The 127,223-nt window shown below is 46.3% G+C and overlaps 2 long non-coding RNA genes across 2 annotated transcripts; both read left to right on the forward strand.

Annotated features, from left to right (window-relative positions):
- Positions 1–13,524: 13,524 nt before the first annotated feature.
- On the forward strand, positions 13,525–39,581 carry LOC139042503 (uncharacterized). Its single transcript, XR_011499282.1, has 3 exons — positions 13,525–13,602; positions 13,876–13,930; positions 38,416–39,581. It is a non-coding gene; the product is annotated as an uncharacterized lncRNA (long non-coding RNA).
- Positions 39,582–57,358: 17,777 nt separating this feature from the next.
- Positions 57,359–91,062, forward strand: LOC123282126 (uncharacterized). Its single transcript, XR_011499283.1, has 3 exons — positions 57,359–57,846; positions 59,144–59,233; positions 90,872–91,062. It is a non-coding gene; the product is annotated as an uncharacterized lncRNA (long non-coding RNA).
- The last annotated feature ends 36,161 nt before the right edge of the window (positions 91,063–127,223 follow it).

Consider the following 127,223-nt stretch of genomic DNA (forward strand, 5'->3'; position numbering starts at 1 on the left):
TCCCACCTCCATATCCAGGTTCTTGAGAATCACAGCCACGTTCACCAATGTCCCTAATGGGTAACGGATCTTTGTTAGACAGGCAAGTTCTCCTTGGAGGAGAGAAGTGCTGACTTCCCAACACCAGGGTGTGAGGGCCCCTCTCAGGGGCGCTCTCCTATCTCCGAAGTGCTTTGGCTTCAGAGGGGACTGAGTGGGGGTGGGGAGGGAGTGGTGATGGGTGACGGGGTAGAGGAAGGGAAAGAGACCGGAAATGGGAGGCATAGACATCCAAAACTTGCTGTGAGTTCTCTCTCTCTGATGCCAAATCATTTGTTTTGTGGATAATAAGCTGAGTGTAGCTTTTATAGTGGTAGCCCTTCCTACAATGGCCGTTAGCGTTTACGAAGAATTTCTAAATGAACTCAGGAGAAATCCAGTTTTACAGCGAGCCAAATTTTCACCACATGATGGCATCTCGAAAAACATCTCTCCACAGATATTCCTGCACACCAACTTTCAAAGCCACCATTTCTCTTTCATATATCATAGAAATATTTAGAAAATTTTTAGAAGCAATTTTTTTAAATCTGCATATCTTTGTTTTCCATGTTAAAAATGTATTAAATATTTAAGACTTCGAAAAGCAATAAAGAATACTATTATGAATATAGCCATATATCCCTCAACCTGTTTAATTTTATAGAGTTAAAAAAATAAAATAAAATATTTTTCTAGAATACATATTGATGAGATAATAATATATAAAAAGGAAAGCAAGAGCATTAATTAACACAGACCAGAATGGTGGCTCCCTTGTGTGGGGAAGGTGACAGAAGAGGATGCTGAGGACCACATAGCTAGAGGGGATTGTCCAGGTCTTGGCCTTCTTAGAGGGTGTCATGAGCCAAAGTCTATTTAAAAATTCTGCCTTCAGGGGCTGGCCCCGTGGCCGAGTGGTTAAGTTCGCGCGCTCCGCTGCAGGCGGCCCAGTGTTTCGTTAGTTCGAATCCTGGGCGCGGACATGGCGCTGCTCATCAGACCACACTGAGGCAGCGTCCCACATGCCACAACTAGAAGAACGCACAACGAAGAATACACAACTATGTACCGGGGGGCTTTGGGGAGAAAAAGGAAAAAATAAAATCTTTAAAAAAAAAAAATTCTGCCTTCAAAATTCTATGAAGTCTTTCCTGAAAACACTTAAAGCCCAAGGTGCTCAGTGAGAGAAAATTCTAGATTTCTTCAAAATCACAGGGCTCAGAAAGGACGCTGTACTTTTTGAGGTGACGTACTTCAGTCAGCAACTCTGCAATTCGGATTCACAAAGCGATAGGCCAGAGTCAGGACTAGATGTAGTGAGATGACCCAAATTTTCTGTGCAGTTTAGGCACACGAAACCAGAGGATGCCTAGTTACGTATGAGCAGCACACATGTAACTTTATATTATAGATCATTTCCCTTCTGTTCAAAGGAAAGGCATCTCCATAAAGTGAGCATATTTACTATACATCTGGTACTGGACCTATTCAAGCTTGCTATAAAAAGTTATTTATAACTCAATAGCTACTCTTGTTTACTTTATAGGTTACATCATCATCCCATATTGTTACATTACATCAGCATTTGCCCCATGTTTATTGCATTTGTTATCAGGCCTGTGGCTCAGGCAAAATGCCTTATAAAGAGAAACCCAGAGAGTAATAAATAACATGTCATTCCAGTCTTCTCCAGGCTTGAAGGTTTATTCCAGCTGGGCCACCTGAGCCCCAGGAGAAGCCCCTTCCATCTGTTACCTTAGACATTCTTCCCTCTTGGTAGGAGCATTTCTCATGCAGGAGTGGAATAATATCTTCCATGGATACGGAGCCTAGTGGGACTATAAAATCCAGCATCCATTCCATCTTATTTGGTGATAGCATCCCAGTTGTGGGGAGGGAGGATGGAATTACTCCTCTCCCATGAGGTGGGTTTGGGGGGACTGTTATTCAAGGCACTAGCCTTCCTCTAACTAGGGGATAGTCATTTGACACAAGGTAGACCAAGTGACCTCTTCACAGTCCAGGAGTATCTCTGGACTTTGAATCACAATTCCTCCCTGTGTGGGGGAAGGCAAGGGGCAGGGGTGAAAAGACAGGAGGCTGTTGGAATTCATTTACTTCACTGGTGGTACTTGGGTTTGTCGAAATGAATTTCTAGGCCCAAGATGGAGTCACTCCTGCCTGGGGCGCCACGTCAGCAAACTGAAACTCAGGTAACTTTCGTGTCCCTATAGATGCTCCGCTTAACCAGAAAGACAGTAAATCCAGTCAGCCAATCCCCAAACGCCAACGCCAAGCCAGCTCTGGGCTCTCCACTTATTTCCCGTTTCCTTATTCATTTTCTATCTTTTTCTTCCCTGTTCCCTATTCTTGACCCTATAAAAGCTTCCTGCCTTCCACGCCATTCCCTGTTCTCTGGACCCTTGGGAATGAAGACTGTCTGTTTCATGAAGTGCTAAATAAAGTTTGTTTGTATCACCTAATTGTTTTCCTTAATCATTTTTAACAGATCAGATTGTTATCAAGTTCTGGATCCGAATCCTTCCAAAAAATTCCCTGTTTTGTTAACTAAGCTGGAGTTCCATCTATGGGTTGCAATCAATGACCTCCACGGGCAACCTGGGCTGCTCACCACAGCTGGGCGGCCTTGGATAAGTCAACTCTCAAACAAATATGATACAGCCTGCCCTGGGGAGTCGGGCACGTAAACTGGCAAATGTGAAATCTCCCATCTGTGGAGACGTGGATAGAGTTCACAATCCAAATGCACTTCTGAGCCACCTCAATGCTATGTATCGTATATAGAATCAATTCGAACTACAAAATGAGTGCCGACCGGCACCATCAGCCCCTCACGGTGTATACATTCACCCTGCTATTGGAGTAATATTGTTCCCTCCTTCCTGTAAAGGAATTCCGAGGTGAATCCAGGGGGAACCCCATAAACTTCCTCATATTGTTCTTTTCCTTTCCCCTCCCCACACACCTTTGATAAAATGACGGGCAGCGATTCATGTACCAGTAGCAGGAAGCTTTGCCCCTCCCCTCCCCTCCATCTCCTGGCCGCTCCAGGACAACAGCAACAAAGGGGAACTGGCCACCACCACCCCTTCCAAACCTGGCTGGGGAAATGTTCCAGGGCCCACTTCCTTCATGGAAGCCACATAGGACCGGAGAGGTAAATGTTCTCGTGAAAACAAAACCTGAAACAAAACAAGTGAAGCTGGCTGTGACCCAGGCGTTGTCCACCCTGAGTCACGTCCTGCCAAGAGCCGCTCTAGGACACTTGCTCCTGGCTGTCCACCAAGGCTGTACAGCAAGTCCTCGTTCTCGTTCATCAGCAAAGCCCTGGGTGTTAGTCTAGTTTAAGCACAGACATCGAGGCAGTATTCCAGTCACTAACACTGTGCGAAACAGCGATTTTATGCTGCTTTCTCATTAGGGGTGAAGAATCTGGACAGGCCCCTGTCCTTGATCCACGGTGCCTGTGGCCTCGGCCGGGGCTGACTCAAAGGCAGAGTAACTCAAAGCACTGAGGCTAGACGGCAGCACCGTGGGATGCTCTCTGAGATGGCTTGGTTGCTCAGATGGTCACGCACGTCTGGCCCTGGGGTAGGAACAGCTCAGCAAGATCGCAGCTGCAGAGCCCAGCATGGCAGCCCCGGGAGGGGCAGCCCACCTCCTGCATTTTGTAGCGCACCCAGCCTCCTCCTGTCATGTGCTATTGGTGGAATGGGCCACCAACTGGCTCTGAATCAAGGGGAGGGGTGTCAAGGAATTGGGAGCCGTGTTTAAAATCACCACAGGTTGGAGAAAGACTGTCAGGAGAGACGCCTGCAGGGCAGGAGGGAGCCTGGATTCAGTCACTGTTAGCGTCCACACACAACTCCCTCACCTGGGTCCAAATGCAGCTCTCAGAGACTTCGCTCTGCTCCCTCTGCAGCCTGCTGGGGCCAAGTGCAGTGGTCTGAGGACTGAGGAGCATGGTCAGCCACAGCTGAGTGCTAAGCCTCGCAGGACCAGATGAGGAGACACTCTATACTTTCCAAAGTCAGGAAGCCCCGGTGGGGAGGAATGGGGCCGGGCCTAGGAAAGAGTGAGATGGGAAAGACCAGTCCTTTCTCTCCTTCCCATCACCCCACTTCACCACCCAGCCCTGACTGTCTCCTTCCCCACCCCCCACCGGTGTGTGACCCCAGCATACACAGACTCATAGAAGCAGCTCCAGACTTGGGCCTCCTGTGGCCTCTGCCTGCCGGGTCTGCAGCCCCATAACCTCAGTCCCTGTGACAAATCTGGGCAGCCTGAGCTTAGTCCCTCTGGTCAGCCCCGGAAACAGTGAGCTCGTGTGAGGATGGGCTGGAGGTGCTGACGCTCTCTGGAAGGGCTCTCTGTTACCATCAGAGCTTTAAAAAAATGGTAAAAATCCCTGCATGGAGGAACGAAATTCCAGGTGAGGGAGTATAAGTGTCACAGAAGAATCCCGCAGGGACCACCGAGGAGCACAGGTCAGTACCTGCTCAGCCCGGGAGGCCCTGAGCCCCTTGAAGCCGAGCAGGCCTGGCCACCTCTCAGGGCTCTCTCCCTTCCAGAGAGCAGTGTGCCGTCAGTCCTTTGGGCCCTGGGTGTGACTGTCCCCAGAGCCAGTTCCTGGCTCTTTGCAACTCCCTCATAAAATGAGCTGGACTCTCGCGAAAGGCCATGGCTTGGCCTTTTGCACTGACATTTCCCATAGGCGCAATTCTGCACCAAAAAATAAAACACAAGAAGAGCACTGAAGCCCAACAGGACATTCATGTTACACAAATAAGGTCTTGAGTGCAGGGGGCCTCCCAGCTCGCAGCCTCAACTATAGTGCAGGCTCAAGCACGCAGCTCCGGGCTCCTCTGACCGGTGGGTAACTCTCCCCACAGGCTGCTGACCCCTGCACACACCATGCGTTCTTGCATGCCTGTTTCCTACTTTGGTAGTAAAACAAAGCATATTGTCTGAGTTTTCATTCTCAACAATCCTTGAACCTGCTTTATCTCTGTGGCTGGCGGAGCTCAATTCTATATCCTAGCCTGGTCTACTGGCGCTATAAGCCTCTCTCAGTCCTTCACAAGCAAACTCTCTTATATCTTTAATTGGATTAGCCTAAAATTCCTGTCACTTACGTCTTGCCTTTCCTGCAGTTTGTACCCTGTGGTGAATGGAGTTGTCCCCATTTTTCCCTCCCTTCCACCATCTATCTCTAGTCCCTTACTGTGTGAATTTACAGTACACACAACTGGAGTTGGCAAAGCACACGTCCCCATCCCATTGATGTTGGGTTTGGGTACCTGGCCTGCTTTGGCTGATGGAATGTGGGAGAATATGATGTGTCTTTAAATGTGTGTGTGTGGTTTGGCTTACTTTCTTGTACTCTGGTTCCAGAATGAAAGACACGAGGAACCAACCTAAACCCAACCTGCAACCTAAAGCAGAGCCAGTCTGCGGACCCAGAAATCAGTGAAGTAAATGCTTGTGAACCACTGAGGTTTGAGAGTGTTTGTTATACAGCATGTGATGCAAAAGCTGACTGATACAGACCCCGTGGGGAGAAATAGCCTGCCTCGTAGCCGCTTTTGTTATCTTTCTGAATTTATGATTGCAATTGATGGCATCTCCCCTGAAAGGCCACTTGCACCAGCCAGGTCAGCTCCTTCCTCAGTGATGTCACAGGCTGACTGAGGACCCCAGCCACCGTGACACCCGGTTCCACAGCTTATGAGAGATGAGGCTGATGGCTCTGCCATGAAGATCACAAAACTGACCCAGAATTAAGACACTCTCTGCCCATCCTTCTCCCCTGGTAGGGAAGTTCTGGTGCTGGGGAGAGGTGGGACACCGTGTCCAGTCCCTCCTGGCAGGGGCTTGCTCTCTCTTGTCCGTGGCTAGTGCTGCCTTTTTTGTGTGTGGTAAAATATATACAACATAAAATTTACCATCTTAGCCGTTTAAGTGTACAGTTCTGTGGCCTTAAGTACATTCAGATTCTTGTGCAACCATCACCACTATCCATCTCCAGAACTTTTCTTCTTCCCCTCCTGACACTGTGCCAGTACCTAATTCCCCATGCCCCCTCCCCTCGGCCCCTTGCAACTACCATTCTCTTTCTGTCTCTATGAATTTGACTATTCTAGGTACCTCGTATCAGTGGAATCATACAGTATTTGTCCTTTAGTATCTGGCTTATTTCACCTAGCGCAATGTCCTCAAGGTTTATCCATGTTGTAGCACGTGTCAGAATTTACCTCCCTTTTAAGGCTGAATAATACTTCGTTGTATGTATACACCATTTTGTTTATCCATTCATCCATCAGCTGATGTGTGAGCTGCTTCTGCCTTTGGGCTGTTGTGACAATGCTCTTATGAACGCGGTGTACCAAAGGCTGGCGCTTCTTAACTATGATGACTTAACTATATTTAGTGGGGGGTAAATACTGAAGTTGTATTTTGGGCAAGTGCTGACGTTAAAACTGGGAAAATGAGTGGAATGGAGACGTTTCCTTGAAGCCCTCTCACTAGGCTCAGAGTGAAGGAGAAGTGAGGGAAGAAAAGCACTCAGCATTCCAGCAACTCTTTCTAGAGAAACTCTAACTTCTAACCTCAGACACCTTGACCCCTTGGCTGGTATAGAACTGAAGGTCACAAAAAGTCTTCAGGTCTCTCCTTTGAAGTTCTGCACAGTTGGGTGCTGTCCATTATCTCCAAAGGTGGTCACCATCATTGCCTTCCCTCCTGGACGTATGTCCACCTCCACTCATCAGGACAGTGGGATCTATTCCAGTCCTGCCCCTCCAACCTGGCCCGGCTCCGTGATGGGCTTGACCGACTGAAGTGGTGGAGGTGATGCTGTGCCAGTTCTGGGCCTAGCCTTTAAGGGGCCTGACATCTTTTCCTTTCTCCCTGGGAGGAATTCAGCAGCCATGTCAGAAGGCCAACTTCCAGGACCACCATGCTGTGAGGAAGCCCAAGCTACCTGTGTGGGGAGGGCACCCAAAGGAGAACTGAGGAGCCAAACTGACAGAAGAACCGAGGCCCCAGTCACATGACCCCAGTCGAGACATCTCAGCCAGGCACCCCTTACCCCAGCATTCTGTGTATTCCAGCGAGGCCCAGACACGAGTGGCAGAGGCAAGCCATTCCCTCCATGCCCTGTATGCATTTCTGATGAAAAGCATTTTGGGAAAGTAAACTAGTTGTTTTACTGTGCTAAGTTTTGGTGTGTCTGGTTGCGCAGCAGCAGACCCCTGGAGCAGGGGTCTCACACGTCGCTTTGGAATGTGGGAACACTGCACACGCACTGTTTTATTCTCAGCTTTTTGGAACCTCAGCAGAAAACAAAATGAACGAAAGCACATTTTAACATCCTGTTACAAGATATCCATTTCAAGATATTCTGAGGAGAATTAGGGGTGATGCTTTGTTAACCTTTAGGAGCCTCTCTTAAAAGATACTATCACCAGGAAGGAGCCCCTAAAAGCAAAATTCTGAGAATCAGCCACAGGCTGGCTCCTCATATTTCAGAGCCCGGGGCAAGAGTGCATATAGAGACCCGCATACTACGCGTCTCCATCCTTAAACGCAATAAATCAGGCTGACGACCTGTTAAATGAAATAAAATATGTTCCATCAGCTGCTTTGAAAACATACCTTCACGACGATCTTGAAGGCCAAGTCCAAATTTGGAGTTCTCGACTCTTTGGAATTCCGTGTTGGAGTATGGTGGTGTTGGGAGAGCTGGCCCTGGACCCTGGCCCTTGTGCCACAGCCTGCCGCTCTGTCCTCTCACCGTCGCTCCATTCCATGCTGCTGGGGGCCTCATTCACACACGTGGAACTCCCAGGACACACATCCCAGCTCCACTCATCCCCACCACCAGGAGAGTTATCTAGAAGGGGAACCGTACACTCCCACAGCCCTGGGAACGTCTTGTCCCAGGGGAGGGGCCAGAATGGATGAGGGGCGGGGTCCAGTCCGCAAGGGAAGGGGCCGCTGCGGAGATGGGCAGACTGCGAAGTCTGAGGGGACAATGTCTACAAGATTGCCTTCACTTCCGATACCAGCCACGAGTTCAGCGGTCCCCAGGCCCACCCTCAGGTTTGATAATTCTCTAGAATGGTTCACAGAACTCAGGAAAGCGCTCTCCTCACAATTACAGTTTTATTACAATGAAAAGATACAAAATAAAATCAGCTATGGGAAGAGATGCCAAGGGTGAAGTCTGGGAGGGATCCAAACAGGAAGTTTCCGGTCGTCTCCATGGAGGCATGGGCGGCATCACCTCCTCCTGGCCGTGACAATTTGCTCGGAGCACTGCCATCCAGGGAAGCCCACCGGAGCCTTCGGTGCAGTTTCGGTTGGGGTTCAGACGCATACTGCCCATGCGGCTGACCTTCAGTCTGCAGCCCCTCCTGGAGGCTCAGGTGAAGACCTCTGGAGGTGGGAACTGATATGGTGCGTCCCCAAGTCCCTATCGTACTTCATTGTTGTGAAGTGCAGTGGCTAAAGTCCCCAGGCAAATGAAGACCCTCTTATTAGGCAGAACATTCCGGAGGTTTGGAGATCACCTCTCAGTAGCCGAAGGCAGAGACCGGACCTCTCTTTAGGAAAGGCTAATTCTTACTCCACGGGGGTCCAGAGTTGGGCTCCTCCAGCCTAGGTCTGGGGTGGTGTTGATCCGACATACTCCCCCTGAGGTGACGTAATCCCAGTGGGAGCGACGCAGCCAAAGAAGTGGTGGGGCTGCACTTGTGAATTCTGAGGAGCATACGTTTCAAAAGACAAAGGGATGGGAAGAGGTTCTCAGTCCAAGAAGAGAGACCCAAAGTGGCAGGTCTGGCAGGAACAACGTCAGGAAGGACCAGAACAAGTTGAGGCTCAGGAAAACCGCCAGCCAAAGAGGCCTCTTTAGCCACGTTCCCATGAGGAGTGCAAGGAACAGCCTGCTCTGGGGGACAGCGGGTGGCCTGGTGGATCTTCCCTCTTGCCCAGAAAGCTCCGCAGAGCAGGGAAATCAGTTTCCTTGTCCAGGGAGAAGAGCGAGAAAGCTACGAGACAGTTAAAGCCAGGAGAGCAGGAGGCTAAGGAGGGAAACCAAACCTTCACCACCTGTGCCCGGATGCGGCAGGAATCTGAAGAACTCCCTCACGTCGTCTCCTGTGAATGAGATGGGGAGACATGGATGAGGGGACAGTGACAGCGGGTAGACTTACATCTGGCTGTGAGCCCTGTGCTCAAAGGTAACTCACTGTCCTCCTGGAAGGCACCTCTGACGCCTCTGTTTCGGCTCCTCATTTTTATTGTCAACTTGGATCAGGAAACCAAAGGGATTCTCATCACTTTACAGGTGACATGAAGCTGGAGGTGGGGGCAGGTCACTGACGCTGAATAGAAGAATCAGGACTCAAAAGGAACGGAACACCACAGGAACTTTAACTGAGATCAGTGCTCTGTGTTACATGTGTTACATATCTACAAGTTAGGAAAGGGTTCAAGTGAAGAAAACTGAGGGTTATTTAGTCACTGCAGGCTCCGTAGGAGCCCACAATATAGTTATCCCCCAATATTAACCACCCTTTAGAACGCACTGAGAGAAATAAAGCAAATACCTCAGTGAAGGCAGTAGCAGTCCTGCTCTCGTCAAACCGCTTCTGGAGGACATGCCTCGTGTTTTGGCTCCGTATTTTAACCACCAGGTGGTCCAGAGAGAGGTGGCTCAAGTGATGACGACTCTGGAAATTGCATTAATTAGGATGGGCTGCAGAAGCTCAAGTTTTCGAGTCTGAAACAAGAAGGCTTGGAGACTTGCTAGCTGTCTTCTAGTATGTGAAGGGCCATCATGGGGAGAAGACAATGGATTTAGTCTATGGCACTCAAGGGGGCCAAGAGCAGGATGAATGGATAGAAGTCACAAGAAGGGCTTCAATGCCCTACAGGACGAATTTGCCAAAATTAATGCCTTATATAGTAGTTAGCTTCCCATCGCTGGAAGTAACCACCTAGGGACATTGCAGAAGAGGGTCTGGCATCCAGGGAGAGACAATATCTGAACAAAAGGAGGATCCCTAATGGTGGAAATTTCAAGTGCTGTGGCAGGCTGCAATGTTCATCAAATTAGACCACAAAGGCAGCTGTCTACTGCCCCCACAGTAACGAAAGGATGGCTCCGCTCCCAGAATTAGATTACTTTTCCCCCTTCGTTCTGAAGGTTTGTAATAAATCAATAGCTTTGTTGCGCCCAGACTGAGGTTCTGGCTTTTTGCATTGGCAACAACAATCTCTCATTCGACTGTAATGCAATTGGAATACAATTAACTCACTTTCCACATGGTCAGGTGCGCAGAAAGCCCACGTTCTTATTCATTTTTCCTGGACTGTGATTCTTTGTATGTTTCAAACATCTGCCCTGCTCAAGGTCTCCTATTTATAGCCGATGAGATGTTGAGATGGCTCAGGGGCTGACTTCTTATACTCATTCCTCTATAAAACTCACAGCAGCTATAAAAACTGGCTATTTTCTAGAAATTGTACCTCTATTATTTTTCATATACACAATGTGACACCTGCAAAGATATATCTGTGCTGACCTCGTAAAAGTTCGACTTGGCTTTTGTTTCCACGGCAAAGAGCACATCTGATGAGAATCAGATGGAGTTTGAAGTCATTAGTGGGAGTTTGCCAATGGAGTTGTACTTAAGCGATGAGAAAATAACAACAATAGATGCACATGTCCTCAGGCTGAGATGCTAATTATTGTGAAACGTACACTTTCTGAGGCAACAGGAAAAGACGTAACTTTGTGTAAACTTAAGAAAGCTCTTGGGTGTTTCTGGACCTGCAGAGCTGGATAAAAATTTCCCCAATCCTTCCAAGGCCACCTTTCCTGGCAACGTGACTCACTTTCCCTAACTGCGTATGTATGGATCATTATCGGTCTGGTAGACACGTGTACAGCGAATCCTCAGAGGTTATCAGAAAAATCAGTAGATTGTGCTCATGCTGCTACTTTCGTTTGCAACCTGAGAGGAAGACGGAAGCCTGCTGTCTTCATTACCTGATATTAGCACATCGACATGAGGTTTATGAGGCTTGGAGACATGATAAATTATGACTGCACTTACTTTCACCCCCAAACTCTTTTTTTTTTTCATTTAAAAACGGCTTTTCACAAACACATAGAAACAGGGAACAGATTGGTAGTTACCAAAGGGGAAGGAGGGTGGGGAGAGGATGAAAGGGGTAAAGGGGCCCATTTGTAGGGTAACAGATGGAAACTAGACTCTTGGTGAGGAACACGATGCAGTCTACACAGCAGCTGAAATATAATGATGTATACCTGAAATTTACATAAATGTTATTAAGTGATGTTACCTCAATAAAAAATAAAATTAAAAAAACAGAAAAAATAGCTTTTCGATATTTTAAGAATTTCTGATAGCCTCAGAAAAGATCCAACCTCACAAATGCCATATATAGTGTCTTACCCAATGGACAAGCTTTTGGCGAGTACTAATTGGGAAATATACTCAATCTTTTCAAAAGGCCAATCAAGAATTAGCCCCACGGCTGGAGGGACAGCTTGTCCCCCACCTTCTTTGTTAAACCCTTAGAGGAAGGAAGAGCGAACAGTGACAGAGTGTTGCCATTGGAGGTTGTCTCATGACAGGGCATCATGGAAGCATCCAGCTCTCTGTGAGCCGGGCCTTAGTGTGAGCAGACGAGTGCACACCCGCGAGGACCGGAGGTGCGCTCGGTGGACGGGGCAGCTGTCCTGGCGGTGAAAGTTGAGCAAACACAAGGCTTTTTGGCTCCCACATTATACAGAGTCTGAATTTAGGACTAAAAAGAGACTTTAGACATGACCTTGCTGCATGTTAGAATCTGCTGAGGAGCTCTGAAAAGCAAAACAAAACCCACTAATGCCTGGGCTGCAAACCAGACCGCTTGAATAAGACGTTCCCGGGGGTGGAGCCCGGGCAGCTGTAGTCCCTAAGCTACTCAGGTGATTCTGATGTCTGTAAAGACCAAGGAACCGCTGATGCTGGTACGCTCCCTTTATCTCATGCTGTGGCCACGCGGTTAACTAGGGCCAGAACTGGATGTCGACTCCTGGGGTATGTTCTTTTAAATATAAATAACCGAGAAGAGGGAAAATATCAACTCAATTTTTGGTGTCCCTGGCATTTCCACTCTTCTGTATTTACTTCTTTGGTTGTGTCCCCTCTCCCGCTCAGTCCTCCTGGGCTTCTGTGGCCTCAAAGTCCCTCCCCTTCCTGCTGCCCTATAGGAAAGACCAATTCACAGTCATTGCAGTTGCTGGGTGTTTCCTAGTAATGATTCCAAGTATTTCCCTTCCCTGGATGGATATACGCATCTGAAGATATTGCAAAGCTTTTCATTCACTTCACCCTTCTGGGATTTCCGTTTTGTCACCTGTAAATAGAATTTGAGTTTCAAGAATGCAGTTCTCACGATGGAATTGTAGGTATTAGCAAATGGGTAGAGAAGGAATGCTAACTTGAGTAGGAGGCCTCCTGGGGTCCCTGAAATCACACAGGGCTGCCCACTCTCTGCATTTCTTTGTGGACTGGGCCTGATGTGTGTTCAGTCCACAGCGCGGATTTAGCGCCCATTCTGTGAAACATATAAGCCATGTTGTCAGGGACCCACGCCATCTTCATACTATACCACCCAAATAAGCTCTTCCATGTTTCTTTAGGAAGTCTGGGAGTCAGCTGCAAGTCTCCTAAATGGGAAAGGTGGGCTGAAAAAACAATTTTGTTTTTCCTAAAGGAAAAAATGAGAAAAATGGTAATGATTGGATTAAGAGGAGAGAAAGAAAATTTCCAAGATGTGTATAGAGTTATCTATGAATGGTGAGCTGGCAGATGCTTTAAATGTTTTGTTTTTTTAAACACGATTTTATAATTTAAAATTTTCTAGGGACTGGCTCCGTGGCCAAGTGGTTAAATTCACATGCTCTGCTTTGGTGGCCCGGGTTTCGCTGGTTCGGATCCTGGGCGCAGACCTAGCACTGCTCAGCTCATCAGGCCACACTGAGGTGGCGTCCCACATAGCACAACTAGAAGGACCTACAGCTAGGATATACATCTTATGTAATGGGGGGCTTTGGGGAGAAGAAGAAAAAAAAGGAAGATTGGCAACAGATGTTAGCTCAGGGCCAATCTTCCAAAAAAAAAAAAAAAAAACTGACCAGCATAAAATGTCAAAAAAAATTTCTATAAGCATAAACCATTTTTATAATCAGAAAACACAAATTAATATTTTTAATTTACTTTAATTAATACTTTTAAACAGTAGACCCAGCATTGGAGGTTTGTGGGGTTCCAAGATGGAAGATCCAGGCTGTCTGCTTGGCCAGCCCCCAGCCCTCTTATGGATGTTGACCTTTTACCAGCGGGTATTGACTCCTATGACTAGAGCTTGCCTGTGAACTCAGCAGCTGCTCTTGGAGAAGGAACATGTCCAGGCTTGGTAAGCATTCATGCCTTCCAGTGGCAGAGACTGTAAGATTCTTCGTTGGGAGCAATCTTGGTAAGTGGGAGGCAACAGTTCAAGGAGCCTGGGTGCGGGGATGGGAGGCTAGGGCCCGGCTGGCACAGGGGCTCTCAGGGGGGCTTCGGTGCTGATGTTGGCTCATCCTCCAGGAGTTGTGACAATGGTTTGCAGCCTTTGGAAACTTGCCTGCTCAGGGCATGAGGAAGGAAGCGAAGGATTGACAGATCAGCCCCCTTTCCCCGAGAGGATGGAGGGAGACAGTGACTTCAGATAGCGGAATGATAAGGATAACGTTCTTCCTCTCTGCAGTGAATATAAAGTGCTCTATCTGTGGAAACAGTTGAGGAAAAGAAGCAGGAATCTGGTAAGAGAATATGCACTTGAGGCTTACCTTTGTGCGTGAGAAATCCGTTCAGTAAGTATTTATTGAAATCGCACTTGAAACATATGCACGACCCAGCCGGAGCCAATCCCTTCCTTGAGGAGTTCTCATTTAGTGCAAGAGGCAGGTGACACATGACAGATGGAACCAGTAAGGACATGAGAGGAAATGTTAAAAGGTGCTAAGTGTGTGGGAAAAGCAAGGGATGGGGAGACAGTGGGACTGGAAGGAACACCACTGGGCCTCTAGGGGACCAAGTGGCTCCCTGGGCTTCCTCTCCAGGGCTGGAGGGGAATGGGATGCAGCCGGATGGGATTGGTCCATCTTTGGAGGAGGGCAGACTCCTCCAAGGGGGCCCGGGGGAGGTGGTGGCGGAGGGACGCAGAGTCTCACTCTCGTGGGCTGGGAGCAGAAGAGAGAGGCTCACCAACCGGCTGGATGACCTAATAAGGCTACTTCCATCTCGCCTGCTCAGAGTCCAGCCTGAGAGAGGACTCCCTGTTCTCCCTGGCAGGGCACGAGGGCCAGTGTTTAGGATTTCTGAGCACCACTGAGTGTTCCAGCCAGAGACTCTCCATGTGACCTTCCTCAGCTCCTGGGGGAGGGGGAGGGGGAGGGGAGGGAAGGGAAAGGGCGCAGGGAAGAGGGGAAGGGCGTAGGGAAAGGGGGAGGGGTGTGGGAAGGAGAGGAAGAGTGCAGGGAGGGGAGGGGGTGCAGGAGGGAGGGGAGAGGGAGGGTGGAGGAAGCAGGGCAAGTTTGCAGGGAGGGGAGGAGGAGGGTGCAGGGGGGAGGGAGGGAGGTGCAGGATGGAGGGGGAGGTGCAGGGAGGGGTGGGGAAGGTGTAGGAGGGAGGAAGAGGGTGCAGGGGGGAGAGGGAGATTCAGAGGGGAGAGGGAGGTGCAGGGAGGGGTGGGGGAGGGTGCAGGGGGGAGGGAGGGAGGTGCAGGATGGAGGGGGAGGTGCAGGGAGGGGTGGGGGAGGGTGCAGGGGGGAGGGAGGGAAGGAGGTGCAGGATGGAGGGGGAGGTGCAGGGAGGGGTGGGGGAGGGTGCAGGGGGGAGGGGGAGGTGCAGGGAGGGGAGCTTCCCAGGCACCAGGCTCTTGGCTGAGACAGGGCAGACAGGAGAGAGGGCCAAGGAGAAAAGCCTGGCCTCCAGGGTTCAGGCCTGGCTTTTCTGAAGCAGTGTAAGCTGGGCAGGGAGGTAACTGAGAAGGTGAAGACTGAAGGACTGGGAGGCATCTCCGGAGTGGAGTGTGCGTATCTGACTGTCAGAGCGTTTCTTCTCAAGGCGCGCCCTTGGCCGGCAGCAGGGCTGGGGCTGGCCAGGTGTCCCTCTCTCCTCCATCCCGAGGAGGAGGAGGAGGGGGATGGGGAGGAGAAGAAGGACGAAGAGGAGGAGGAGGCCGGGCAGCGCTGGGCTCACAGCACCACCCTGTCCGGGGTCCTTTCTGCAGGGCCTGGCTCTGATCGCCTCCCACAAATCAAAGACTGGAGCTGAGGGGGTGTGTGTGTGGGGGGGGGGGCGGGGGGCGGGCGGTGCCATCAGAGAGCGGGTTTTGAGGATTGAAGTTTCCTTGAGGGACGGGGAGGCAAGGCCAGGGGGAGCGCTGTTGCCTGTCAGGTGTCTACACTGGGCTGGAGTCGAGGGCACTCAGTCCCAGAATTCAGGGCTTACATGAAAGTGGTCTCTATCACAAGCGACACGTTTCATGAGTCACCCAGTTGTGGTCACTAGCGTGTCCACACATCCATGCCCTGCCCAGGGCCTGGGGACTGCGCGGGGAGCCCTCCCTGTCCTCCCCAGGCCCGCGTGTGGGCCCAGGGAGAGGTGGGAGGGAGGGAGGGAGGGTGCCGGCCACGGCCCCGGCCGGTAGCCTGGTCACTAATGGCTGTGGGACCACAGCTGGCCAAGTTCCCTCCCCTCTCACCCTCTGCCAAGGCCTCTGCAGGCGGGGGTTAGATGAGACCGGTTTCTGGACCTGGGTGGGCTGGCCAGAGGAGGGTGAAAGAGGGCCCAGGACAGACTCAGGGAGTCTGGCCACCGCGCGGCCATTTAGAGCACGTGACAGTCCATGATGCCACCATGTGCTGTGAGGGCCGTCCTCGAGGCTGGCACTGAGGGAGGGAGGGACCCCACCGCCTGAGGTGTTGGAACTCTGGCCCGGGCACCCTCTGCGCCCCTTGCCGGGCCGCGGCCCTGCTGTCCCAGGCTGAGCGGTGCCAGGGAAGGCTGGCAGGGCGGACTTTGCTCATTTAGAAGTCGGAAAAAATGCCAGGAATTCACAGTCCGAAAAACACCCTTTGGCTCCTCATTTATCTGGAGACCAAAACAAACTCACTTGACAGATTGTGGGTCCAGCGAGAGGCCCTGTGGAGAAGCCTCCCGCGCTCGGGCATGTAGGTTTCCAGCCTGTTCCGCGCTCACTGTTGCTGGGACACACAGGGGCAGGTGAGGCTAGCACCCTCCTGGAGCAGGCAGCAAGGCTGGAAAGCCTCTGAGAGCCCTGGGCCTCTACCACGGTGGATGGACACTTTCGTTTCTTATTGTTTACGCAGAGATTAAGATCAGTGACACAGGGTGATATGGAAAATCCCACCCTAATTAGTAAGTGGGGCCCAAAACTTGTTTCATGAAAGGAAGGGATGCATTATTGAAGGTTAAGTGAAGTGACCGAGGGAGGTGAGCCTGTGCAGCTGGTGGAGGGGGAGGCGGTAGTGGTCCAGCCAGACAGAGTCTGCCTCGGGCCAGCAGTTGGCTGGGGCCAACAAGAAAGTCCCCTTACTCCCCTGGCCTTCTCCAGCATGAAAGGGGGACCTGGGGCTCATTGGCTAAGGACATGGTATGTAAAATCATGTCGTGAAGTCCTCTACCATTAGGCCTTAGTAATGGAAAGTCTGAATTTCAAATGGCAAGACCTACCTGTGGGGGCAAGTTGCTTGGCCAACTCAGCCTTTGCATCTCAGGCTGGTTTTATGGTTCTTTACTTGGCAAATATTAGAAGTCGACCACGTGGCCGGCACTGTTCTAGAAGCTTGGGTTCTATCAGCGAGCAAAACAGACTGAGCGCCCCGCCCTGGAAAGGCTGGTACTCTCCGTCACTTGGGTCACCTGCCCGGTGTCTTGCTCTCGTGGGGCTGTCGGGGGGCTTTGGAGCAGAGGGCGCAGCCCGGCTCGGCTCGGAAACTCACGTATCCGCCGGCTTCGGTCTCCCCAGCAGGCGCCTCGCCTGGTAAAGGGGACAGGAAGGGGACTGTCCCCATGGGGCTGCGGCGAGGGGGAGCCAGTAATGTCTCCTGCGGGGTCCTGCGGGCCGGGTGGCACGGTGGCTGCGGGGCCCCACTCGGTGCGCAGGCAGTGTCCGGGACATTCCTGCTTCTTCTGCCTGGGGATGGGGAGGTGTGGGGCGGGGGTTGAGGGAGTGGCCGCTGCCCCCAGGTCAGCGACTGCTGCCTCCCCCGGGCAGATGGTCAGGGCGCTCCTTCACCCTCAGGAGGCACGGCCTCTGAGCACTTTGCTTCTTGGACTTGGCAGGATGTCTGTGCTGGGCGACAAGACTCGCGCCCCTCCTCCCAGTCTCCCCTGTGTCGGGCTGTCTGCAGATGACTGCTGAGACCCAAGCACAGCCCTGCCTTGAATTGGCTGTGTGGCCTGAAGCCACTCACTTAACCTCTCTGGTCTCAATGTCCTCATCAGAATAGAGATCATAATGCTCAATGGTGAGGGGTGCCATGAGGGTCAGGTGAGACAAGAAGGTGAAAGATGGCAGAACTGTAAGCGTGGAGCTAGTCTCCTTCATCAGGCCATACAGAGTGGCTCCCTTCTGCCCAAAACTGCACCCCCAAGCACTATCTTGCAGTCTCTGATTTCTTTTCAGTATCACCTTCTGGTCTTCAGCGCAGCGTGACCTTTCGGCACACTCGTCCCCCTCTGGCCATGAAGGCAGCTTGGACCCTGGCAGCGTACATAATGTCCACATCTGTTGGACTGCAGGCTTCTCAAAGCAGGGGCCGTCTTTCCTCCTCTGAGCGGCCTCTCCTTCCTCTTCCCCAGAGCCTGGCGTGTCAGCAGTGCTCGGCAGGCGTCTGTTCCCTCGTGATCAACACACGCACGAGTGAGCAGCCGGCCCCTCTCTCCTGGAGACCTGTTTACTTTGTGTCCTGTACGAACCTGTCGCTCGGAGATCTAAATTTAGACTTTCCTTAGGCCAGGAGCCGGGGAACGGGTTTGAAATGTATTCCTCAGGTCTTGACCTTCTTTCTTGGGCTCCCAGAGGCACGGCCCAGTGGCCAAGTCCAGGGCACCTTGCAGCTTGGAGTCTCGGAGAAGATTCTGGTTGAGCACAGGTTTTTGGCCACCACCCAGGCTGCCTGGAAGGTCCAGCGTCCCGGTGATCCCGCAGCCTGGCCTGGAATACCCCACGGCTTGTGCTCCCCAGCCGGTCTGTCCTGCCCTCTCCTGGCCGCCCGTGGCTCCTAGAGCTCTTCTCAAGGACTCCGGATGACATTCACGGTGGCTCAGATGTGCTGCTTCTCTCTGAGAATGGAAAACTACATGGGGTTCTGCTGGCAACACCTGGCAGGCGAGCCCAGTTACAAAAGCCGATGGGGAGTGAAGGCCATCTTAGGATACTGTCTCCAAAGATCCAGCTTTTACCTGATTGAGTGCTAAAATGAAGACATTACCACCTACTGCAGGACATAGCCTGCCTGAAGGATCAGGTCAATTACTTTACTTCTCTGTTCCCATTTTAGTGTGCCTCTGCTTATAGTCAATCATGTGGTAAGAGCGCCCAGATTACCTGGGCAGGGAGAGTAAAATGACACCTGTTGAGACGATAGATGCTGATGAGGGCTCATGAGGAAGCAGAGCGTTGGGGTTCAACGAGACTGAGTCAGAGAGGAAATCATCCCATCACACTGGTTTTTCATTGGCCACCACATGTCATTGTTTTAAAACCAGCAGATATCAACTTCTCTTCTGTGGTGATAGAGCTGAAGGATACGCGTGCATAAGGGCCAAGGTGTTGATGGAGTAAGGTGATGGCCCTCAATACGCTGAATGCCTTCCAGGATGCAAGCCTTTGGGCAGTACCCTTCTCTTAAATCCAACGGGTCCTATCATCTGTTTTAACCAATGGACTGCCACGGCATCTAAGCTACACTAATTCTGGGCTCTGGCCTTATAGAGGCCTTGCAGCATCTGCTTTTGCTCTTTTGGATGCCCTGAGCTTCTGTGTAAGAGGTCAAAGTACCCTGATGGAGAGACCACCAGAGGGACCTGTGGAGAGACCATATGGAGAGACAGAGAGAGGCCCTGAGATTATATATAGAGAGAAGTCCAACTGTGTCAGTGTGCCCGCTGAGCCCAGCTGCTGGTAGCCTTGCCAGCTGAATGTTCCCACACACGTGACCCCTGGGAAGGCCCGCAGAAGAACCGCCCAGCTGAGCCCAGCCCAGAGTGAAGAATTACGAGAAGTGCGGTCACATGTCACTTAGCAACAGAGATATGCTCTGAAAAATGTGTGGTGAGGCACTTTCTCATCGTGCGTACATCATAGAGTGTAGTAACACCAACCTAGGTGGTGGCCCACTACACAGCTAGGTTACAGGGCGCTAATCTTACGGGACCACAGTCATGTATGCGGTCCATCGTTGACTGAAACATCGTTATGAGCCTCACGACTGGCGTAACATAGTTATGGTTTTAAGTTGCTAAGTTTTGGTGTAGTTTGTTATACAGCAATAATAACCAAACAACTCAGTTCTTAGGACAGATCTTTTAATTTTACCTCTAATGGGGACACTTGCGTGTATTGCCATCTGTATTTCTCTGGGTTCCCCAGAGAAACAGAACCAAGAGGATGTGTATATATATAGAGAGAGAGAGAGAAAGAGATTTAATTTAAGAAATTGCTCACACAATTGTGGAGGCTTGGCAAGTCCTCAATCCGATGGGTGAGGTTGGCAAACTGAGACTCAGGAAGTCCTGGAGCTCAGGGAGTTGTAGGTCAAGTCCAGACCCAGTCTGCTGGGAAACCAGCAAGCGCTGATGCTGCCGATGAAGGACGAAGGCCGTCTGCTGGGGAATCCCCTCGTGCTCAGGGAGGTCAGCCTTCTGTTCTATTCAGACCTTCAACTAATTGGATGAGGCCCACCCACAGTGTGGAGGGCAATCTGCTTTACTCAGAGTCCACCAATTTAAATGTGAATCTCACACCAAAACACCCTCACGGAAACATCCAGAATAATGTATGGGCATTATTTAGATAGATAGAATATCGGTACAGTGACCCAGCTATATTGATACATAAAGTTAACCATCAAACCATCTATTGACAAAAAACTCATTTTCTTTGATTTTGTTGAGAAGGTAGTATGTGCTTTTTGGAGGGAGAACCTGACTAGAGAATAAGGAGACCTGAATTGTAATCCACCTCCTGCCACTAACTTTATCATCATTGATCCATGGATCCATTGATCAGTGATGCCTCCATTGATCTAGACCAGAGGAAATTAATTCTGAAAGGTCACTGGGTCAGGTCATTTTTCTGTCTCAACAGTAAATATGTGTGTGACTGACTGTGTGATTTTCAAAATCAACTGTGTGATTTTCTTCCTGGGGGAAGACATTCTCACCTAGAAGGAACATCGGCTGGTTTGGTTGAAGCGGGTAGCAGAGGAACACTGGGTGCTCCCTCTTCAGCAGCCATCCATCTCCCCTGCTGGGTGGCGCCACATTTGGTTTGGTGGGCTGACCCCATCCCTGCTCCAGGGTGGACCTTAAGTGACTAATACCAGTCTGGAGAATCCTGCCTGTTGGTCCAGGGGAAGACACCTGGCCTGAATTTTCCCAATTGAACTGAAACTCAGAACTCATTTTTAGTGTTTGGGGAAAGAAAAAGATTTCACATCTTCTATGTGTTGTGGCAAGTATGTTGATATGAGACCTAGAATAATTTCAGCCATTTGCTACATGAAGGAAGCCAGCCTAAGGGCCGAGACAACATGTGGAAGAGCAGAGAACCAAGGATTGCAGGAAAATGGGACCAGAGCCCTGAGCAATCCCAGTTTGAAACCCTTGTGCCTCTGGATTCCACTTGGGAGGCCTAATGCACTCTTTTTAATTTCTACTCCATTTCGAGTTCAAATTTCTGTTACTTCCAACCCAAAGCATCCTGATTGGTGCATGATATGCCCCACCTACCTTTCCAGAAGAGCTGAAACTGTCAACCTTCGACTTTAGTGTCCTCATTATGAGGGGCTCTGAGAATCAGATCACTTTCCTCTCTGACTAGTTTGAGGTTTTACAATTCCCCAAGGGGTTCAAATGGAACCAGAGCTCCTGCTGCGGTCAGGCTGAAGGATACACACCTTTGAGAATTTTCCAAGGCAGCAGGAAAAACAACTCAGATCACAGTTTCAAATAGATTTGGGACAGGGCAGGGCAGAGCAAGACTGTTGACAGAAGTATCTGGAAACCTGTAGGACTGAAATGTCCCCTCTGCTTCCTGAGCCTCATAGGGAGAGTGGCTGTCTGGCCAGGGTCAAGTTTCTCTCCCTTTCTGTGTATGTGGAAAGACCGAGGCCACAGTCGATTATGACACGTAGTTAAATGTTTAGAAATTATATAGAATGGACATCAGAGTTAAATTTAGGAAAGTTCCAAAGTTACACTTTTCTTCTGAGTCTCTGGCCCATCTTTTCTCCTTTTATTTTTCAACTAAGTAGCAGATGTTCACTGCTCTTCAAAAACTTCTTTTAGGAGAGGATGGACCATCAGCTACATACTCTTTAGTATAAATAATGTAGGATCCTAGAATCTCGGGGTTAGAAAGACTTTAAACTTCATCTACTCCAGAGTGGCTCGAATGTTGGCTCCACATAAGATATTTCCACGTGGAACTTTGAATGTGATCTTCTTTAGAAAAAGGGCTTTTGTAGAGGTAATTAAGTTAAGGATCTTGAAATGAGATCATCCTGGATTATCTGGGTGGGCCCTACATCCAATGACACGTGTTTCTATAAGAAGAGGAGAAGACACAGACGGAAGAGGAAAGAGACAGGAAGAGGCCTTCTGACGATGCAGGCGGAGGCTGGAGTCATGCAGCTATAAGCCAGATCCCACCAATGATGGCCTGCTGCCACCAGGAACTAGGAGAGCGGCAGGGGACAGATGTTCCCTCAGAGCCTCCAGGAGGGGTCAACCCTGTCGACACTTGATTTCTGACTTCCGGCCTCCAGAACTGTGAGAGAATACATTTCTGTTGCTTTAAGCCATCCGGTTCAGGGTAATTGGTTATGACAGTCCTGGGAAACCAATACATACTCCATTCTTCAAATTATCCTTGAGTGCTTTGTATAAATCCCCTCTGAGTGACTGTTTGCTCTGTTTGAATACATCTAGAGGCTGGAAACTTACTTCCATCCAACAGGACCCATCCATCCTCAGACGGCTTTGACTGAACACCTTCCACACGCGGCACCATCTGCTCACGTGGACTTTCCGTTAGTCCTGAAAATGTCCAGCATTTCCCCTGAAAGCATCAAAGCCTTTGCACTTGGAGTTCCATCTGCTCTTTGTCAGGTCGTTCTCTCAAGTCTTGGCTTAAATATCAGTCCCACGAGAGACTGTGCCTGGGCATGCACACCGCCTCAGGTAGGGCCCTGAATCCATCACAGCATCCTGCTCATCTTCCTCGCAGCATCTTAGAAACCGGTACTCAGCCTAGTTACTGGGTGGCTTGCTCAGTGTCTGCCCCCTAGAGTATGAGCCCCAGGGATCTGGGAGCCTGCTTGTCTCTATCATGGTATCTCTTAGAATGGATATTACGTTGTATTGTGTAGAGAGGATATTTCTGAGATACAACATCTCATTTATCGTAAGATGCACCTTTACCCCATTTTAATGAAAATGAGATACATTTGCTATAGTTTTAGATGTGATGAGATAAACAAACCAACTCTTTTTCTTTCGGGATTTCCTGTTCTCCTGCATGCCTTTTCAAGTAGTTATTCATTCCTCATTGCTTCAAGGGAGAGGCCTTCACAGGATGGAAAGCTGAAAAAAAATCAAATAAGAAAAGCCTTTGGATTTTGTGTTTCCCCGAAGCAGAACCACCAAAGAGATTATGCCAGGTGCCCAAGAGGGCGGGAGCACCTGAGGAAAGTTCTCGAAGTATAAGAGGGAAGGATAGCCTGAGCCTTATTCCACACAGTAGGAGGAAAGAAGAGACTGAGAAGTAGTGACAAGGTAAGACCACGGTGATGAGCCTCCAGAGGCGTGGGGAGTCCTCACTCCAGGCTCTGTGCCTCTGTTGAGGGCCTTACGTGCCCGACATTCTTCTAAGAGCTTGGAGGGTTAGCCCACTGAATCCCCACTGCACCCTATGGGCTAGGAGCCAGGATTCTCTTCAAACTGCAGAGATATAGATGGAGAGTGCAAATAACGTGTCTGGATGATAGAGCCAGCAAGTGACAGTGCGAGGACTTGAACCCAGGGGGTCTAGATCTGGATTCCTGCCCTCCACCACCATGTTGATGAGGACTCCCCACAGCTTCAGAGCGTTTTGGGGACCCAAGAGTGGAGGAGCCCTGTGGCCTATGTTGCAGGGTAGGGTCCCTGGAAGCAGCAACACCGCATGCATGTTGTGCCTTTGTCACATGTCTAGACAAACGGGGCGAGGGGCAGACTGGCCGAGAGCTCTGTGTGGTCTCCCCCATACCTCCATGTCACAGAAGCAGCACCATGACACCTGCCCTTAACGTGGCCCAGAGATGGTGCAGAAGGCCAAGGATGTCACGTGGACTGCAGAGAGGGCCAGCTCTGTAGCCATGTGGGAGGGTCATGGCCAAGGGTCAGAACGGAAGGATGGCTATTGCAGGAGATGCCTGGATGGACATATGCCTTGAGGACTGGACGTCCCCTCAAAATACTTGGTGCTAACAGAACCTACTAGAACTCAGACACAACCCCAGGGAAAATGGGAAAACCTCAACTTAATAGATATTCCATTCTTTGCAAAACTGGCTTTTTAAATAGAAACTAAGTTGAGTAATAGAGAAGCTAAGTTATCTTTCTTGCATATCTGAGAGTCAAGACCTTTTTACACATAGTGCTTTCAATAAAACTTTGTTAAACAGATGATTGAAACAAAGACGTTGAGTAGAAATCTGCTTCCTGTAACACGTCAGCATTTGTTCTGGTTCCCTTCCTTGGGCCACACAGAACTAGTTGAATCTGTCTTCTATCAGATAACTCTTGTTTTGCCAAACCAATCATTGACAACTCCATCAGAGGGCTCCTCATTTGTCACACTTTTTTAAGATCAACATTATTGAGACATAATTTATATACAATAAAGTGTACCCATTCTAAGTGTACAGTTCAATGAATTTTGACAAGTGTATATACTTGTGTAATGTAAATGTGGAATGTTTCCATCACCTTCCAGATTCCTACAGGACCCCCTGAAATTGCCTCTCCCACTCCACCAATATTGACCTGAGAAAACCACTCTTCTGCTTTCTGTCACACTAGATTAGCGTGGCCTTTTCAAGAATTTCATATAAATGGAATCATATGTTGTGTTTTAAGTCTCTATAAAATAAATGGAAAAGCCAGAGAAAGCCCATTGAACAGAATGAGGCTCACTGCTGTGAATCTGCTTGGCCAGGTGGCCTTGGTGCTGCCCGACTTGGAGACAGCCCACCTTGCAGGGCCAGCATCATGCTCTTCCTCCTCTCGTGCTCTCGCTCAGGCCCCCTTCTCTGGGGCACTGTGTTCACTACCACTTCCCTTCCCTCACTCTTGGAGCTGTATTTCCTTTCTTGGCCCACATCTGCCAACCGGGAAACTAAACAACAAATGATACCCCTGGAAAAGCATCTTTGCTGAAGAGTTTGCCAATCTTTGGGGAGAACCAGACAGGAAGTGTGTCCCCTCAGTTCTTACTGACATCCCAGATAGTGTAAACTCCCCACTTCCTGTGCAGCTGGCTCGGGAACTGGCCTCTCTGATACAGTGAGGGAAGCTTCAGTTTCTCATTATTTAACTTTTGGACACCCGCTTGCTCTCCTGGCTCCTCGTGCTGTCTTTCCCTCTCTTGTCAAGAGTTTTGTTTTCTTTATTCTTCTTGTTCACCTCCAGACTGAAAAAAGTGTGAGAGAGTGTGATGGTCTAGTCTTTTAATCATTTCCTCTTCTCCCTAAACCTGTCTGGTTCTTCGCTCATGTGCAGGACATTTTTTATGACTGAGTAGACAGAAATGGGCTTCTGGAGTCCAGCTATCAGTTGACAGATTATTGTTATTCTTCCCAGTAAAAGCACTTCCACAACAGAGCAACTGGGGGAACTGAATGTGTCTGCAGAAAAGAGCAAATGAATATGCAGTCCCTATAGACCTGAGAACTTCACCCTCCTATGGTTCTCTGGAGCATGTCAGTGCAGGCAGGAGAAATGCCTGTAGCTGGGCCAGTGGCTCTCAAAATGCGGTCCTCAGACCAGGAGCGTCAGCATTACCTGACGTATTAGTTATCTTTTGCTCAGTAACAAGTTGCCTCAAAACTTAGTGGCTTTAAACACCAATAAGAATTATTATTTCTCACAGTTTCTGTGAGTCAGCAATTTAGGAATGACTCAGCAGGGAGATCTTGACTTAGGGTCTTTCATGAGGTTGCAGTCAAAGTGTTACCTGAAGGCTTGACTGGGGCTGGAGCATCAGCTTCCAACGTGGCTCACTCATAGGGCTGGTGCACTTGTGCTGGGTGTTGGCGGCAGGTATCATTCCTCCGTCAGCTGCTGGGGTGTCCTCAGGATGTGGCGCTCAGCCTTCCCCCAAGTGTGTGATCTGAGAGAGAGAGTATAGAAGCTGTCATGTCTTTTAGAACATTGTTTTGAAACCACATGCCATCACGTCCATCAAGCATGGTTGGAAGGGAGTCACTAGATGTAGTCCATGCTCAAAGGGAAGGAAATAAGACCCCACTTTTTTTTTTTCAAAGATTTTATTTTTTTCCTTTTTCTCCCCAAAGCCCCCTGGGACATAGTTGTATATTCTTTGTTGTGGGTCCTTCTAGTTGTGGCATGTGGGACGCTGCCTCAGCGTGGTTTGATGAGCAGTGCCATGTCCGCGCCCAGGATTCGAACCGACGAAACACTGGGCCGCCTGCAGTGGAGCACACGAACTTAACCACTGGGCCACGGGGCCAGCCCCAAGACCCCACTTTTTGAAGGGAGGAGTGTCAAAGAATTTGTGGATGGATGTTAGAAATATGTTACCTGGCTGAGAAATGCAAATTCTTGGGACATCTAGACCTACGGAGTTCAAATGTCTGGGGTTCAAGTCCAGAAATGTTTTCACAAGTCCTCTGGGTAATTTTGATGCTGGTTAAAGTTGGAGAGACACTTTAGGTTAGACTAAAGAATACTAAAAAAAAAAAAAACCCTTAACTCACTTGTGGATAACTAGGTGAAGCCTTACCAACCAGGGCTCCCTTCTAGAAGCTGAGTTTTAATGAATTTAAGAAAAGGTGCCAGCCTTAATTCAAGTTAATCCACAGCAAAGAGGTGGTAGGCAGAATAACGGCGCTCATATCCTAGAAGCCTGTGAATATGTTACCCACCATGGCCAAAAGGACTTTGCAGCTGTGATTGATTAAGGCTCTTGTGGCAGGAGACTATCTTGGATTTTTCCAGATGGGTCCAAAGTAATCACAAGGATCCTCATAGGAGGGAGGCAGGAGAGTCAGAGAAGGAAATGTGATGATGGAAACAGAGTTAGAGACAGAAATGAAGATGCTACACTGCTGGCTTTGAAGACAGAGAAAGGGGCCTTGAGCCAAGGAATGCAGGCAACTTCTAGAACCTGGAAAAGTTAAGAAAACGGGTTCTCCCCTAGAGCCTCCAGGAGGAATGCGGCCCTGCTGACACCTTGATTTTTGCCAAGGGAGACTCATTGTGGGCTTCTGACCTCTAGAATTGTGAGAGAATTAACTTGTGTTGTTTGAAGCCCCCTGTCTGTGTAATTTGTCACAGCAGCAATAGAAATCTGCTGCAGAAGCGTTCCTGTCTGAGCCTCCCTTTGGGTGCAGTAGAGAGGAGAAGAGGAGTGAGATGATCTGCTCCCTCACATGGTCCCAAGAGGAGGGTGGACACGGATTTCATTGCAGAGTCTATACTTGTGTTTTTACCTACAGAAGAGAAATGCTGTACAGCTGTGCTGTCCAACATACTGGCCACTAGCCGCATGTGGCTATATAAATTTACGTTTAAATTAATTACAACTATATAATATTAAAGAGTAAGTTCCCAGTCCTCCAGCCACATTTCAAGGGCTCAGTAGCCAAACATAGCTAGTGGCTAATGTATTGGGCAGTACAGATTTAGAACATTTCCAAAATGTTCTATTAACATTTCTAAAAGTTCTATTAGGAAGGCTCCTCTAGAGTCTTTGATCTTTCCCAATTTTCAATAAGCTTTGGCAAAAATCTTGTTCCACATCTTGGCCATGGCTATGATGGCAAGTTGGCATATCGGATACTTTGAGCTCTGTAATCTATATTTATTTACAGTGCTAATTAACTAGGTTTTAAAAACCTGTACTTCAAAGGCTCCTAGGGATTCAGAGGTGCCACAGGGACCAGAACAGCATGTCTGCGTGTCCGTGGGTAGATGGGGGCACAGGACCTGCACCCCTGCTTTGACTAGAACAGCTTCCCATTTTGTTTTTCTTTATTGAGCTGATTGTACCATTTCGTTTGAAGAAAGATTCCGTGGCTTTCAAAAGAAGAAAAGTTTGAAAACTGTGCCTGGAGGGAGGGTACCCACCCCACTTCTCCTTTGTCCCCCTCTGTAGTCCCCTGGAAGTCATCTGGACAAGACTCCTTCTCACTGAAGACCATAACCAGAGCAATAAATCATTTGTACTTAAATACCAACATGGATTCATCATCTGGAGATTCTGTATTTGTGAAGATTTCTTCAAAAACTCCATCCAAAAAAATTATTTTAGAGGATGCTGTTAATTTGAAAAGCAGTATATAGGGTGGATCATTTTCCTCCTAGGATTAACTCAACTGTTTCGTATTTCTATTCCGAGAAACATCGTATTTTGTCTTATTTATACACAGAGACGTGCACACATGTACTTTATAGAACACCGTACTTGTCTTGTTGCAGTAAGGTTTTATAGTGCTTCTGGCCCAAACCAATAAAGTCTGGGTAAAAAGGGAGGGTCTTTGGAGGTTTCTTCAAACCATGTAATTCTCAAGCCCCGAAGGGCTTCTCGGCAGACCTGACAGCCCCATTGGCTCAGGGGAGTCTGGGGGCAAAGGGGTGATGAAGTCGTTCAACTTTTATATTAATGTTAAATGTTAATGTTAAAAGTGTTGAATGGGTTGAGGTCACACTTCCTGCCTCTGACAATAATTCCACTTTTATCAGGTACTATCTTGTCTTAGATATATTTAAACCTCCCAGCCAGAGCGATACTCCCAGGGAATGCCAAGCATGCGCACGCTCCTCCCTCTCCCTGGCAGAGCGCATGCTCACTGAGTGCTGGCTGAATGATTGTCTCCGGTCGCTGTGGTGTGCCCGGGTCGCAGCTTCTCTGGGCCTCAGTTTTCTGATCCCTGAAAATCCAGGTTTGTGGGTTAGAAGAGCTCTGTTTCCTTCTAGTACGGAAGTTCTTTGATAACCTGATGGATGAAAATAATTAGAATCAAATAATTCTAATTGAGGTAAAAAGAGAAATCCATCATGTATGATAGGAATAGAAAAATTGGGCCATGTTTAACAGCAATCTTTATCTCCACTTAAACTACCAATACATCTGTAGCCATGTACGAACGAGAACGAGTCTCACTTTAAAACTCCATTGAGCACAGTAGGGCTGGCGGTGGATGGACCTACAGCTGATGGGGCTAACGCTTAGGACCCCTCATTTCAATGGGCCCTTCCAAGGCCCTGGGAGGGGCCTCAGCAATCTGACTAGTGTTCATATACTTTGCAAACCTAGAAAAGTATGGTATTTTAGCTGCAATTTGTTAGGATTGCCAGCTCCTTCCATTCATGCTTCCCCTTCTCTTGGGTGAGGTTGGGGTGGTCTTGGGCATTTTGGGGATCCAGATAAAAAAGGTGAGTTGGGGACGCATTTACTTTGAGTTTAGCAGGATACAGTCATGTGGTTCCCTGCAAGGACTCTGGAAAAATCACTAAGGGCTTCTGGGTTTTTCCCATTCCCACAAAAACCCTGGTGGATGGGTTAATGAGCAAACAATTCTCAGGAAGTAGGAGAGTAGGAAAGAAGAGGAAAATGAAAAAGCCTGAATGAACAGTTTATCTTTCAATAATCAGCCCTGTTTCAACAGCAGGACCTCGGAATCAGGCATGGCGGGAAGAAGGGCTTTGGAATCAAGTTGAGTTCAAATCTCAGTTGTGCCAAATGCCAACTGTGTAATTACGGATAAAAGATTTTTCTTTGAATCTGTTCCCTCACTCGTTAATGAGGCTAAGAGTGACTGTTTCCCAGGGTTGTTGTGAACTTTGAATGCTATAATATAACATGCACATACTAAGCATAATAGGCACTCCATAAGTTATAGCTTTTTAGAACTCATGCCATGGAATGTTCTCTTATAGTGCACTTAATTTGAATATCAAAAATTCCAAGCAAGGGAGAATATCTCCTTCAGAGATGATTGAAGTTGGGAGGGGCCTTCAGGGTTTAAACAAGGAAATTAGGGCTTTGCAAAGTGGTGACTTCCATGGGCTCATGCCCCTAGGAAGCAGCAAAGTGGTCTTAGAACCCACATGTACTGACTTGGAGTATAGTCAGACAGATGGGTCCCTTATATTGAAAGTAAATCAAGGAGCGAGTGCCCTGTGCAGAAGGCCATGCGTGAAGCCTCCTGGGGCTGGTAAAGAAAGGCGGTTATTTTCGCTCAGTGCCTGGGAACTGTACGTATGTTCTCTCAGTGTAAACCTCACCACTGCCCTATGAGGAAGCTGCAATACAGCCCCATTTTACAGATGAAAAAACTGAGACTGAGCAAAGCAAAGAATTTGCTCAGGATCACACACACATAAATGACAGAACTCGAATTCAGTCCCAGGTCTGTTCGCCCCCAAAGCCATGCCCTACCCCCGTTTTACAATGCTCTGTCCTCTGAGACTTGGCCTGAGTTCACACAAGGGCTCTCTCCATCTTTGACCAACGTGCAACAGCAAAGCCACTCATTGGGGTCCTGCTTCCTCCTGCGACTACAACCATGGTGATGCCGTGCAGGCCACCATTTATTGGTCACCTGGACATCACTAAAATACCTGCCTTGGGCATATTCATGATTTCCTGTCAGAGGTTTAAAACAGTTTGTCACAGTTTTCTCAGAAATATTTTTCATAAAGTCAAAGAATTAGGGAGGAGGCTCAAGAATTTATTTAGGTCATCGCCGGAGCAGACACGCACTTGAACCCAACAGGACTTCTGCAAAGTTCTTTCGCTTAAAAAACCCTTCAGTTCGATGGTTCTCAGCCTTGGCTGACATTAGAACTACTTGGAAAGTTTTAAATGATACCACACCCAGGCTCCACCCAAGACTAATAAAATCAGAGTCTCGGAGAATGGAGCCCGACACGGCAGTTTTTAGAAGTTCACCAGACCAGGCTAGTGTATAACTGCTGAGTTTAGAAAAAGATTGGATGGCCTTCCTCCATAATCCTCTCCAATGCTGAATTTCTGACACTTTCCAAGAAACATCGCCTCATTCTTAACCAAGGTCCCTTCTGTGGAGGGTAGGGTTCTGCAGCGGTTTTCCACAGTAGCGTGGAGATGTGGAATAGTGTAGTTTTCGTTAAGGGTAAATTGTTTCCATATTATCAAAAGCTTTAAGGACTGCTCATTCCTTCATCTAGCAGTTCAACTTTTAGGACTTTATCCCAAGAAGAATTAATAAATGTCTACAAAGAAGTTCATTAAAGCATTATTTATGACAGCAAATTTTGGAGACAGCCTAGGTATCCAATACTCGAGGTGATTGTGTGAAAAAGCTACGATGTATTCAAATGGGAGAACATAACCTTTCGATTTCTATTTAGGTTCATGTTAACCAGCATAGGAAATGCTGTAGTAGGAACAGTATGAGTCAATTTTTGGTTAAAAATATATGCATTTTTCATATGTGTGGGAAAGATATTGAAATATTACATTATCAGCTGTTGCCTCGCATGGTTGGTTTATGACTGTCTTTTTCCCCTAGCTTTATTGAGATATAATTGACATATAACATGACTGATATTTTTGTGCTTTTCTCTTCTTCATTTTTTATTGAGGTAACGTGGGTTTATAACCTTATACAAATTTCAGGTGTACATCTTTATATTTTGTCTTCTATATAGACTACATCATGTTCCCCACCAAAAATCTAGTAGGCGCCCATCACTGTACAGATGTACTTTACCCATTTTATCCCACCCCACTTCCCTTCTGGTAACTACCAATATGTTCTCTTTATCTATGTGTTTGTTTGTTAGTTTATCTGCACATATGAGTGAAGTCATACAATATTTGTCTTTCTCCATCTGACTTATTTTGCTTAGCATAATGCCCTCAAGGTTCATCCATGTTGTCACAAATGGCGAGATTTCCTCTTTTCTATGGCTGAGTAGTATTCCGTTGTGGATATACACCACATCTTCTTTATCCATTCATCTGTTAACGGGCATTTGGGCTGTGTGTGCTTTTCTCTCATGCTCACTCTCGGGAGCTAGAGGAGTGTCTCTCTCTGGACCAAGTTCTGTCCTAACCCAGGTCCCAAGGTTTAGACTTTGGAATAAATATTATGGCCTCCATATTGGCCATGGTGCAAGTTATTCCCTTCAATGCTCTGTTTCATCAGCCCTCTGTCTTACACCAACGTCTCTCAGTTGATTCAGAGTCTGGTGAGGAAAGGGATGTGATAAGCAATCCTCTCAAAAAGTCCAATAGTAAGAAGAGTGCAGCTCTGGACTGGGTCCACCCCCACCCTTTATATACTATATTTATTACATGCCATTTTACTCACACAAAACTGCACTACAGCTCATTGCATTAAGTGTGACACCAAGTCAGCCCAGGGCGTCAGTGTCTCATGGTAAGTCATTGTAATCGCTGGCAAACAAGTCATATGCCATGTGTAGTAATATAATGCTAAAGCTAATCTTAGCACTTGATATAAGTTTTCTTATTTTATATTTGCAAATGCTTATTTTACATAGAGAAAAATAATGCCTCTTTATATTAGAAATTGATCATGATTAAACAGAGAAATTTTTAAAAGAATAATTACTGCTGTGCCCAACAGAATGTTCAGGCTTAAAATAAGGCAAATTATGTAGTTTTGGTACTAGGTGATTTTTAACTAGCAATAATTATATCGATTACAGTATACAGAATTAATGCCATGTGCCTGAAATTTAACTAATTCATCCCCAAATAGTACATTATAATTATGTTTTTTCATCACCAAGGGGCACCTTTTGAAAAAGATTTTTATTTTATTGAGGTCATCAGGACTGGTTTTTTTAATGCTCGTTTGAGTTTTCCAAATTTTCTGTTTTGAGGGTCATTATTATTTAAGTAGAAACAACAATTAAGTGGTCTGTAGAAAATGCTAATTCAAAATCCAATCTAGAAACGCGTGTGCCTCCTTTCGTGGGTTATTTTTCATGGCAAGCATAACTGGAATTTGCTGGAACAACTGTTCAGCTGTCTTCAGAAGAGGACATGCTCCATTTTTGTTGTTGTTGTTAAGTTCAGCTGTCTTAAGGACAGATCAGGCCATGCTCTCTTTTTTTAGCTACCCAGATCCCCCTTGACTAGTGTCAATGGCTAAAGTCAGATGAGTTTTTGGGAGAGTATCAGCTGGACTCTCAGAGAGGAGGATGTGCTGGAAGGAAAGTCCACAAGAGAGTGTTAAACCTTGCTCCCAGGAAATAGCACGTGTTTGTTGAATGAATACATGAATAATATATTTGTTAATATTCCTAGCAGAAGAAAACCTTGAGAAAATTGTGTTTGTGGCTTTAAAGAATTCGAATGATATTGTTTAGATGTGGCTGGGAAAGGAAAAAGAGGCAGGGGAAATGACAATTTTATGGAGTGTGTTCACTCTACCCTCCCTATGTGGTTCTAGCATCCATCCATGGCCACAGAGGCTGCTTCCTCCTCCTGGACAGACAGGGCCGCAGTTGAGGCTTGACGTGAGAGAGCAGTGGACATTGTTTGGCAGCTGCTCAGCAGCTGCTGACATTGCAGGAGGCCAAAAGTCAAAGAGGAGGATGGCTTTCCAATCGAATCGGGCAAAGGCATTTCTATTCTGGGAGATGCGGAGGCCCTGAGTCCACAGTGGCACCCAGGGAATGGGCTGGGCAGGGAGGGGTGGTCACCAGCCGTTTGGGAATTGTCGATTGCCAGGGCCCTCGGTCCATCTGAACCGAGTCACAGCACTTTCACTGAACAAATCTGCCCATAGGCTGATTGATACTGATTCGCTCAGGGAAATGCCTTTGCCCTAAACTAGGATTTATTCTACCAAGCGTCCTCCTGGCTCATGGCAAGGATCAGGGGCCACTTCGTGTGATTTCTGGCCATCACAGATGTCCCTCTCAGCCCAGCCTGGTTATGACTTCCCCAGTGGTGTGTGGGGTGAGAGAATCAGCTCAGTTTGTCACACTGTTGACAAGCGATATAGGTGCATCCCCAGCCAGCAGGGAAGTGAGTCAGAGCATGTGCTGTGGTCTCAGCTAGTCCAAACCCCAGCCAGGGCGGGGACAGAATGGGACAGGGCTGGGATCGGGGCAGGCGAGTAAGGTTGAGTCCTACAAATACAGGTCAGATCCTGTCCTCATTTAGAATTTCGATATTTTGTTCATTATGGATTTTTTCATTAATTTTGATTTTCTAAAATACTGCAGTAACATGTTCTTTGCCCTGATTACTGAGTTTTGAGGCTCCCTTTTATGTTTTGCACCCAAGTTGAGCCCCTCACTTTCCTCCCTCATCTTGATTTTGCCCAGCCCACTCACTCACCAGCTCTGTGAGGTTGGACAGTCACTTTAAATCCAGCTTCCATCGTCTGTAAAATGAGGTGATTGATACAGCCCATCTGATAGGATTTTGTAAAGTTAAATGAGATAATGCACTTAAGACTCTCAGTGCAGGGCCTGGAGTACAGTCAGTGCTGCGAGAACATGGGTCAGTGCCCAAAAAAGCATGTTCTTGCCAAAAAGAACCCCCTCCTTAGAGACAGAAAATGGCCCTTCAAGCCATTTCTGGACACTTTGATATTGCTCAGCCTGTTTCTAACAGTGATCCAGACTCTCACTTGGGCAGGGCTCCCAGTTGTTAAAAAACATGAACAAACCCACAGTTCCCAGGACAGAAGAAATGCCCTTGGCCTAGCATCAGCCAAAATCGCGCCCGTGTTGAAAAGCAGTGGGAGGTGCTCACCTCTTGGACACACTGGCTTGAACTTAGGGATTCGCCAGGCGTGGGTAGGAATTATGGGCCTGAGAAATAGACTCACTCACTCAGGTGAACACACTCACCAGCCAAGGCTACTGTGTGCCCTGTGATGCCCAGAAACCCACACTAGGAGTGAACTCAGCGTGGAAAGATGTGTTAAGAAATCCATCTTGCCAACCTTCCACAGATTCTACGACACGATGATTTATGCTTTCAGTGAATATTTTACCATTTCACAACAACCATTATTTGCAGTCTCATATGAATATACAACAGTAAAACTGGATAGATTTCATGTTTACCAGTAATATTGAAATCATCTCTTTGAAAATTTTGAAAAACTTTCAGCCAAGAGATTCATTGTAGACTAGCGAAATGTGTGCTAGTATTCCATGTTTAAAGCTTTTTGCGTTGAAAACCTCCATCCTAGTTCCTAATGCAAAATTCAATTCTGAAAAGAATAATAAGGAGGGAAGTGATAGATGAACTTTTGATTTCAAACCTCTTTACTGCCTGGAATCTGGAAATAGCTTGTGAGAGACAGAATAATGGCCCTCAAAGATGTCCCCATCCTGAGTCCCAGGACCCGTGAGTATGCGAATATGTTCCCTCCCAAGGCAAAGCAGACTTTGCAAATGTGATTCAGTCAAGGATCTTGAGGTGGGAAGATTATCCTGGCTTATTTGGTTGGGCCCAAATTAATTACAGGGGTCCGTAAAGTCAGAGAGCCTCTCCCTGCAGGGCTTAGAGGGAGATGCGGCTGCAGAAGAAGGGTCAGAGAGGTGTCACGTTGCTGGCTTTGAAGATGGAGGAAGGGGCCACAAGCCAAGGAATGTGGGCACCCTTTGGAAGCTTGAAAAGACGAGGAAATGGCTTTTCCCCTAGGACGTCCAGAAAGGAATGGAGCCCAGCTGACACCCTGATTTTAGCCCAGTGAGACCTGTGTTGGGCTTCTAACTTATAGAACTGCAAGATAATAAATTTGTGTTGTTTTAAGCCACTAAGTTTTCAGTGATTTGTTATAGTAACAATAGGAAACTAATGTTAGTGCCGTCAAGTCAGTCCCAAACTCCTAGCAACCCTGTGTCCAGCAGAGCAGGACCCTGCATAGCTTTCGGCATCACAGCGACATGCAGTTGCCAACTGACAGATGGGTGGTGTGGTTCCCTGCCCAGGAAACGAACCTGGGCCGTGGCAGTGAGAGTGCCGAGTCTTAACTCCTAGGCCACCAGGGCTGCCTAGGAAACTAACATGTAGCTGCAATTATGTAAATTTCTGTTAGTCACTTTATCACATACTGTAGATTTCTTGGATGTTTAGAAGCAATTCCTAACATAGTATTTTTTTCAATTTAATATTTTCATTGTGGGGTCTTCCATCCCAGTTTTCTTCTCATTTATCTCAGGATGGTGTGTCCTTCAGACTCCTGATGGGCCACTAGACGTGAAAAGGGAACCTGGAATTATTCCCCAAGAAGCTGCTCCTTCCAGACCCGAGGCAGGCCGCTGCACCCCGGGACGTGCCCAGGGAGAACAGAGCCTGTAACCATGGGAACTGGGCCATGGAGAGCAGGATGTAAATCCTTGAAATCATTTTTAATGAAACATAAACATTGAGTTAGCATGAGGGCCACAGTTTCTGGGTGGCTGGTTCAAACTTTGGCAATCAGCATGGAGAGGGAAAATTCTCCTATTCTAATGGCCTCCAGATGTTCTTCTGGTCCCAGCCGAAAATTTCTCGTCATTTATGGTTAATATTTTTGTCAGCAGCAGCGTTTTGTTGTAATGCCTCCAAATTGGTGGCAGAGGCCAGCATTCATCAAACAAACCCCAAATGAGAGCTTAATCTTGGGGTCACCTTAAGTCACCTGTTGTACTCCATTTAATCAATAATTGCGTAATAGTATAGCCACCAGAATTTTCTGTTTGTATGACAACGAACCTCATGACCATCTGACGACAGTCAGTCACTGAACTCACCTATAAGTGAGATGTCCTATTTTGACAACGACTGGCATCCTGGCCAACGTCCAGAAGAAGGAAACAAAGATGTCAGATGGTAGTCATCCTGAGTGAATAAGAGGCAAAAGGTTTATTGCAAATTATAATGAATTTCTTCATCATAGAATTTAGAACACAAGCTCCATTCACATCAGTTGGGGAACATTGAAGTAATGATTTTAGAGAAGCAATCTTTGGGAAATTCAGATTTAAGCAAAGACGATTTCTGTTTTTTACAACAATAATGTTATGACCACCTACACTCAGTAAAAGGGGACTACGCAGGATCTGCTCTGGGATGTACCTTTAGTTATGTAATCGACTCTAACAATAAGTGACTGACTTATATTCATGCTTCAATTTCCTCTATTTGAAGAATAAGGAGGACACAGCTTGCCTTTCTAGAAGTCTCTTCTGAGAATTGCTGTCTATGAACCATCCTGAATGCACAAGGAAAGGACTGCAAACTGCCTTGAGCGATTGCAGTGAGTTGCCGCTCGCCGCTTACGTCTCAGCAGGGCCTGGTGGACTCGGTTATGTTGGGAAGGTGCTTAAAAAGGCTATGCTTACTTGCCTGTTGAGAAGGGACTTGATTTATGACTTGCTAATAAGTCACATCCAGGTTGTCCTGCAGCTTTTATCAAGTGCTTCTATCCATGCTTATATTCATTAGTGTGAGTAGCTAATTTCTGAGGTTCAGCCACCAGGGCATATGTTTTCATGGTTAATTAGGGGCCTGAGTTATAGGCCCCTCACACCACTTAGCAACTGAATCATTTGTGGCTACTGACAAGTAATAGAATCTCTTTGGGCCTTTGTATTTTGATATAAAATGACGATAAATCATTTGACTGCGTACTAAGTCTTTAATCATCGAGCCCCCACCCCAGCCACCCACCTAGCAGAGTACTTTAGGAGTTTTACTGCTTACAATGAGGAAAGGTCCTCGGCTAAAATATTAGAACAAAGGAAAGATGTTCAGGACTACAGACTCTAAATATATGTGCAGATTTCTCATTGGGGAAAACAACTCGCTCTTGCCATGTGGTTTCTCTTCTCCTCTCATTCGGGGTCCAGCACAGGTGGTGTCAACAGAAGCTCTGACTAGTGGGTCTAGCCCCACCCAGACTGACTGGCAGGGTACACAGCTAGAATTGACAACACTTTAAAAATACAGTAGTCCCCCCTTATCCATGTGGGATACATTCCAAGACCCCCAGTGAATTCCTGGAACCACAAATAGTGCTGAACTCTATATATACTATGTTTTTTTCCTATATGTACATACATACCTATGATAAAGTTTAATTTATAAATTAGGCACCATAAGAGATGAACAACAATAACCAATAATAAAATAGATCAGATATATCTAAAATATATCAAAATATAACAAGATACTGTCATAAAAGTTACTATAGATCTTAGCAACCTCAGCATATAATTTTTTTCTTTTCCTATTAAGTCGAGAACTTTCACCGTTTCACATAAAGGAAGCCCTTTACAGCTTCTCTTTGGCATACCCAAATTGCCAGCATCGCCACTCTTGCGCTTTGGGGCCATGATTAAGTAACGTTAGGGTTGCTTGAACACAAGCATTGCAATATCGAGGCAGTCGCTCTGATAACCCAGATGGCTACTGAGTGACTACCGGGTGGGTAGCATATGCAGTGTGGACACGCTGGACAGAGGGGTGATTCACATCCCCACGGGACAGAATGGGACAGTGTGAGAGTTCATCACACTACACAGAATGATGAACAATTTAAAACGTATGAATTGTTTATTTCTAGAATTTTCCATGTAGTATTTTCAAACTGCAGTTGACCATGGATAAGTTAAACCGTAGAACATGAAACTGCTGATACGGGGGCACTTCCGTTTTGGTTTTGACAAATTCTCTCATCTGTTGGTAAGTATTTTGAAAATTTAAATCACACACTCATTCTTTCATGACCTTTTTCTACAGGTGTTCACTGTATAAAATCTTCTCAGACTGCCCCAGCCCCCTTGGAGCCCAAGGCTCGTTTCCATCTGTAATTCCACCATCTACAGTCTCACAGAGCGCTCTATGACTACCAAGACAACAAGCGTCTGTCCCCAGTGCTCTGAGGAGTCCGACCCTCTGAAGCAAGAAAAAGCTGAAATCCTGATTTTTCCTCCTTAAAATCAGCACGAAATCGCTTGCCGGTTCCTGATGGTGTGCCAGGATGTGATGTGATGAGCTGTGAGGGATGACGGGAAAGAAGTTCTGTTCCAATATTAAATATCTCTTTGCCTTCTCCATCCCCTCCCCTGATCATATTGTTTAAAATAGCACAACTAGAAGGACCTGCAACGAGAATATACAACCATGTACTGGGGGGCTTTGGGGAGGAGAAGAGGAAGAAGGAAAAAACCCAAAAAGATAGGCAACAGATGTTAGCTCAGGTGCCAGTCTTAAAAAGAAATAACAGTAGTAGTAATAATAGCAACTATAATATATAATTATAATTTTATTATATATTACATATAATATATGGATATATATTATATATTATAATATATAATTACATGAATTATATGAATGTATAATTATATGAATTAGAATTATGAATATATAGTTATAGTTTATAATTATAATGAAGAGAGCTAGAATTTATTAAACCCGGATTATGTGTCAGACACTTTGCTAAGCATATTACCTTCATTATATCCTCTGATCCTAAGAACAATCCCAAAGCGAGGCACTGTTAGTTTATTCATCCTTATTGAACAGATGGGCCTGGAAGGACTAAGATATTTGCCTTTTGGGTCAAGCATTGTCTGCTCTCTTCTCTTCTTTTAAAATGTGTCCATCGATTCCTTGAACAAAGATTTATCGAGTGCCTGTGTCCCAGGCCCTGTTTTAGTCACTATATACTCTCTGGAAACATGTGATGTCTTCTCTTTTGTTCTAAGAGATGAAAGGAGGTGGTGTAAGGGTGGTGGGCTTCTGAGAAAATGAGGCACTGCGGACCGCAAAGTCTGCTGGCTTCCCACTTCTGCCCTGAGAGACAGCAATGAGAACCTCATCCCACAGATGGATTTCTGTCCTACTCACCTTTTCAATTGGGTAGGGAAGATGATATCTGGGGAATGTGAAAGGTCCTTACTCCAGGCTTTGTGCAGAGACTAAAGGGGGAGGTAGGGCCTGAGAAATGATGGGGCAATTCCCAGGTGTGAGAAAACTCACTAATGAACTCAGAATCCTGGTATCTCCATTTAAAAGGGCCTTGGAGGTCTTTGAGTCCAAACCTTAGACCAACTCTCTATCCAGTGCAAGATCCCCTCTTGATAAGTGGTCAGAGAACCTCTGTTTGCATACTTTCAGTGCCGGGGAATTCTCTACCTCACAAGGGAGCCCATTCTGGTGCTAAAGGCTGTTCTTCACAATACTGAGCCAGATATCTGCCTCCACATAACTTCCGCTTACTGGGCCCAGCTTTGTTCTCTGATGTCATGCCAGATAAACATTCTAATTCCTCTTTCATAGGAATGCCTTTAGGTGTCTAAAATCAGTTACCTTGTCACCACTAAGACGTTTTTCTTTCTCTTTCAGCCTTCCTTCTTGTGTTATGATTCCTAAACCCTTTGCTCTCCTAGCTGGAGCAAGAGAAACTGGAAGCTAATGGGCTGAACGACTTTAAGGGTCACTGGGAAGAGTTATTAATAAACACGCCTTAAGTGACAAGAGGCTGTGAAGGGGGGCTGGGGCTTCTCCTTTGGCCATTAGGATGTGGACAAAGAGTATCTAGAGTCAAAGAGGTCTCTGAGGTCAGGGCTCTTTTGGCTGGTATTTGAGCCCCTAAATAGTGCTCAGGCCACTTGGAATAGTCTCTAGAAGGCGAGGCTGCAGTCTGACATAGTACCAGGAAACAAAGCTAGTGGCTCTAAGAGCATCCTTGCTCCTGGCGGTTTTCGTAGCCATCTCTGGGGAGAATTTTATTCACAGTGGGGAACGGGATGGGTGGCGTTAAAGCTTATGGATTCTCTGATGCTCTAAACTGCCTTGGAGACGACAACTACCATAAATCTCAGTTCCCACACCTTCATAAATTATTATTTCCCTATCTTTTGTAAAGAACTGAAATTGAGAAAAGGCCACCAGGGGCACCCTAACGACACCCACTCCACCCGATAATACTACAGTGCCCCAGCCTCCTCCCTTCTGCAGCCTCTAGTGTATTACACCTTCCTTGGAAAGGAGCATCTCCCGCCAGGACTCATTTAAATCCCTGTGGAATGGAAGCAAAGAAGGTATGTTTCTCCAGAAGGAGCACGGGCTATGTTTTTTAAGATAGCGTTTTAGTGATACAACTAAAAGATCTAAATGTGGGGCATGTAGACTATAACAGTACTAGTGTTAGAATCTCCTTTTTAGTATTACCTTTATATGATGGTAAACAATTTTGCTGTTTGCGTCATTGAATTTTCAGAGGAATTTGTCTGTTAAGTGCATGATGCTTGGTTACAACCTAACTTGTAGGTTCAAAGCCCATTATGTTAATACAATGATGTAAATGTTGCTTCATCACTATTTCTTCTGCTTTTCAGAATGACTATTCTTATCTGTTACCTAACTATGTCAACCGCTACACAATGCCCCTAGTTTCAATGATGGTGCATTCCTGACAATGCCTAGATAGTAGGGTGGAGAAGAGTATCTCCATTTTGCTGGTCAGGCTGAGAAACTGAGTCTAAGAAGGGTTCCGTGACTCTTGCAGGAATAATAGAGCCCAAATAATATACCAGTCTCTGCCCAATGCTATTCGCCTTGCAGAATTCTTCAGAATATGAGCTAACTAAAATGGAGGTGTAAGAGTTAAATTCACATAGGCCCATTTGAGTTCCAGACCAATGAAAAATACGAAAGGCATTAATCAGACCTATCCATCAAACAATTAAAAAGAAAATAAAACTTTATTATCTTCTAAACAAAATCAGAAAAAGACAAGTCTATATATCTTTGAAAATTGTGCCAAGGGTAAGTTTTTAAAGCATAATAGTTTCCCATGGCATGTGATCTCTTCTAGGGTAAAGTAAGTGCTAAGTCATACTTGGTTCTCTGGATCCACAGAATTTTCCTTCCTTCCGTATCTAAGCAGTCCCTAGGAGTCTGCTAAGAGTAAGGCACACAAAATGCTTTTATTAAAGAAAATGTTTGGTGGTCAAAAGATTAATATCGCTGAGAGAGAAAACAGACCTGGTTTGGTGATTGCTAGCCCAAAGCCCCAGATCTGGCTGGCTTCAAACTGGTCCCTTAATTAAAGAGTGATATTTAAGGAGAGCTCATCTAATTCTTTGGAGGTTTAAGACAAGCTCTGTTGACTGGATGTAGTAATCTATTTCTTTGAGGGTAACTGCAAATATTCTTTTCACTTTCATGTAAGATATGTGTGAGTCTTGGCTCTAAAGGAGAAATTTGTATCCAAGATTTTCCGAGAACTCTTCTGAGACTAATTCTTTTTGGAGAAACACAACTTCTTTGCTTCCATTCCACAGAGATTTAAATGAGTCCTGGAGGGGGATGCTCCTTTTCCAAGGAAGGTGTCATACAATAGAGGCTGCCTTCGTACTCAGCTCAGAGTCTATTGTCCTCCTAAGGGACACTCCTCCACTTCATTTTGAAATAAAAGAATGTTAAGAACCACAATTCATGTTAAGAGCATGAATTTTAAATATTGATGCCATATACTGCAGATAAAGGAGGTATCTGCGATTGCTATGCCAGTGCCTTCATCTGACCATCTGCCACCCATTCATCCACCCACCACCCAACATCCATCCATCCACCATCCATCCATCTGTCCATCTGACCATCCACCAACCATCCATTCATCCACTGTCTATCCACCATCCATCCACCATCCATCCATTTGCCATCATCTACCATCCATCCATCTGACCATCCACTACCCATTCATCCATCCACCATCCATCCACTATCCACCCATTCAGTTTATCATTCAGCATTGAGTAATGCTAAATGCACGCATCCTGAAGCCAGTCTAGATTGAATCTCAGCCCTCTCACTTACCAACTGTGTGACTTTGTGCAAGTTATTTAAATTCTTTGCACCCTAGTTTTCTCATCTATAAAATGGAGACCATGATAGGATGTACCTCACAATATTATTGTGAAGATTAAGTTAGTTAATATAAACAAAGTGCTTAGAACAGTGCCTGATATATACCTAGCACTTTTCAAATGGCTGCTATTATATTATTATTTTTATTTCTTGATGAAACAACTCAGGCCCAGAAAAGATGAGCAACCCTCCTGTAGGTACGGATAAATAAATCAGGAGTTAGAGAATCTATTTCTTTAATTGTTTCTCTTCCAGAAAGTGGAGGAGAAGCCCAGGGAAGAGGTATCATTCCAGGGAGGGAGGGGGAGATAATTTTCAGAGGCCTCAATTGTTTTGGTTTAATTTTGGCATGAGAGCTGAGTTCTTGGAGGTTTTTTAATTTTCATTTTTATCGTTGTGGTTGTTTTTGTTTGTTTTGTTTTAATTATTAATCATTTCCAAACTTTCCAAAAGGAAGTTGAGAAGACTCATTTACTTATTTACCTATTTGTCTGAGTAACTAACCACAAAACCCCCGTGGGCAAGGGTGATGTTTTCTTCCTGCCTGACATCCCAGTGCCGTATCCCAGCGCTCTGCATCCTCGGGGTGCCTAAGAAGCAGGAGTAAGTGAGATTGGAAGGAAACAGCCCAGAGACTGGTCACACTCTGTTCTCAGGGAAGGGGAAACCAGGGAGGACACTTCTTGGAGCAGGATCCTCCCCCGGATCCTGTCAGGCCAGTCTCCAGGGGCCAGGAGAAGAGCATTAGGCACCCGCAGAAGAGGACTCTCCTCTCTGTCGCCAGAGGCCCCGCGACCAGGACACACATCCTGGCCCTGAACGGAGGATGGGATCAAGGGCCGATTAGCAAACAAGATGTGTGCCCCAATGAGGCGCTCATGGGAAGACGAGGCAAAAGGGGCTAGAAGAGGCTGAGGAACAACGTACCCCCTAGAGTCACTCCAAGTCAACTTGATTCTCCTATTTATTGAGCACCTCGAATGAACAAACCACGAGGCTGTTTGTTTTGCTTCTGGAGGAGAATCTGGGCCCTACCTGCACAGCTCCCTCCACCCCTTCCTGGTGGAGGTCTGGCCGCTGCTCGCTCCTTCCTGTTAGCTCCTCAGTTCTTCTCAGAAGGTGTCAACTCCACCTCAGATTGTCTGAATTTTAAAGTTTTGCACCTACATAGCAACACAGAAGAGCTATGATCCAGGTACAAGGTGGGAGGTGTCACTCTGAACCAGGGTGACCAACTGTTTAATACTCACAGTCCTGAGTCCCCAGCAAATGGGAGAGTTGGTCACCCCAGCCTGAACTTCCTGTTGCTAAATACTTGACTGCCTGAATAATATGCAGTTTTTTCACCTCTCTTAAACCTACTAAACCTTATTTAGGCTTATTTAGCTTGTTTGTTATTTAGTTAAACAACAAGAAGATGGGTGTGTGGATGGCACAGTACTGGCCCTTGGGAAATTATTTTGATTGGTATTCCATTTGTCAAGACGCTCTGGGTCCATGGCTGAGGAGTTGTAAGCAGCAGCTTGGGGCAGCTCACTGTATTAGTGCCCTTGCAGGTATCACTGAGCTTTAGTTCTCTACGTTACACAGGGTCCCCCTCCCGAGGGCCTGTGGGGAGAATTTCAGCACTGGGGAGACTCCGTGCCCTGGCTACTGGGAAGGTGAGTCCTCTTTGTGACGGTCCTGGAGCAAGTTGGGGCTCCCTGGCATGTGGAGCAAATCCTTCCTGACTCCTGATTCCTTTATTTTCTTTTTTGACCAATTTTACCCTTTATTTTTGTCTTGTTCCTTCTGTGTTTTGTGTAAGTTATTTAGATAAATATATAGAATGGAATTAAGCTATTTCCTGCCATGGTTTACCTGAGCCATTTCACTCGATGGAGGTGTGATGCGTTAGCTTGTTTGCCTGTGGCGAGCGTCGTGAGCTTCCCTGTCTTGATAGCACGTGGCTGCAGGGACCTCAGAGAAGGGCGCAGAGGGCAGCCACAGGATCTTTGGAGGAGCCTTTTGCAGTCTTTTTGTGTAGACAGGAGGAAGTTATTGAAGAAAAGCAGCAAGAAGACCACATAAGGAGCCTTCTGTTGGGCGGGGGGCTGAAGTGAGAGATTGATGTCTTCAGGGAACAGTGGGATAATGTGTGAACTAATCGAAGCTTTAGTCCCCCGTCTACCCCTGTAACCCACAGGGGAGAGCGACTCAGAGGGGAAGTAAGGTGTGTGTGTAGAGGTTTGGGTCTCAAGCAAGGTAGGTCCCACACCCTGCCCTCTTGGGGCCAAGGCCTACTGAAGGGAATAAATGTCTGGGGAGTCAGTTGGCAGAGGGATCCTGGTCTCACTTCTCCTGGGCCTGGCCCTGGGGTGGTGATGAGATCCCCAAAGGGAAATGGCTGCTTGTGTCTAGAGTCATTTGAGGAGCCTCCCAGGATTCCCATGGCCGTCTGTCCTCAAGAAGACCATTGAAGTAGCTAAAAGAGAGCTGGGCCTATGGAGGCCTCGAAGGTGGTAGCCACCTGTGTGGACTGAGACCTGAAACCACACCCAGATCTCTGGGGATGCCGATATGGACTAATGACCACCCTAGATCCCTCCTCTCCTCAACCCCTGGGCTATACAGAAGTCAGTCCTCCCCCTACAAGGAAGGAGGTGACCCCGAGTTACCAGAGATGTATTTTCCTCCAAGTGGGGGCTCAAAATAGATGTTAAATTCAGGTTTAGAAAAACGATGTTACATTTCCTTCTCATCTGACGTTGTGGGTTCTGATGAGTGTTGCTGGGTTGTAATGATGATGGTAATGGTCATGATGGAGACCAGGATGACTACCATTCACAGAGTGTCTATGATGTTCTGCTCCTCTGCTAAGCGATTTTCATGGGCTAACTCACGAAATCCTTTCTACAGTTAGGGACTGCTAAATCCCACTCTGGAGGAAATTGAGACACAGAGAGGCTCAGTAACTCGCTCAAGGTCACATCGGAGGACATAGGATTAAGCCTGGGTAATCTCAATGACCCTTAGCAAGACACTAAATATTTACAAACCAATTGGTCAGAAACTCTTTCCTAATTTCCAACTAAAGCCTTCTTGTGAGAGTTTAAACTCTTTCTTTGTGTTTTGTTCCTAACAGAAAGAGCTAATAGTTACTCATGTGATCCATATCTTTTCTCTGTTTCCTCTTTTCTCAAGCCAAAATGACCTCAGTTGTCTCAGCCTCTCCTCAAAGTGGTTGTGACCCATGGCTGTCACTGTCTCCCTATTTCTGATTTGCCCTCGGCTTTAGTTTCTGGGCCTGAATTGGAACAGAGGTCAATATGCAATGAGTATGCTAGGAAGATTGTATCTTTATGATTCCAAAATTAATGCATTCTGGTGTTGAATTTAGCAGTTTCTTTCAGCAAGAAGCAGCTCACTCTCGTGATCTCCCCCAGTTCCAGGCCTGAGCCTGCCACACTTTTTGTAAAGATGCCCCAACGGTCTTTCTCCAAGCCCTCTGGGAAATGAGCTATTTGGCCTTATGGACACGGCCGATTGCCAGGCCACTTCTCTGTCTGTCTAAATTATAGTGGCAGAGAAGACAAAAATACAAAGACAAAAAAGTCATTTTTCTCCACCCAAAACACTGAAATTCTCTGAGCTTTTCATTTCCTTCTGCTTTTTGGCTGATAACAATGAATAATGGCTTCTGCTGCTGCTTTTATTGGCTTAGCATTTGGGGTCATAAGAATGTAAATGTTTCCCCAAGGAAAAATACATTTGGGGGAAGAACTAGATTGTTTCTTTTATTTTTAAAATTTTAGTTATAAAAGGAAGAAAGAATCTGCCGAACTAAACTTGGTCGTGATCCCAAACAGGAAATGGAGAGCAGAGACCACCATTCATTTGGGTGGGAACTCCTGAGATTCAGGTAGGTCAACTTTGAGGGTCCTGTTTTCATTGGCATGACTTTAAGCAGTCTATTTTAAATCCAGTGACTGTCACATTTAAACATAGTCATATTTGGGTCAGGTCACATGAGCAGTAAAACTGATTTCGTTCAGCATTTTATTCCTTTAGCCGACCATTACTATCACGCCAGCTTCTCAACGTGAGGTGTATTTAGCAAGCGGCTCTTGCCTTTTCTCGTCACCCATTTTCCTCCCAAGTCCCCTATAATCTATCAATTAGCCTCACCCCTCTGTTAAAACTGTGCTCTTAGAAATCGGCAAAAACTTCGCTGGACGTCCAATGGACAGACCTCATGTTCTTTTTGTTGCTCTGCCTGAGATCTTTGGCACTGTTAACCACGTCTCCCTCTCCTTCAAACCTCCTCAGCCCCTGGCGCCTTTGACACTTGTAACCGTTTCTTCTCTCAGCTGTGTCATCCCCTCTGGAGCATTCTCCATGGCTTGGCTCCTGTTTCTAGACTTAATTTTCTCTATGTGAATCTTGGCTTAGGCTCCTGTCTTTGGCTGTCAACACTATTTACGTAGTTCCGAGGTCCATGTCTCCCACAACTGTCTCTCTCTGAGCTCCCGGCCAGTATGTCCACTACCATCTGAATAATTTCATTTGTTAATTTGCTTTACCCTGGCACCTGAAGCTCCACGCTTCCCAAAATCATCTTCTTACCTCTAAGTTCACTCCTTCACCTGAATTTTCTCCCAAGGGTACTATCATTTTGTCTCTGACTCACTCACACTGGAAAACTCATGATCATCTTTGACTCCTCTCCCAAGACTGCAAGCCCCACAGGGGACAGAGCAGTGTCGCACCTGTTTCACCACCATCTGTCTGGAGCCTGGCACAAGGCTTGGCACATAGTAGGAACTAGTACCTATTGCTAAATGATTGAGTGAATTTTCTCTTTCATAATTTGTATTCCCTCTGTCATCAGCCTAATTAATCCACCAACCAATCTACGTATATGTACTTGGGGAGGCTGTGGAGGAACCTGTTGAGAGTGGCGCTCTTGTGTTGGACTGCCCGGGTTTGAATCTTGGCTCAGCTGCTTCCTAGCTGGGTGCCCTCGAGCAGTTTACTTAACCTCTTTATACTTTAGTTTTGGTCTGTAAAGTGAGAGAAATAATAATACCTACCTGGGTGTGTTGATGTGAGCATTAAATGAAAACATTTCCAGGGCTGGCCCGGTAGCTGAGCAGTTAAGTTCATGCACTCTGCTTCAGTGGCCCGGGGTTCACTGGTTCAGATCCTGGGCACGGACCTATGCAGCACTCATCAAGCCGTGCTGTGGCAGCATCCCACAGACAGGAATTGGAATGATCTACACTAGGATATACAACTATGTACTGGGGCTTTGGGAAGAGAAAGAAAGAAAAAAAGAAGAGGAAGATTAGCAACAGATGTTAGGTCAGAGCTAATCTTCCTCACAAAAACAAACAAACAAACAAAACTACAAAAAAACAAAAAGAGAAAATCTCTATTGAATGAATATAGTAAGTGTTCAATATACTTTTTGGCTGAATGGTTATGATGATGGTAATGATGATGATGGTGATAGTGATGATGATGATGGTGGTGATGATGGTGATGATGATGGTGTGATGGTGGTGATGATGGTGGTGTTTATGATGGCGATGATGGTGATCATGATAACGGTAAAGGAGAAGCATTAGCTGGACCTGGTGATGTTTGGAAGCATGTGAGGTGTTATGAGGACATCATGTCAAGATGAGGGCAAACAGCAGCAGGATGCCAAGGACCAAGGTATGTTCACAGCAGAAGGTCAAGAACACTGATGGGCATGAAGAGCAGCAGAGAAAGGCAAATTGAAACTGACCTGGTAGGGAAATGGGCTCCAACTATGCTCCTTAAAGGGCTAGGATTTGCTTGGAGGGGTCTCAGACTCTGCAGGTGGGGATAGGGATCCGGTGTCAGGGGTGATGGACTGGGCACTAAAACGTACGGGGAGGGGCTGAATGGAGAATGGGCGGGGCCTGTGCGTAGATTTGAGTAGAGCTGCTCTGCTTTTGTCTGTTTTACATCTTGGTTTTCTGCGTAAGATCACCTTTGAAGAAGAATCCTGCTGCTTTAAAAAAGCATGAAAATCACTGGTGTGGGCCTTGAAGGCCAGCCGAGGAGTTAGAACTTTATATGGCGAGCCATGGGGAAGCCGCGGGGATTTGGCTGGAAGAGTAACAAGGCTACAGTGCCGCTTTGTCAAAGGCACAGGCACTTTGTCCAGGCAGGAAGGGCCATTAGGAGACGGATTCTTCCTCCAAAATACCTGCTCTATCTATCCCCTGCTGGACATCCCCTTGGCCAGCAGTGCAGGGTGGTCCCAATGTCCTGCCTGAGTCATAACCCTCTGCCTTCAGGCTCTGGCCCCTCCATTCAGGTGAGCTCTCCAAATACCCACCTTGCCATTCCACTGCTTCTGCCAAAGCCTCCAGTGGGTCTCCCTTGCTTGTGGGAGAAGAACCAAACTCTCTTGCTTGGCATTCAAGGCCCTGCTATGACAAATTCTGCCTTTCTAATCCTATCTGCTACTAATCCCACCTCTGTCCCCAGTTGGCTAGCCCTCACAGCACCTGACACCCCAAACATAGCACATTTGCTTTCCCCTGTGCATTTCATGCCATCGTCTGGCTCTGAGATGCACCCCTAAACACACGAAAATTCCACCAGTCTTTTTTGACCACGTTCGGTTTTAACCATCTCTCCCATGTGAAGGCCCGAAGGAGCCCGCCTCTGAAGTACTTATTCTGGCAGGGATCAGCACTTTTTTTGGTTGTGAGTGTCACCTGACATCGTGCTGGGCTCATTGCACACCAACAAGCCAAAAGAATTTAATCTAGCTGTACTGGGAACATCCCAGATTCCTTTACTCCCACACAAGGAGCCCCCTCTGAAGCACGCCTCGAGGCCAGAGGCCACCTCGTGAACTGCCCACCCCCATTCCCGTGCACCTCCACTCCCCAGCCCAGCCTGTCACATCCTTTGGGTCACAGGACAGGAACCCTCGGGGGTTTTGTGCAGTTGCCTGTGTTTTCAGAAGTGGCTCGAGCCCAACCAGCGTTCCTTCCTGCCTGGGGCTCTTCTCCACGAATGTCAGCAGGAGTGAGAGTCATCACACTGTTTGCTCAAGGACCAACAGCCCAGCCGACAGGCCTGAGCAGCAGGCCCGGCCCGCCGTGGGCAGCTGGCTGGGGAGGGGCAGGTCATCGCTGCTCCAGGCCCGCTCGCCCGCTTGCTCCAGTCAGAGGCCATCAGGGAAGCTTCTGACAGGGCTGTGAACACCCTTCCCCACCCCATGGGCTAGAGTGACAAGAACAATTCCATCACCTAGGCCGAGGAAAGCGTTTCTCTTCCTCACCTGGCCCAGCCCCCAGTGGCCAGCCCCCAAGCAGCTCCACTTTATCTAGAAAAAGCTTTCTTTGCCCAGCAAGGGCCAATGTTCTAGTGAGAGACAAACTCTTTATAAACCTGTGTCACTGCTTCCTCTTTCAAGACAGGAACCGCAGCACAGATGGCTTTGTTGTCACTGAAGGATGGTCCCCAAGGACCTTTCTGAGCTGTGCTAGGTATTAAACACACCACGTATTTACATATGCCGGGTTCTGGTCCTCAAGGAGCTCCAGATTTAGGTGGGGTGATGGGAGCTGCCAAAAAATAAAATAAAATCAACAAAATAAAATAAAATCAAGTTGCCAGCTAGCTCAGGCTGAATGCCGGAGCAGTTTGAGAGGGCTGGAGGAGGTGGGAGGGCACGTTCCTGGGGCCAGCTTATCACAAAGCGTCCAGGAACAAGGAGAGGAAGGACTCGACCTTGACCTTAAGGACTAGACAGCTTGAGACCCGCTTAGGGAGGAGAGGAGGCTGGGTGCGCCCTCAGACATTGTACCCAAGATTAGGGAGGTAACTCAACAATGTCTGGGCTCCATGCATTTCTCCTCTGAACATAGAGCTTTTTCCACTCCAAGCGTCCCCACCGTGGGGTGTCAGCATTACGGAAGAGGGGACCTGAGTGTCCCCATGAGAGAGGGCAGAGAGAGGACACAGGAAGGTCCAGGCGTATCTCGGTCACGCCACAGAGCTTTGATTTCTGGCCACACTAACCCAGTGCTGTGTGTAACCCACACGTCTACCATGAGTCAGATAATTGCCTGAGCCTCAAGGTGACATAGAAGTCTTGTTACCTCAGCTGTCGAGGCGGCACAGGGAAAGGAGAGCTGCGGAGACAGCGTGTGAAAAGTCGGCAGGCTAATAGACAGCAGCCTCTGCCCTCACTCGCCTTCCATGTAGGAATCCCGTATTTTTACGGGGTGCTTGCGTGTAGTCAGCTCTCAGTATTTCCACCATGTGCGAGAAGGAGAAGCATGGAAAAACTCAATCCATATAAAATTCTCAGTCCCAAATTTCAGTTATGGTTCCAACATCTTCCTCATAAAATCTTAGCCCAGAGCTCTCACAAAATGGCAAAAGTGTTTGATTTCCACATTATCTTTCTGTCTTCAATTAATAAGCTGGCTGACCCTGAGCAGGCCGGTCTGGCACTCACTCGCTCCAGTTGAATAACGAGATGGCGCTAGTCTGGGAGCGCAGTGGTCAATTCCAGCGCTAACATTTTACGATCCTCTCCAAATAGCTCTATTCCTTCTGCTATGCTTGGACGTGGGCGACAGCTGAGAGAACGGCAGTGTGGGCAGCGGCTCGAGCTTTGCTTCTGGAGTTGCACACATTTAGCTTAGAAGTCGGCCTCTCTCTGGGCTCAGAGCACCTCCTTCTCTGCCGGTCAGTTGCAAGCCTTAAAACGAGCTGAGTTGGCCTCGATCATAAACCTGCATCCTGAGTCTGGCTTGAACTGAATCGGCACAAAGATTGTAGTCTCATGGATTTGGGACAGGACTGGGGCCCAGGCTTCATCTCAGCCGTGTAACACTAGGAGAAAATCAAGAGAGTGTCAACATTCTTCTCAAAATATAATCTATTATACAGACAACACGAACCCGAGTGAAGCCTATCGTAGGTGGATACAGCTGAAGGAGTGACAAGGGTTTGCTGGCATGCCTGGTGGCCTGGGTCTCATGATGTGAGAGGACCCAGACCCTTGAGGACTGACTTGGGAAGCAGCTCCCATATCTCTTGGTGGCCTAAGGGGGCAGGAGGCTGAATGTCACCCTCTGCTGAGTGAAGGGGTAGACGGGAGGTGATCCGTGTGGGAAGAAGTTGTACATGAAACCTTTTAACTTTTTTATAGGGAGAGGATTTTAATGGTAAAAAGAGAAAACTATCAATTCTTTTCTCCCCAAAACAGAGAGGGACACATTTTCAAGACACTTTCTCCTGACTGTTCTCTCAGAGTACTAGATCTGGAGTCCCCTCAATCTTCCCTCTTTAGATTATTTTTTTTTGTTGGTGATACTTTTATTACTATCACAAGTCCTGGGAATTGCTGATCACCCAGCCATGACTGAAAGCTGAAAGGAGCAATTCTAATCCCAGCAAGCCCGGGGGCTGCTCCACGCGGGGCTCGCCGTGAACATGGCTGGACTGCGAGGGAGAGAGAGAGGCCCACAAATCTCCTCCTCTGTCACAGGCACATCTGTTTCCCACCAAGTGGGTCTGGCCTCAGGGGTTCGTTTTCAAAGCCAGACTTTTTGTTGGGGCTCCCTCCCATTTTATAGGGCGGCTTGTCTCCCTGGCATGGTTCCTCCACCCGCGGAGCACATCCTATGCTCCAGGGGAGGCTTTTTCTGTTGGGCAATGTCATGTGCTTTTCTTTATTCCCACGGGGATGGGAAAAGCACAAATAAATTACAACTCTGAGCCTACAGTCGGATTCTCCTCTCCAACATTCTTTACAGCAAAAGGATGCAGAACTTTGTTTTATCTTGGAAGCAATAAGTATGGGAAGGGGATTCTAGAGAACTTTAAAGGGAATCCAGTGAGTTCTGACATCCCTGAGACAAGGAAGCATTTTGCTTTGAAGTTTCAGAGCACAAAGGGGGTCTGGGTCCCAGAAAGCTGACTCTGGTGAGAGTGCTTGAGCCAAAGGGCAGAGCTCCCAAAGCTGGTCAGACGCAACTGTTACTTGACTGGCAAGTCCCATCATTGGGAATACTGGTCATTATCTATGTCTCTGGCTGTTATTTGCCTTCATGTGGGAGTTCATGACGAGTTGCACTGATTTCTAGAAAAGGTAAATAAGTTTTGGAGGAAATAAACACAGAGTAACAAGCTGAGACGGCTGGAAGATGCTAATGGTCACGAGAATTTTCCCGAAAATAAAGTTGAGTAGGAAACAAGTGGGTCATCCCCTAGTTTGGCCCACTGGCCCGCTGGGCTGTGGCATCATCAAGGCCATCAGCAGCAGGGTTTTCAGGGGTCCTATGGTGCGTATGGCTGTCTCGGGACCATCTCAGCCATTCAGATCCGGAAATGCCAGCGCCTTCCCAAAAAACGATCTTCTCCACAAATGCACCAACGCTGAGAGCTGGTCACGGGCACTTCTATCATGTGACATCCAGTTCAGGACCAGCTTTATCAAGTTCAGGACCATCTTCTGGTCCAGCAAGTTTCCACAGAATGGGACCTAATGGAGGCATGTGCCTCTCACCCACCAAGAATGGATCCAGGATTCATGTGGCCAACACTTACTCAGTTTGGGAATAAGGAAGAGAATCCTAAAGTGCAGGTGCAGGGTTGGGCACGGGGGCTTGGAAGGCACTTGAACAGGGTGGAAGGTCCGAAGCTGAAGCTCTTGTAACTTCAAAGTAAGTGACCTCTGCCCCTTGCCATGGGCTATCAGCAGAGAGCAGTTCGCTGCAAACCTCCCCTTTGGGCATGTGGTTGAAACACACAGGAACAATGGTCCTCGGAGGCCTGAGCAGGCTTTGGTTCCCCCAGCACCAAGGCTGCTCCTAGAACCCCTGTTACAGAGGGCGAAACCTGGAAGGCGTGTGTCCTGACTCCTTCTAGTGCAGATCATGCTCCCCAGAGACACTTTTCTTGTCTCCCCCAGGGCCTGGCAGAGGGCCTGCGAACAATTAAATTGAAGGAAAACACCCAGATCCCCGAGGGAGGCTGAAATTTCCAAACTGGGTTCAAATGGGAGGGAGAGTGCCCTTCCTGCACCGAGGAGACACGTGTCTTCTTGCTGGCCTGGCGTGAGATGACAAGTCTCTCCTTGTTTGTCAAGGACGGGGGCTTCTCTGGGGTGGTCTCCAGGGCCACCAAGGCCCTCAGGCCTGGACTCCTTGGCAGATAGGAATCTTTCTCTCTAGAGAAGTTGGTGCCGGAGCGACTTGCAGGCTTAAAACCCTGCTCGTCCCTGGCTTTTTTGCTGAGATTGGCCGGGGAGGCCTCTCCCTGCTGTTCCTCATGGTGGTCATGGACCAAGTTCTCTCCCCTGTGAGAAGCAGAAAGATGAGTACTCTGCCCTAGCCTGTGAGCTGACAGAACTGCAGTGCTGGGAGCAGTGCCGGGAGGTGAGGGGCGGAGGAAAGCTCTCTGCAGGATGCCATTGTGTCTGGGGGAAGATAGGAGGGGTGAGTCCGACTGACAGGGAGGAGCGCTGACACGGGGTGAAGGAGCTGTCTGCAATGAACGAACGCTTCAGCCAGGGTTCATCTCTGACCCCGGGCTGGAAGCCCTGCGGAGGGCGGCTCAGTGTGCTGACCCCAAAAGACAGGTAAAGACAGTGTTCCCCAGGACACAACCCAGCCAAATACTGTGCCAGAAAAAAGGGGTCCCTGGCCCAGTAGGTTTGGGAAGCAGCACACCACTTCCCCACCTGCGAATTTTAACATACGTCAGTATATTAACGTCTGAAAAGTCCTGCAGTTCCACAAGCAAACCGAAACAACTTTAACTTTGTCCAGCGTCTCCCAAATGTGCTGGGTCATGGAACTCTTGTTCACGTCACTGCTGTGTGTCATGGGACGTGCCCCAGGTGACACTGGAGCTGAGTCGACGCCCAGCTGGCTGAGGAAGGAACTGCCAGAGCTGGAGGATGTCTTAGCGCGGCCCTCGCTGGACGAGGGGCAGGGCGGGTGGGCTACCCTGATGGTACTCCACTCCGCCCTTCCGCCCAAGGTGTGAGTCTGCGGAGGAAGCTGTGGGGCAGGTGGGAAAGAGAGGGTCGCAAACTCCTCAGGAAGTGATGCGTGTCTTGCCTGGGCAGGAGAGATGGGGAGAATAGTATTGCACTGTGTGAAGTGAAGAAAAGGTAGTTTATGGGGAGACTGAGGATTTGTTAAGATTTGTTATGAGGACGGGGTTACTAGGAGAGACGTCATTACGATGAGGTGCGTTCATGATACACCTAAAATTTTACTATTATTTACTATATTATTACCATGAATGGTAATACTAACATTTCTCTAATGCTTTATTGTTTGCGAGGTTATTCAAATCTCCTTTGATCCTCAGAAAAGCTCTATGAAGTATAGGGTGGGCCTTAATATTGTTCAGCCTGTGGATGAGGTAAGTTAAGGTTGGCTTGCTCGAATTCACGTAACTGGTAGATGCTGGAGCTGGGACTCAAAGCCTGGGCTCTAAGAGTCTGGCCCCCACTTTAGGAAGAGCCAGGGGCTCTGTGGCTGCCCTTTCTGGGCGAAGATCAGCAGGAGGGCCAGGTCATCTGGGTTCCTTGTGGAAGAAGCAGTGAAAAGGCACCCTGGGTCCTTGGCGCTTGGCCTACCATGTTGCCCAGAGCCAAAGCAAAAGGGATGGCCGGAGCTTGTGCCCCTGAGGGCTCCCCTCTCAGCTCGAAGAGTTGGGGATGGCTGGAGGAGCAGGAGAGAGGCCAGAAAGGCACTCTCGTTCCCTCACATTCACCTCTGTGGTCCCTGCTAAGCCAGTAGAAGCAATGCACAGAGCTCTGGCCTGAGCGAGTTTTTCCAAAGACTTTGGAGGATAGACACAAATACCTCCCCTAATTATATCTCAGCTTTTCCCAAACCGGAAAGACAGATTGAAGGAACCTGGATCTGTTTTAAAACTGTCTTAAGGTTCACTTAGAGTTGTTCTGGGCTTCCCAAACTTAAGGGACAAGCTGATTCCAGGGACCTAGTCCCAGGGCCCTGAGATGCAGGTGGACGTGGGGCCAAGGGAGGGGCTCCACATTTAATCCCACCCAGCCTTGGGTCATGTGTGGATCTTGAAGCCAACGTGGGAAAGCTGTAGCTGTAAAGACAGTCTGGACGTGATCCAAAGTCCTGAATCACCCCAGGGAACAGTCGCTCTAATCCACAGGCCACCTGGTGCGTGTTTGAATGCTCGGAGAGGGCGGGATGTGGTTGTACAGCAGAGTGCAGGGACAAGCCTTGAGGCTTAGTCGAGGAAGATTTAGAACACAGAGAAGCAGAAAGAGGAGTACTTCAGGACATTGGGGTGCAGCCATGTGGGGGTGGCATTACACCAAGCGCGGAGGTAGCTGGAGGAGGGGGCTACCCCGAGCCAGGAGATGCCTGGTGGTGGGGAAGAAGCAGCTGAGGATGCTCAGGAGAGGAAGGCACAGGCTGAGCAGTGTCAGGAAGAGAGCGACAAGGGCAAGGACTGTGGACTGAGATAAGACAGAAAGTATGCGACAAGCAGGCAGAGAGCATGGTAGGGCGTGGGCTGCCATGTGGTGGGGAGCCCCGGGGAGTCGCCTCTTGGGCACCGTGCTGGCGACTCTGAACTACAGGGTATTGCTTGGCTCCAGGCATGGTGGTGAGGCTAGAGGTGTGGGACAGAACCAGGAAGCAAGCTCGCTGTGCAGGGAGAGAGCCTGGGGACAGCCCTCCTCAGAAAGGGAAGCCTCGTGGGGTCACTGCCAAGGGGGCAACAGTTGCTTGTCCCTTCACCGAGAGCAATGGAGTGAGGTGTTGTGAATGCGTTTTCTAGACCTTCATTAGAAGCCATGTGACACAGAACTGCATCAACTGCTCCGGCCGGAGAGGAGGTCAGAGTAAGAAAACTCCACAGGTGGCTCTGAGTGTCTTGCCTGGGGAGCTCTGTGCCAGTCAGCTTGCAGGTCCAGCTACACCCTGCTCCTTGTCGGCACCTCACAGCCCAGCGCCTCTTCCAGGAAACCCTGCTGCCCTGGCCTTGCAGGTCACCTTTTACTGTGAACTCTCTGAGAGGACACTCTGCATCTTCTGTCACTTCTCAGCCATCTTGTTTCTCGCACCAGGCTCACCTGCTCAAATGCCCCTTCTCCTAGTTGCACCATCTGCCTTGCTAAGAAAAGTTATCCAAAATGTGAAAATAAGGCAGCAGGAGAAATGTGTGTCCTTTCAATGTCATGCTGGAGTTTGAGCCAAAGGCCCTTCCAAGGGTTCGTCAGTGATCTGTACTTTTGCTTGGCTCACCACTTATCATTGGTCGGGACCCAGGTTCGCTGAAGTTGCTTGGAGATATATGCCAGATAGAGATGTAAATTATTTCTGTTCTGGTATAATAGATAACTCCAAAGGCTATGGCTCTGGGGGGACATAAACCAGTTTAGAAACTCTAACCTAGTAGCTGTCTTATTTCACATGGTTTCTTCAACGGCTGTAAATACTGTACTTCAAATCCTCTTTGAATCAGCTTGTCCCCTCATTAATGAGTTAAATAAATCTTTGACTTATGTTTATTCTGTTTTTATGCATTCATGTCTTTAACATTTTGGAAATTTGACAGTTTTAGAGATTTTTCCGTAGAAAGACGCAAATGGGCTCACTTGGAGCCAATTAAACTGTGTTGCCCAAAAAAACCCCATGTGGTGCTCAGGGCCCCACAGTGACCTTTCCTCATTCCCAAAGTGAGTCTCCAGCAGCAGCAGAACTCCATCTTTGCTGACTCTCGGTTTCTCTGGGTTTTTTGTTTGTTTCAAACTCTGATTGTGTGTTTTTGCTTTTGTTTCTGGTTCTTAGCCAACACCGCCCGTCTGTATAACCTGCAATCTCTTTTCACAGCTGGTTTCAGGCACTGGTGGGTTTGTTTCTTGGCTTGGGTCACTAGCCAGCTTTGACAGAAAGGCGAGTCATCCTGGGCATCAGGAAACTCATGGTCGGGGCTACACTGTCTTCAAGACCCGTGGGTGTCTGACCACAAGGCTGGTCTCCATTGCACTGTGAGAGCACCCTGTGTGTGTGTGGCTCTGGTCTGTGCACAGCCGCTAAATTAAGCCCCCTTGGTGGGAGTGGGGACTGGAAATCTGGGTTTATAGGCTGAAAACAGGGTGACACCGTGGTCTGTTAGATGGAGTAGATGACGGGAGAATTTAGTTTGTGATTCTTCTTTGTTGTGTATCTATTTGGAGTCAAATGAATTAAAAACATAATCATGCCCGCTGTGGAAGAGAAAAGCTCTGTGAGATCTGGATGGGTGAGTGTTACTGTTTCTGTGCTTATTTTTGACCTGTAGCTCAGACTGTAGGGCCACGGGCTCTCGCTGGGTCTGTGAGTCTGTAACTGACAACCTCTGCTTCGCATTGTGTCCCGAGGGGAAAACATTCTGACTTCTGGAGAATATTAACAATTTGGATGTTATAGTCTCTGAAAGGAGTTCTATTCAGATTGTTCTATGGAGAATTATAAACATTTACCCATATATAATATTCCCCAAATTTCTACAAAATAAAGAAATTGAACTTCTAATACTTTAGATGTGCTGGTCTTTTAAGGGGGAAAAAAGGCCCTCTTACAGAAATTGTTAGTTCAGAAATCTTTTAATTAAGAATCCAAGTTCGCATAAGCAGGGTGAATTGGTCAATAAATCAAACTGGTTTAATAATTTTGGTTTAAAAAATAGCTACATGACTTTTCCCTGATTTTGTAAGTGTGGAATATAATACAAGTATGCATTTAATTTTATTTTAAGATTTGGATTTGTTTTCCCATGAAGAGACTAATTACAATGTGAACATTCTGAGCTTTTTTTTCCCACAGGTTTATAGATAAACTAACGTTACTTCTATGTAATGTTTAAAATTAAGAACAGTGTGAAATTACGTGTTTAACTAATTTGAATTAGAGTTCTGAAAATTTTTTATATCAAGTATTACCACATCTGTAGTGTATGAGCTTAAATATACTATAATTCTCAAAATTCTTAATTAAGTTAAAACTTTGGATTAATATTAAGTCAAAGTAATTAGTAGACAATTGTTAGATACCTGGAAAATGTTTAAGTAAGGTAGCCTGTTGAAACATTGGTCCAACTACATTTTAGAATATATGACCTCCGTTTTACCAGAATATTTGGAGAAAATAATTATGAAGCCAGGTCCATACGTGGGAAGTCATCTTTAAAAGCAAATTTTATTTAATCAGATATATATGTATATGTATATATGTAATTTTTAAAGAGGGCCCACATTTTTATTTTGCACTGAGCCCTGCAAATTATATAATCAGTTCTCTAAGTATGCGTGTGCACACATACAGACATGTATATGTGTATACATATCTTTGCTTACTATTGTTATATGTTATACAGAAGCTGTTCCTTGGGTTTTATTATCAAACATGTTCATTTTCTGCCATATATAGAAATATGGAAGGATGTATGCAGCTGAAGGGGATCCTATTGTGTGTGTTTGTGAAGTTTCTGATCTGCTAAAATATTGGGTATGACAGAGAGTTTTCAATTACTCACGTCTGAATTTTCTCTCTGATAACAGAATTTATACGAATATTCAATTAATATACTCTGTCAACATGAGACTATATGAAGAATAATAACGGCAAATAAATACAACTCTATATGCAAGGTAAGGAAATGTGTTTTTGCTTTTCAAGAGAAAAAGAGAATACTTTTGTATTAAAGCGTCAGGTGTTTCCAGAGTATGAAAAAGTTTAGTGAAGGACAGAACCTGAGGAGCTAGCATGTTGTGGAAGGCGTGAGGGAGGGAAATTTATTTGTCTTGGGTTATAATACCGGCAAACAACAAATCTCAAAAAAAATTAAGACAATATGTTAAACTTTGCCGAGGTTTACTCAGTTCAGATGGGCTTATTAATAAGATAATTTCAATAAAAGTTTTGTTACTCCTTTTCTGGTAACATGTTAATGTAAAACTAGAATTTGGTTTCCTTTCTGTTAAAATGACTGTCGGTCTTAGAATAGTCTGCTCATAATAAGCAATAGTAAAAGATTATTCTTTACCTTTATCATAATTTTTCTAAATAACAGAGTCACCATATAGTTATAGTGATTTTTTTGTGCTTTGTGTTGACTTTTTATATTGATTATTTAAAAAATTTAGAAGTTCCTCACATCTGAAAGGACAAAGATTCCTAACAATTGTGTTATTTTCTAAGTGTATTTTCAAATGTCGTATTTTCATTTTGATTAATAAGGAGTCCAGCTAAAACCACATTTTTCTTAGGTATGTATTGATCCTTTCAAAATATCCTCTAATAGCTTTTAATTTTGCCTCCCCCTCCTCACCACTAAATATTTTTTCCTTTTCAAAATATATTTTACACCTAAACCATGTATAATATTTCCCAAGAGGTCCCTGGGCAATCACAAAGATTTATTCTTTCATCTTATAAAAAGAGGGATGATAGAAAGAATTGTTTGTTTGTGGGTGCTCTATTTTTTAAATAAGCCAACACTATTATAAGAACTACAGGGGAAGATTGTCAAATCAAAAGAGAACTGAGCCTTCCAAGGTTAATTTTAAACAGGTAGCATGTTGTTAATGTAAATATATTTCAGAGATTTTACGTTTGACAGGAAGCCCTGCAGATCCGTCAATCCCTCACTGTCCCCCTCTCAAGGTAACCATCAAGAGCCTCGTCGGCTAGTTATGGGTCGTGTTCACTTTTCTTCATTCTGAAATGATTAGTAACTGTGATAAATTAACCACAGCTCCTCAGAGTCTTTCTTAACAGGAGGTTTTCACTTTCCGCTCGAATTTACCTGAACTTCCTATAATATCCAGGTTAGCAAGTGGATCTTTAACAAAGAAGGACAGTCCTGAAGCCTTAGTGGGAAATCCTCTAGCAGGCGCTCTACACTATTGATACTGGAAGTAATATCCTCGTGCGCACAGGTTTGGGAGTTTGCTCAAGGTGGCTCTGACAGTTGGCACCAGGGGATGAGTCAGGTTTCCCAGCTCTCTCCCGTCCGAGAACAAAGAACTTCGTAAAAGCAGATCAGTGATTCAAGAACCAGTGGAACTAGAATTCAATGAACCGATGAGAGAAATTTAATTGGTTTTTTTTGGAAGATTATTGAAATAATTTTGAATGTTTCATTGTTTGATGGCTGTTGAGGAAACTCTCTTTTTTTATTGTGGTAAAGTATACATAACATAAAATTACCATTTTAGCCATTTTAAGTGTACAGTTAAGTGGCATTAAGTAACGTTCACAATGTTGTGCAACTATCACCACCATCCACCTCCAGAAAGTCTTCATCCTCCCAAACTGAAACTCTGTCCCCATTAAATAATAACTTCCACTTGCCCTCCCCAAGGCCCTGGCAGCCACCATTCCATTTTCTGTCTCAATGAATTTGACTATTCTAGGTGCCACCTATAAGTGGAATCAAACAGTATTTGTCCTTCTGTGACTGGCTTATTTCACTTAGCATAATGTACTCAAGGTTTATTCATGTGGTAACGAGTCAGAATTTGCTTCCTTTTTAAGGCTGAATGATGTTCCATTGTGTGGCTATGTCACACTGTGTTTATCTGTTCAACTGTTATTGGGTACTTGGGTTGCTTTCACCTTTTGGCTATTGTGAATAATGCTGCTATGAACATGGGTGAACAGATATCTGTTCGAATCTCTGCTTTCATTTTTCTTGGGTGTATACCCAGGAGTAGAATTGCTGGAAATATGGTAATTATATGTTTAATTTTTTGAGGAATGCCATACTGTTTTCCACAGCAGCTGCACCATTTTAAATTTTCACCATCAGTGCATAAGGGTTCCAATTTCACCACACCCTTACCAACATTTGTTATTTCCTGTTTTTGTTTTTGTTTTGGTGAGGAAGATTGGCCCTGAGCTAACATCTGTTGCCAATCTTCCTCTTTTTCCTTGAGGAAGATTGGCTCTGAGCTAACATCTGTGCCAATCCTCCTCTATTTTGTATGTGGGACACCTCCACAGCATGGCTGGATGAGCAGTGTGTAGGTCCATGCCCAGGATCTGAACCTGTGAACCCTGGGCCACCAAAGTGGAGCACACGAACTTAACCACTACATCACTGGGCCAGCCCTTGGTTTTTGTTATTTTAATCCATAACAGCCAGACTAATGGGTGTGAAGTTATATCTCATGGTGGTTTTCATTTGCATTTTCCCAAATGACTCTTAACCTTGAGCATCTTTTCATGTGCTTATTGCCCATTTGTTTATCTTTGGAGAAATGTCTACTTAAGTTCTTTGCCCATTTTTTAATCACATTGTTTGTTTGTTTGTTTGTTTTTTTGGTTATTTACTTCTTTTATATCTATCTTTAGTGCTTAGTTTAGTAGACTATGCTTTTATAATTGAAATAAAATATTTAAATTGTTTTCTTTGACCTCTCAGAATTCAGAAAAAAATCTTTTGTTGAGTTTCTTTATTCCTCATAATAGTGTAGTTATTTGCATAGGTTCATTAGGAATCTGACCTAATTTTTACCAGGATGTAATTAGACAAAATAATTATACAACCAAGGTCATACCTGGAATGTAATCTTTACAAATAGATTTTGTTTAATCAGATGTGTCAAACTCATAATTAGGGAATAAGAGTTGTGCTTCCTATATGGGACTAAGGCCCACAAAATCTTCCTAAGAAACTGCTCTAACATCTGTTCTATAGCTTTCAGGGTCCCCACCTATAAAGAAGGTCACTTCTTGGCAGCCAAGAACCTTAGCAGATTTTGGGGACCTAGAGAGAAAGGAATTCACCCAAATGTGTAGCTACTGCATGTGAAACAGGCAGAGATTAATTTCTTATATTTGGTTTCCTAGCTTGGAAGAGAAGAGCCACTGAACAAAAAAAAAAAAAAGAAAAAATCTCAAAACAAAATGAAGGAAAAACTCTGGAATAATAGAGGCTACGGAAGTTACTGAAAAAGCAACCAAATTGCCTGTGAAGTTTGCAGACATAAGTTAATTCTGCGAGCGTCACTCTACGACTCTATATTCGCTGACCATCCTCAAGGAGGCTGATGTGTGTAATTGACACCTCTTCCTCTTGCTGTGCTTGTATAAATTAATCAAGACAGAAACGCAGGGGGAGCAGCCTTTTTTTCGTATGTGTGATCAAACATTATTCTTGGAGATTATTTGTGATCACCAGCTCTATCTAAAACTTGGGAATGAGGAAAAAGAAGGCCTCATGTCCTTCCATAGGAGCATGTCTAGCAAGCCCACCCAAGGATTATTTAATTGTTGATGGGCTTCCCCTGTGTTTGGGTCACTGATTGATGCCTAAACTCTCTGAAGTTATGTGTTACTTTATAGATTTTTGATAACGATAGAAATTATTTCTATGCTGTAGAAAAGATAACTCCACATGTTATGATTAATTGTCCTGTGGGGCATGAACCGCTTTTGAACCTAACTTGGCAATCTTATACAAAAATTCTGTACCTCAGTTCTATATAAAAACTCAATTTCTCAAATATTCTTTGAACTGGCTTTTACTATTCTACTGTTCCCTCATTAATGAGTTAAATAAAGCTTTGACATGTGTTTATTCTAAACTTCTAAAAGTTATATTTCCCTGTCTCTTACTTCAAGTCCAGAAACCATCTCTTCCCCTATCATTCTGACAGTGTAGGCAGGCTTGTCTCTGCTGTAATCTGTGAAGGTCACAGATTTCCTTTACCTGCCTGGACAGAGAATACTTGGGTTTGTGTGGCTTGCACTCATTCCCAAGTTCACTCATCCTCAACTCACAGAATGTCAGAGCTCAGTAGAACCCCTGCCTTCCTGAGTTATAAAAAGGAAACTGAGGCTGGAAAAGAATAACTGTTTAGATGGATATGGTATAAATACTGTAGTTTACTGTCTGGCCATGTATTCACAACACACCTCTTCCTATCTGTGTATCCTTTTAATGTATCTCTGCAACCTAGACTATAAGTTCCCAAGGCTATAGGGACCATATGTATGATTTTTTTTTTCCCCTGCATCTTTGATGCTTCCCCAGAGGCAAATGGGTGCCTTGTAAGTACTTTTTGATGGGGATGAAACAAAGGAAGAAATGTTTCTGGAAGCAGACATTCTGGAAATTGTCAGAGAAAGCTGTTCAGAGGTCAGAGGGTGACTATTCCTCTGTCTGGAACTGCTTTAAAGAAATCCCCTCCTTGGGGGATGATTCAGCACATCCCTGCCTTTAAGCTCCATCCAGATGCTTCCCTGAGGCTCTGCATGGGGAGGCATTATCAGTGTCACTACCTATGAAGAGTTTTTGCTTGGAGCAACAATTGTTGTTACTTTTGGCAGATATAGCTAGAGAATGGCCAAGAAAGGATGTGACATAAATTCAACAATTTAATTCTGAAAACCCCATGATTTAAAGGCTGATCATTTCTTGTTACAGCTATGTTTTCCCTCTTTGGTCATAACAACTGGGCTTCCAGGGGAATATTTCTTCTTACAAATTAAGGAAATTTTAAGAGCCAAATTTCAAGTCTTTCCTGATCTAAAGAAGAAAAAACAATGAAAGGACAGTGGGCTTGGCTTTGACTACTAGCCAGGGACACTACATAAAAAGGCACAAAAAGAACTATTATTATGCTTCCTAAAAAGCAATGTTATTTTTGAAAAATAGTTTATTTTTTGTTATAGAGGAAAATCTAATACTTTCATGGGACGTCGACTTGGAAATTCTCATAACCATAATTTTAACTTTTAGAGCAGTTGGGAATGGTGCAGGGCAGGGGTTCAATTCCTTTCTAAAGCAAATTTGGAACCAAAGCTAGAGATGCATGTACAATGGGATTTGACTTAGCCCTCCTCAAGGAGACCTCCTGGTGTAATGCACGTAACCCAGTTGTTCTTGACTTTTGGCCCCTGGTGACCTAGGGGACATTACTGCTTGAGCCTCGGCTCCCTCTTTGGGAAGATGGGATAATCACACCAAACTCACTGCAATGCTGTGAAGATTAGTTAAATTGGGTGATACTAATATATAATATTTTCTGAGCGCTTACTATGTGCTGAGCACTGTGTTAAGGCCTTAATCCATATTCCATCGTTTAACCTTCACAACAACCTCCAACGGAGGAACTATTTTTTCTCACCATCTTACAGATAAGGAGACTGAGGCACAGAGAGGTTAAGTACTTGCTTGAGGTCTTGATACCAAACCGCTTAATCTCAGGTTTGAGTGCCAGATGCGCAACAGGCCAATCACTGAGACACTGGAGCGTGGAGGTGGAGAAAGGTTTATTTGAATTGGCCAAAATGAGAAGGTGGGAGGATAGGTTCTCTCAAATCCTCGTTAACGAAGGAAGAAAGCAGGAGGTCTTTGTAGAGCTAAGGGGCTTGGGATGAAGAGTTTCAGAGAAAGAAAGGGGAAATCTTTCACTCCAGATAAGCCCTTGGGCAATCACACTTTTGGGTGTCAACAGCAGCTGGGGGTTGGTTACCTGGTGATCATAACTTCCTTAAAGGCATTCTTTTTCTTCTGCAAAACAAGCTCACAAATCCTTGTGAGCCTTGAGTCACCCTTCAGGTTAAACAAGAAAATAGCAAATTAACAAGATTGAATTCTTTTCATCTTTGTCTGCATTGGGAACAGGTTGAAGGGTAACCATGTTCTTATTGACTATTTACAGTAACCCTCAGGTACCCAGCTTCAGTCTCACAGCTAGTAAAGGATGGAGTCAGCGTTCAATTCCCAGCAGTTCGGCTTCAGAGCTGCACACCCAGCATTACGCTGTAGTCCCTGCTCAGATGACGCATGGGGAAGTATCCAACACAATGCCCGGCACATAGTGGGTATTCAATTAATATTAATTGGATCTGAACAATTCAAGCACAAACCTAGCATTTCTATATAGCCCAGAGAACTTAGCAGCTCAGTGCCAGTAATATCTGTGCTATTAACACAATCAATGAAAAATACCTCAATAAAAAGTATACATCATTAACAGGATGTCATGCTGTCACACCTGGACTAAAATAAATTCACAATAGCCTTCAAATGATAAAACTACCTTTTGGGCATCAGATGGTGCTTCTTTCTGCCAGCTTGATCTCAACATCTGTATTCCTTCTGCTAACATGCCTTCTAACCAACAGAATCTACTGCGTAAAGATCTGTCTTCAATCATACATGCATTTCTGGGTATTCCTTGGGCTGTTCACTGAATTGAATCGTTCTTCTTTTATCTTCCATTTATCTTTATTCTCTATGTATAGGACATCATGCCAGGTCAGTCTTAAAAAGATAAAGAAGATGAGGCATGTCCAATGGGAAGCTTACATTTTAGTGATCTAGTTATAAGCCTGTGCATAGAATTTAATGTGCTAGAATACGCCCTCTTTGTAACCTGTGTAAGCTTACCTACTCTGAGCTAAGCTACTGTTCTATATGGCTCAGCCTCACAGAAAGGATTTGCCTTGATTGTATTCAAATGTCTTTTAGTTCATTCTTCTCCCTAAGGATCCCAGCAGTTCCTTTCTCTTGAGACTTTGTGAAAAGATAACAGAAGCGATTAATTGATTAATTGAGTTGAACCAAATCTCCATTATAGGTAGTGGATAAGCTGCTGCTGTTTTTTCATCCAGTCGCTATCACCTACAATGTGCAGGCATGTCGGATACAATGGTAACCAAGCAGAGCTCCTGCCCTCAGGAAGCCTGCGGTCTAGGGCAGGGATCCCCAAGCTACGGCCCGTGAGCTCTCTCCAGCCTCCGCCTGTTTTTCATCCATCGAAACAAACTCTAGGCAGGCGGGCTAACCCCAGAGGCTCTACCCCGTCAGCAGCTAGCCAGCCTGACTCACCCATTTAGATTCCCCAGTAGAGAGTTAGACACCAGTCTAGTCTACCCACCCACCCCAAATCCAGGGACACCTATTATAGTCTCTGAAGCCACCTGCTCTCTACTGGAGGTGATAGGGACACATCCCCCATCTTTCCTGCTTTGAGGGGACGGCCTCCGAGCACAGCTCTCGCCAAAGAAATCGTGCTCACAAATCCTTCCTCTTCATATGCGCTTTTATAGTCTCAAAGTGAGGGAGAACTTGAGAGTCTTATAACCAGTTTTTGGTTAGTTCTTCTTAGAGTTCTCACTTGTGAATTGATATTTATTGTATCTTGGTGACTCAGTCAAAATTTTCAAATTAATATGCTATATAGTTAAATTGAAGGCGTTCAGACCAAATAAGAAACAGACAAATTAAGGCGAGGTTGGATCCAGGCCCGATTCAGGTTTCTAAGATGAAGAAGAGAAATGAAGAGAATGTGGGGTTTCCATCACTGTGGGATGGGGCATGAGGCATTTTTATTTACATACCAAAAGTCAGGGTGACTTTATTCGTACAGAAGATTTGGGAACATACATCCAAGGGAACTGACACTGGGTTATATCTTGAGAGCAAGATTTTAAGCCTGGGTGGAGTCACCCCCAGATTGGCATTTTTAAAAGTTCACTGTGGCCACAGTAAAGGATGGACTGAGGGCATGGAGGTTGGAGACTGGGAGAGGCTATCAGGATAATCCGAGCAAGACATCATGAAGAGGTGAATTACTGCATTGGCATTGGGAATAGAGATGAGAGGGCAGTGTTCAAGACCATTAAAAGGTGGTATTTCCAGTCATTGATGATAGATATTGCTGATAGATTGGATGTTGAGGGAGCAGTTAAAGGTGGTTCAAGTTTCTGTCTTGGCCAACTGGAGAATTTTCATTCTACTCCCTGGAATGTGGAAGAGCAGATTTGTGGGGAAAAGGAGCCTATTTCTTTGATGGCCAAGGAGGGTTATGAGAAGAAAGACAGAAAAAAGACCATGGGATAGGTTAGACTAGGCTAGCTGAACCAAAATATCCAGAAAGAAGGAAATTCTGAGTAAGGCTTAAATCCTAGGCTGGAACCTGTATTAATGTTTTATACCAACAATTGCCTATTAGAATATGATTTCTTAATCTTCACTATAGAATATAAAATTACCGTGGCACCGTTAATTATAGTCAATTCTTTACTACTGGTCCTCCAGGAGGGATCGTAATGGCAGGGAGAATGGCAGTAGAAATCACAAGTAAAGAAAGGGTGCCATACTAATCTTCCAACTGGAATTCCCCTCCTTAGCATTTTTTCTATATTCTGTTTCATCTGCAGACATGGTTCTCCTTTTACATTCAGCCCGCGTTCTAGTTCCCTTGGAAGACTGCAAATTACTAAGCCTTCTCCCAAATATCCGCTGCACGGGGGTGGGCACATGACCTAGGGCAGCCAATTAGAATACTGCTGCGCTCAGGTACCCAGCGATTAGTTCAGGAGTAAGTCTGTTTCCCAGGAAGTGCCAATCAAGTTCTTCGCTGTGATTGCTATCAGGATGCTGGAGGAAAGCTGCTGTCTTTCCACTGGGCTTGCTAAGCGCTGAGGGGGAGAGTCTGTGCTTTCTGGGCGCCATTTTGCCTCCCCTGGTGAGAACTTGAAGCAAACTGCACCTCTCAATTTCCCAGTTCTACTAGCCAATAAGTTCCTCCTTCCCCTCCTTTTAAAATTTTCTTAATATGGTTTGAGATTTTTTTCACTTTCTAGCATTGAGAACTCTGGCAAGCTTCCCCAGTGCCCCAGACAAAGTTCATGCCCCGCTCATTTATATCCCTATTGCTTCATGGAGATATCAATACATACCATACACCTCACCATTTTAAGTACATTGGGTTTTAGCGTGTTGATAGAGTTGTGTGACTATTACCACTATCTAATTTTAGAGCATTTTCATTATTCCAAAAAGCACCCCATGCATATTAGCAGTCACTCCCCATTACCTCCCCTGGAAACCTCTAATCTGTGATATGTTTCTATGGATTTCCCTATTCTGGACATTTCACACAAATGGAATCATACAACATGTGGCCTTTGTGTCTGCCTTCTTTAGCAAGTTTATCCATGTTGTAGCATGTATCATTTTGTCATTCCGTTTTATAACCAAATAATATTCCATACTTTGGTTATCTATTTATCAGTTGATGGACATTTGGGTGATTTCCACTTTTGGGCTGTTATTAATAATGCTGCTATGAATATTTGTGTACAAGTTTTTGTGTGGACATGTTTTCAATTCTCTTGGGGATATATCTAGGAGTGGAGTTGCTGAGTCTCGTGGTAACTCTATGTTTAACCTTTTGAGGAACTGCCGAACTATTTTCCAAAGCAACTTTGTCATTTTCCTCATCATTCCCACCAGCAATGTATGCAGGTTCCAATTTCTCCACATCCTCACCAACACTTGGTATTGTCTGTCTTTTGACTATGTCATCCTAGTGGGTGTGAAGTGATATCTCACTGTGGTTTTGATGTGCATTTCCCTGATGGCTAATGATGTTGAGCATCTTTTCGTGTGCTTATTGGCCATTTGTAAATCTTTTCTGGAGAAATATCTATTTTAATTCATTGCCCATTTTTAATTGGGTTATTTATCTTTTTATTGTTGGGTTGTAATAATTCTTCTTATATTCTAGATACAAGTCTCTTATCAGATACATGATTTGCAAATATGTTCTATTATGTAGGTTGCTTTTTTACTTTCTCTATGGTGTTTCACGAAGGACAAAAGTTTTAAATTTTGATGAAGTCCAATTTTTAAATTTTTCTTTTGTCACTTGTGCTTTTGTTATTATATCTAAGAAACTATTATCTAATCTAAGATCACAAAGATTTACATTTATGCTTCCTTCTAAGAGTTTTATAATTTTAGGTCTATGATCCATTTTGAGTCAATTTTTATACCCTACTGCAGTTTGCATCTCCGTCTTTTTGCACTTGTCCAATTGTACTATGATTTCTGGTTCACATGCACCCTAAGTATATTTTTTCAGAGAATATAGACCCCCTAAAAATGTATTCTGAGCTTAAATAAAGTTGGGAAAGTCTGCATAGTAAATTCCCCTCTTGAAGATTCACAGTATATATTTGTCTCTTAAAAGCTCTAAGTAGACAGCAGTAAAGACACCTGTTTTGTTTTACTTAATCTTTTCTTACAAACACATGGTCTGGTGGATGCTGTGAAGTGCCTCCGAGATGCCCCTTCAGGAATGAAGAGCTCATTGCTCCAGCAGCTGCAGTGCCCCTGGGAGCCACCCCTCAGCTCCTGGCCTCCTTTGGCAATTGGCTCAGCTGAAAAGAGCTACCTTGTCCAAGGTCATACTTCCTTCTGGAGACAGACCATGTCCAAAAACTAATTGGCATGGGCATATAAAGGCCTGCTTGTCTCACCTCAACTCAGGACAGCTTTGCAGGGTCATCTCCTTTTCATAACCCCTGCAGTGTCAGCTGAGGCTGCCCCTGAGACTACACTGCCACTCAACTTCTCCCTGTCTAATCGTTTCTGTCTCTTCCTCTCCTCTGATGTTGACCTTAAGAGCATGCGCTAAGAATCATCTTCCATGCAAAACTGCATCTCAGCATCTGCTTCTAGGAGAACTCAACCTGTGACAAAAACAATCTCCCAAACCTACTGGAACACGGAATATTAATTCTTATGAAACATCTTCATCCTGGAGAAGTTCTCACAGAACACAAGTTTGGGAAATGCAATAGAGCAGAGCAAGATGTGCAACCAGAAGAATTGATGCAGGTTCAGACTTGTCTGTTGACCGGCTGTTGAATCTTGGTCAAGCTACCTGTTCTGCCAGAGCTTCAGTTTATCATCAATAAAATGAGCACAATTAAATCCACCTCAAGGAATGTGCACATTCCTCGCACAGTACTTAGGTGATCCATTCAAAAGGGTTCCATGAGGGCAAGGATTTTTGCCTATTTTATATACCACTGTATCCCAGGCACCTAGAATTGTGTCTGGCACATGGTAAACATTCAGTGTTTGTGGGATTAGTCAAGTAAATAACACACATCAAACCTTTAAAGTTTTAATTGAGGTATTTTTTCAGTTCACATTATTAAATAGGTCATCGTTATTTGTGAAAAGGAATAAGCGAAGATTACTTTCAGTACAAATTATGAAAGATCTTCTTGTTGACCTTTCCCATACTGATTGGGCAAGCATAAAAAATACTGGCCCCATTACTGCTGAATTTTCTTGGGCAATGTCCCACAAACCCTTAAGTACAGCCACCAATTTATTTTGCTGACCTTGCTTGTAATCTTTGGTGTAGGTCACGTTCTCAAGCAAATAAGTTAAAAAGTCACTTACATTGACTATTGTATTAGATTAAAGCAAGCTTCATAAAGTCCCAGTAAAATGATTTTTGAAGGCCTATTAATTTAAATGGTAAAGCATCTTGAACCTTACTGAGAAGAGTTGAAATGTCATACCATTTTAGCCTGTGGTAGCATGCAAAGGACAAAGAAATTCAACTTAATTTTGCACATCCCAAGGCTTATGTTGTTAGAAGCAATTTCCTACTGGTAGTGACACTGAAGAACAAGAATGAAGAAAACTCCCCAGTGCGGCATTGTTTGTGTTGGATATTATGCATGATTGTGCCAGAAGACATTGTCTCTTCCCATATGAAAATTTCAGCCAGCAGACAGCAAAAGGGACAGCAGCACCCTCCTAGACTCTTGCATTGCTCTTACCTCTCAGGCAGAACCTAGTGGGAGAGAAACAAACCATCATAAACTCCAAAGAAGACGAACAGGAAGAGACCCGTGGGGAGACATCTGAGCAGGTAGAAAAGGAACACAGAGAAGGAGGCTGCTAATTGTAGCTGGAGCTTGGAAAGGCACCCTGAAGAAGGTGTCACCTGAACTGTGTCTCGAAGCCTAAATATAATTTCTGATGGACAGGGATGTGAGGGAAGGACATTCCAGGAAAGAAACAGCACACACCTGGAAACCGGTCGAGACTGGATATGAAAGCTGAGGTGACGTATAATGGGAGTGAAGACAGACTGGGGTGGGAATTAAAGACTTACGAACACATATTACATCCAACTGATCGCTGAGTCAGAATTGTCTTCTATAGTTCTCACCTTGTATTTCATGCCCCAAGTCCTCAACCAAATTTTAAACTCCTTAAGGATAAATATAAAAACGTATAGAAATAACTTACCTGAAGGTTGGGCTTCTGGCAACTTTGTCTCTGTGGAATAGAACGCTGAATATCAAAGTAAATGAAGATGAAGGCAAGAGAGAGAAAAGAAGGAGGAGGAAGAAGAGAGAAAAGAGGCAGAGTGGAAGGGCCTCCATAATCAAAAACCCTATCTCAGAGCACGGCCTTAGGAAACCAACAATTGAGGTCTGAATCCTGATTCTGTCACTTACTAACTATGGGACCTCATTTAGTCTCATTTCCTCCTGTGCAAAATGGGCGTCACAGCGGCAGCCGCCCCAGATTGAGAAGCTCGGGAAGCACGTGGGGGTGGCCTCGCGTGGTGGCTGCTCAGTCTGTCACCTGCTCCCTGAAGCTGCTGGGTGCTGGTGCTGCCTCCTGGCACCAAAGTTCATGGCTTTTCTCAAAAGACAAGTTCTTGTTTTCTCCCTCGGAGTCTACTGAATCTACTGAAATGAGCCTTGTCCTCGCCTTCTGGCTGGCTTTGGCACTCTAAGGCAGGGGGAAGGGATAGTCATGGGATGCGCGTCCAGGGATCATAAAAAATTGCGAGAGACCCACGCGGCACGCCTCTACAGAACGTCCTGTGCGCCCTGGCTGCGTCGTAAAGCATCATAAGGACGTAGTCGACGTGTGTCACAGTGTCCCCGGGTCGGTAGGAAGGGCTAAATTCCTTCCTTCTATCTGAGCACCTTCCGTACTCAGAACATTATGAACGATGTGGGGATTATACAGATGAATAAAGCGCTTGTTTTAAATGGAGCTCTCAACAAGGTAGGAAGCCTGTAATATGGCTTGAAAATTTTCCATCCAAAATAGCAAAATGAGCAGAAGTTTTAGTCATTTGAGAAAAAAAAATCGTTTGGACAGGGGGAGTGTAGACGACTTATTCCTCAACAGTGGTTGATAACGACGTTAACCGAATACGCCATGTGAAGGGCAGGGCAGGGCCTTTCAAGTTGCTCGCCGACTGAACTGGTTTTGTTTTGCTTTGCTTTTGCACAAGAAACTACGTAAAACCACCATTCTCCCTCCAACGGTAACTCGCCTTCACCCCAGAGAACTGCGCCTCCTCTCCCCGCCCCTGTCCCAGCTGCTGGAGGGCCGCCTCAGGCTTTCCCGCTGGAGATCGGAGCCCAGCGCACGTCTCCCCTTCACTTCCCCGCCCGCATCCACGGTCTGTGCCGGCTGTACATTCCTTTTCTGTTACATTTTGTCCCTTTGTCCCCTTCTCTTCACTCCCACCCCTGCTGATCAGGTGATTCTTTTTCACCTGATGATCACAGTAGCCTCCTACACGGCAGCGTGCTCCCATTTCCTCCAATCCGCTCCGTCCTACACCCGGCAGTAAGATGTGGGGCCTGCCCACGACAATCACAGCCGGGAGAAGGTTCTGTGGAATAGTGTCAGAGATATGTTTCAAAATTGAATTTTAATGAGTTTCAGAAAAGAAAAATAAGAAATGCCGCTAACCGTCTCCACAGCGGCGGGCTCCAGGATGGCCACTGGAGTTGCCCTACCCACAGGATGGGCACTGGAAGCACCATGTGACATGACCTCCGCCTATGCAGGAACCCTTTCTGTGCCATTGCACATTCTTCAGTTGAGGGCAAGGACCACATCGGCCTCTTTACCACCGTATCCCCAAAGTCTAGCACTGTTCCTGGCACCCAGTGGGTACTTAAGAAATCATTTACAAATGAACGAATGAGTGCTGAGTGAAGAGCCACCTGGTAGCCAACCATGTATTAGAATAATTTATTTAGTCAATGCTTTATTGTTGGATATTTAAGTACTCTTTTTTCTCCTTTGAACAATGCTGTCATGAAACAATCATTTGTCAGTTAAGAATTGTGCTCAGCTGAAAACCTGGTTACAGTGGCTTAAACACACAGGGTCTACTCTCCTCTGCAAAGGGACTCCAGATGTGGACAGCTCTATGAGGTCATTAGGGACACTGTCTCCTTCTGCCTTTCAGCTTCACCATCCTCAGCACGTGGCGTGCATCCTCAAGGTTAAAAGATGGCTGCTAGGGTGCCAAACATTACAGCAGAATTTCCAGGAAGCAGAAGCCCCAAATAAACTGTATTGCAAAGTTACTAAAAAAAGATTGGGTGTTATTCAACAATAGCCAAATATAATTATTTAGCAAAATTTTTCAAATTATTCAGTAGTTCTGTCTTTCCTACAGTTTCCAAGAAAAAGAATCCTGCTGATAGGCTACATTTTGCCAACCCTAGTATCTCAGCACCAGCAAGACACAAACTCCACAAACAGCCAATCCCTAATGTGAGAAAGACACGAGACGCGCCGCTTCCTCTGCTCACGGCAGCACTCAGGCGAGTGGAGTTGAGCTCAGTCTGTGGAGGTGAGCTGACGTCATTCTATAGGAAGGGAAATCTCATTTACGTTCAGAAAGGAGGGAAGCAGGCCCATTCTGTTATCAGATCTCGGATGACTGATTCCCACTGTGGACTAGATGCTGTCCTGCTGACAGTTTCCACCAGAGTGTCTGTTCCGTGGACTCGCCGATTCCATTCCTATGAAGTTTACAAGAGTGTTCCAGGCCAGGACAAGCCAACTCAAAAACAACATCACTCACACTCCCGGAGGGAGTTCCTCCTCCCGCGGGCTGTGCAACTGTGACGCCTCTGGCCAATGCGAGTCAGGTTTCCACTGGAAAAACTAATTGTGGCTAATTCCTGGACAACAGAGGATAATTTTTTTCTCTGTGGTTTTTGTTTTGTTTTGTTTTTAACAATGAATCTCTGGTCACAATGAATAAGCCCTTTAGGGAGCATTATTTCTTTCCTTCTCTTTCTTACATCACTCAACAAGAAGGAAAAAGAACTACAGGGTGAATAGAAGGTTTAGGAAGAAATTTAATTTTTCAAAATTTTCTAACACAGACGACAAATCAGTCTAACTGATTCCAGTTGTGGGGCGATGCGAGTCTGGGCTTGGACATTCTCGGCCGAGCAGACTGGGCAAAGTTGTAGCCAACTCTCCATATGGTTGGTGTTCAATACATAGTTTTGATGGATTGACTGAGTTCTAGTGTGCCAGATCAAGCAGAGTCCAAAGTGAAAAAAATGATTACGGCTCTGTCTCTTCCTGTGTTGAGAAGTACAGTGTGTACAATACTCCGTAGGTCTCTGGGACTTGTCTGAGTATCTTCCAGTGTAATCAAGTCATCAATTGGTCCACACTTAAAGAATGTAGTAGGAAAGCAGAAAACATCATTTTTTGGATTCAATTCTCAGGCACTCAGTCTCCATGCATCTCATGGGTTTTCCTGCCTCCTTAATACATGTAGCCCTCTTTATCTAGAAAAGGAGGCCCTTATCTTCACAAATGAACGTCTATCTCTTATAAGTCAGTGCTCTTAAAAGAAACCATATAAGCAGACATGGAATTTACTGAAAGTATACTGGTAGCTGGAAGAATTGGAAACCTGAGAATCAGGTTCAGAGACTTCCTTGCTACAAAAAAATGCCTCATCATGGACCAGCCCAGGAGAGAACTACCATCTCTCTCGTGGTCTGGAGCCTACACCTGACTCTGCTGGCATCGCTGCTCCTCTGCCCCTGGAATCTTGCTCAGCTATCCCCGCCTCCAGCGAGAGTGGTTGGCTGGGCCCCTGTTCTTTGCAGAACCGGCTCTGTCTTCAAGGTCTAGCACGGGGAGTCTGAAGGGCGAGGTCACAGGCCCACGCTCTTAGTAAGCACTTGAGGACATGCTGTTCTCTAGTGTCCTTCTGCTCAAAGTATGGTCCATGAAGGAAAACAGCAATCTGGTCTTGTCTGTCTCCCACCAAGACTCAAGATGGGGGAATTCTCACACAGGAAGGACTCAGGGTTGCCAAGAGGGATGACAATGTCCACACTCCTTAACCAGATACCATAGCACTGTCTTTATGCGCCTGTGTGCTTTGGTCCGTTAACTCCTGCCGGAAGCAATAAGGTGTGCCCAGGGAGAGGAGGCTAAGAAGAGAGTCAAATGGAAACAGGACTTGGAGGGGGCATTGTGATAGAAACTGAGGAAGAAAAGAGAGGAGGATGTGATTCCCACTCGGCACGCAGCCAGCTTACTGACCTTTCAGGTTCTCCTATACAATCCAAGTATTTAAGGGCTTGAGTGTCCACTATGTGCCTAGCATGGCAGGAGACAAGCCCACATTTTGGGAGGAGATTTATACTCTATTTAGGACAAACAAGTCCGCCTCTCAGATTGGCTGGAGAAATAGGGAGGACGCAGCTCAAACTTGGATACTGACCTCCCGGGGATCCCGTCAAACTGCAGATTGAAGGGTTGGGGCTGGCATTCTGCATTTCTCACAAGCTCCCAGGTGACGTCGATGCTGTAGGTCAAGGATGTACCCGGAAAAGCAGAACACAAGAGCACAGCACGTCATTACTGCTAACTAGGAGAGCGCGGGGAAATCCCTGAGCCTGAGGTGTTGAGGATGGAAAGATTTAACTGAGCCTTGACAAGCAGGCATGAGGTAATTAGGTGGAGAGTAGAGGGATGTCTCTGTTGGGTCTGTTTGAGTGTTGGACAAGAGGTGACCAACTGTCCCGGTTTCCTTGTGAAGGTCTTGCATCCTGGGAACAAGTGTCATATTTCTGTGGTATTTGCCCAGTAACAGCCAGCCAAAGGCACACAATAACTGAGTGCTATTTGCTTGACACGTTGGCTAAGTTTACACTTTGTGAAGGCTAAAGTCACAGGGAGTCCGTTTCATTTCTGATCTTAGTAACGGTTTGGAAACGAAGCAGCGAAGCTTTAGAAAAGGCAATCCTATTTTTCTTAATGTTACTGTGATATCAAACTTCACATCACAGTTTTACAGTAATATTTCTTAAGTCTTTATTCCCCAGAGAATTTAAAATTTCTGTGCGTATATTCCAACGTGGTGTATGAAACATCAGAAGCACTGTTGGAGCCCCAGAGAGACAAGCAGTAGCGTATCTTGAACCACAGTTCCACGTTTCAGCAAATCGGATGGACGATGTCACAGCAAAACGTCTGACTCAGATCCAGCCCCGGACCTGGTCACGTGCCCCCGGGCAAAGCTGAGCGCACAGACTCACTAAGCAGGCTCCTTCTTCACTGGAGGGCAGACCGTCTGCAGCTGAGGGTTTCCTAAAGAAATGGGTTTATTGGCTGTGATCAGCTTCCTCCTCACCCGCAGCCTGTTGACAGCCCGAGGAAGACTGGGCTCCATCCTCTGCCTCACCTGGACAGCCAGAAAGACGCTCATCAGATTTGACATCCAGGTGCCCTGCCTAGGAAGCTCCAGCAAAGTCCAATCAGGACCGGCTGACCCCTTTCACGGAGCAAATCCTCCAGCCAGCTGACAGTCACGCGCAGCCTGGGCATCGGCTTGGGGGTGGTAGCAGGTCACCTGAATAAACAGCGTCCAGGTGCTGGTCCTGGAGACACTCTGCCCCTGCCTTAGGAAACTTCCACGGCTTCCTGCGGGCCAGGAAATCCGCTCTTATTAGGCTACTGAAAACCAGGGGACTCAAGAGCACAAATCAGTATTTCATTCCTCTCCTCCCTGCCCCCACCCCCCTCAACCTCCTGCCCCCTCCCTTCCTCCCAGCATCTCCTCTTCCTTTCTCTGCTTCTCACTCCATATACTCCTTCTCTCTTTTCCCTCTTCTCCAGAACCTCGAGGGGGCCACTTCCAGGTCTCTAAGCTGTCATCATCTTTTTGGAACTTGACCCCCCGAGGAGCTGAGTAGCCTGTTCTGTTCCGTGCATTTCTTTGGGTCTGAAACTTTAACTCCCAGAGCCTGTGGCTGCACCCACCACTACCCTGCAACCCGACAAGTTGTTTGCAAGCTGAGCGCAGAAAATCGATTTGTTTCCCAGGATCTAATTGTAACGCTAATCTCACAGTTGGTCGGAATTCCCTCCCTCGGCTTAACTCCTCTGCTATCTGCTTAGGGAGGTGGCCCAAATCATTTTTCGCTTATTTTAAGAAGATGGTGGGCAAGATTCGGGAATAAGCTGAGGCAGAGGAAGCATACGCGACATTTGTTTGGGGGAGATCCTGTGCTTTGGGGAAGCTGACTGTCACAGACTTTGGGTGCATTTGTGACTCAGCACCATAAAGATTAACACATCAGCTCTGTTCAGGGCCCAACCTTGACCCAGATTCCTCCTCCTGTTTGACCCTGGGCTCTGATCCCTGGCTCCCTGGAGCGCTGCCTGGGCTGGTTGTTAGTGGACAGCCCTCACTGGCCGGGCCAGCTACTGCCCTCCTGTGTCCAGAGGACTGGGACTGTCCAGCAGCTAGAGGAACTGGGGTGCTGATGAAGGGGCCACTGTGGATGTGAGGAGTGTGTCCGCGACTTGGGCTAGCTCCAGGAGTTTTTCTTCCCACGGGAAGTGGGCAGTTTCTGCTGAAACTTTTAAAAAATGTACTGAAAGTGTGAGCTTTCTGTCTGACCTTGTGAGAAGTTGCCATCCCCTCCTCTCTGGGGCCACTTTCGCCTATGACTGAGTTTGGGCCCTAAGCTTTCTGTAGGAAGGGTTACTTTTCATCTCGCTGGAATCTGGCAGTTTGTGGTGGTGTTGGGGTGGGGTGGTGTTGGGGTGGGGTGTGAAGCGCCCCAGGAGAGCAGGGCCCTGGCCTGTGGCAGAGTCCCAAAGCCTGGGGGAGGGGCAGCAGTACCAGCTTGGGAGTCCACGAGGGAGGGTTTGAAATCTGACATCAGAGCCTGGCCTGGGGCTCACAGGAGGCCACCACAGCACCCTCTGCCAAAGCCATGCCTGCCCCGTCCTGATGCCACGGGCAGTCCTAGGGGGGCTGCGGGGAGCCGTGCAGGATAGAGAAGCACAGGGCCTCCAGTCTTGACCTTGACCCTAATTAGCTGTGCAGCCTCAGTCAAGGCGGGCAATCTCTCCGCACGCACATTTATTCCTCTGAAAACTGGGGGTAATTTGTCTCCTTCCTGAGGGTGATTTTGATGATTGAATGAGAGAAAGTCCGTGCAGTTCCTAACCCAGCGCCTAGTACACAGTAACAGTAAGTGCTCAAGAAGTGACCCTTTGCTTAGAAAGCAGAAGGGAGAAAGCAGCAGGAAGCAGTGAACAGTGGTGAGGAAGAGAAAGGAAACTGGCAGAAAAGGGGTAGGAGTTGACCCTCGGCCTCGCGTAAGACGTCTGTTTGTGTGAGGGGTCCAGTGGCAGAAGACAGCTTTTCCTGGGAGCAGCTGGCTGGGAGGAGAGCTGTCATGATGCAGGGATGGGTATGGCGGCGGGAATAAGGGAGCGTGACTGGTGAGAGCGCTGGGGACGGCCGTGGGAGCAATGCCGGTCACCTCGTGGACCCAGTGTTTGTACTGAGCGGCTGCCTTCTTTCTCCTAAGCAAATAGCATTTTTCTCAGTTTGGGACTTGGAGCTGACCGTTGGGAATGACAGGGTTCTTTAAACATTTTTCTTTCCCTAGATGGAACACTCATTCGCATCTCAACTTGCAGGCTCCTCTGGAAGCCTCTGGCCCTCTTGGAATTTCTCATAACAATTCCAACTATCCCAGCTGTCACTTCCAAGCACCACTATTTTTGCTACCAGAGGGCAGAATGCCGGGGGTCCTCTTGCACTCTGAGTCCACACCCCCGTGCTGGGTACACAGCGGCCCTGAGCTGAGTCAGGCCTATGGAGCAGTGAGGGTGGAGTAGAGGGGCCTTGAGCCTGCTCCAGCAGCCACATTCCCCTCTCCTGTTCCCGTCCAAGATGGTGGCTTCATGGCTTTGGGGCAGCCTGACTAGGAGAGATGTTGCCTTTGAAAATCATGTCTGGTCCATTACTAAAATCACTCCACTCTCTTCCTCTTTCTCTCTGACTCAGTGTAGTTTTTCAGCTGATCTCAACCAATGAGGCTGAGTCTGAAGTCTACCCATTTATTTTCAGACAAATTCATCTATGGATTAATCCTGGAGGCTTAGAGAAGACAGGTTCTTACTAACACACTGCCCTTAGGTGGTGCGCGTGGTGAGGACCTCGCTGTGAAGTGAGGTGAAGGGGTGTGTGTGTGGGTGTGGCTGTGTGACAATGATCTCCGGTCCCCTTTCCCTTCTGCGATGTTCTAATTCTGTATCTCCTTAGAATGAAGATAGAGGAGGGTGCGGCGAACACAGAGACACATACCCAACATGTCTTCTCTTGAAAATTTCAGACACAGCGCTGCTATTTTTAAAAGGGCGGGAGAGCTGTGCCATAGTGAACAATGCTGAGAGCTATTTGTGCCTAGTCCCAGCTTAACATGCCGCCCGGGATGCCGAAGTTTTCGGTGCTCCACCAGAAATGCTTGCCCGAGGCCAGGGGCGAGTTTCAGCTGCAGCAGCAATTGCATCAACTCCTGGCTCAAGAAGTCTTCTGGCAAATGGGAGGCTGTAAAAGACTATTGGGCCCTGCTGTAGGCTCCTGATGATGATTAGGGAGGGGAAACAGCATACAACCCATAGGTTGAAGATCCTGTGGGATCATGGCAAAATTGAGCAGCATTTGTCCCTTTGCTGTTTCCTGCTTTTCATTCCCAACCCAGCCTCTGCCTTACTAAAAAGGGAGGAGGTTTCAGAATAGAGTGCCTCTCCCTCTCTCTCTTTGCCTCTCTTGTCATTTGTCAATCTCCTATCATAAAAACATAGGGGTATTGCGTCAGTTTGCTCAGGCTGCCATAACAAAATACCACAGCCTGGGAGGCTGGAACAACAGAAATGTATTTTCTTAGTTTCTGAAGGCTGGAAGTTCCAGACCAAGATGTCAGCAGTTTGTTTTCTCTGGGGGTCTCTCTCCGTGGTTTGCAGGTGGCCGCCTTCTCTCTGTGTCCTCACGTGGCCTTTCCTCCGTGCTTAAGCATCCCTGGTGCCTCTTCCTCTTCTAAGGCCACCACTCAGATTGGATCAGGGCCCCACCCTTATGACCTCATTTAACCTTAGTCACCTTCTTAAAGGTCCTGTCTCCATGTACAGTCACATTAGGGGTTAGGCCTTCAGCATATGAATTCGGGGGAACACAATCCAATCCATAATGAGTATAAAGGAGTAAATTCCAGAAGGCACTCTTGAAAGGTGCACAGTATGCCTGAACTCACTTGCTCACACAGCACCACCCATACATGACACTGCCTCCTGAATGTGGGCGTGCACACGTGGAGGTGAGAGCATGGCAAGACAGGGCCGCTCGGCACACGGACACGGCCCACACAGCGACTCAGGGCTGAGCACACCGCTGGGCAGGGACGTGTGGTCGGAGGCCCAGTGAGTCCAGCATTGGAGAGCACCCAGATGGCACCTTTGCCCTCCTTACCCAGGACCCTGAATGGCAGTGGGCTAGGAAGGAGGGCAGTGAGGAGACGTTCCTGGAGCAGGACAGAGCCACAACAGGAAGGACCAGAAACAGGCCATTCCAGCCCTTTGACTGTCCCCTTCCTCCTCCTGAGGACTTGGTTTATTCGAACAGACAACCGAGCCCCTGAGGGAGGAAAGGCCTCCACCAGTCTCAGGCATGGGTCCCACCGAGGCAGCGTGGGCAGCACCCAGCCCTGTGGGCAGCCTGGGGTGCCCTGGGAAGACTCTTGAGGAGGGAAGGCGCTGGGCTCTTCCTGGTGCCCTCAGTGCACTTGGGGGGACGGGACATCAGGGACCTCAGGGGAAATCCGAGCAGAAGCCCCTGAGAGGCACTGAGGCGCTGCCCCGAGTCGGGTGCAGAAAACATTCGCCAGGACTCACCCTGCAGGTGGCTGCCCTCCGGGAAAGGGGTCAGATGGAGAGAAACAGATCCCTGCCCTCGCCCGCGCTGAATGCAGTACCCACAAGGCTGCCATCGGGCGGAGCTGCCAGGCTGCCGCGCCGCGGCCGGCCAGCAGGGGGCGGCTTCAGTTTGTGGAAGTGCTGACAGGCTGTGACTTTGCTGGTGGTGGCATGATCTCCTGAAGGGGAAAATGGTGAAATATTGCAAAACGTTGAGATAGCCGTCTTAGGAACAAAGTCATCTTAAATGCTCCCTTAATTCTCTAAGAATCTCAGGATGCTCATAGTTATGTTCTCACATCCTTCTTGTTTTCTCCCAGTTTCTGCCTCTTTCACTCCCAAAGAGCAAATCCTACTGGAGCTGCCCATGTCACTCAGAGTAAATGCCACAGTCCTCACCATGGCCTGCAGAGTCCTGGTCCCTGCTGCCTCTCTGGCCACACCTTTTACAATTATCCCGGTGGCCTACCCAGCTCAAGACCCTCGGTCTCCTTGCCGTCCTCTAGTGTCAGGTGTGCTCCACCTCAGGGCCTTTGCTCCTGCTGTGTCCTCTCTCTGGAAGGCCCTTCACCCAGATGTCCACAGCATTCCCTCAGGTCACATTCAAACGTCCCCTTCTCAGCAGGGCCTCCTGTCTGAAATTGCACCTCCACTCCAACTCCTCCTACAGTCTAACATCCACGTATTTTACTTATTTATCATGTATCTTTTCCCCTTCTTAGAGTATAAATTCCACATCTGGTTGGTCCCTTATAATATCTCCAATGCCTAGCACAATAACAGATGTATAAATAATTGTTGAATAAATGCATCCCATTAAGTTAAAGCCCCTTCTCTCTTTGTGCTCAGTGGAGAAGGCTGACGTTGCCAGGAGGAGTGCACTGTGGGCTTGGGATGACCTTAGGAGCGCACTGACTCCAGGGCCAACCAATGATGGACCAAACCTACTGATTCCCCAGTGATGGAGCTTGTACAGACCCTGCAAAAAGCAAAGTGTGCAAGAAAGACAGCATATTCCATTTGTCTACATCTCAACTTGGTGTCTGTTTCCAGATTACATCCTGCCAGGGTGATGGAAACTCATCCTTCCCTTCCCCTGAGGTTGTGGCTTATATCACGCCAAGTTCCAGCGTGCTTCCATTACCCCAACAAGCCAATGGGTGGGCAGCATCTGGCCCAGACTGTCATCTGCTCATATAGGTGCCTCCTGGCATGTACAGTATCTCAGCTGGGCCTTTGTCCCTGATCCATGCAGGTAGTTGTGGTGGCAACTTTGTTCCCCTCTATATAGCCTCTGGATTCTGGTGGCTCTGAACTTGCACAGCACTCAAAACCACGGATACGGTGTTGCTACTTCTGCTCCATGCTGGAGCTCAACATCTCAGAGCGTGACAAGGCCCCCGGGGCTACTACACAACCAGCTGCTCTGCTCCCAAGGGCTCTGCCTGGGAAGCTGAGGTCTGGACCCTGCCCAGCTTCTTGAGACCTGCCGGGGTCTAATACAATCATTTGTTGCTTAATGATAGGCACACGTTCTGAGAAATGTGAGAAATGTGCTGTTAGATGATTTCATCATTGTGCAAACATCATAGAGCGACTTACACAAACCTAGATGGTATAGCCTACTACACACCTAGGTTGTATGGTCCTAATCTTATGGGACCACCATCAACTATGTAGTTCGTTGTTGACCAAAATGTCATTATGCGGTGCATGACTGTAACCTCATTACTTCTCTGTCATCCAATAAAAACAAAGTTTCCTCTGACTGCTAGTGGAAGGAAAAGTCAGAGAGATTCAAAGCCTGAGGATGATTCCATGTGCTGTTGTTGGCTTTGAAGATGGAAGAGCTGTGGGTGAGGACCAGAAAGCAGCTTCTAGAAGCTGAGAGTCCTGAGTCCTCCAGCTGCAAGGACCTGGATTCTGCCAACAAGCTGATTGAGCTCAGAAGCAGATTCTTCCCAGAGGCCCCAGAGAAGAGCCCAGCCCGGTGACACCTTGATTTCAGCTTGTGAGATCTTGAGCAGAGAATCCAGTTGACACCACCTGGGCTTCTGATCTACAGCAGTGAGCTAATAAATGAGTGTAGTTTTAAGCCACTAAATCTGTGGTCACTTGTTATACAGTAACAGAAGATAAATGTGGGGACAAAATTCCAGGTGCCTGACACTGAGAAGGCACTTGGTAAATTCCATGTCATTTCCTCTCCCTTTTGGTTCCTAAATGTTTTATATATACCATGCAGAAACAAGGCTCACCAAACACTTCACATCCTTTCTACATTTCCCAGCTTTTCTTCCCATTCAGTTGAGATATGGACTCCTAATTTTGGCCAATGGACCATAAGTGGAAGCGACATGTGCCATTTCTGAGCTGAGGCAATAAAAACCAGGGTACTTCCTCCACGCCTTTCTGCCTTTGCTGGAGAGCACGTGTTCCAGATGGTGCAGCCACAAGGGCCTGAGCGGCCATCTCCAGGGCCTGAATGCCTGTGTGGAGCCGAGTGCTCTGTCAACCTGCATTACTCATGTTTTAGATTTATTGCTGTTGTAGCTGATTTTAACCTCACTAACACACATGCTTTCACCCTAAGAACACTGCTATTAAAGCTCACAAAATGAAGTAGAGAGAATTCTTCATTTCATAAGTCCTTGAAATAGCAACTTCTCAAGGCCAGCCAGGTGACGCAGTGGTTAAGTTCGCATGCTCCGCTTTGGTAGCCCAGGGTCTGTGGGCCCGGGTACTGGGTGCAGACCTATGCACCACTCATCAAGCCATGCTGTGGTGGCATCCCACATACAAAATAGAGGAAGACTGGCACAGATGTTAGCTCAGGGCCAATGTTCCTCACTAAAAAAGGCATAATAGTAATAATAAAAATAAAAAAATAAATGATAAATAGCAACTTCTCCAGTGTAGTTAAGTTTTTCTTTATAGGTCACTGGTTATTGATAAAGAGGCGAAGGATGGTCCGAGAAAAGTGTTTGGAAGCATTGCCAAGAGAAAATCAAACAGTAGAGATAAAGCCATTGCTAAAATAAGTCATTGGAGAAATATTAGTTTTATAAAATGTATCCATAGATACTTGCCTACCGCTCTGAACTTCTTCTAAAAGAGTCAGGCCCATTTCTAAAAGCTACAGCATTTCTGGCCTATCATCATGTTTGATGGCCAGATCTTTGGTGTCAGTATTTACCACCCAAAGTTAATGTGTGTTGTTTACATTCTCTCCCCAAGTGTTTCTTTGGCTATCTGTCTCCACTCCTCTCCCGTGCCACACTGAGCTCCACACAGACAATGACCGTCCAGGAGGTCAACCAGGTTAACTCACTCCCTGCTTGAAAGCTTTGAGAAAAGCCCAAACTCTCGTGCACAACACCAAGGATTTGTGCATGATCTTGCCATGCCTTCTTCTACCACCTCATCTCAGGCCACGGCTCTCCCTCATTTGCCATCTTGGAGGCACGTTGGTCTTTTTGCTGTTCCTCCCATATGTCTCAGGATGTGCATGTTATTGCCTCTGTCCAGAGTCCTTGGGCCTCACTCTTCACATGGTTCTGCCTAACTCCCCCGTCAGACACTTGAAATGGTATCACTCCTCGGTTTAAATGGTACCACTTCCGTGAGGTCTTCCCTCGCTATCCTGTCTCTACTCCCTGCAGTGCCCCACATTCTCTATTTTAGCCCCTAATCTATTTTTAGCCACTATGACAATTTACAATTACTTTGCTTGTTTATGTGTTTTTTCTTCCCCGTTAGAATGTAAACTCCATGAGACTTTCAGAATGTTGAAGGATCTGAGATTTTACCGTACTCACAAGCCAACAGTTAGCTTGCCATAGTTTAGTGGATGCTGGCAGAAGAAACGAGACTCCTGGGTCAGAGACAAAGGACTTTACAGCACAGGAAGCAGCTTGAACTTCATGCTTGTGCATCAGTTCTCCTTGCTCCTCAAGGCCAGATGGAGATGTCCAGATGGATTCCACACATGCAGTGGGTTGGCATCACTGCTGAGCAAGTCTGCACTTAGGGAACTCCAATTTTTTATAATGAGATGCAAGCAAACATGCCTGACCTTGCCCTTGGATGGAGTCTTCTTTATCATACTGGATAGCAAACAAACCTGCCCTTTTCTCTGGAAGAAGACACTATCTCTATCTTCCAGGCTATTTGCTATATAAACATCCCTGAAAAGATAGTTGCCTCTCCTGGCAAGAGGTACAGTAATGTGAGGGACAGTGGAGAAGTATCTCTCTACGGGGGGCAGAGATCATGAACATGTTTTTCACGGCCCCATCCCCTCACGCTGGTCAGCATTCCCAGTTGTAGCTTCAGAAACCAAACCACTCGGGGCTGCATCAGCCAAGGGGGTTGGTTAGTGCCTTTTTCAGAAGCACTGAGGTATCATATAGGCCAGCAGTCGCCCTGTGAAAAGGGCTCTTCTTTATTGCTTTCCTTTATCTTGGAATTTCATTCTGAAATTTGCCTTTGCATGGTCTTGCCTAAAGAATGGGATAAAGTACTATTTAAACCCCAAAGAGACATGATGGGGCAGAGTTGTCTCTGGGAGATGCTTGAGTATTATGGTAGAAAATCATAATTTTAAAAACAATTTTTGTTTAAGAAACTTCAAGGTTAAGACAGTTACTGTATAAGGGGGAAAGGAGGGAGAGAGTTCATAAAAGGAAAAACTGGGGGCGTTGGGGGTAGCTACAAGAAGAAATAGTGTTTCTCTCTGCAAAGATTCAGGACTTGGGGTATCTTCTTGGGCAGGTCATCAGATGTGAGACCAAAGTTTGATTGCGAAAACTTTGTCCAGTCACCCATGTCCTACATCCAATCAGTCATGAAGGCTTGTCAAATGCTCCTCCTAAGTATTTCTCAAATCTGTCCGCTTACCCTCATCACCATGACCCCTACCTAGATCAGACCACCATTATCTCCCTCCTGAATTATTCCACCAGTCTTCTAGATTTCCCTGCCTCCAATCCATTGTCCACGGTTCAGCCTTGGAGATCTTTCTAAAATGCAATTCTGACCATGTCACTCCCCTTTTAAAACCTTTCGGTGATTTGTATTTCTCTTAAGAAAAAGCTCAAACTTAAGATGGCTTATGAGACATTCCCATGAGTTCTACCTCTCCTCCCTCACTTTGACTGTCTCTCCCCCTTATCGTCTTTGTTTCAGCCACAATAGTAGTGTTTCCCTGTGCAAGAATTCCTTTTCAGCCATTCTTGGAAATTTACATGTTTTTCAGAATCTCGAGAAAAATCAGTGGAAAAATCAGGAAATGATAATCCTACAAGAATTAAAGCTTAACAATCAACATTACTAGTTCTAAGGAATCCACTGCTATCAAGTTGAAAAGCAAGAACAGGAAATGCTGACATGTGGAATTAAAAATTAGGGTCAATATTGCTGGGAACCAGGACAGGAGCAAGTAGGAAGGAAATGATGGCAATCTAATCAATCTTGCTTGTAGCAGCAGCCATATGAAAAGCGTGTTCATAATTCTGTCTTCTAACGGTTGATTAAATCTTGCAAATAAAACAGTCAATAACTTTATATGCATAGTATACCTAATACACATCATATGAGTGGTTCTCCAAGAAATAACAACTTGTGGAGTTGCTCCACAGGAAAAACTATGGATGTCCCTGACAGGAATACCCATCCTTCATGTCTCAAGTCAATGTCTGTGCCTCCAGGAAGCCACCCTTGATCTTGAAGTCTGGGTTAGGTGCCCCTTCCATGTGCACCTTATGTGGTTCCCTCCTGCATTGACTGTGGGCTTGGTTGTGTGACTTGCTTTGGCCATTGGGACATTAATCAGAGGGATACAAGCAAACGGTTGATAGGACTTGCAGACTGGGGCTTGCTTTCTTGGAACACTCCCCCTGGAAGCAAGCCACCACACTCTCAAGAAGCCCAGGCTAGGCTACTGTGTGATGAGCGACCCTGGAGGTGAGAGGCCATCTTGGACCTTCCAGGCCCTGCCGAGCTACAGCTGAGTGCAGCTGCTGCTGCATGTGAAGCAGAAGAACTCGCCAGCTGAGCCCAGGCTGCCACAGAATTGTGAGAGAGAAAAACCAGTGTTTGCTCAAGCCACTGAGTTTTAGGATGGTGTTTTACACAGCAAATAAATAACCAAAACACACTATATTGTAATTCCCTGTTACTTCTCTCTCTACCAATAAACTGAAGTTCTAGGAACACAAATTCGGAGTCTGCCTTGTTCTAGGTAGCGGCTAGTAAACGCTTGTTGACTGACTCCTTGGGTCCCTCGGGTTAGGTCAGACTCAACAGCATTGCTGACTCAAGATCAGCTTGAATTAAACTGGGGTCACGAACATTTTGATTCTACCCACATAGAAGTCGTTAACGAAAGCGAAGATAGCAATCTATGACTTTCTGTGTCTCCTGCCAAAACTAAGATACCACATCAAGTCAAACAGAATTATTATTTTAAAAAATTGCTGCTTCTTTAAGCTTGCTTGCTGTTCGTCAGAAGCCAGTTTAGACTGAGCCCCCAAATGACAACTGTTCTTGGAACTTTGCTAGGAAAACACCTCTACTTCCAAACTTCCAGAAGATTGGGGACAGGGGAGCGGGGAGGAAAAGGAGGGTGGTGAAAGGAAACAAGAATGGTCTGGACTGAACCCACGCTGAAACGTGTAATCAAGTCAGCCTCTGGCTCATCCACCAGCATGAGGCGGTCACTGCCTCTTCGACACTCCTTGCAGGCTTTTATCTTCACCATCTGGCAATTCATCACTCGCTACCCCAGGGTATCTCTTCCTTTGTCTTCCTTGCATTTGGCCCTGCCATCTAATTTTTCACAGGTTTGTGTCTGGCCTCTTTATTGAGTTCCCGCAGAGCCCAGCACATTGTAAGCATGCAATAAATAGCTCCCACGGAATGGTTTGGCTCCAGGCAGCCCTGCTGAAGAGTGGATGGGAAAGATTTTGAAGGGCCCTTGGCGGAATCTCAAAAATGGCGATGGGCTGGAGGGCACTGTTGTTCCGTGAGCATTGGTTCGATGGCCTCGCCACCGGCTTCAGTTTCTGCTCCCCTGCCTCAGTGGTTCCCTGGCCCTGGGAGACTAGCCTGGCTGGTAGCTTGGTCTCTGGAGGGGTCCCACCCCAGCCCTGGGGCTTTCTCAGCCTTTAGCATGAAGGCTGGATGATCTATGAATCTCTCTCTCTGCCTCTACATCTCTGTCTGTCTCTTTCTCTCTCATCTGTGAATCTATGAATAATTTTCCCTGCCTTCCCCGAGGTTACAAAAGGGCAAAACTTCAGCTTGGAGGATTTCAGTCAAACCCGGGTCTGTCCTGCCTGTCAGAGGTGGCAGCCAGCACAGCCGGGCCCTGAAGCAGCCTGAGGAGTCTCTTCCTAAGGAGGGCGTTCAAGAAGACGACCTCTCTGCTGGCTGGCATGATGTCTGTATGCATCCAGCCTCTCTGTTCTTCTCTGTCTGATAATGCCACGTGTCTCCGAAATAGACCTGGGCCCACATTAGTCAGAGAAGAGGCAGCAAAAACCTCCCCCTCTGCCAATACTTCTTTGATATGCAGTCTTTCTTTAAAAATGACTGAAATGTCCCAAGGAAACTCAGGAGATATACCTGGCTGGGCCTATTCTGGCTTTAAGCCACTCCTCTTTCAAAGTCCTTCTCACTCGAATGGTCTTTCCCTTTCCTAGAAGCCGAGGAGACATCAAGGCCTCATGCCACTGTGGGCGCCCGGCCCCTCTTCCCCTTCCTGCAGGTCCGATGCCCTGAGCCTATTTTTCCCAGTGATAGGCTGATTCCAAGAATTTTAAGATGACTTTGCCCCTCTCCTGGGTGTAGGTGGGACTGGTGAAGAGACGGGATAGCCTCTCCCTGGATTAGGTTACAGGATCTTGGCAAAGTGGCAGACTCCTTGGCTGCATTACACACATTGCATTTTGTGAGTCTCCTTCATAGCTGACTGAAGGCAGAGCCATCCCACTCCGGGCTTGAAGCATCCATGTTGGGGGTGGATCAGTGTCTAGGACCCGAAGGTGGCCTCTAGAAGCTGAGAGTGGACCCGCCGACAGTCACAAGAGGACAGGAGCTCGGCCCTACTGCTGCAAGGAACTGGATCCCACCAACAGCCAGTGAGCCTGCAAGAGGCCCCTGAGCCTCGGAGGAGATCACAGCCCCTGTGGACACCTTGATTTCAGCCTGGGGAGACCCTGAGCAGAGGACCAGCTAAGCCGTGTCCGGACTCCTGACCCACAGACGCTGCGAGATCAAAACTGTGTGTTGTTTTAAGCCACTGTTTCTGGCACTTTGTTACTCAGCAATAGAAAATGAGTATAACCCCCTCAACCTTCATCGCCACTCTCTCAGCCTGTTGGGAAGAGGAAAGTGCCAGTCAACAGTCGCCCGTGTCTCAGGGATGGGTAACTGAGCAGTATTTCTCCCCAGAGATATCTGGGGAGCGGGGAAGTGCCTTCAGTCTTCTCCCCTTTGGACCAACCTCCCCTCTCCCAAACCCGAACATTCAGTGGGCACCACCATATGCAGCAGTTCTCACCCTGGGAGTCCCACGGAAGCCTCACAACCATCTTGCTTGTGGGTCCACAGTTCACTGACACTGCGCCCCCAGAGATAGCCCCCTTACCTAAGGCCCTCACACCCAAAAGGCAGCATGGAGCTGGACCCAGGTTTTCCCAACTCCGAATTCCATGCTCCTCCCACTCTGCGTGCTGTGGAACTGCAGGCATTTTTCAAAGGTGTGAGGTGGGATGTTAAAAAGGGCAGATTCCCAAAATTACAAGCTAGACTACAGTGTAAGGACCGTGAGCTAAGGGGCCTTGCCTGTGGGAAGCCTGTGGACGGGAGCGAGTGTGCAACGTGTGCTTCCTGCTTCTCCGTGGTCCTTATCTGCCCTTGTCCTCCCCGGACACCACACACAGTCCAGGGGATCCGCCTTTGCCTTGGGAGGGGCTTTGAGACTCCCTAGGATCCTCTGGCCTCTGCTCCCCTTCCTGCGGCACGGTCATCAAGTGTGAGGCCCAGGACAGTCCTGTCTCAGGAGGTGGCCGGACAGAGGGACAGGCCCCTTCTGTGCTTCCATCAGGGGATGCAACGGCTCTGTTCCTGGGAGGCCGAGAGGAGGAAGCGGGATGCTTCCCAGTGACCCCTTCCTTCACCAGTGATCCCTTAAAACAACAAATCAAGGACAGAGCACGAAAAGGGGACACTGGGAGGGAGTGGAGTAGAAAAACGTGTCCACCCTAAGCGTGGATGGGGTCTGCCTTGAGGGGGGTGAAAAAGGAAGGAAGTTGCCAGAAAGTGACAAGATCCAAATACCAGTCAGCGCTGTGTCTTCATTTTTGACCAATCACTGCAAGTCCAGGCAAACTGTGTTGGTTTACTTTTTCTTTTTCTTTTTCTTTCTTCTTAGAGATAAGAAGAAATAACATACAAAAGGTGAAAGTTCAAAATCTGTGGATTCTTTCTGAGAAATGCTGACAGCGAGTTACTGAAGCTTGAATTCCCGGTGAGATTAGCCTCCAGTGCTGGCTCAGGCACTCTGTCCTGAACGCGGCTTGTCCCTGCTGATAATGGGGCTAATCGCATGGGGGTTTGGGCACATTTGTTCTGTTCTTGCTGCCTTATTTTCAAGTGTTTGTTTTGTCTTCCCCAAAGCTGGAACAGGGAATTGTCCTTTGTTCCAGTAGGCTTTCTGTCTGTCGTTGCCATAGAAATCTTCTTGGGTATCCTAACATGAGCCAGCCCTGGTGGGCTAGTGGTTGAGATTCAGCACTCTCACTGCCACGGCCCGGGTTCAGTTCCCGGTCAGGGAACCACACCACCTGTCCATCAGTTGTCACACTGTGGTAGCTGCATGTGGCTGGGATGCTGAAAGCTCTGTCACCAGGGTTTCCAGCACCAGAAGGGTCACCCGTGGCAGGCGGGTTTCAGCAGAGCTTACTAAGACAAAGCAGGAGGAAGGACCTGGCCAGCCACTTCCGAAAACTGGCCATGAAAACCCTGTGAACAGCAACAGAGCATGTCTCATATAGCGGTGGAAGATGAGAGGATGGCGCAGAAAGATCAGGCAGGGTTCCACTCTGCTGTCCACAGGGGCACTAGATCGATGGCACTAATGGTAAATCTTTTTGTTTGTTTGTTTTTAAGATTGACACCTGAGCTAACGTCTGTTGCCAATCTTTTCTTTTTTTCTTCTTCTTCTTCTTCTTCTGCTCCCCAAAGCCCCCCAGTACATAGTTGTATATTGTAGTTGTGGGTCCTTCTGGTTGTGCTACATGGGACACCGCTCCAGCATGGCCTGATGAGCGGTGCCATGTCTGCACCCAGGATCCGAACCAGCAAAATCCTGGGTCGCCGAAGCAGAGCGCGCAAACTCAGCCACTCGGCCACAGGGCTGGCCCCACCGTAAACATTAACATGATCCACAAGAAGCCGGGGGACCAAGCCCTGTGTCCCTGCTTCTTCCCAAGGCCCAGGAAGACCAGAAAGGAAAACGAGGACGCCTGTTCACTTCCGCTCTGTTCTTACATGACTTCCTCCCCAATGTTTTATTATGAGAATGTTCAAACATACAGTAAAGTTGAGAGAATTTTTTTAATGAAAACCCACCAGCTAGATCCTACAATTAACATTTTACTGTGCTTGCTTTATGACATACCTGTCCATCTCCATATGCACCCACTAATCTTTCTTATTTTTTATGATGCACTGCAGAGAAAATTACAGTCATCGGTGCACTAGCCCCTAAATAGTCCAGCGTGCATATCATGAATGAGAGTTCAATATTTGTTTGCAGTTTTTTCTTTTGATGCAAAATTTACGTACGATGAAATGCACACATCTTCCACGTGCACTGGCGGAGTTTGGGGACCTGTATATGCTCTTGTCACTCAAACCCCTAGTAAGATAGAGAACTTTATCTTCACTCCTTGAGGTGCTTTCTGCCCTTTTGCAGTCAATTCTTACCCCACTCCACCCCCAGAAGAATCTCTTTTCTGATTTTTTCCACCATGGACTGGTTTTTCTCTCTTACAGAAAGTCAGATAACTGCAGTAATGCCAGTTGTGCTCTTTCATGCAAAGCTTCTGTCTCGCAGCACAATGATTGGAAGATCCGTTTTGTGGTCCCTTTCTCTTTATTGCCAAGTTGTATTCCCTTGCATGAATATGCCTCAGCTCGTTTATCCATTCTTCTGTTGTTTCCAGTTTGGGTCTATTATTTACGTGTGTTGGAGGGAAGACCAAATCAAAATAGCAAAAAATTAAACCAATGACAATAAAAATTCAACATAAAATATCCAACACATACACACACGCACTCATAAAATCTTAACTTTAGGGTAGAATTTCATTATTTTCTCTTCTGTATAGTTACTAACAGCGTTTATTTTTTAACACAATATATAGACTAGTGATTCTGTTTGCACAAAGAGACTAGGATTATAGGTAATTAGCACACTATTTTTTTACATAAAAATGGGTGCACAGTGATAGAAAACAATTTGTTTTCCTTAAGCCAGCCTGGCATTTTGAAAAATACAGTTCAGGACAATGGGAAACTATTTTCAGTTTCTACTGGTTGAGGCCCAAATGGAATATGGAGGTGTCGAGCCACACTATTATCTAGTCAGGGAACGTAATTCCGGTGCATAGTTTCACAAGTCTTGGTCCTTCTGTGTGGGGAGCTCAAAAGTTTCACAGCTCTCAGTCTTGTCCAAGTGAGAGGCAGTGTGACGTCTTAGAAAGAGTGCCACACTGGAGGAGCTAGGGCTCTGTGGCCTGGGGACATCGCTTTCTATCTCTGGGCATCAGATCTCATCTTTAAATGAAGAGCCTAGAATGGATCGTCTTGATGGTTCTTTCCATAAATATAGATATATGACATATCTGTCAAAATACATATATGTTTTTTCCAGATTTTATGATATTTTAGGTGTTTTTGTCAAGGTCTATTGATTTTAAGAAACAAAATCCCTCAAAAAGTTATTCAAGAAAAAAAAAGGGAAGGGGGATTATTGTAAAGCTAAAGAGACAACCTCACGGCCTCCAGAGGCGGGCTGTGTGGTCCGCTGGGTCTTGCAGGGATGAGCTGGGCCTGGCAGCTCAGGCCCGAGGGCTTTGGAGCCAGGCGTCTTGCACGGGGCCTGCTGCTCCTCGTGGGCTGGCCTCCACTTCTGTTTCGTGCAGGCCTGCCTCCCTCTCTTCCTCCTCTGCTCACACCATCCATCACGTTTGACCACTTTCGGCAGCACCAACCTTCTGCTTCAAGTCCCACCGCCAGAGTTCATTGTTCAGTGAATCTCTATTTGAATATAATCAAATTCATTAGTTTTACATGTATAAATGCTAGTTGCCCTTCAAAACTGTTATTTATGGGAATGTAACTGGAAACCCCTTTCAGGAACTAGAGCGGATTCGGGGGAATGGAGAGAACGTCACTGAGATCTTGTCAGTTGCTACGTCATTGGGACTGTTTTGGGCGCTGAATGAGATAAGGTCAATGAAGCTTTTGGTGCGTTGCTTAAAGAATCAATAAATAGTAGCTTCCCTGATTATTGTAATAATTGTCACTGTCCAGAATTCATAGAATTTCCCTACAGTACCTATTTTAGATCTGATGAGGGGTTTTGTTAGTCTGATTGACGGGTTAGTTTTGTTTTTGATGCTTTTAAACAGAGCAGAGAGCGAAGGAAGTCAATACAGGCTAAATAAAGTTGAACTCAGCACCTATTTTCACAGCTGGGTGCCATGCTTATTTGGAAAGACATGGGTTAATCCCACCAGCGCTGCTAACAAGGATTTCCAGAGTTCAAACCCACCTGGCTTCCACAGCCCCCGGAGTTTGTACAAGCCTTTTCTAGGAGCCTAAAATGCTGCCCAGTAACAGGGGAAATGTCAGCTTTCTTCTCCCCAGGGAGTGCAGGGCAGCAGAAACTAAGTGCTACATGGCCAGACCAGATGGGGCAGGAAGAATGAACAGAATTACTGGTTAAGAACCACAGTTCAGACTTCCAGATTTTAAAGATTGGCACCTGAGCTAACAACGGTTGCCAATCTATTTTTTTTCTTTCTGCTTTTTCTCCCCAAATTCCCCCAGTACATAGTTGTATATTTTAGTTGTGGGTCCTTCTAGTTGTGGCATGACTTCCAGGTTTTAATCTCTATGGACAATGCACCCGCGGTCATCTAGTGTTTGGTGAGGCTGCGGTCCACACTGGGCCCCAGCGGGTTTGTCCACCCTACCAGCTGGCTTGGACCCCACCGGGCTTGTCCGCCTTACCTGCCAGCTCTTCACCATTAAGGGCTTTCTTCCTTCTCAAGACTTTTTTCTGACACCAAAACATGCCATAGCAGCAGCAACAAGAGAACTGAGAGCACGGTGTGTGGTGATGGGTTATGAAGAGGTACATGACCGCCAACAGGAAAATCCTGAGAGTCTGCAGGGTAAGTGGAGGACGTACGCCCAGAAAGGCCCTTCCTGCTAAACGGTTCCCAACAATAAAGTCTCCCTGGGGCCCAAACTCTGAGAAGAAATCTGTAAGTCATGCTCATGTCATACTAATGTTTCTGACTTCGTTGACAGGAGGGAGATCCTTTCTGAAAGGGAAGCAAGCAGGAAGAAATGACATGGACAGACTTTCTGCATGAGACAGGATTCCAGGAAGTTCTCAGAGAAAACATCAATTTGAAGGCCTCAGGTAGTTTTCTTAAAGAAACTTCTAAATGGAAGCATGAGAAGAACAGAAGAAGATACGTAGAACATTCTATCAATTTTAGGTACTAATTTACTGGCTAATTTCACAACACCTTGAAAAATAAATGTAGAGCCATTTCTGCCTAAACTGTTTTCATCTGGGGAGGTGCTTTTGGCCTAGTAAGTTCCCTGAAATGCTCACATGGTGCTGGTATCCTGGTTGGGGGTGTTTTCCCTTCCCAAAGTGAGGAGACTCTATTTTTTCCTTTCAGAACTTTTTTTTAATTTATTTATTTTATTTTTTGTTTTTTTAAGATTTTATTTTTCCTTTTTCTCCCCAAAGCCCCCTGGTACATAGTTGTATATTCTTCATTGTGGGTCCTTCTAGTTGTGGCATGTGGGACGCTGCCTCAGCGTGGTCTGATGAGCAGTGCCATGTCCGCGCCCAGGATTCGAACCAACGAAACACTGGGCCGCCTGCAGCGGAGCGCGCGAACTAAACCACTCGGCCACGGGGCCAGCCCCGACCTTTCAGAACTTTTTGATGGAGTTGCCTGCACTAACTTTTGCAACTTCCTTATCTTTTGTGTATTCTCCAGCTCACAGGAATCTGGTTTACTCCCCCACCACTGCACTGCGAGAATCTCCTACTTGCCGAACTTAAGAGACTTTGCCCCATTTGACTCAGCTGCTCCCCGTCTCATCTCCTTTCTACAGCTCCTCTTCCTCCAAGCCCAGAAACGTTCCTGCTCCCGGTATTAGTTTTCTGGAGCTGCCATAACAAAATACCACCAGCCAGGTGGCTGGCTTAACACGGTAGGAATTTATTCTCTCACAGTTCTAGAAGCTAAAAGTTCTAAATCCAGGTGTCAGCAGGGCCGTGTTCCTCTGAAGGAGAATCTGTTCCATGCCTCTCTCCTAGCTTCTCATGCCTCCTGGCCATCCTTGGTGTTCCTGGCTTGTAGCTGCATCGCTCCCATCTCAGCCTCCATCCTTACAGGGACTTCTTCTTGTGTTTTCCCTGTGTCTATATCCAAGTCTCCCTTTCCGTTCTCTTGTGAGGACATCGCTTATTGGACTTAGGGCCCACCCTTATCCATGACTTCATCTTCATTTGATTACATCTGCAAAGATCTTATTTCGAAATCAAGTCACATTCACAAGTACTTAGCGTTAGGGCTTGAAATATCTTTTTTGAGGGGGTACAGTTCAACCCACAACATTCCCCAAGGATCTATCCATGGTCCTTTTCTCACTGTAAATGTCATCCCTCAAAATCGCAACTGTTCCTGTGGCTTTAACCGCCCCTCTGTAGGGCCGACTCCCTGATCTATAGATCTATCCCAATTTCCCACGTTTGTCTAATTTCCTGTTGAATGTTTCTCTAGATACCCCTTCCTTACACTCAGCATGTTCAGAATGATCTTGGTTGGTGCCGCACCCTGTCCCTCATCTCTCCACCTCAACACTGCCCTTAATCTCTCTTTAAAATGACTCCTCTTCTTGTACTCCATTTCTCAATTTATGGCTTCACTATCCAGCTCATCAACTGGGTATAAATTTCAGAGTCATCTTTAAAGTGTCCTCTCTCCCGAATCCCTCACATTCAAGTGGTCACCAGGAAATGCTCATTCTACCCTAGAAATGGCTAATAAATCTTCCCTTCTTTTCTAGATGTCTCATTTTCATGAAGAATCTGGTAAAAGACAAGCTTCCCATTGGCCTCTCTGTTTGCTGTTTCTTCTGCAAACTCTATGGACTATATCAGTGGTTCTCAAAGGGCGGTCCCCAGACCAGTTGTACCAGCATCAGCTGGTAGCGTGTGAGAGATGCAGATCTTCAGATCCCACCTCAGACTTCCTGAATCAGAAGCCCTTTGGGTGATGCTGATGCACGTTAAAATCTGAGAACCATCAACTAGAGGATCTGATCGCGTTACTTTACCACGTTCAACAGGGCTTTATCCTGTTGGTCTTGGGAGGTTGAGCTTCTTTACAGAGCATTCAAGAGCCTTCACGATCTGACCCCAATCAGCATTCCCAGCCTCCTCTTGCTCCACTTCCCACCATACCTCCCGTGCTCACCTCCATTTGACTTCACCTTTCTCAAATTGTATTCTTTTTTTTTTTCTGTTCTAATGCATCAACTCCTCCCTCTATCATGCCCCTTCACTTCTCCCAACCTTGTCAATGCTATTCCTCTAAGAATCAGCTCCTATGATCTCTTGCCTCTCTCTTCTGAGGGTTTCTATGATGCTCTTCTCCATCCACCTTCTGAATCTCTCCAGGTTGTATATACCTTAGAGTGCTACAATAGCTGTGATAATACAGTTTTCCCTGTGTTGTATCTGATGTTACACATGTGACCACTGTCCCTAGAGCTCTCCAGGTTTGGAGTATGATTAGATTCACATTGCATTAATCTTCACATTTGGAGGGCCAATTTCCCCAACTTGTTGATGCAAGACTTTCAACTCTGTGCAAGGTCTCCCCTCTCTCTGCCCCCTAGTATACCTGGGAGGCATGTTACAGAGTGCAAACACAAATCTCCACCATGGGTATCAGATGCTCCCTAGGGCTGTTGCTGTGCCCTGAGCTCGGCAGCTCCCCCTGGCAGCCCCCCCAGTTCCGCCGGCTGCAGTGCACCTGCTGTGGCTGCCGCTTCTCACCCTGCTGGGCTGCTTCCCTATGGTTACAGCACTTCTCCACCTTGGCCTACAGGATGCCAAAGCTGAGGGCAGTCTGGCTCTTCCAAAGGAGCCTGGGCGTCCAGTGTGCTCTAGAGTCAGCACTTTTGATTTTATTTCTCCAGAAGCTAGGGTGGGTCCCATAATCACCATCCCAGGACTCAAAGCTCTTCCCCTGCTCTGGTGTGCTTTATACTCTACAGTGTGTTCTTGTGTGGAGAAGTCCGTGTGACGTGACAGAAGAAGGAACGTTGGGTTCACTGGCTGAGTGACTTTGACAAAAATCACCTACTGTCTCTGAGGATCAGTTTCCTGCAAAATGAAAATAGCCCCCATGATCACTCACAGGATCAAATCAAAGAGCATATACGGAAATACTTTATATTGCCGGGGTTCAAATCGCAGCTCTGCCACTTAGGCTGTGTGACCTTCAGCAAATTATTACCTCTGTCTGCCTCAGTTTTCTCATTAATAAAATGGGCATTATAATAGTGTATAACTCACAGGGGTTTTTGTGTGGATTGAGTTAACATATATAATTTAAAATTATATAGATTATAATTATGTATTATATAAATATATACATTTAAAGCATTTAGAACAGTGCCTAAAATACAGTATGTACTACATAAGAGTTTACCGTTACTATTATTTTTAAAACATTATGCAAGTGTGGTATACCATTGTACTGAAATCATTGGCCCACAGAGACATAGTGCAGCCATCTGAGTTCTGGGAATTCTAAATGGACAGCTTGAAAAAGAAATGAAAGATAGGAACAGGGGGCTTCAGAGAGTGCCTTAATATCTTGTTCAAAAAGAGTTACTCCTGGAAGACAGAATGCAGCCTGGTACCCGGGCAGGCCAGGTTTCCCTCTGCAGAGCCTGCTGCCTGCTCGCCCGGCAGGGTCAGGGCGGGTAAGGTATTATCCCAGACAATGAGATCTATGGGGTTGTGACACGACTGTTAGAGAGAAGGGCCGTTTTCAGGAGACAGTTTGAAAGTGCAGCTTACATGGTGTCCCTCCTTTCGATCATACAGGTGAAAACACGTTAAAAACATGAAGGACAACCTTGAGTCTGGAAATCTATCAAGAAAATTTATTTATTTATTTATTTTTTATTTTTTTAAAGATTGGCACCTGAGCTAACATCTGTTGCCAATCTTCTTTTTTTCTTCTTCTTCTCCCTAAAGCCCCCCAATACACAGTTGCACATTCTAGTTGTAGGTCCCTCTTCCTGTGCTGTGTGGGACGCCGCTTCAGCGTGGCCTGATGAGCAGGGCCACATCCGTGCCCAGGATCCGAACCTGTGAAACCCGGGCGGTGGAAGCGGAGCGTGCGGACTTAACCACTCGACCACAAGGCCGGCCCCCTCAACACAATTTATTATACCAATAAATTAAAGAGAAAAATGATCATATCAAAGATGCTGACCGAATTCAGCTGTTGTTCTTAATAACAACTAAACATGAAGGAAGAATAGAAAGAAACTACCTACCTACGATAAACATCACGTAACAAAGATCAGTTGCAAACATCATTCTAAGTGAGCTCTGTCCAACTAGATCTTTCTGCGACTGTGGAAATGCTCAGCATCTGTGCCGCTGTTCGATATGGTAGTCACTAGCCCATGTGGCCACTGAGCACTGGAAATGTGGCCCGTGGGACTGAGGAGCAGGATTTTTACCTATATTTTACTTTTATTTAAGCTTAATTAATTTCAGTTTAAATTTAAATGATCACATATGGTAAGTGGCTACCACATTGAATAGTGCAGTTCTAAATGATGGGAGCAAAATTATTCTCATTCAGTATTGTTTTAACGAAATAAAAACAATGGGTATAAAAATACTGGAACATAAGATATAAAATGATTCATTTGGGTAATGCAATAATTGAGAAATATACAAAAATATAATAAATTGCAAAAATTTCTGGTATTCCAGGGGAAAAGAACTTACTGTGAAGTGGTAAGTTAGCTGGACGCAAGATAAATGTACAAAATTCAATAATAATACTCTGCTCTTAAAATAGTAACTTAGCAATTGTTTTCTTCCTTTCTAGATAGTTCATGTCACTCATCCTTTGAGATAGTGTCCAGCCTTCATTTTCAAAAAAACCCTCCCTCTCTGTGCCCTTCCATCTTCAGCCTAGGAGTGGGCTCTGCCCTCGGTCTACAACAGCCCCAGGCACATGTCTGTCACAGCACCAATCACAATTTTTGTGACTGTTTATCTTCCTCTCCTACCGTGAACTCAAGGTCAGAAACTGTGCTCTTCCCTCAGCTGAGATGACCCTGCCCAATCTCATCTACTCGGGTCCTCATTAACTCCTTGCTGATTTACCCTGAAGTATAGACATTGACGAAGATAGTATAAATCCATAAATTGCCTCAAAAAGGATATAAAAGACAAACTAGTTAATGAGTGATGCATGTCAATGGTTTTAGTTTCAACAATTAATTCCTGCAAAAAAAACTTGAAATGCTCTGAAACCCAACAGCTCTCATTTGAAAGAAACTTGATAAAAGTTTTCCAAAACTTGACAATAATTCTAACAATTTCCTTGTCATTACCAATAAAGAATCGTGAAGTTGAAAGCAACTTTTATAAACTATCAATAATAAAAATTAAAAAATAAAGATTAACCACATCAGAAGAAAGACTAAATTATTCTTCCATTTTTTCTGTAGAAAATATTGTAAAAGTGTGATGTCATAAAAGGGCAACGAGTATGCTGCAAAAAAATTGGAAAAATACCGGGTTGTGTTGGGAAACTAATTAATAAAAAGTGTTATGTTATTTTTCTGTAATTTTTGATGTTCATGTATTTGTCAGACTTTGTAACTTGTCATCATTTAAAAAAAATCATTCTAATAAATCTTTGCTTCCATGCTGAATTTTTTTTAATGTATCATATTTCTTGAAGAGGGTCCTCTAAAGCTTATATATAAGCTTTGGACCTGAAACCTGGATCCTGATGGTCCTGAATAGCCAGTATCTGGGCGGGAGGCTGCCACCAGGTCAGTGTCTGGGGAATGAGCTTGCCTGGGAAGGTGAGGGGGTGTCAGTCAAATCGTAAAGGAAATTGAAACAGTCCCAGGTCAGAAGAGGAAAGACAGGAATGAGTGTTGAGATGAAAGGCAAGGGAGTGTCTGTTAATAAAAAAGTGAAGTGGAGGAATCATTAGTAATAAAAATACATATATATTCGTTAACTGTTTTACTTGAACTCATCATAAAGGTACCTTGATCTGCCAGTCTTGGGTGCAGGGCCAAAGCCTGGAGTCTAGGTCAGCTAAAAGGACTCCCTCTTTGGCTTTCTGGTATGAAGCACACCTACACAGCATCACTTATCATTTGGGTTTCTTAAAAGCAGGGGAAGACCTTAAAAACACAGGGGAAACAATGTGAACGTGATCTCCTTCTGGAATGCTATGCTGTTTCCCTCCATTTTATAGTCCACCCACAAATACATAATTTGGCAGCAAGGCATTCAACCCTGCTTTCATAAAAATGACTCTTTCTGTACGCATGTTTCATCAGTTTATATGTTATTAACTAAACATAATTACATACATACATTACATAATAATGTTACATAATTGTTATGTTAAGTGCAACAGGCAAACAGATCTAGCAGCAAACACAAACCAGTACCCAAGAGCTCACCTGGTCAGAGCAGAGGTGGGCCAGTCTCCTGCTGAGCCCCCTGCGTGCGCCATGATGAGCTTTAGTCAGTGTATTGTCCTGAGAAAAGGGGGAGCGTGGCTTATCTGGTAGTCTTAGGGGGCGCTTGGGATAGAGAGCTTCTACTACAGTGGCAAACTGAGCTCCAAGGGCGGTAGAGGACAGAGTGTGCAGAGGATGGGTCTGCTGAACCTCGGCCTCCATGCAGACAATGGTCGTACAGCTGGAGGCTCCTCTTCCGCCAGACCACCAGGCTTCACACCAGCTTAGTTATGGAACCACTTTCATAAAGCAAGTTTTCCAATGAGGCAGGAATATTGAGGATCCCAGGGGAGCCACTCTCCCTGCAATTGGGTTAAGTTGGCGACGTAGCCTTCAGGACTCACAGCAGTGACCCGTTCACTTCCTTGTGCTCCTCCTTTCTCTGCACTTGCTAGCTCCGACCTCTTAGGTTTACTCTTCGGAAGGGAGCCCAGTGGGACTGGACAGAATTTTCTACAGTGACTTTAGTAACGTATGCTTCCCCAGCATCAGTCCTGGTCAAAGCTGGTGCAGAGGTGGCCCAGAACTATCCTGGTTTTTGGCTTGAACATCAGTGTGTTCTGAACCCCCTTTGGGCCACTTCATCCCATGTGCAGGGAGAACCACCTACTGGTGGTTGAGCTTGAACATGGAAGCCCCATCCTCCACAATCCGGCCCCCACCTACCTGTCAGCTCTTCTCCACCTACTTGGCAAGCTTGAGCCACAGCAGAACACTCCTCCAGACACACCATGGTCTTCAGAGTCTTTGTCCTGTCACAAACACAACAAGAAATTAAATCTAATTTCTTGTGAGAGATCAGTCTTTTTCTAGGATTTACTACCCAATCGAGTGATGTGTGCTTCAGAGTCTGCGGCCTTCTCTTGGAGGGATGCTTTTCTTGATGTCCCCACCTCCTCACCTCCAATATCAAATACTCATGAAATCCTGTTAGTCTTGCCTCCTTAAATAGCCAAACCATGTGGGTTTGCTGCCTCCTCTCCATCCCACTACCAGACCTCCTCACTTCTCATCTAGACCGTTGCTGAAGGCTCTTGGCTGGATCCTTTGCCTCTAGACTCTTCGCTCCTCAACCCTTTCTTTACAGAGACACCCCTGCAAATCCGATCATGTTCCTTCCCTGCCTAAAATCCTTCACCATAAGTCCCCAGTGCCCACAGGATAAAACCACAATTCCTTAAGCTGGCACCCAAGGCCCCTTACGATCTGGCCTTGCTTTACACCTTCAGTCTGATGTCCTGCCATGTGAAGCACAAACCACCCGTCTCAAATGGTTTTTCTTCCTTGCTAGATAGTTCATGTCACTCATCCTTTGAGATTGTGTTCAGCCTTCCTTTTCTGAAAGGCCCTCCCTCTCTGTGCTCCTCCATCTTCAGACTCGGAGTGGGCTCTTGCCCTCGGTCTACACAGCCCCAGGCACACGTCTGTCATAGCACCAATCACAATTTTTGTGACTGTTTATCTTCCTTTCCTACTGTGAACTCCTCAAGGTCAGAAACTGTGCCTTCACCTTCTGTGTCCAGGGCACAGTGTGGAAACCTTCAGATTAAGGCACGTACTCAGAAATATCCATGGAAATGTGGATTGGGACACAGTCTACCATTCGAAGATGTCCCTCTAAATACTTTTTTTTTAATTTGGCAAATGGTTTATTTAAAGAAAGAGATAAATTGAAATTTTTGTTTTCAAAAGCTTATGTATAAAAAAGCTCCAAAGACTATTTTAGTAACAAGTTTTCCCTGATAAATAAATGAAAAGCAATAGGATATATTGGAGTACATGTGGAAGCCATTTGGGTTAAAACTAATTCAGCCTGACCTTGTTTACCCAAAAGGGGCTGATGCGGCCTGTTGAGCATGCATTGTACATCTGCTCTAAACATTTACAATGTCCCAAAGAAAAGAATGATGCCCTTTAAAAATAGGGATGTAACTTCCCCCAATATTGGTATTTCCTTAAGGATAAGCATCTCTTCCTGGAAACTGAGGATTAATTACCGACCTGCTGTGCTCACCTTGTGACCACTGACCTGCTGACCAGCAACCTGCTGTGCCAGCTAAGCATCTCATGATGGTAGTAAAAGAGATATTCCTGTCATATGTGATGTATGCTCTTTGTTCCAAGACAGTATATAACCGCTCTGTACACCCCACTTCATTGGTACTCATTCTTCCTTGGGGAAGGAAGACCCCAGGCTATAGTCCTCAAACTTGGCTCATAGTAAACTCACCCCAATTTTGATTTATAGGTTGACTATGGATTTTTTCCATCACGATCCCTAATCTATCACAGGTAAGTGCCTGAGGTACATGCCAGCTGAAGCCATGCAGTGTTGTGGAGTCTTTCACCTTCTCTAAAGATGTCCAGAAAATTCTCTTAGTAGGATATTTGCAAGAAAAAATGTTCAAGTAAAGGTGGAGTATGATCCTTCCACCTCCTTATCAACGTGGTATAAGGAAGGGGAGCGACCCAACAGAGGGTCTGAGAAAGAAGCATCTACCCAGAGGTGGCATGTTTTCACATGGGAAGGCGTAGTGATTGTCAGCTTTCCCAGTGGTGACTCTGTAGGGGTGGGTAGAATTATGTCATCTTCCTAGGATAGGGTAGCCAAAGTCCCTCTGTTGAGCAAAGGCACTGTGCTGAGATGAAGGAGTCTGTTGACACAGGACAGAATGTTCCATCACAAGGATGTCTATGTGAGAACACTGGTTATGAAAGGGAGGGAGTCTCTTCTGTGCGGAGCAACCCAGTTTTACCTACAACACTAGGTCAAAGGCCACCATGAGAGCCGCCTTATTGAGTCTGAGGTTCCGCACGCCTGGCTTTCATCACTAATGACCAGCCTGAGGACTTTTCTTGTGAGCCAACCCCGGGAGATGGAGGCAAGGCGAGCTAGCCAGAGACAGAAGCCTGGCTCCTGCAATGTAGGGCCCCAGCTGTTGCCACCTTGCTGTGCCCAGGAGTCATCCAGCGTGATTCGCCCGACCTGTTTGAGGCAGGAGCCTGGGCCTGTGTTTCACAGGCTCTTGATGGACGTTTTCCCTCAGAGTCCTCTTCATGCAGCTGGGGGCCAAGCAAAGTCGAAGCCACAGCTGAGATCTCCGCGGGAAGGGATGCCCCTGTCCTCTGCTCTCTGCTCAGCCTGCCATACCTGGTGGCTTTGTGTTTTACAAACACTGAGCCCACGGCTTGCCAGAGCCCCAAGGTCACAGCTGTGGGTCTTGGAATATACGCGAGGTCTGAGGTGGTCTGCCTGCAGGGTGAGGGCAGGGTGCTGCACACCAGGATGGGAGGGAGAGCAAGCTGTCCTGGTTTGCTGGGGCTTCCGTGGTGTTAGCACTGAAAGATTGGAATCCTGGGAAACTCCTCCGTCCCAGGCAAATGGGGACCATCGGTCACCCTCCTCCCCAGCCTCCTGGGGCTGTGGGCTGCTTCCTCCCTCCCTCCCTGCCAGCTCAAAGAGTTGTGCTTGTCCTGAGTTGATGAGCAAAACTCTACCTTGTCAACACTGTGACTTAATGAAACTGATTCTATTTTCCTCTTTGCACTGGCTGTGAGAAATTTTAGAGGCTAATTCCTGACCTTTCCCAAACAAACATGTGGAAGGTTATTAGATGCATTTAGTGTGTTGATCTTTCTCTGGCCGATCCTCCTCTCCTTAGTTTCTATCTGCCTTATTTTAGTACTTAGTGTACACTGTGCTTCTCTTGCTTTATAGCATGCAGCTCTATCACCACTCTAAATCCTTTTTGAAAGACCTCCTAATTGTCAGTTCCCTCTCAAGCCTCTTGCAGGAAATCTTTCCTAGCCGCTCCAGACCCTTCTTTGAATGCCCCTGGCCCTGGCCAAGATGCCGTTATAATAAAATAGACTTGACACGGCACATGGAAAAGAAGCACTAATCGTTAGCAGTTGTTGCTACACACGGAGGTATTTTGAAAACTGCTGGAAAAGTGCATGCCCCGAGCTTAAGAATGGACGCCTAGCCTCGAATTGTACTCACATTCTGAACGTGCTGGACAATTCGTTCCCTCCTTGCTAAAAGTCAATGTTGGCCCAGCTGCTACCCCAAATTATCACCCTTGGGTTTTCCGTGCACTGATTTCTCTCCACTTGGAGGACAATAGCTTTCTACGCACAGGAAATGCTAAGGACAGAACCAGCTGTTTAGATTTCTTGGGCTGGGCCAAATGAAACCAGCCACAGGCCGACTGAGAAGACAAGGCTCATTCCGAATGGCAGCTACTGTTGGTCTGGCTCTGATGAGGTATGAGGAACAGATATGTGTCCCATGGGCCCCAATGTGGCTTCCAGAGCGGGAGGCTGCCATTCGCAGCGACGATTTAGAATTCATTGCCCCGGGCTGTTTTGAGTCTCAGTCTGAGAGGTACTCCTGGGCTAATTAGCTTCTTTCTTTGGCGCTCTGTAGAACGAAACCAGGCACTGTCGGGCAAGGGAATTTGGACGTGCCTCATACGGTAGGATTTGGACACGGAATCCGTGAATCTTGGAAAAATCACTTAGAAAATGTAGCCCAGGTCTGTTTGCTAAAATCATTGCCTCTTCATTTACCTTCGCAGACATTCGCTTCCTGCCTCAATCACACATTCAAACAACAAAATCATGTTTAGCGTCTGAGTAAACATGGACTGTGGCCACAGTGCATTGTTATCTGAATTGTCCAAACAGTCCGAGGAAAAATTGAGGCTTTTTGACTGATTTCTCTTACTTCCCAGACAGATTATGATTCATTGGGAAAATGTTCCCTGTGGTTTTTTAGAGTATTTTCAAGCAACAGCCATGCCAAAGAGGCCTCCGGGTATGAAGACTAGTTTCTAAATGACACGTAATAAACCTTGTTGCTGTGCAAAAGTTTCTCTTTGAAATCTGAAACCGCAACTAGCTCCAGGTTCAAGCAGAGAGTAAAGAACCTTAACTGATTTCACCCAAATCTCTCCCCGACCTTTGACCTTTATGACAACGCATATTATCAAGCCTTTGCCTCACTCTCAAAATGAACTCTTTTTTTTCCCCATGAAACATTGTGTTTGCATAGAAAAACTTGGCCGAGCCATTGGGTTTGTGTCCAGCTTAGGATAAATATGCCAGATATGATACATTCAACATGATTTGTGGTTTCCGTTTCTTGAGAAATTTCAGTGACAGCACCTTGAAACCTCACCAAGCCATTATGCAGAGCAAGGGAGCCAAACCCAGAGCTTTGGGGCCTGTCTATGGCACAATAGGTGCAAACTCGTACAACCCACGCCCACTCCTACTCCATCCAAAGTACAGCCACGTTCTTTCCCAACAGCGGCCCGTGGGACTTGGTGAATCTTCTCCAGGGAAGTGTTATGCTGCCTGGGAATTCATCTTAACCCCATGAGGGAAAGGCCAGAGAAGAGAGGCTCCATATAATATGCAAAAGTCCTGCCAAGTGGAGGCGGCCAGGAATGTTCTTGCCCAACCCAAGACTTTATAGAGACCAGGACCCTTCTAGGAAGAATCAAAAATTAAATATATTGAGGTAAGAGATGGTACTACACACACACACACACACACACTCACTCATGCACGCACTTCCTTGGGAGGCTGAGTGGAAGGAGATGGAGAATTTAGTGAACAAGTGGCCAGAATTATTCTTCTAAGTATGAAGCAGTGATGAGGAGGGTTGGAATAGCAGGGGGTAGGAGGATAATTTGAGAACCAGAGAGGAGCCATTACCCACTTTTAAGGCGAAATAGTCACAATAGCTCAAGACGTTTGAAAGCTCTGTGCAGGGTTGACTTAAATGGTAATATTTCACTACTTCTTAATACTACATCTGAAATCTTAGCACCTTCCGACGTCCTTCCCAATTCCTCTCCAAGCTCTGAAATGGTTATAGGTTCATCCTACGGGGTTAAAGAGGATCACGATTCCCACTGTAGAGCTCAGTGAGGCGGGGTTCTGTGGGTTTTGTTTGTTTTCTGGAGCGCAGAACTTGATTCTCTGGGGCTTTATGCACCAGGTAATTTCGGCAGCATGTGTCCTGCTTGGTATATAGTATGATTTCTTTTTCTTTTCCTTCTTTCTCTTAGAAACGTGAGCCTAAGGCCATCCCTTACTGAGGACTGTTAGCAGATGGATATATTGAAAAGCGACGAGGACAGACAAACTTGGCTGCTAGCCAGTCAGTATATTAAAAAGACGAAAATTCAGAACTCTGAAAGGACTGTGTGGGTTTTCCCATCCCTGAAGTTTGAAGACGTTTGCTGTGCAGGGACAAAGATTTGCCTGCCACAGCCCTATGTTTCGAGGGTATTAACTGGGCTATGACTCGGCTTGCCGGCTGTGTAAATGCCCCGGAGCAGATCAGCGCTCTGTCTAGAGGAGGCTGCCTCAAGTGCCCGGGGTGGGTGCCCACAAGTCCGGGCCTCTGCAGCTGTTGCAGCTCCCCGGTAACAAACAGGGCGCTGGTGGAGGTCCGCGGGCAGCCTGGCCTCAGGCTCTGTCACTTGAGCTCCCTTGTCTCTCCTCCCTTTGCTGGGAGCCCAAGAATGAGGTGGGGGAGGGGGTCCAAGAGGAAACCAGAACCTCCAGATTCCTTTTTTACAAAGCATTGTCCACCAAGCAGGTCACTGGCAGGGCACACAGCTCTGATCTAACATTACCCTCCATTCTATGTGTCGCCAGCCCACCAAGTCCCCGAAAAACTGGGTGTGAGTACAAAATTGACCACAATTCCTTTCAGGTTAATCAAGATTATAATATATATTTCTAAAGGGGGCAGCCAAACACTTGTCTCTGTCCATAAATAGGCATATCCTATATTCAGTGATATATATATATATATATATATATATATTTAATGGTATATATTGGGGGGATCAGAATTTGCCACCCCAAAATATGTGCCTTTGGCTTGATTACTTTTTAAAAACAAAACCCTGTGAAAGAAACTTTGACCTTCTCCCTACCTGCCTAAAATGATTTAAGATGGAAGGCCTGTGCCACGAAGGAGCTAATACCATAAGACATCTACAGTGTAACATAAACTAGGTGGGATAGACAGGAGGAACCTAGCAAGGGCCATTTAATCAAAGTCCTCTCCGCCTCTCTTGTCTTTACAAGGCATCGGCAACATTTTTTATCAAATATTTGTTTTCCCATCTCCATGTGAATTTCCTTCCTCCTCTTTGACATCACAAACCACTACCCCCAACATCCTCCTTTGTACTTAGCTGAAGACGACAATTAAGGTGGTGGCTTCCACCATTTTATTAAATTACTGTTTTCCCGGGTTTCTCACTTGTATACATGTTATTAAACTTTGGTTTTTCTCCTGTTGTTCTCTCTTATGTCAATTTAATGTTTAGAGCAGCCAGAAGGACCTAGAGGACAGAGGAATAGTTCTTCCCCTCCTACAATATTCAATTGTGGTTGAATTAAGTAGAGCCCAACTAATGTCCCCATACACACTCCAGACTGCCTGAATCCGAAACAGCATAAGGATATCAAAAAGTTGGGGGAAATGAGCAAAATCGAGGGGTTCATCTTGTTTTGGAGGAGCACACACAATGTATAAGTTGAAGACTGTGCAAAAGTAGATGTTAGGGGCTGGCCCTGTGGCTGAGTGGTTAAGTTCACATGCTCCGCTTCGGCAGTCCAGGGTTGGGCTGGTTTGCATGCCAGGTGTGGACATGGCACCACTCATCAGGCCATGCTGAGACGGCATCCCACATGCCACAACTAGAAGGACCCACAACTAGAATACACAACTATGTACTGGGGGGCTTTGGGGAGAAGAAGGAAAAACTAAAATTTTTTTTTTTAAAAGTAGATGTTAATTTGATATAAAATCTTGGGAGTGTTTCCTCAGAAATACCGTGGCATTGATGGGTTTGCATTCTTTAGCATCTCAGATCCTGTAACCCTGAATTCTGTAAAGCAGCTGTTGTCTCCCAATATTTTTGCTGACCTACACCCTAAGAGGCTTTTGAAAAACTATGTTCCTCCTTGCACATTTTTAAGCTAACATCTAAATGTTTTCTTTATAACTTTAAATAGATGCAAAAGATAGTGTTTCTGGCATAATGTAAATGTTGGCATTTTAAAATAAAATGGTTTCATCACTCTGTAAAATACATCTAGTAGAAGGTAGACACAGTGATTTGATGTCCACTGTTACCCATTTTAAAAAATACCTCAACGTTCTCTTTGTTAGCTGCTGAAAATTTGATATCTTTCAATGGCATTTCCATTCCTCTTCTGCACAGGATTTTATTCCAAGAAAATACACTCATATGACTGAAAATCTTTCATTGATTGCCTATCATACTTCTTTGCCACAGAAATATGTATAAAAATGGAAATTAAAAAATTATTTTTTCCAGATTTAGTTATCATTTTACATTTGATCAAGATAAATACATTATAATAAACTTTGATTAAAATAATTATTAAATATAAAAAGTAAGATTTTGTCAGAAATGTAGTTTTAATGAGATGGTGAGGGGTGATATGAAGCCGTCATTAAAGGATGTCTTGCAGATGCTGGTATTTGTAACAGTCCCTTTCTTTGGTACCCAGTGTGGCAGGCAGACCCTGAGATGGCCCCTGCTTATCTTACCTCCTGGTGTCCACACATGGTGTAATCCTCTCCCTGAATGTGGGCAGAACCCGTGACTTGCTTCTAGTAGACAAAACATGGCAAGAAAGACGGGATGTCCCTTTTATGACTATGTTACATAAGCCTGTAGCTTCCATCTTCCCAGCCAACGCCTGATGCTCCCCTTTGCCGGCTTTGATGAAGCAGCCATCACGTGACGTCTGTGTGGCAGAGAACTCAGGGCAGCCTGCAGCTGACAGCCAGCCCGGAGCTGAGGTCCTCAGTCAGACATCACGCAAGAAATGGGATCCTGCCAAAACCCACATGAGCTTGGAAGTGGATCCTTCCCCAGTTGAGCCTCAGATAAGACCCCAACCCCAGCAGGAACCCTGAGTGCAGCTTCGTGGGAGAGCCTGAAGCAGAGAACCCAGCTAAGCCATGCCTGGGGTCCTGACCCTTGGAAGCCATGAGATCATAAATACGTGTTGTTAAGCAGCTGAGTTTGGGGTATTTTTTTTATGCAGCAATAAATGACGATACCCTCCAGACTAGAGGTGTAGTAATAGTCAGGATGGGGGAAGGGCATGACCTCCTCTTACAAAGCAGGAGAAAGGTGTTTGTGAAATGGAATATAAAATAGAACTGACTTGATGTTTCTGCCATGAAAATGTTCTCTTGCGAATATTTTAGAAAAGAGCGCATTTGGAAGTTGAGAATCTGGAAATTGATTCCCTTAAATGTATAGTGCCCACATGGCCCTTGGGAAGTCTCTGAGTCCCCAGAAGTTGGTGGTTGGCCCAGCTGGAAGAAGACTGTACAACCTGAGCCATTTTCAATTCTGCACTGAGCAGGTGCTTAGGCTGAACCTACACACAACTGTCTGGACATGGTTAGTAAGAGGGAAAATAGTTGGTTCAAGTCAGAAGCTTTTCTTTTGAGTTCCTTGGGACTTCTGGCATGATCCTAACGATGTGACATCCTATGGATTTATCTCTCTTCATCTTCCCCACACCCTGGCCCCTTTGTCTGAATCTCTGGAGCTAAGTAAGACCCTTCTCCTGCATTCCTTCTTTGCCTGCCCTGTATCCCATCCCTCTCAGGGAAGGCAGGGCATCCATGCTGGGGTCACTGAGCGGGCTCCGGGCCGCCTGGGGCCAGGCAGGGCTCAGACTTTCTCAGAGCTTCGAGGCAATGGCCTGTGGGAAACCCACCAGGGGCCCAAACCCTAGTCCCAAGGGGATGCCTCCCATCTTCCTCCTTGCAACAGGACATCCTCTCTCATTTTGTGCAAAACAGTTATCAAGCCAACAGGCATTGTTTGCCCAACTTATGCCTCTGTCTCAGCAATTCATTTTATACGAGGTGAACACAGTCCAAGCCAGGAAGGTATCTGAAAAGGGAAAAGGTCAACAAAAGAATGAGCACTCTGATTGTGCAATGCAAACAGTCTAAGTGGCTTTAGCGTCCTCTCCAGAGCACCCCAGAGACACTTCTCAGAAGTGACACATTCAGAGAAGGGCTTCAGAGACTTGTTCCAACCACATTGTCTCCCTGCATGTTCTCAATGTGAAAGGAGCTATAAATTTGGACACCGCTTGGTCCCAGCGAGCACAGTGAAATGAGGGAGGGGAAGCAGCACGGAAGGCAGAGGAAAGAGTGACGGTTATCCTGAACTCAAAGAAAGACCTTTGCAAAGATTTACTGACCACCTCCTATGTGCAAAGCCTTCTAGGAGGCTCCAGCGGAGGGGAAATGAGATAAATACCGTCTCTGGGCATGATGCTATGCATGTTGCTGTGTCACAGGAAATGCTTTCAAATTTGGGAATGCACTTCCATATTTCACTCAGAAAGAATAAGCTTCCCAGATTCCGCTCTGCCAGCCTGATGCCAGAGCCCCCACCTCCTCGTCAGACTGCACAGGTTCTGCCCGTTCTGTCTCCGCTTCCCTCCCAGCCCCCCTCTGTTCTTGTCTGGCCACCCCGAGCTTTCTATGCAACCGTGTCTCTCAGCAGCGTGGGTCCAGTCCTCCCCATCTCGTTTCCACCTTGCGACATTAGAAGAGGACCCACATTTAAGATTCAGATTAGAATTCCATGCTCCTCATTATCCGTAGTGTGACCTCAGGCAAATTTGTTAATTCTCTGAGTCTCAGTTTCCCAATCTGTCAGATGAGAGCTGTCCCGGTCAGCTCTTTGGGAGGATTAGAGCAGGAGGACTCACCCGGACCGTCCGGCACACCCAAGGTGAGCCCCTCACAGGGACTTCCTTCTGTCTTCCCCATTCTCCAAATCCCCTGGGTGCAGCAGAGTGCTCCCCTCCTTCTCATCCAGAGGTTTTGTGACATGGGACGATCCCTTGTCTGATGATATTTAATGAGCACAAGTGCAGCCGTTATTTTAAAATTTGAGGTCTCGATTTTATTTTCGCCCCGGCAGGGTGATTTACGCCCTATCATGTTTCCTCCTGCAGCCAGAGTAGCTTTTATTATGTCATCAATTATACACAGAGGACTGTCTGTGGGCTTGGGCTCTTCCAGCCGAGAGTGGCTATCTGGAAGACGAGAAACAGCATCCCAGGCTGCGGCCTACGGGGACTGGGGCACAGGCCGGTTCCTTGGCTGGACCTGGGAACGTGATAGATTTCCTGTCCCGAGTTCAAAACTGCCAGCAAAGCCAGCTGCACAGGGTTGAATTTGCCCTGAGAGAAAAGCATCCAGCCTGTGAAGCTTGGCGACAGGGAAACAGGCCAATCCCTGGAAGATGAGTACAAAAGGCAGCGTCAGCAGTTTTACAGCTGCAAAGACAGACTGCAGCCGGCTGCCCGATGGCTGGGCCTGCGGGCCAAGAGAGCGGAGGAGAACCCACCTGCAGGCTCAGTGACACCAGCCACAGTGAAGGCGAAGTTGGACCCGCAGTGAGGTTGGCACTTCCCAGAAACCATCAGTAAGACAGGGCACTTGGTCCTGGGGAAGGAAGATTCTGTTGCCCCCTAGAACTGCTCACGGAAATGCTGTGGCTCAAACAGAGTCCACAAATGGCCACAGCCTGAGGTAAGGGCTTCAGTTTTCAGCATCAGCCCACGTTACAAGTGACGGGATGCCCCAGGAGGGAGGCGCCCTGGTGACAGCCAGGGACTACTGGCTCCTGTGAGAGATCAAAGACCTTTGAACACATTCCTTTCCTTTGCTACGTCCCTGAGTAGGTATTTGAGGGAGCATTCTGGAACATATTCTCGCCTTTTGGAGCTGTTGAACTATTCCAGGATGTGTCTAAGGCCGCCGTATGGCAGACCTCGAGCCCAGTAGGGTGCTGGCTGACGTGCAGCGGGGGCCAGTCCAAGGCAGCAGCCTGGGGTTGGAATTCCTGACAGCGGTCTAACCAGCTGCTCTCTCCTCCCTGGCTCTGTACAAGCGAGTTGAGAAAACAAGGCACACTCGAAAAGTTTAATTATAAAACGGACCTGACAAAGCCAGAGATGCCACAAGGCAGTGTGACAGATCTCAGACAGGGGACGGGCAGCGGGGGCCTGGGGACTTGAGGAGAGGGGAGGCCTGTGGGGGGTTAGCGGTTGGTGGGGCTCAAGGGCAGTTGACAGAGCCCAGCAGGGCCCCTGGCCAACAGCAGAGAGTCAGGTCTGTGGTGAGCCAGATGGACTTCTGAGGAAACATTTGAAAGAAGCAAGAATCAGGGAAACAGTTCCAGCCAGAACCCCAAGGATTTCAGCGCCAGCCAGAGGAGAAGCACTGGCTGCCTGAATGGCTCTGACTGCCTCCCTCGGAGCAGGCCTAGCCTGCTTTGTGGAGCAATATCTTCCTTGAGAGACGGCCATCAGGCTGCGCCCAGACTCCTCACACCACGGCTGAGAGGCAAAACCCGGCTAAACTGAATGTCATGCTCAGGTCTGGAGTGGAAACCAAGTGACAAAGCCTGTGGCAAGTGTGAGGGACGCGCCCAGGTTCCAGTCGTAGGTCCGGGGTTTAGGAACCGACTCCGTGCTTCCAAGGCCCAGCTGGGGGGTCCCTCTCCAAGCCCCTTCAGCAGCCTTCCTCATTCTCCCCAGGCCCAGCCGTCAGCACACAGGCCAGCCCTGGCGCCTCGTTGGGGAGCTGCCAGTGAAGCTGAGCTGCTGAAAATACAGCAGGTGTTGGTAACGCCTGCAGAGGGATGAGCAGAGGTGACCAAAGCAACGTGCCATGATATGGTAGAATATGCTCCCCAGAGAAATTTCTTGAAAAGGCTTTTTTTTTTCTCTCTCTCTTTTTTCTTTTATTTTTAGTGAGGAAGATTGTCTCTGAGCTAACATCTATGGCAACCTTCCTCTACTTTGAATGTGGGACACTACCACAGCATGGTTTGATGAGTGGTGTGTAGGTCTGCACCCAGGATCCAATCCCACGAACCCTGGGCCGCCAAAGTTGAGCACATGAACCTAACCACTATGCCACTGGGCCAGCCCCTTAAAAATGCTCTTTTGAGACTGGATATAGAATGGCCATTAGAGATGGACGTAGAGAATAAAATGCTCTATGTGATTCCTTCTCTTCAAGTAGAATCCATTCTCACATTTGTTTGTGAATCCATTATTGTGTTCACATATGTATTTCTTCTCAGTGTGCATTGAGCTTTGTTGGCCTTGTGAATATTATAGCACATTTTACTGGCGTTTGTAAGCATTGTCGTAAATTAGACATATAAAAAATACATATCTCTAAAAATAATTACTTGAGTTTTGGCTAACAGAGAGGTAACCCCAAGAGAAACATCAATTTCCTGTGTTGGAGAAAAGGCAAACATTTTTATGAAAACAATGCTCACTCCACGTGGTGGTAGATGGAGGAGAATACACGAGAGATGATGCAAGTTTTCTTCCCATGCAGCTGAGCTGAAAAACAAGACAAATATTTTGAACAGCTCATATGTCAAGGAGACATGTGCAGGCTTCACTTATTAAAATAATAGTGGTATCTGGTGCACTGGTGTGGCGCTTTCATCTTCAAAGCAATTTATGAGTGTTCATAAGTTGACCCGGGACAAAAGATCAGAAATTGGCGGAAGGTCTGGGTCTGTGATTTTGAGAAGAATGGTGGGACGGAGATCAAAGAAGCATCCCCCCACCCCCCGTGCTTGGTTAACATGGCCCTTTGGAGCCTAAAAGGAAGCCTGCGACTCTGCCCCGGGTGTGGTTTCTTCTGGATAGTGGAAACTGACAATTCAATGGCAGAGAGAAAGGCTGTCCCCATTTTCACCAAATGTCATTCCCCTAGCCATGTCTGGTCGCAGTCCTAGAACCAAGGTGAGCCAGGAGATAGGTTCCACACCAGGGTCCCTAGGAGCACCTCACACCCAAACGAGAAAAGAAATGTCAGACGCCGACATGGCCACTACGTCACTCCAGTCTCCTAGGGCCAGGATGGCCCCCACAGTCCAAATCTAATGTCATAATAGTGGGGCTGTTTACTGCTTATAAGTGTGCTGGGCCTCTGTCACTCTTTACACGGATTGTGCTATTTAATCCACACTACTACTCTTTGAGGCAGGCACTCTGCTTTGCCCTGTTTTATAGATGGAGACAGTGGGACAGAGCATGGTCCACTACCTTTCACGAGGTCGGCAGCTACGGGCAGTGCAGCTGGGATTCATTCTCAGGTAGTCAGCTTGCGGGTCTCAGACCATTGACCCTACACCATGTTGCCTCCATATGGCAGAGAAAGGAAACGAAAGTTTTTAAACTTTACTATTCTGTATACAATAAGCTTCTGTCAGAACCTCAACGACAGGCTTGTACTCAATTGTTAGACCGTCCAAAGGTATTTAAAGCGTCAAGGAGAAGGACAAGAAGCTGAAGTAGACTGTTGGTAGACTCCATACCCAGGACCACAGGGAGTGGAGCAGCGGCTTTTATCCTAACACGCTAGGTCAGGAAAGAAGAAGAAGCCTTTAAGCGGCCCATGGTAAATGAGTTCTTTCAGGCCCCGTCTCTGCCTACCCCGATGGCTGCTTCCCAGACCTGAGCAGGCCACTTGCTCTGGTCCTCCTCAGGGCTGTCCTGCTTGCTCCCTTGTCCTGGGCCTCATAGCCATCCTCTTCCCTTCCACATGCAGCCATCGTCCTGTCCCCACCTCTCTCTAGGCTGAATGACACTCTCAGGTTCTCGGTCGCCCCAGCTCCTTGTGACTCTTTCCTTTCTATTAACCTGACCTAATGATGACCCTTTGGGAGAGAGGGCTGATTCCACCCGATGCATCAGGCCTTCATTTATTTCCACGTGCCTTAACGAAGTGTTTATGGAGCACCCTCTCTGTGCCAGGCTCTTTGCTAGGTGCTGGGGACGTAGTTTAAACAGACAGTCGTTGTCATTGCCCACATGGAGCTGATGGTCAAACAGGAGCCAAGCACTTGACAGATAAATGAGCAATGATTTATCAATGGAAATGGGCACTATGAACGAAAAGTCTAGGGAGTTGAGCGAGCAAATAATGAGGGGTCCTGTCCTCATCTGGGAGCTGAGAAAGACTCTTTTGAGAAAGTGATGTTTGAGATGGATGCTGGGAGATTAACCAAGAGTAAAGAGGGGTAGGGGTGGGAGGAAATTTCAGCAAGAGGGAGGTGCTGTGGGAAAGGCTGAGGCGGCAAGAAACCAGTGAGTCAGTGGACTTTAAAAAGGCCAACATGGCTAGAACTCAGGGAGTGGGGTGGCAGTGGGAGAGATGGGGGATAGGCTGGGCCAGATTTGTGGGTCAGAGGGCAGATTTGGGTTTTAATCCTAAGAGCAGTGATAAATCGTCAAAGGGTGTTAAGTAGGTAGATGATATGATCTGATTTACTTTTTTTTTTCCTTCACACTCATCAGGATGCTACTATCAAAAGAACAGAAAATAACAAAAGTGCTGGCGAGGGTGTGGAGAAGTTGGAACCCTTGTGCACCATTGGTGAGAATGTAAAATGGTGCAGTTATTATGGAAAACAGTATGGAGGTTCCTCAAAAAATTAAAGATAGAATCACCATATGATCCAGCAATCCCACTTCTGGGAATATGTTCAGAACAGTTCAAAGCAAGATCTCAAAGAGACATTTACACACTCATGTTCATTGCAGCATTATTCACAATGGTCAAGAGGTAAAGCATCCCATTATGTTCACTGACGGATGAATGGATTGAAAAAATGTGGTATACACAGTCACATGCTGTGTAATGATGTTTTGGTCAACGACGGACCACGTATATGACAATAGTCCCATAGATCAGAGCCATATAGCCTAGGTGTGTAGTAGGCTATACCATCTGGATTTGTGTAAGTACACTCTATGATGTTCGCACAACAACGAAACTGCCTAACGACGCATTTCTCAGAATGTATCCCCACCGTTAAGCAACACATGGCTGTGCGTACAGTGAAATATTCTGCAGCCTTAAAAAAGAAGGAAATCCTGTCACATGCGACAACATGGGTCAACCTAAAGATTACCATGCTAAACAAAATAAGCCAGTCACAAAAGGACAAATATTCGTATGAGGCATCTATAGTCAAATCTTAGAAACGGAGAGTGGAAAGGTAGTCGCCAAGGGCTGGGTGGAAGGGGGAGGCAAAATTAGTCTTTAGTGGGTGAAGAGTTTCAGTACTGCAAGATGGAAAAGTTCTAGAGATTTATTGTACAACAATGAGAATATAGTGAATGCTTTGAACTATACACTTAGAAATGGTTAAGGTGGTAAATTTGATGTTTTGTGGTTTTTTTACCACAATAATTTAAAAAAAAAAAAGAGTCAGAGGCATGTAACAGAGACCTAGATTAGTAGTGGCTAACTAAGATAGAAGCGTATTTCCCCCTGACAGAGGTAAGTGCACTGAAGCATGTTCGGTGGTTCTGGGAGATCTCCACGAGGTCTCCCAGGCTCCATCTGTCTGGTTGCTTCACCACCATCTCTAGGTTGCTGCCTGGTTTACATGTTGAAAAGATCACTCTGGCTTCTGTGTAGACATTGGACAGGGCAGCAGTGGAGGAGGGTGCGCCCAAGTCGGTCTCCGCTGTAATAGCGCAGGTGGGAGAGGATGGGCTTGGATCAGGGGTGTCAGTTGAGATGGAGGGGCTGGATGGATGTTAGTTTCTGCAGCCTCAGGAGAGAGTCTTTGCACATACGCTCCATTAATAATCAGTGTTCTATAACTGTCAACCATCATTATTGTTGTCATTGGTCCATGTGTTTGGTTTGGAAATGCATAGATAAATTAACATAGCATCATCAAGTAAGGGGAAACAGCATTCTAGATCAAGGGAGTTGGTGAACCACAGCTCATCTGTGGTCAAACACACAGCTTTTTTACAAAGAAAAGCTTTTGTAAATAAAGCTTTTTTGGAACTCAGCCACACCCAGTTTTTTCCATATTTTTTATGGCTGTTTTCACCCACAGAGTTGAATACTGTCATGTATCACTTAACAATGGGGATATGTTCTAAGAAATGTGTCACTAGGCGATTTCGTCATTGTGCCATCATCATAGAGTGACTTATGCAAACCTAGATGCTATAGCCTGCTGCACGCCTAGGCTGTGTGGGACCACCGTCGTATAGGAGGTCATCACTGACCCAATGTAGCACATGACTGTAGTTGTAACAGAGACCGTATGGTCTGCAAAGCTTAAAATACATACTATTTTGCCCAAAAGTTTGCTTATCCCTATTTTAGATCATTATGCTTCCTGTTGATGAAACTGAATTTCTTAGCCCTTTCTCTTTGGCTTTTCCAGTCCTGAGAGCTACAAGGCTCTCCTCTCACCTCCACCCTCAAGGTAGAGCAATTACCAATCGTCCTAGGGAAAAGGAGTGCTGTAGATCAGTGCATACAGCTACTTATAATTCTTTGTATTCTCACTCTACAGAATAGATAAAAATTGAGCAGGAAGGCCACCGGCCCTGGTATTTATTTTGGATTGACATTCTGGATCGCTAGACTTAGCATACTCTGAGCAGACCCCACATAAGTCCGAGTCACTGGTAGGCACTGACTAGAGGATGCTGCCGCCTGGCTGCTCTCAGAAGCTCCTGGCTACCTGACAGGTGGGAGGCAGCAGCCTGCCCTGTCTGTTGAAATGTCTTAACATCTTTGTTTCTAATAACAGGCAGGATGAGTGGCTCAGGCTTGAAAGCATTTCTCAAAAGGAAAGTGGCAGGATTGGCAACTACTAGGAATTTAAAAATGGTTGTATCCCTTAAGGCTTAAACAAGGAAAAAAACGTATAAAGACATCCAACCACAGAGCTGTTTCATTTGATTTTCCAAGAAGTCACAACCATCAGCACCTATGGGCAATGGGACACTTTGAGGGACAGAATCCTCAGGGTTCTGTGACAATAGAAGAGAGCAGAGAGGTCTCCTATCAAGAGCACAGGATTCCAGTGGACCATCGGGGCTTCATCACTCACGGCTGTATGAATTTGGGCCATTGGCAAATTCCTCCTTTTCTGTAAAATGAGGGAAATAATAGCACTAACCTCATAAGGTTGTTCCAACAAATACTTATTGACTATCTGCTACGTACTAGGGACTGTCCTTGTTTTGGAGACCACAGTGTGACTAAATCAGGCAGTGTCCACACTCATGGGGCTCACAGAGTGAGAGAAGTACCCAATGGATACAAAGCACTCCATAAACTCAGCTGATACGTCCGCAAAAGGATGACCCATCTCACCAAATCATCGCCCTGGACCTTCTGTGGTAACCAGAGGCTCCAGGCCTGTGGCTGTCTGAGAACTGGACGCGAACTCGGAGCCAGACTAGGGCGAGGGGTGTGAGCCACTCGTCTCGGGGGCAAAATTTAAGGTGATACAAAAATCTCTAATTAAGACAAATAATGTTTCAATGCAACATTATAAAATCAATGCGAAAGAATCCATGATGAACAAAATATCAAAATTTTAAGTAAAGATGGAATCACCATTATTGAATTTTTCTTTTGACTCAGGGTCTGAGACAGCTCAGCACAGAGCTGCATAACTCATCTCCACAAGTCCAAGTCCACTCGCTCTGTCCTTGGGCCACATTACACTGTCCTGGAGCAGGGACACATTTTCTGTCTTCTCTCGAAAGCGTAACTGTTCAAGAAAACTCTAATTGGTAACCATATGTTCAGAGACTGCTTTTCTGCTCTCCAGAAGCCACACAAACGGAGTTTTTGCTGTGTTTTGTTTTGTTGTGTTGATATTTGCCAGAACATAAACCAGAGAGCTCCCAATTGTTATTGGCAGGCCCTAAGAAAGTAAAAATACATAAATAATTAAAATGGCACCCTATCAACCCAGACACACAGCCCATGGGCCTGGACAGACTTTGCAAGTTAGGCCAACTCGAACCCAGAATTCAGGCCCAAAAGCAGCAGACTCTCCTCTGATCAGATCCTCTTCCTCATCTCTAACACACACACACACTCACACACACACACAATCATATTGAGTAATTATTTGTGTTTGCCAGAAAACTAAACTCACCCCTTTAGGCTGTTACAACAACAAAAGTCAAAATGATTTGTGTCACACTGAGGATATAAATTCATTAGAAGACTGAAAAAATAAATGTGTGTGTGTGTGTGTGTGTGTGAGTATGCGGGAAAGCAAGCTCTCCAGGAGCACTGCAGATGCTGATGAAGTCATCTGGCCCCATGCTAATGCAGCACAGTTGTGGCGGCTCGGATCCCGGCTGCTCTCAGCCGCTGCCTGACGCCCCGATGACAGTGAATGGCCTCCATATTGTCGTTGGCATTGCTAACAGCAGCAGACACTGCTCACCTTCATATTTAACTCAGCCTGCAGGCCCAAAGCATTGGAAGGAGATTTATGGGAGTCACAGCATTTTGCTGTAGGTTTTGTTTCCAGGAGCTGAGCCTTCTGTGTTGCAGGCAGGAGAAAGGGAGGTGTTCAATTCATGAAGCCCAAGCTGAGCAACGAGGTAATGAAGGACATTCAAGCAGGCGCGGGTGCAGTGGAAGGAATGCTTGGCTCCTCAATTTTCCCAGAGATTGAAAAGTATACCTTAGCAGTCAACAGACGGGCTGGATGAATTATTTATCTTGGGAAGTTATATATTCGTGATTAACCAACAGCTACTTCCTACGGCCTACGAGGCTGGAAGCTTTTAGGCAAAGTGATGAACGAGGGGATTCCTGCCTTCAAGGGGCTAACAGGATAGTTGCCTGATTATGAAATAACGACCCTATTTTGGGGAGTGGTTTGTGCAATGTATTTTACAAATTGGCACCACCCCTTCTATACACATGATAATTGATTGGTAGGCAGGACTAGGAGTGCAAGGAACACTGGGCTTGGTTCTGTCACCTAACAACTCCATGACCTCAGGCCTGTGCTTCTCAAAGTGTGGCCCCTGCCTGGTGGTATCAGCACCATCATCGCTTGGGAGCTTGCAAATTGCAAAATTGCAAATTCTTAGGCCCACCACAGACCTACAGACTCAGGAGCTTTAGGACTGGTGTCTAGGAAACCATTTTAAAAAGACTTCAGGTGATTCTGAAACATGCTCAAATTTGAGAACCATGGCCTTAGGCAAATCTCTTTCTCTCTCTGGTCTTATTTTCCCCACCCCCTAAAATGGTAAAAATGGTGTGTCACAATCCACTCCATTAAGTGATGGGGATCAAATAAGCTAATTATGGCACTTGATAGATAGTAAAGGGCATTAACAAATTATCAGTGAACAAGAATTAGTTAACACCAATGCAAAGCATGAAACATCTCTGAAGGGGATCAGCAACTTTTGGCAAAGATCTGGGCTTTTTATTCAGGAATTCTCTTCATCCTGGAAAACGTCCAAGAAGTGCCTTCCATACAAGAATATATTTTAATTACCCACATCATGATAGAGCCCATCCTTCATACGCAGCAGGGTCAATTCAGTCATTCGGCGTCCACAGCATCTGGAGTAGAAAGAATTCCACATCTTCAGATGCACAGGCCCAGCGGGTGTGGGCACCAGGCCAGGATACTTCAGGTCAGACAGGTTGGACCCTTTTTCTTCAGAGTTCCTAAGAAGTGAGTGGTGGTAAATGCAAGAGAGAAACATTCAGGAGAGTTAGGAAAGCTACCGTCTTACTTTATAGGCAAGTTAAACATACAATGGCAGATAGAAGACAGAAACTTCCATTTTTTAGGACACTGGGGAAAAGATGACATGGGTGGTTCACAGAAAACCATCTCTATCATTCAAAAAACCAGAGTGAGAAATCTACAGACAGTGGAGCTTCAGAAAAAGGAGTTTTAAGGTAGGCATTCCCAAAGTGATCAGAGAAGAAAACCTCGCTGCAGTCTCAGTTTCTCACATGACAGTATTCTTACTTTCGTTATTGTGGCAAAATACACACAACATAGAATTAACCATTTTCAAGTGTACACTAAGTGGCACTAAGTATATTCACATTCTTGTGAGACCCTCACCACCATCCATCTCCAGAACTTTTTCATTTTCCCCAACTGAAGTCTGTCCCCATGAAACACTGAGTCCCATTTCTCCCTCCCTCAGCCCCTGGCAACCGCCATTCTACTTTCCATGTCTATGAATTTGACCCTTCTAGGTACCTCACTTAAAAGAAATCATACAATGTTTGTCTTTTTGTGACCAGCTTATTTCATTTAGTGTAACGTCTTCAAGTTTCAAACATCTTGTGGCATATGTCAAAATGTCCTTCCCTTTTTCAGGCTGAAAGATATTCCGTTGTATGGATATACCACACCTGTTTATCTAGGCATCTAGCGATGGACAGTATTTTTATTTTCAGTCTCCTGTTTCTAACTACCTCCAAAGGCAGAGAATAAATGAGGCGTCTGTAAAACACTTAGCAAGGTGCCCGGAACCCAATATGAGCTCAGTAAATAAACCTTAGCGTTCTTGAGTGCATCTTGAGTGAGGGATGTTTGTTCAGCCTCCTGGCCCAGCTGCTCAGCTGCTGGATGGGAGTCGCCATCCCGGGCTGTTAGTCAGCAGGCAGGCTCATCCAGACATCACTGCTCGTGCCCGGCTTGCGAAAGGGGTGGGAAATGTGGCCGAAATGTTCATATATAGAAAAACAAATGTGATCAGGGCAACGAGACTGGTGATGTTTACTCATATTAAGAAGCTCCTGGCGAGCGCATTTTGAAATACCATAAATAATGACGCTGTGGTGTACATTTCTCCAGCTAATGTTTATATGAACACGCTGAGCCTGTGTCCACCAGGAGTGACAACAGGGATATTTGGTGTCAGTGTCGATGATTCTATTCTCAGACTAATGGTTTGTTTATTTAAGCAGCAGTTACTGTCTTTATAAGTGGTGTGTAAATGCTTTTAGGCTGTAAACGTTCGAAGTGCTGAATTTGGGGAGGAAACCATGTGTTTTTGCTTTCTCCTTTGTTCCAAAGTCTCCTTTATTAGGGCCTTAACGAAGAGTTAAATTTTTCTTCCACTAAAAGAGAAAAAGCAAGGAAGCAGGGGCTACCAATGGCCAGACCATCAGTGCGTAATAGCTCGGATGCATGTGTCAATCAATAAACAATAAGCCTCATTATCTATGGACCAGCAGTCCTCGTCTCTGTGAAAGCTCCCAGTCACCTCCCCTGATAGGAGCCAAGGAGGAAGAGATGCCCTGCAGCCAGCACATCGGCTTCGGGTTACAGGGTGAATAGGATGCAGGTGTCCTCAGCCAGGGTCTGCTTACTAAGCAGAACGAAAGGGGAGAAGAAAGTTCAACTCCACATGTGCAAGGGAAGCCAACAGCCCCCTAGGGGAGGGAGAAAGCCCTGGCCTGCATTTGTGTTGGCGGAGCTGTGTGCTGGGTGGAATACTTCATTACTGTGAGCTAGAGGCGGCAAGAGGGCAACTCACATAATATTCACATCAAATTAGTAACCCGAGAGAGAGGTGAGCCCCTTCCTCCCATGCCTGGCTGATCCTCCAAAGACACCTCCCTTCGTTTTTCTCTGTGCAGCTAAGCTTTATTCATAAAGAACTGGACAAACGCAGACCTCTCAGGTGCCTCCTGCACCACATCTGGGCTGTGCAGGTGAAGATATTCCGGGTTGTCCCCCATCTGGGACAGTTTCAAGCACATAACTCATAAAAGTCTACACTCCTCACAAACTGACCCTGTGCATCTCCCGAGGCGAGGCAGTGGGAAGGACATGTCACCGAGGTGGTGTTCTTGCCAAAATGTTTAACCTGGTCTGATAACCAGGGGTCATCAGACCAATCCTGAATGCGGACATGCCACAAGAAAACTGGACAGGGTCAAAGAAATGTCATGTCGTGACATTCAATGTCATGACAGACCAAGACAACCACAAACAACAACACGACAAACAAACACAGGGAAAGGATTTCTCCACAATAAAGAAGATGAGAAAAGCTTGTCGCCCAAATGCAGGGTGGGGACTTAGAGGACACAGCTATAGAGGATATGACTTAGCTTTTTGGGAACCCTGAATAGTTTGCATACTAGGTAATATTAAATGTCTTGGGTGCATGTGGTCATGTTATTTTGATTATGTAGGACAATGTCCTTGTTCTTAGCAGATACATGCTGTCATATTTAGGAATCAAGCTTTGTAGTATCTCTGATTTTCAAATGGGAGAGGGAGAGAGAGAGAACTTGTGCACAATGTTAACACTGTCAGCAACTGGTAAAAGGTGTACTGGTATTCATATAATTCTTTCAACTTTTCTATAAGATTAAAATTTTTCCAAATGAGAAGTTGAAAAGCAGAAACTATACTCTTTTCTAAGAAATGTTTTATTTCTAAGAAAGATAGAGACCATGGCCAGATCAGGCCTGGGCCTGGAGACTCCCAAGGAATACCAATCCAACCAACCAAGAGGCAGCTGGCAGAAGGGACGGCACTGGCCAGCATCTGGTGAGCGCATGCCCTGCAATCCGCAGAGGGGATGTCGCAGGGCTCACACTTCCCTGGGCAGAAGTGCCAACTAGCAACCCGCTCACTGCATCTACCAGCAACTCCTGACCTCAAGGCACAAGTGTGTGGGATGACAGGGTTGGGAACCTCGGCCATGGGTGATTCAACATGGCCCACGAGACTACTGCTTACAATATTGCCTGCCTAACATGAGTAATGGGGTTCTTCTCCTCCCCTTTTTTTTTCTCTTTTAATCAGAAATAAAGGATTGTTCTAATCCAGGTGCTTCAAGTATCTCATATGAAGTTAGTCATGAGTCTTTCCTGGAGTTTCCTGGTTTAATTAGCGTGGAAATTAAGAAGTCATGAAAGCTTTGTTCAATAATGGTTCACCCCCTATTCTAATGCTGGGGCAGAAATAACCCTTTTACCAGCTATTAATGATGTTACCTCTTTCTCTTTAGTCCCTAAAAGCAAGACTTGGAAGAATTCCTTGAGATAAGCCCATAGTTGAGGAAGGCCAAATGTCCTACCTTGCTTTGGGGTACTTGAAATTCCCACCGGTCAATGAGTCGAGACATTCCATGCTCTGTGCTTTTGGGACGACTGTTCCCTTGAGTTTTTCCTCACTTCTCTCCCTACAGATCATTTGCTCACTATTCAAAATGCTTCTCAGACTCTAGCTCCTCTGTGAAGTCCCCCTGGGCCGTTCTGAGTGTTGTGCCATATTATCTTTCCTGATTCCAAATCCATTTATTTATATGTACCTCTACTCTGCCACTCTAGAATCTTGCTCACTGGATTGACATTTTCTCTCTCTCTCTCTCTCTTAAAAGACAGTGAGTTTCTCTGGTCTGGGGACTAACAGTGTGTTTGGAGTACGGTCGGTAGTCAGCAGGTATTTGTTGAATGGATGAACAATAAATTACAATATGTGTCCAGAAGGACCCTGTGAAATTGCAGAACTGGGACATATAAAGATATACTGCATTAATCCAGTAGCTTCTACCACTCGCTCACAAGGAATAATTTATCAAGTTACCTGGCTGTCAGCTGGCACAGAGCAGAGGCCTGAAAAAATAGGGCTCAAACAGAAGAAAGGGATTTTAGACCTGGGCTGAGTTAGATCCAGAAGGCATGCCTTAGCAGGAACCTGGATGGCCAGGGCCGAGAGCCAGCAAAGAGTGCCACAGCACAGCTCTTTCCCAGCTTCACCTTCTCAGCTGCTTTTCCAACAGAATTTTCTTGAGAGCAATGGGGTCCAATAGAAATAGGATGTAAGCCACAAATGTAAACTTCATCTGGAATTTAAAATTGCCTAATATCTACATTAAAAAAGTAAAAAGAAACAGATGAACTTAATTTTAAATATATTTTATTTGACCTGATATTTCCAAAATATTATGTGATCAAAATAACATGTAATCAACATAAACATCATAACTGATGTCTTGCATTCTTTTTTTCATACGAAGTCCTAGAAACCCAGAGTGTATTTGTACTTAGAGCACATCTCGGTTTGGACTAGCCACGTTCCAAGTGCTTAACGGCCTCATGTGGCCAGGGGCCACCGAACTGTGCAGAGAGCTGGAAGGCAGAATCTACAGCAGCATTGATAGTCTTCAACTCCTGGTTGCAAAAGAAGGTGAGCCACAGGACAGAAAACATGACCATTCTGGAATAATCTATAGTCAGTTTGAAGAGATTTTGGCTATGACAAGAGGTTCACACTCTTTCCTGATGATAGATGAAGACAGTAAACGCCAGAAGGAAGGGATTCTGAGCTTCTCCTAGTTTCATCTAACAGATAATCATCACGCAACTGTACTTGGAGGGTTTTTTTTCCCGTTTTTTCATTCCTTACACATGCTGTATTTTGTAACCTGCTGACATAGAAACATAAGAAAAAACAGAAACTGAGATGCGGGATAACTTTATAATAAATTCAATAATTTAAAAATGATGAAAATATCTATTCCCCTACCCATATTTGTACATAATCTCTAATCATGGAAGAACAGAATTTTAAATTATAGAAAAGAAGGACTAAAATGCAAGAAAAAATTATTTCAACAAAAAATACGTCAGCATATGAAAATTCTTGCTGTTTTGCTACTTGCCAACCTTCTTTTCAAGTGAAATTACATAAAACACAATATTTTCTTGGCGA

This window comes from Equus asinus, chromosome 29 (genome assembly GCF_041296235.1).
Source record: "Equus asinus isolate D_3611 breed Donkey chromosome 29, EquAss-T2T_v2, whole genome shotgun sequence".
Taxonomy (NCBI): domain Eukaryota; kingdom Metazoa; phylum Chordata; class Mammalia; order Perissodactyla; family Equidae; genus Equus; species Equus asinus.